The following is a 144,179-nucleotide window of genomic DNA, read 5'->3' on the forward strand; positions in this document are numbered from 1 at the left end:
CCGATTGTTGGTCACATTCAGAAGGTTATTTCTGATAATGGACCGCAATTCAGATCAGATATATGGACACATACTCTGCAAGCTAGGAAGATTTCACCTATATAAATACCCAATTACCATGTTTTATCGAACATATCTGGACGCTTTATGAAAGAAATTGGTAAGCTTGGTCGTCTACAGTGTCACAAGAAACCAATAGATTGGGCTAAATTCATCTACACGTTTCAAGAAATTATTAACTCCATTGGAAATGATTCTACATTTTTGTCACCGTACGTGGTGTTACAGAATGTTGAACCGCTGAACAAAATTAAGGAATTAGTAGCATTTCCTGCTTCACGCCGACTACGACACTATGAAATCGTCGACATTGCAATCAACTATATTAAGCATCAAGCTGAACGAATAAAGAAACAACAGAAACAGGTAAATCATCTCCGCAAATTTAAAATCGGCTGAAAAGTACTACTACATACCCATCATCTTTCCAACAAATCCAAAAATAAGTGCAACATGTTCAAGTTGCTGTGCAGTAGTTCATATAGAATTTGATATATTCCACATCCAGATATTGTTCATGGAGAAACTTTGCATATGCAAAAGTCATGAAGAAACCATGATATCAGAAATGTAAAACATTTTATCCAATGAAAACTTCTTTTTCCAGATTGAGACGATATTTGTTACTACAATGTCACAGTGTGACATAATAACTCCCTTTGCATTTTTCTCTAGTTTTAGCACTTTGTCTCCACTTGTACAATGTATTTGTTGTTTGTCTCGTAACTTAGCAGCATTTTATACACTACCATGTTTTACAGATAGCCATCTTTTATACATAGTCAAGATCTCATATGTTTAATGTATATTGTAATTATTATCTACCTATCATCCTCGTTCACTGTTTCAGAACAATTTGTTTCCATGTAAAGCAAAATAAAAAGACGTAAGAAGCAAACATATATACATTCTGAAGCATCGAGAATATGCAACACGTTAATGGAAAATGAATGAAACAAATACAGCATAGGTCATCCTTTGTCATATATCAACTAATTTTCTTCTCGCAGGTTTTACAGGAAATTACAAAGTATAAACTTATGGCTAAATTCTGTATACTGCAAACTCATTTATATGCTGTCACTAATCAATTCTTTTTCGGCATGCTACATGAGTACTATAGCAATATGAAGAATGACATGTACTAACAATTTTCTATGTATGCTAGTTATAAGTTTCAGTTTGATTATGGTTATATTTTCTGAAGTAAGAAACAATGATCCTCTACTATTGATAACGATTATATGCGAATGATAAGGTAAAGAAAGGTGATGACACACAGAGATAGCACTGTTATAATGAGAAATGTTTTATGGTAACTTGTGGTTAATGAAAACAGTAATGGATTAATGGAGGTAAAGATACACTTTTTTAACTATTGTAGAATTACATGACATTACTTCTTACACACATATATTACTCCTTGTATTACAAAGAAAAGATTTACTTTTGATTGGTAGTCATGCATGTTCCACTTGATACACACTGTATTTGTCGGAAGTAATGCCACTTTTGCATGATATGTGCAAAGACATTACTTTTGTTTGCGTTTATTAAGCCATTAACAATTCAAACATAATAATTTCCTCATGCTTTACAGGTACAACGAGCTTACCAGCACAGCCACTGTTATTTTATACATAACCACTACTGTACTGTGGACAGTCACTACCAGTAAATGTATTTATCACTTACTTACTACTGGAATTGCTAAACTGCGAGTCTAAAACATGCTCTATGTGCCATATTGTTAAAGAATGAACTATTAACACAATTTCTCACTTATTTATTGATGGTGCTGCTATACCTGCATGGGTTTAGGGTATTGTATTAATATCCACTACTGTTATAATTTATAATCTTAAAAGCATTTAATGCCTCTTTATGTCCCATTTTCTCTTTATACTATTCTCCTTCTCTTCATGGTCATGAAACATACAGTTGGTTACTTGTCTCCAATATAAACATATACAGGCATGCTGATGTTGACAACAAAATATGTTACAAATGCGAGAGCTGTAAAGACACCATTCATTGCGCTCATTACTGTACTAAGCAGCACTTAATATATAATTTATTGAGTTGTCATTGATACCACATCTACTGCTGCCACAAGTGAGTCTACTCGATGCTAAATATCATTACTCTGACATACCGAGTGCCACTTATTTTACTAAGGTTTGAAGTTCCTCTTTTAGTTCTTCTGTGTTTGCGATTTAAACATTGCGTTGTTTTGGTAATCAGCCTTGTGCAAACACAATTAGTTTATTTTTAAATTTACCCATACGTGTTTCGACGCCAGTGTGTCATTTTCTGTGGGTCTAATTTTTATTTCTGTAAAGTACAGTATCACATTTGTAACAATTTAACTGTAGCCCTAAGAAATACAATATTTGCAATATGCTTCGTTTGGTTTAGACACTCGCCTTAAAATTACATTGCTAACTGAATTCTATTATTATACATCGATTTTACTGCTGGTTTTCATCGTTTTTTGACAGCATGTCATCTGAAAACTAGCCACCAAGAAAATTATTGCGTATTTTTGGAGAGCTGTTTCGATGGTAGAGGCTATGTACGTTTCTGTACTTGCATTTTCCGTCGTAGTTCGTATACTTGGTTGGTGTCTTAATCAACTGATATTTAGTGCATTGTTTACACTCAGTGTTTCACACATTTCCGCTGACTACCTCACCTCACATGCACATACACAAAATATGTGGCGAAATGTGATCTGAGCAGACACTTCTGACAACTCACTCAGCGAGAGGTGTTATGTTATTGTTGTTGCTCATTTGTTCATGGTTGGTCTTGTGTTTGTTATGGCGCTGATTTTGAATGTTCGTATGAGAGAGAGGGAAGAAGGGAGAGTGGGTCCACGCTTGTCTGACTAATTTAGTTTAATAAAATGAAGCGTTTGTAGTACCACTTTATTGATCAGTGTAATTCTTAATACAAATGTTTTGTTGTAATCCTACAGCCTGGTAGGTAATTAACTTAGTCGCAGGAACATTGCAGGCAGACGTCAGACACTTCTAATCATCCTTGAAATTACGAAGAATTGTGAAGAATGAATAAGACACATTTAAAACCTGTAAGAAAATCAAGATGTGTAAGAAACAATACATTTTGTAATTTGAATTAATTATGAAATAGTTACTTATTATATTACATACCCAGAACTCAAACGTTACTGTGTTACGTATTGTTGAAGCTAAAAATTTAACAGCCACATCTTAATCAATCTCTAGACTATTAAATGTTACACCCAAAAGATTAACTAAACGTATATCTCTGGAAACAGCGATATAAATTCTTAACGTCAGAGCATACCTCGATAACTGTCACTTCGAGCTACAATTTTTGTTAACTGTTACCACGAATTTCTCTTAACCTATAATTATGAAATATTCATGCCTACCATATTTCGGCAAAACAGTAACCTAAACACATCTTAAAATATTAGTGACAGCCGAAAACGGTGTAACGCAGTTAGAACCATCATCATTTCGTATTGTGACGGTACCCGAAATCTACCAGGATATCAAACGCAGTTCGTCATCTCTGAGACATATAAATCACGGGACAAGGACTACTGAAACAACTCGCGAAACATTAACGGAGGTAACAGACTGGAGACTGTTTGAAGAACCCTTCCAGCAATTTCCTGACTTCATTTTGCTCAGATCTAAAATGAGGATGTCCGTTTGGAGATTTGGGCCTTCTCCACCTCAGTACCCATCTAGTAATTTTAAATCATTAGCATCTCAAACTATAGGAATTTTTAAACTTTTATACAGTTACAGAATGAGGACGAAGAATTTGTCTGTGCCTAATATAAAGTCACCAACAAAATTCTCTTAAGCTGGAAACCAGTTTTATATGTGCCTATTGTATAAAGTCAAATCTAATATCATCTGTACCTGAGAAATTTAACTTCGACTAAATAAGGCTAAATTAAAAGCCGTTAATGTGTAACATACAGCAGTTTTACATGCTTAGAAACTTTTCTCTTTCTGAAGCATGTAAATCAGTACTCATGTTCTCAATCACTTTTAATCCGTTACTGTATAGATGCAAATTCAGACACCACATACATAGATCTAACTTCGATTTTTGTCTGGGATAACTGATAACATTGTCCCAGAAGTAATTAGAATAGTCTTAGCCCTCTGGTTGTGACCAAGCATTTCTGTGGGTTTGCCTTTGTTGGCAGGCGACTACCAGATCTGGAAGTCACCTCCCAATATATTCCCAACAAGTCCCGATAGGGATTCCTCCTGTCCCTCTCCCAGCCTGCTGTGTCGTTTGGCTGGAAAGAAACGCTCCTTTTCAATGGACCAGACCTGGAACAACATGCTCTTCTCCTTGAAACAGAAAATAAAATAAAAAATAAAGCGCCATCTACCCTCTCTCGGTAAAAAGATTATATCGTACATCGACTGTCATCGACTCTACCTTGCGTACTCTTAAACAAATGCTTTCATCCGCCTCTCTAACAAGCTACCGGGCACTTTGAGAATAATTAATTGCTGTGTTGCTTTTAAGAGGACACTGAAACACTTCCTCCTCTCACCTTCATAACGGTTCCCCAAAAAGTAACGTACGTTGACAGTAATTCCTTTGGCAAACAGTAAAGCAAATATTTAAATCCTCTGTCATTAACGCTTCTTTCTTTTTCCATTTCTCAGTCACGCCTCTTTCTTTTCCCCTGTTTTCATTATATTCTGTCCCATCAAATACGTATTTATGTCTCTTTTCTATCTCAGCTCACAAATCGGCTTCTGCTGGCCCTCACAGTTTAAAAATAACTCCCTGTAAATTGTCTCTGCTCCTGCAGTCCGGCGTTTAGCCATATATGTAAACTGTAGTTAATATTTTTTTCTATTTTGCCATTGGAGTAATTGTATTTTCTGATGTATACTAGATGTAACTTGTGCCTATCACAATGATTAAAACGTAAAATATGTAAAATGCCTCGTTAGACGTAACAGATTTTCCCCTGTTAAATACATACATGAATAAAATATATGCATCTTCATTTTCGTCTTTGATAAATTACACTGGAATAAAGTTAAAAATCGATCCTGTCCTCCAGTTCTGATCAAGTCTTCCAGAAGTTTCCTCTGCGTTGTCGGAAAAATCCTGGAACCGGAAAACCGCTCGCAAATATTCCTCACTGCAATACTTTCTGTGCACTACGTCTGGTATTTGGCTGAAATTCCATGACTCCGCAATGAGTCATTATTCCCAGAGTACACGCTACACCCACATCTTCCATCTTAGTCTCTGACACCACAGTGGACCTAGGCCAGTTTCCCTTTATAAAAATGGTGGGAAATTCAAAAATTTATGGTGAATCTTTGTACAGTCCTATGGCGTCAGAATCCAAGAAGGCAAATCAAGATGGTGGACCTAGCATATTATCACACGTATAAAATCCATGATTTCACAAACCTAGATGACTGGCCTTAGTGCTGGCTGTATGGTTTTCAGATCTCCTTGTTTTCCCCAGCCCTATGGTGCCACAGTCCAAGATGCCAAGCCTCAGGTAAACTGGCTTGGTAGGGAACCCAAGATGACAGACATTAGTGCAGCCATTTGATGGTACAGGACAGTAGTGTCAAGTACAGAATTCTGTATTAAGTTTACAATGGTGGATCATTAAAGTATCCAGTTATTCTAAGTTCCAATCCACTTGTTTGCCCCATCCCAGGGACCAGTCCACTGATGCTGTTTAAAGAATTGTCACCATCACTTGAATAGAATAGGCAAGATAGTGTTTTTACTTAAAAGAATTCAGAGCAGAGCACACCGCCACCCCCACAACACACATGACAGACTGCATCTCACTTAGGCTGTGTCTGGTTGCAGAGCTAACAGATGCTACAAGATCCTTCATCCGTCAAAGGCGCTGAGCAGTCAATCGGTTAGGCTAAATGCCTCACCGTGCCTGGACAGTGACAGACATATCTGCACACTGACAGCTGACTGTGTGGCCACTTTTGCTACATACCCCCCACACAGCACTTCATCCGTGTCAAATCACAGTGATGATTGTCCGTTTCTGATGTATGTTGCCGACTGCTGCCTGGCACTGCCTGACATACACACCTGCACCATACTGACAGAGTGCATGCACATCAGAAACCAGAAGCATGTGTGAGCTACTAAGATTCCTGTTACCGTTCTGTCAAGATTTGCAGGGCATTTGTATCTTTCCATTTTAGGAGTGGACAAACATATCGTTTATTTACTTTTCCTGTTATTTATAGCACATTCCAACTAATAGAATCACTCTGTGATGCCATTCAATTTATATCTAATATAAGAATGCTAAAATATTTTAGACCCCACAGGCTGAAACCTCTGTGGATGTGTCTGATCCTGTTTCACATTCCATTGCTGACCTCTTGTTCCCGACTCTCACTATGGTCGCTGTTCACAACGCACCAACACGTTTTCCCCATTATTAACTCTCTGTGAATGTGATAGGAACTTAAGTGGGTTTTAGAATTCGTTCCGACTACAGCGTTTTCCCAGAGATTCACACAAAACCAACAAAGACAAGTCCATCACCACACTTTCAGACACTAGTGTACTTACAAAACCTACAGGTGTGGTAACAATAAGCACATACTAGTAAAATGAGCTATAAAGACTGGTGGTCAGTGTGGTGCATTCAGCAGTAACAGTTGTAATAGGTTCAAAGCAAGGATTGAAACAGTACATGCAATTAATAGCTGTAACATACTGAGCACACACATATTTTTAAGGAGTTACTCACTTTGCAAAACAAATATACTACAGTTATATACAGGGTGGTCCATTTACGGTGACTGGGCCAAATATATCACGAAATAAGCATCAAACGAAAAAACTACAAAGAATGAAACTAGTCCAGCTTGAAGGGGAAAACCAGATGGCGCTATGGTTGGTCCGCTAGATGGCGCTGCCATAGGTCAAACAGATATCAACTGCGTTTATTTTAAGTAGGAACCCCCATTTTTTATTACATGTTCGTGTAGTACGTAAAGAAATATAAATGTTTTAGTGGGACCACTCTTTTCGCTTTGTGATAGATGGCGCTGTAATAGTCACAAACGTGTAAGTACGTGGTATCACGTAACATTCCGCCAGTACGGACGGTATTTGCTTCGTGATAAATTACCCTTGTTAAAATGGACCGTTTACCAATTGCGGAAAAGGTCGATATCGTGTTGATGTATGGCTACTGTTATCAAAATGCACAACGGGCGTGTGCTATGTATGCTGCTCTGTATCCTGGACGATATTATCCAAGTGTCCGGACCGTCCGCCGGATAGTTACGTTATTTAAGGAAACAGGAAGCGTTCAGCCACATGTGAAACGTCAACCACGAACTGCAACAAATGATGATGCTCAAGTAGGTGTTTTAGCTGCTGTCAGGCTAATCTGCACATCAGTAGCAGACAAATTGCGCGAGAATCGGGAATCTCAAAAACGTCGGTGTTGAGAATGCTACATTAACATCGACTGCACCCGTACCATATTCCTTGCACCTGGAATTGCATGGCGATGACTCTGAACGTCGTGTACAGTTCTGCCACTGGGCAAAAGAGAAATTACGGGACGATGACTGATTTTCTGCACGTGTTCTATTTAGCGACGAAGCATCATTCACCAACAGCGGGACCGTAAACCGGCATAATATGCACTATTGGGCAACGGAAAATCCATGATGGCTGCGACAACTGGAACATCAGCGACCTTGGCGGCTTAATGTATGGTGCGGCATTATGGGAGGAAGGATAATAGGCCCCCATTTTATCGGTGCCAATTTCAATGGTGCAATGTATGCTGATTTCCTACGTAATGCTCTACCGATGTTACTACAAGATGTTTCACTGCATGACAGAATAGCGATGTACTTCGAACATGATGGATGTCCGGCACATAGCTCGCGTGCGGTTGCAGCGGTATTGAATAGCGTGTTTCAAGACATTTGGATTGGTCGTCGAAGCACCATACCATGGCCCGCACGTTCACCGGATCTGACGTCCCCGGATATCTTTCTGTGGGGAAAGTTGAAGGATATTTGCTATCGTGATCGACCGACAACGCCTAACAACATGCGTCAGCGCATTGTCAATGCATGTGTGAACATTACGGAAGGCGAGCTACTCGCTGTTGAGAGGAAAGTCGATACACGTATTGCCAAATGCAATGAGGTTAACGGACATCATTTTGAGCATTTATTGCATTAATGTGGTATTTACAGATAATCACGCTGTAACAGCATGCGTTCTCAGAAATGATAAGTTCACAAAGGTAAATGTATCACATTGGAACAACCGAAATAAAATATTCAAACGTACCTACGTTCTGTATTTTAATTTAAAAAACCTATCTGTTACCAACCGTTCGTATAAAATTGTGAGCCATATGTTTGTGACTTTTACAGTGCCATCTATCAAAAAGCGAAAAAAGTAGTCCAACTAAAACATTCATATTTCTTTACGAACTACACGAATATGTAATAAGAAATGGGAGTTCCTATTTAAAAAGAAACGCAGTTGATATCCACTTGACCTTTGGCAGCACCATCTAGTGGTCCAACCATCGCGCCATCTGGTTTCCCCCTTCAAGCTAGACAGGTTTCGTTCTTTGTAGTTTTCTCGTTTGTCGCTTATTTCGTGAGATATTTGTTCCAGTCACGATCAATGGACCACCCTGTATATTGGCAATATAGAACCATTTCAGTTAGTAATAAGTGATCGAAGAGTTAACATCTCGACTATGAAGCGCTCGCATCAGGACAGTCAACATGAGTTTGCATGCCTGTGTGTGTGTGTGTGTGTGTGTGTGTGTGTGTGTGTGTGAGAAAGAGAGAGAGAGAGAGAGAGTGCGTGTAGTGTGATCACGGGTCAACTCCTTTTTTTTTTTTTTTTTTAATATCCCGGTAACGTATTAGCGTGACTGCTGATGAAAATGCCAGAAACGAAACACATATCATTTTCTCTAAATTCTAGCCAAAGTAAACATGTTAGCGTTCAGATGGTGTCCGACCATTAATTCTAGCCAGATGAGATGTTTGAAAGCTCTTGATATTGTAGTGTGTTATTATCCTGTACACAGTCGTGCCAATTAAAGGATAACTCAATGGCTATTGTGGACTTCTTTGCTCAATATATTCAGACACCTACATTGTTTCTAGGTGGTCATGAGATCAATGCAGCTGAATTCCCATGAACAAACTGTTAAGTGAAATAGAAACAAGTCACATGCAGGAGAACACACTCACAGTACACACTCTATCAAAGATTGAGCGGGCAATTACATATATATATCGATATTATGAAAATCTAAGGAGCAATTTATTAGCACTGTGTCAAGAAACACCAAATCTCACTGAAAAAAACCTGTATTTCAAAGCATGTAAATACATGGCAGTTTGTAAGACCGTAGCAAAGAAAATGGTTAAAATGGCTCTGAGCACTATGAGACTTAACATCGGAGGTCATCAGTCCCCTAGACCTTAGAAATACTTAAACCTAATCAACCTAAGGACATCACACACATCCATGCCCGAGGCAGGATTCGAACCTGCGACCGTAGCGGTCTCGCGGTTCCAGACTGAAGCGCCTAGACCTTAGCACTCTAGATGTAGGAACAGATTAGCCGTCTTATTTGATTATGTGTATATACCTGATTATATGTAATAGTTTAAAGATATAAAAGAAGACATCTCTGTAACTCATTTGTATCTTTGTAAGACCTCTTTTATGAAGATGTAGTTATATAGTCCTGTGCATGAATGGATAGGCAAAAGATTCTCTTGACAAGGACTTTGTTCCAGCTGATAATCTAAGAATACTGTCGAAAAACAGAATAAGATGAATAGTTCAATACTGCCTGACAGTATGCAATCGATAATGATGTGTGTATTGAACTTTGGCAAGAGCAATGTCCGCATGCCCTTGGGAATGCATCCAGAGGGATTTCATTTCGAAAATTTATGTGAATTTTTAAAAAAAGAAACATTATTTCAACCCAAGTGCCAACTATTACGTGGGTTACTTTCAGCACTAACAGTATGACATTCAAGACTTTCACGAAAGGTGCGGACTCCAACCATCTGAAGGAGTGAAGCCAAATATTGGGTGTATATGTGATTACAATGCAGCTGAGAAGCATGATTAACTACTGCAACAAATACTGCATTGGTTGGCAGGGAGGGGGGGGGGAGGCAACGTCTTTTATCAGAGTCAATCATACTCTACGATTGCAGGAACAATGCAACTCTTACTGTCGCTTTCAGACAAGATGGAGACGGGTTGTGAGTTGTGCTTTGCTAACTTAGTCGCTAGAGCATTTCACCACGAAAGACAAAGGTCTCGAGTTCGAGACTCGGTCCGGCAAACAGTTTTAATCTTCCAGGAAGTTTCATATCAGCGCACACTTGACTGCAGAGCGAAAGAAAAAAATTTCATTCTGGGAACATCACTCACCCCCTCCCCCTTCCCACTGCGGCTTAGCCAATTCTTCGCAATATTATTTCTTCCGCAAACGCTATTCTTGCAAGTTTCGCAGGAGAGCTTCTGTGAAGTTCTTAAGATAGGCGACGAGGTACTGGCGGAAGTAAAGCTGCGAGCCATGTCTGGATAGCTCAGTCGGTAGAGCACTTGTCGGTGGAAGGCAAAGCTCCCGAATTCGAGTTTTGATTCGGTACACAGTGTTAACCTGCTAGGAAGTTTCAAGATGTTCCAAGGGTCTATTCTATAAACCACTTAGTCCTAGACAGCCAGTTTTCAAATGTTCTTTTATTGTTTCTTGAAGTACTTCCTCCATTTGTGCGCATTAAATTTTCACATATACCAAATATCGCTTCTTGGGCAATGACGCATGGCATCGGTACTCCCTTTCTTCGTATGGGGAGATCCTCCAATATTTTTTAATTCTTACTACTGAGATTTTCATGCAAAATTGACTGCATAAAAATAGACGAGTCACTATAATTACCGTATGCTCCAACATATATGTAAGTGAACTTATAATCCGCCGCGCATAAAGCAAGTAAAACGACAAAAAACTAATTTATCATTACATTAAACGACGTTTGTTACGAGAAGAAAGGCATAACGTACTCCACATCCATTTCGCTCAGATGCTGCGTCACGACTCATCGTAGGCTGGCAGATTAAAATGGCTGCTTAACACTGCGACTGTCTAGTGCATTATAGCCAAAACTGCTGACGCCGCCCGCCGGTAAGTATTTTTATGTTTCATTTCTTTCAATGTAAATCAAGGAAAGCTGTGCTTAACTTGAAGGATGGTTTCAGCACTCAGAGCTTTACTAGGCATCGTGATGCGCCCTTGACTTCCTCTCGCCTCTCAACGGAAACAGCCAGTTGGAGGGTGGTCTACATTTCAACACACACTCCGAAATGCGGTACAACTTGGTTTGGCATTATTGTCATAGCTATAGGTGAAAGAAGGTATAAGAACCGAGAAAATCGTAGGACCAATCGGACAGGTAACCATAAACCTAAGTTTTGTAGTCTGGAACTTAAGCCAATGAGCTGCAAAGACACATTTCTCGACAAAGCATTAACAACTTATTTATAAATTAGAAACTGCACTGATGATGATGATGATGATGACATTTTGTTTGTGGGGCGCTCAACTGCGCGTTTATCTGGGCCCGTACAATTCCCCAACCGTTGATCAGTCCAGTCTCGCCACTTTCAAGAATGATGATGAAATGATGAGGACAACAGAAACACCCAATCATCTCGAGGTGGGTGAAAATCCCTGACCCCGCCGGAAAGAAACTGCACTGAGCCCAGGGAACAATTACCATATCTGTACAAGAAGTAGACAAAGAAAATAGGTAGCACTATATGCTATTTGTTACTTAATTTACAGATAATTTATTGGCGAATAAACTTGTTTAAATGATTTGCTCACTTTAATAGTTATTCAGATAAAAACATATTTGAATAATGCCCATCTGTTATCACCTACATCTGACATTTGAGTTCTCTTTCTGCTCATACCATCAAATGTAACGAGTCCTACTAGATCACTTGCTCGGTGTACTCACGAAAGCCTATGGTGAGGCTGGACTGAAGTTTTCTAGTTAACTATAAACGAAATTGACAATTACAGTCTGTTCTCACTCAACGTACTTCTTTTTAATTTGTTCTTTATAAAATGTATCTAAACGTCAGTGCGATTTTAGCAGCTGACTGAAAGCAGGCATTAATGCATATACAGATCCACAACGGAAACAATGACATTCAATAACATTCAGTATTCAGTTATCACTTTAACTATCTTTATACTGTGGTAATACCTGGTCAATCACAGGTGTACAACACACCTTCTTCATAGAAAATATGAAAAATCGACAGCTAAAAAGAAATTCTAATTCTAAATACATCTGAATACATGCCAGGCCCTTTAGTGGCGCTACTTTGTGTCGAATCTGGATAAGCAGAGTCTATGTTTCCACCACCAGAAGACCACTCGGCTGTTGCCCTTCACTGTGTAAGTGAGCGCCGCGTGATACCGAGTCAGTAAAGTGGCACCCACATGCTTCGACGTGCGCGTGCGTAGTGAGTGAGGCAGACGAATGCTACTCACACGAGGAAATGGAAACGAGCCCATGGCACTGTTGGCCGGAAGGCCCCATCCGGGGAAGTTCGGCCACCAAGTCCAAGTCTTATTTCGGTTGACGCGACATTGGGTGACTTGCACGCCGATGATGACGATGAAATGATGATAAGGACATCGCAACCCCCAGTCCCCGACCGTAGAAAATCTCCAACCTGGCCGGCATTCGAACTCAGACCCGCTTGCATGGGAGTCGTCACGTTACCACCCAGCTAAGCAGCCGGACTCTCACACGCTGGGTTCGCCAAGAGGCTGCGGTGTTCTAATTGACTCTGCACAGCTTCGTCACAACGTAAGGGCACTACTGCGACCAGCAAGTAGACAAATGTATTTATAATTAAAATTTCTGTTTAGCCACCGACTTTACACGTTTTCTAAAGAGAAAGTGTCTGATCATAGTTGAACGAAAATTAAACTGATAATCGAATACTTAATTTATTGAAAGTCATGAAGAATATCTTATGAAATAATCCTTGCTTTTAGTCAGTTGCTAAAAATAACAGTTACATTCAGACACATTTTGAGCATAACAGATTAGAGATGACCTATGAAGGACTCGTTGTGGTTGACCATATAGATGGAAAGAGAAAGGAAGTGGAAGGTGCACCGCTCAGAGGTGACGGGTATAATACAAAAAAAATCTTTTGAATAAATTATGGGAGTGGAAGTGATCAATTTGTTACAAATATTTTCTATTAAAAACAGTCTAGATCACGATTTATTTATCAAGGTGACCGGTTTCCAACACTGCTGTGGTCATCTTCAGACCTACAAGTTGTATACTCAATGGTAATTCATCGTTTTATTGCTTTATAACTTTATGTATTTTCTTTAATGTGTGTAGCCGTCTAATTATAGCTTTGTATACAACTTGTAGGTCTGAAGACGACCCTAGCAGTATTCGAAACGGGCCACCTTGATAAATAAATCGTGATCAAGACTGTTTTTAATAATAAACAAAAAAATTCTATCTAGATAATTATTCGAATAAGTAGATAATTCACACAAATTTATTCGCCAATATATTATTTATAACTTAAGCAACAAATATCCGATATTGTAAGTAATCTAAGAGAGGTATTTCGCAGCCAGTTGTGAGCAATGTATCTCGAGGAGAAATTATGTTGCTGCATTCAGTGTTAATACACTTGTCGAGGCAGGCAGACCTTGTTTGTATCCTGAAACAAAATTCGCCATGACATTCGACAGCTTGTAGTTTGTAGTCATCTATTTCTGGTATCTGATTTTGTAAAACACAGGATGATTTTACTACGGCAATTGCGAATATCTTCTCGAACATCCATGGGGCGATGAAAAGTACTCCATTTATTTCCGTGCGGTCTAAGACGGTGCAGTCACGGACTGTGTGGCTGGTCCCGGAGGAGGTTCCAGTCCTCCCTCGGGCATGGGTGTCTGTGTGTGTTTGTCCTTAGGATAATTTAGGTTAAGTAGTGTGTAAGCTTAGAGACTGATGACCTTAGCAGTTAGGTCCCATAAGATTTCACACACATTTGAACATTTTTGAACCATTTATTTGCCAAAGAGCTGAACGTGCATTCTGTAAACCACCTAGTCCGACACAGTAGGTAGTAAAATATTCTTTCGTTGTTTTCTAAATTCCTTCTTCCATAATGACGCATTAAATTTTTAGATGCACCAAATGTCTCGTCTCTGACAATATCGTGCAGCGTCTGTACGCCATTGTTTGATTTGGGGATTTTCTCTAATATTTGGAAATGACTATTAAATGAGTTTTCAAGCAAAATTATTGCCGGAAAACAGACGAGTCACATATTTTCCGTATCCACCATAATCTGTTGTATGTAAGTGAACTTGGAATCTGCATTATAGTAGCGTGACCCTGAATAATGTGGCTGTGCGTTTGTTATGACAATGTAGGCATAACATATTCCACGTCCATCTCGCTCGGGTGATAAGTAATGGCTGGTTGTCAGTTGGCTGCTCAACATTGCGGCTGCGGCAGCTGGGCTGCCCAGTGCATTACAGCCCAAAACTGCTAAGGCCGTCCGCTTATTAGGTATTCTTATGTTTCGTTTGTTGTGTTGTAAATCAAGCAAAACCGTGCTCAATTCGAAGTTTGGTCTCAGCATTGCAGTCCTTCACTACGCGAATTGGCGTGCCCTTGATTTCCTCCAAGATCTGAACAGACAAAAAAATGTTCAAATGTGTGTGAAGTCTTATGGGACTCAACTGCTAAGGTAATCAGTCCCTAAGCTTACACACTACTTAACCTAAATTATCCTAAGGACAAACACACACACACACATCCGAGGGAGGACTCGAACCTCCGCTCTGAACAGACATCTGAACGCCATATATGCCATATGTGCCTTGCTTTCAGTTTCCCCGAAGGTGGTTTTGACATGCCTATATACTTAGCCAGTCCTTCCGACAGTTGTTTCTTTTCCCATTTCTTCACAGTTTCTCACCTAGGCATTGTGTCTTAGCTTCCGTACACTTCCTATTTATTTTATTCGTAAGTCACATGAATTTCGGTATTCCTGAATTTCCGTGAACATTTTTGTACTTCCGTCTTTCATCAATTAACTGAACTATTTCCTCTATTACCCGTGGTTTCTTTGCAGTTACCATCTTTCTACCCATGTTTTTCATTCCAGCTTATCTTATTGTCCTTTTTAGAGATGTCCATTCCTCTTCAACAGTACTGCCCACTAACCTATTCCTTATTGCTGTATCTATAGCCTTAGCGAACTGTACTCGTATCACGTCATTCCTTACTACTTGTGTATCCCACTTCTCTGAATATTGATTATTCCTGAATAATCTCTTTTAATCTTCAGCCTACTCTGCAGCACTACTATATTGCAATCTGACTCTACAGGGTGGTCAGAAAATGAGTGAAATGCTTGTAGAGATGTTGCAGGGCAGGTTGTACTGAGATATAAAAGTTAAGAAAGAAATTCCATACGTTGCTCCGTTTCCGAATTATTTAGCATAGAACGTAGCCAATCGGGGCGTCGCGCGTTCGTATTCAAGCGACCTGCCAGGGGCAGTGTTGCCCAACGAGTGCTGTCTCTCGTTACCTGAAACTTGAATTTACGCGCGCGACGATCTGATTGACTAACTTCATTGCCAAATAACTCGGAAACGACGCAACGTATCGAATTTCTTTCTTAACATTTATGTCTCAGTACAAAATGGCTCTGAGAACTATGGGACTTAACATCTATGGTCATCAGTCCCCTAGAACTTAGAACTACTTAAACCTAACTAACGTAAGGACATCACACAACACCCAGTCATCACGAGGCAGAGAAATGTCTCAGTACAACCTGCCCTGTAACATCCCTACAAGCATTTCACACATTTTCTGACCACCCTGTATATCTGCTCCTGGCAACACGTTACAGTCCAGATTGATGCTCTTGATTACGGCAGGGCAGTTTCTCAGTTTAGGAGAGTCGAATGACTACAAGCATCCCAGAAAACGAAATTTAAGCCACACCAACATTTTTGAACTATGCCTTACCTACAAACACAATCATATCGGCACCAGGCATCTAGTGATTTGCCTCATATTACGATTAGACCAGATCGTGTTATCAGCAAGACAGTACTGTCATCAGATGCTACGGCTAGGAAGGAAGGTAAACAGATGTTAAAAGAAAAGACATGGTGAAATGGATCTACAGTCTGGACTTCGTTATACACAACAAGACACGTAGGTTTCAGAATAAATTTCAGTTCACTAATGACTAGTACTTTTCTTCACTGTGCGAATTATTATAATAACGATACACCTACCTTTATTCCAATAATTGTCAGAGAATATTGCATTTTTCTGTCTAAAGTGGTGATAAGCAAGAGCATATTATCTCTACCCACTATAGGTTAAAGGGAAACAGTTAACTAGTTTTATTGGTTTCAGTGAAATTAGTTATTTCATCTTTAGTTAAGTGTACAAAACAGACATCTACTGTAAGGGTAAATAAATCCATATCCACATAGTCTGAACGAAGCTTACATGAAACAACTGAAAATACACTGATAACCTATCAACAATCGCTATTTGGTACTGTGCGCGTTTATTTTGGACGAGATTCATTTAGCAGTTTACACACAAGTCACTCTTAATCCTGGCAGCACTATGGATGCAAGAGGTATCGTGGTTTAGAGATAGCCAGATTGAACCGATAACTTGTAGCAGTATTCTGAGGTTGCAGCAAGCGATGAGTATTCAGCTGGCAGCTGGAATCCACATATACTTTAAGATCATGCAGAGGTGTGTCCATTTGCGTAGCATTTGGCGTTCCAATATGCCTTGGAAAGCGATATGAGTTTATTGTTGCTTTCTATCTCATCAGGAAAAGTCATGAACGGTATCCATTTCTCGGTTAGTAATCCGTAAATTGAAATGACTCACAGTTTCCGTCATGTTTCAGATTTAGTTTCGAAAATTTTTAATCAATTTTTTTTTCTGTGATGTCCAATGGTTTGAGAATTAGTTTGATGTATACTTGTATTTGTCCATATCGAATGTCCTCAAGTGTATATAGTTCTTTATAAACATTGTATTGTAACTTTCATACATTTGAAATTCAGAAATTTATTACCTTGCACCTCTTCAATTGTTCTCGATTTCTCTCATGTGTCTCTAATCTCTGTACCTGAATACTTACGAATTTCACTTGTCTTGCAGTTAATGTACGAATGTAGGATCGTGAGTGCACAGCACTTGCAATTACCTTCTGTAAGAACAGCATTTTCAGCATGGCCAAAATGTCATTTAAACCAATGAAGATCAACATATTCTATTGAAAAAGTATTGTGTGATGATTGGGCAATCAGTTTTCTAAATTAAATTTTGCTCTATGGGTTCCGAGCAACCCCCTCCCCCCCCCCCCCCCTATTTTGTAGCGTTTTGCGAAAGTTTGGCTCTCTCCGCAATTTCATAGTGGTCGTCAGATTGTGTTACTAATGTTTCATGCTCATTTTTTGGAGTATATTTCAGGGCATAAAACTGGTTCATAATCGTACGAACACACAGATTCTGGTTCAATAGGAGTGGCTTTCCACTGTATACTAGAAATTTTTAATCGTTGACTTAATGTTTTCAACTTTCATGTTTCTCTACAAAATGAACAAACAACGAAATGCATTAGAAGTAGGACGTAGATCAGACCGTTTGAAGCCATACTCTCAACTCACATGTGCGTCTGGAAGACGAAACTTTGAGCTAAATGTATTTGGGATTAGAAGGCGTAGTTGTTATCATTCAACTCTGATCTAGTCACTAAGAAATTTTATTCCAAAAAATATGCATAATTAGTTATTGATGAACTGGTTTCCGAGGAGTCATAACAGAGGCAAGACAAGGTGGAGAAGAATCACGACTAAAACTGTCTAATCGTATCCCAGCAGCACAGGAGATTAACAGCTGTGATAACAGTGGAGGGTGGACGTAAGTAGCATTAACGTCATAAAATCGTTCTGCTTTTCAATTATCGGAACGTTTCTCACTTATAGTACCACAGTTAACACATGTACCAACGATTGTAAAGTATAATGATTGCGCCTGAAGAAATCCTCACCGACACCAATGACTCCCTGGAGAGAGAGAAGAAGCCACCAGCAGTTACACGTAGTGGCTGCTGGGCTCTGTGCATTAGAATCAGCAGGGACCGTTTGGTGGACGTGGGGCATTCCTCCAGTGACGGCACTGCGTCGTATGCCGAGAGCGCCACTTTTTCACTCTAGAAGAAAGAACAGACATTACCAATAAATCAACCGATAACATCGACTTCTCAATACCATACGTTTATTGTCCAGTAATAATTGTTACACCACTTTACTGATGCAATCAAAGAACGGTTTCTAGATTAAAAGACAGGAAAAACTGTAGCTAAATGGTGAAGAGCTTCTGTAACGCAAGTTTAATGTTAACGTTTACAGATAGGTAAACAATGGGAAATCAATAGTCATTCGGCGATCTATTTGACTTTTAATCTTCGGGTTGTCTAGATGCCAGTGGCAAATGCATGACATTACACATAATATCACGTGCCACATCCCCTGACACATCCGTATGTCACATCTCCACGGAGTTTCAGTGGTGGGAAATTCAAGGAGCTAATCACAGTCCAGGATTTTACCACTCATTAAAATGAAACGGACATCACCATCCCAGTATTTTACCAGCTACTTAACAGCTAATCACAATGTAGCCCCAGAGCACCCATCCTGGCCATATAGAAAAATATCTTAAAAATATGAATTTGGTGCCGTGTTCAAAATATATCTGATTACATATCAAAATGTGTAAGGATACTAACATCAAACTTACTCGTACATAAGGTTACCTGACTTGAATAGTAAGTCGCAATTGTTAGTCAGCATAGTTCGATTAATGTACCATACTTTGTGCAAGATGCAATGAAAAAGTAAATATTTGCAGGTCTAAGCTGACCGTATTATTTACCGAAATACACTTTACATTACAGCATCTACAGGTTTCAGGCTGAGCAGGACTTGAGGACGTGCATCGTTCGATCTTTGTATCACACTCAGAGTAAGACACAGTTTAACATGTCCATATTAAAATATACGTATCCGTCAAACCGATGCCTACAACCAGTATTTGGACTCTCAAGTTACCCACTGTCGTTAACAAGTTAAATATGTTTTATAACTGTACAAAACAAATGAAGCCAGCAATGCAGTTGTGTTTGATATTTTATTTGAGGAGTAAATGAGGCTGTGCACAAATCTGTACCCGACCAAACAGAAATACATGCTAGAAAAAATGTTATGCTAAGCAGGCAAACAGTGGTAGCTGAAACCAATAGGGAGTATCTATTACGGATAAATAAGCCTCAGCTACTGGAACAGCGCAAGCAATGTGCACCTACACTTGACACCTCCAACAAGACTGTGAACGCTCAAATTACTTACAAGATGGCTAATCTCATGTATAAATAGTCCTATAATGAGGTAGGACACATGTGTCCTGCTGAAGTAACTCGCTAAACAAAGTAGTAACATGCTAAGCAAGACGTTTCACGTTAGGCCTAAATGAGACTTTACCCAAAAATGAACCTGACCAAGCGTCAGTTTAGGGAGAAGAAGATAACAGCACACACAAAGTTTATGTAAAGATTCGCAATGCTGTTTTCACGTTTAAAGTGTCCATCGAAGTACATGAAAATGTGTAACTTACAGTACTTCCATTCCCAAAAGGGAATGAAAAAATTCGTCAATAAAACACACACACACACACACACACACACACCGTATTTGCTGAGCATGTACTGAGTGAGGGTCACAACTACCAGCCAGTGTCCCATGTACTTCACTTAGCAAACAAAGGCCATAAACTGAACCTGCTCGAAGCCCTGGAAATTAACAAACATCTTGCTCACAGTCCAGATCTCATCCTAAATGACCAGACACAGCTCAACACTTCCCCTCTCCTAAACTTCATTTAATCATCTTTGTTGTTCATTACTTCCCACACTCTCTCTTCCTACATATTCCCATTCTCCTGTATTCACTAAATTGTTTTGTTTTGTTGAAGTTGTTTTCGTATTCCACTTAGACTGTAGTTTCAATAGTTAAGGCTTTCTTTTACCTGGTACTTGTATTACTGTATTTTATGTTGTTTCAGTGGTATAATTGGCGGTGGGAATCGCCCGCTGTAGTTGGTAGTTTAACAGGACACCTTGGCGGCAGCCAGTTTGAATTGTAATAGATAGTGCGGTCGATGTGTTTGTCAGTAGACTCTAATTGCCGGCAGGAGTGGCCGAGCGGTTCTAGGCGCTACAGTCTGGAACCTCGCTACCGCTATGGTCACAGGTTCGAATCCTGCCTCTGGCATGGATGTGTGTGATGTCCGTAGGTTAGTTAGGTTTAACTAGTTCTAAGTTATAGGGGACTGATGACCAAAGTAGTTAAGTCCCATAGAGCTCAGAACCATTTAGTAGACTCCAATTCTTTGCCGAGTTTAAGTTGAATATTTTATTAATTGTTCCTGGCGACGCCGAGGCGCCCGTCTTTCTTTCTTCGCCATTCCTTTCAGCTTTCCCTCGGGCTCTATCTGATGTGCAATTACTTCTCACTGAAATTTTGTAATACCTGGAAGATGCATTTCATTGTACTAGGTTTTCAATATCTTATTCAGAAAGAGAAACTTTGAGTTGTTTCTGCTGTTATATCTTAAAAGGTGTCCTGTTTCTGTGGGGGTTTTTCTTAGAAAACCATGTATTGTTTGTATGGTACTTAAGATTTATGTAAAGAGGGTTTGAAAATGATTTGTTTGGGGTGAGCTTTGACACCCGTAGACATTTTGTCTGTTTAGTTATGTTTCAAATTCTAGGGCAATTTAGTATATTATTCTGGGGTAACAGTAGTTTGCTGTTGTCACGAAATTGTTGAATAAAATCTGTTGGAAAATACAAGCCACAGTTTGTGTTTCATTGGTAATTATTACCTTGTTATTATTGAGTTGAAGTATCCTTGAGCATATGTGCCACGTCTCACTTTGTGTAAATGACACTATACATTTTCGTGTTTGTACGCGAGTTACATTATATAAACATGGTCAAAGACTATGACAGATGAAGCTTTGTGATATCTTCTAAGTATAACCTTTGCACCAAAGTGGAATTTTTTTACCAGAATCCAAACAGGTTGCTTTTTGTAATATGCATCTGTAATTACAGATTTCTCATAATGAATGAACATTCGATTATTCATAAAAAATAAAATTATTTATTACAATAAATAACATATCAGCTACAAAACATATGTGGCGCCACCATTATAATGCAACTGTTCTGTGATATTAAAACAAGTAGACATGGCTTATATAACAGAGATACGTAAATATTACAGGTTAAGCTACACTTTTTGATGAACATAGTTCGATCTCTGTAAGTTGAATTAAAGAAATTAACTTTTCTGTATTATTTACTCAAATTCAGAAACATTTTATCTAACATTGCAAAACACACATGTGAATTACTGCTAATCTAACTTAGAGCGTAATGTCCACTAATTGATTAGAACTGTTTGATCTTTGTACCAAAGTATACAATGTTAAACCCAAGCCCAAATTCTCTTTGTTGTTTGACACAAACTCGAATTAGTTTGGCTTAAGCCAACATCAATGTTAGCGAAACCTTACAGCGACACTTTTGCTAAGGCATGGACATGAAGCTGCAGTACTGAATGTTTTTGATATTCTCCCGATAATGTTAACCTGTGCCATCACCCAGTGGAGACCACATGACGCTTTGATCGGACAGCATAATGAACAGTAATGCTACATATTCCTATAGGTAATAAACAGAGTTGCTACGCTTCCAACTATTTTTCAAAGTCACACTAACATTGTAGCAGTTCCTTGGTAGGATATTTACTTTATCTTGCGGGAAAAAAGTCAACTTCCACTAGGACAAACTGGAGACCACATGACGTTTAACCCTTTATACATGACCATATTATAGGAAAATCGCAATATATTGCCTGTGTTACACCAAAACTGCAAAAAGTTGCTTTATACATAACTATGTTACAGGGAAACTGTAGCAAATTTCCCTCAGTTCCAGAAAAATCGTAACAAATATACATCGTCATGTTAAAGGAAAATTGTACAAATTCCACTATGCATTGGCATGGTTGCAGAGGACATAGTTCCATACACTACATCTACATCTACATTCATACTCCGCAAGCCACCCAACGGTGTGTGACGGACGGCACTTTACGTGCAACTGTAATTATATCCCTTTCCTGTTCCAGTCGCGTATGGTTCACGGGAAGAACGACTGCCGGAAAGCCTCCGTGCGCTCTCGAATCTCTCTAATTTTACATTCGTGATCTCCTCGGGAGGTATAAGTAGGGGGAAGCAATATGTTCGATACCTCATACAGAAACGCACCCTCTCGAATCCTGGACAGCAAGCTACACCGCGATGCAGAGCGCCTCTCTTGCAGAGTCTGCCACTTGAGTTTGCTAAACATCTGCGTAACGCATCACGCTTACCAAATAACCCTGTGAAGAAACGCGCCGCTCATCTTTGGATCCTCTCTATCTCCTCTGTCAACCCGACCTGGTACGGATCCCACACTGATGAGCAATACTCAAGTATAGGTCGAATGAGTGTTTTGTAGGCCTCCTCCTTTGTTGATGGACTACATTTTCTAAGGACTGTCCCAATAAATCTCAACCTGGCACCCGCCTTACCAACAATTAATTCTATATTATCATTCCACTTCAAATCGTTCCGTACGCATACTCCCAGATATTTTACAGAAGTAACTGCTACCAGTGTTTGTTCCGCTATCATATAATTATACAATAAAGGATCCTTCTTTCTATGAATTCGCAATGCATTACATTTTTCTATGTTAAGGGTCAGTTGCCACTCCCTGCACCAAATGCCTATCCGCTGCAGATCGTCCTGCATTTCACAGCAATTTTCTAATGCTGCAACCTCTCTGTATACTACAGCATCATCCGCGAAAAGCTGCATGGAACTTCCGACACTATCTACTAGGTCGTTTATATATATTGTGAAAATCAATTGTCCCATAACACTCCCCTGTGGCACGCCAGAGGTTACTTTAACGTCTGTAGACGTCTCTCCATTGAGAACAACATGCTGTATTCTGTTTGCTAAAAACTCTTCAATACAGCCACACAGCTGGACTGATATTTCGTAGGCTCCTGCTTTGTTTGACAGGCGACAGAGCGGAACTGTATCGAACGCCTTCCGGAAGTAAAGGAAAATGACATGTACCTGGGAGCCTGTATGTAATAAAATGGCTCTGAGCACTATGGGACTCAACATCTTAGGTCATAAGTCCCCTAGAACTTAGAACTACTTAAACCTAACTAACCTAAGGACATCACCCACACCCATGCCCGAGGCAGGATTCGAACCGGCGACCGTAGCAGTCCCGCGGTTCCGGACTGCAGCGCCAGAACCGCTAGACCACCGCGGCCGGCCTGTATGTAATACTTTCTGGGTCTCATGAACAAATAAAGCGAGTTGGGTCTCACAAGATCGCTGTTTCCGGAATCCATGTTGATTCTGGGTTTCCAGAAATGACATGATACACTAGCAAAAAACGTGTTCTAAAATTCTACAACAGATCGATGTCAGAGACATAGGCCTATAGTTTTGCGCATGTGCCAGACGAAACTTCTTGGAAACTGGAACTACCTGTGCTCTTTTCCAATCATTTGGAACCTTCCGTTCCTCTAGAGGCTTGCGGTACATGGCTGTTAGAAGGGGGGCAGGTTCTTTCGCGTATGTGTAGAATCGAATTGGTATCCCGTCAGGTCCAGTGGACATTCCTCTGTTGAGTGATTTCAGTTATTTTTCTATTCCTTGGACACTTACTTCGATTTCAGCCATTTTTTCGTTCGTGCGAGGATTTAGAGAAGGTACTGCAGTGCGGTCTTCCTCTGTGAAACAGCTTTGGAAAAAGGTGTTTAGTATTTCAGCTTTACGCGTATCATCCTCTGTTTCAATGCGATTATCATCCCACAGAGTCTGGATATGCTGTTTCGATCAACTTACTGATTTAACGTAAGACCAGAACTTCCTAGGATTTTCTGTCAAGTCGGTACATATAATTTTACTTTCGAATTCACTGAACGCTTCACGCATATCCCTCCTTACGCTAACTTTGACATCGCTTAGCTTCTGTTTGTCTGAGAGGTTTTGGCTGCGTTTAAATTTGCAGTGAAGGTCTCTTTGCTTTCCTAGTAGTTTCCTAACTTTGTTTTTGAACCACGGTGGGTTTTTCCCGTCCCTCACAGTTTTACTTAGCACGTAACTGTCTAAAGTGCATTTTACGATTGTCTTAAACTTTTTTCATGCACACTCAACATTTTCAGTGTCGGAACAGAAATTTTCGTCTTGGTCTGTTAGGTAGTCTGAAATCTGCCTCCTATTACTCTTGCTAAACAGATAAACCTTCCTCCCTTTTTTTATATTCCTATTTACTTCCATATTCAGGGTTGCTGCATCGGCCTTATGATCACTGATTCCCTGTTCTGCGCTTACAGAGTCGAAACGTTCGGGTCTGTTTGTTATCAGTAGGTCCAAGATATTATCTCCACGAGTCGGTTCTGTGTTTAATTGCTAGAGGTAATTTTCAGATATTACTATCAGTATAATGTCACTCGATGCTCTGTCCCTACCCCCCGTCCTAAACATCTGAGTGTCCCAGTCTATATGTGATAAATTGAAATCTCCACCTAAGACTATAACATGCTGAGGAAATTTATGTGAAACGTATTCCAGCTTTTCTCTTAGTTTTTCTGCCACTAATGCTGCTGAGTCGGGAGGTCGGTAAAAGGAGCCAATTATTAACCTAGCTCGGTTGCGAAGTATAACCTCCATCCATATTAATTCACAGGAAGTATCCACTTCTATTTCACTACAGGATAAACTACTGCTAACAGCGACAAACACGCTACCACCGGTTGCATGCAGTCTATCCTTCCTAAACAATGTCTGTACCTTTGTAAAAATTTCGGCAGAATTTATCTCTGGCTTCAGCCAGATTTCCGTACCTATAACGATTTCATCTTCGGTGCTTTCTATCAGCGCTTGAAGTTCCGGTACTTTACCAATGCAGCTTCGACAGTTTAGAATTACAATACCGATTGCTGCTTGGTCCGCGCATGTCCTGACTTTGCCCCGCACACTTTGAGGCTGTTGCCCTTTCTGTATTTGCCCGAGGCCATCTAACCTAAGAAACCGCCCAGTCCACGCCACACAACCCCTGCTACCCGTAGACGCCTGATGCGTGTAGTGGACACCTGACCTATCCAGCGGAAGCCGAAACCCCACCACCCTATGGCGCAAGTCGAGGAATCTGCAGCCCACATGGTCGCAGAACCGTCTCTGATTCAGACACTCCACACGGCTCTGTACCAAAGGTCTGCAGTCAGTCCTGTCGACGATGCTACAGATGGTGAGCTCTGCTTTCATCCCGCTAGCGAGACTGGCAGTCTTCACCAAATGAGATAGCCGCCGGAAGCCAGAGATGATTTCCTCCGATCCGTAGCGACACACATCATTGGTGCCAACATGAGCGACCATCTGAAGATGGGTGCACCCTGTACCCTTCATGGCATCCGGAAGGACGCTTTTCACATCTGGAATGACTCCCCCCGGTATGCACACGGAGTGCACATTGTTTTTTTTCCCCTCCCTTGCAGCTCTATCCCTACGGGGCCCCATTACGCACCTGACGTTGGAGCTCCCAACTACCAGTAAGCCCACCCTCTGCGACCGCCTGTATCCTGCAGACTGAGGGGCAACCTCTGGAACAGGACAAGCAGCCATGTCTGCCTGAAGATCAGTATCAGCCGGAGACAGAGCCTGAAACCAGTTCGTCAAACAAACTGGAGAGGCTTTCCGTTGAGCCCTCCGGAATGCCTTTCGCCCCCTACCACACCTCTATACGACCTCCCACTCTACCACGGGTGAGAGGTCAACATCAATGTGGGCAGTATCCCACGCAGCCACAGTCGTAGTCCGATCGGGGGATGCGTGTGACGAGCTGGCCGTCGCCCAACAAACACCCAGCCGGACACCCACAGTGATGCCCATTGGCAACAGCGTCAAGCTGCGTGACCGAAGCCAACACAGCCTGAAGCTGGGAGCGAAGGAATGCCAACTCAGCCCCCATCCTAACACAGCAGTCGCAATCCCTATCCATGCAAAATAATGTTATGCAAAGAACGTCTGCACTAATCTACAGAGAGCACAAAAAATTCGACACAAAATTTAAATGGTTATTAAAATACAAGACTGCCTAGTAAATGCAGTAATGCTGCTACTTGTGCACTGCTGACACACTGCTCGGAGGCAGAAGGCTAACTATGCTGTCAGTAGCATACAAATTCTATTTGAAAGAAATAAAGAAATGACAGAAGACTACGTGACTTTACACGTCACAGATATTAAAATGCAAATCTGCCCCTGCTAATTACGAAACTACACAATGATTTGTCGGCTTTAAGTAAACAAGTGCGCTAAGAACACTCAAAAAAATATTCAACTTGACTACAACACTTATATGAACGCTAAATAAGCCACTTGTTGCTACTTGCGTACTGCTGACACACTGCTCGGCGGCAGAAGGCTAACTGTACTCTCAGTAACGTACAAATACTTAAAGTATTTAGTACACCTGGTTTATCATTCCAATAGGGAGGCTAGATGTGAATTAAAAATGCAAGAATTGTGAATTTTTTTTATGTATAGATATACTTCAAGAAAAGAGGAATATTATTTACTTTTTAGAGTTCTTAGCTCAGTCTGCATGTTTTTAAATCAATCTCCTAGAAGTAGCTTTAGTATCTCCTAATTTTCATAATATTCTTTGTATGGTCCTGATGTTCCTCGTTTGTATTTTATCAGTAACAGTGGATCTTTACAGAGTCATTATCTCTGGAATTCTCTTTGTAACTTTTCTGTGTGACTGCAACAATTCTATCGACTTCTGAATAGGTTTTCTGTTCGTGAATGGAGTATCCAGCTTTAGCCCTGCAGTTACATTGTTGACACATTGTGTTAGTTGCCTTCTACTCATAGAGAAAACGTTCTTTCGACGCTCCAAGATCCATACAACTACAAAAGCTTTACACCCATTATCCAGTATATAGGAAGCCCCCACCTGCCATAGAACTGAACTTCTACCAGAAATGTTATACTTCAAAAATGTGATTTCCTTAAATCGCTTCAGGCAAATGCCGGGATGGTTCCTTTGAAAGGGCACGGCCGATTTCCTTCCCCATCCTTCCCTCTCCCGAGCTTGCGCTCCGTCTCTAATGACCTCGTTGTCGACGGGACGTTAAGCACAAATCTCCTCCTCCTCCTCCTTCAAAAGTGGTTCTGAGAACTTAATACAGTTTACGAGCAGTTAATTTGAGCATCCCATTTTTTGCAGCTTCCAAAGAATGAAGCATTTGATTTTCTCCTTACTAGAGAATCTTCTGTTCCTAGTCTTTCGCCATGTAAAGTTAAAAGTTGCTGCAACAAAATAACATTATAAGCAGGCAAAGCTGTAATAGATGTGAGTTCCCAACGATTACCTTTCCAACGCCAGAAGCTGACAAGGGATAGGAGGGATACCGTTCAGCTACCGCATCTGAAAACTATTGTAACACAGGAAGCTGACAGAATGTGCAGTCGGTGTCAGCTACAGGATCTTAAAACTCTGCTGTAACGTTAGCTTATGACGCGGATGGTCAAACAGAACACAATATCATGTCAGTCGTGAGCACTCCAACCTTACCGGTCACGGCGTCATTAGAAACACAGAAGTCTGTGTTGTATTAATGGCAGCTTTGTACTGTAGAAGCGATACAACGTTGCATCAGGAAGGTAACGATTACGTTTACGTGAACGATATACATCAGGATTAATCGTAAGTAATGTATGCCAAATAGCGATAAACATTTTCGTACTGCACAGTGGACTATGGAAAGTACATACCAACGTTAGAAGGTTTCTATCATGTTACATTCGCGTAGGGATCGATGCAGAAATGACAGTGTGCCTCGGTATGTCCCCTAACCTCTGGTTTCGTATTCTCACACAGAATACCATAGGAATAGCAGAATGTTTACTCAGTGAGCATTGAACACATGTTCTCTAAATTTACAATGCTTTCCCGACAGCAGTGTCGCCTTTCATTTTCCAGAGATTCAATTTTAAAGAGCTTATACTTTTTTAGTACTTTCTAATGACCACTGACGATCTGTGAATTCGTCCAACAGCTTTTTCCGTTAATAATTGATAAGCGTTCCAAATGTTGGAGCAGTAGATTAGAATTGCTCGAGCTAGGTTCTTGTGTGCTGTTTGCCCTACAGCTGGGTTGCTCTTTCGCTAAATTCTTCCCAAAAATCACTTCACTGCTTCTTACGATTTCATATCTCTTCATAGCATTACTCGTACGCCTTATACTTACTTTACACACACCAAAATTTTATCATTCGTCTTGTAATTTCTGAACCATTTTTATGCTATCGGCGTTATCTTGCAACTATCTATTATTTTAAGCCGCCTGTACCTCAGGAAACCAGTTGGAAGTGCTGTACAAACAACCTGCAGTTCCTTGTGACGATCGACCGATTACAATGGCCAAGCAAGCAGTCATTATATCTGGGAGACTCAGCGAACATTGTAATATTGATGCACAGGTGGGGTATTCTATTAGTTTTGTTTACTACGTTCCCTCATCAGACGCGAGGGGCTCAGGGAGTAATCGCTCTGTCGGCATCTCGTTACTGGTTTAAAGCACCATCGTCCAAACACAGTTGCATTCTCCCATTTCCATATATGATACTTAAATTCAAGAGAAGCAACCTGTACTTTTGACTCCCATTTGACTCTTGCTACTAGCCTTATTATTTTCCATTTGAAATGTCAGTAAGTTAGACGTTGATTTTCACTTGGTGTATATTAGAATCTGTCAGAGGAAGAGCAGTTGGGTTTCAGGTAAGGTAAAGGCACTAGAGAGGCAATGCTGACGCTGTACTTGATAACAACATATACAAATTTCGTTCCACAGACTGATGATAGATATTCTAAGTCCTCAGAGAAGTAACTATGCGCTGCAGGGAAATACACAATACGAACTCGAAAGAAGGAATAGTGAGAACGGGAAACGAAGAGGTAGGTGTTCACATTAATTACAGCTTAAAGCAGAGGTTCGGTCATTTTTTCCCTTAATGTTCGAGCTTAATTTTGTGAAACGATGAACAGTAATATCGGAAATAGGCTTTAACTTCAGAGAGAAATTCGTAGAAGACATTACTATCATCTTTGAAAGTGAGGAACATTTACAGGACCTCTTGAAGGGGATATACACTATTGTGAGCAGGGAATATGAATTGAGAGCAAACCAAAGACAAATGCAATTATTGATGACCAGCAGAAATGGGACTGGAGACAAAGCTGACATCAAATTTAGGGGACCACACAGTCAACAAAGACAATGTGCTACTTCGAAACAAAATGAAGGATAACTGAAAAATGTAGTACGACATAAGAAACAGACTAGCACATGATAACATAGCATTCCTGCTAAAAGAAACACATCAGTGTGAAAGATGGACCTCAGTTTTCAGAAAGAAATTTCGGAGAAAGTACACCTGGAGCAGAGCATTGAACGGATGTCGACTGATACCATAAGAACTAACGGAGAGGAAAACAAAGTGTGGAAAACACTGAAAAATATAAGGTAAATGGTGATAGAACATGTGCCGTGACATCTGGGGAAATCTCCCACGATAGAGGGAGCCCTAGAAGGTAGAACTTGTAGAAAAAGACAGCGTTTGGAATGAATTCAGCAAGTAATGGAATAGGTTGAGTGTGAGTGATTTTCTGGCAAGAAGGCGTCAGCTTGGGACACGGATTAGTCGCTTGCTGCTTCTAACAAGAGGGAAGATGCAAGGAACATGCAAACGGCCACATGCGGTTTAGCACTGCGTGCCCGCATAATCCCATACCAACAGGATTTTCTGACCACAACAGACCGACTGACTTCACACAGTTGTGTCTCCTACTTTCAGATTGTACCTGCTGACATGGCGCGACACGCCATAGCCGTAGATTGGCCGAGCTGATGATTCCAGACCACAATCAATAATTTAGTACTTCCCATGCAGCTGAGATAAATATCGAAAACGATCAACAATAATGAACTTAGAAAATGACTTTTTCTTTTTAATAACATGAATATTTATATATGTGTTTGAAGAGAGAGAGAGAGAGAGAGAGAGAGAGATTGATTTTTGATTGAGATTTTCACTTTAAGTCGTAACTGGTATCTGAATTTTGGTTGATGCCTCCTTCAATGATCAGCTAGCTTCTGCACCAGTTGGTGACGTATTACAATTTGGAGGAAGTTATTGTTCTTTAATGTTTAAAATACGACTCTGCTAGTTACTTGGCCGTATTGCGGATAGTTTTGAGCCCAAGTTTTCGTAGCTTTTCATACCTAAGGGACCACTGTTGTAAGTAAGTAAGATCAAACAGCAATCTGCTTTTCGTGAGAAAAGGAGATTGCCTAACACACAAACTTCCTTCAGACTACACGTCCAGCTACATCAAAATTGGTCAGTGGAGTTCAGCACCATACTATTGTACAAGAACATAATCCAATTACAGTAATTAAGAAATCATGAGAGATTTTTACTTACTGAATGAAAACTATAGAGAATGCATTTCTTTTCCTGTATTTTAATGAACTTTGTACACTCACAATTCTGTCGATTGATAGACGGCTACAACAATGAAATTTACCTCCTTTTCCTAAAACAAGATTTTTCTATTCTTCGCTTCCAGAAAATTTGTATACATAAATGTTTGACAACTCTTACACATACTTTACTCGATTTTATCACTAAAATATCAATCTACATTAAATGTAACAATATGTTCTGTGCGACGGCCTATCAACACGTCCTCTTTCCACAAGATACAGATTAACAGTCCTCTTTTTTTTAATAAATCAATTGTCTTTTTTTTTTTTAGTGTCCATACTCAAAGATTCTCTAATACTGTCGTTGCGGGGATTGCGGGCTGAAGCGTTTCATGCTGTCCAGCTGCGCTTCACTTCACTTCAAGTACTTTTTGAATCACATTTACATTTACAGTATTTACATACATTTCTGAGCTTCTCAGAATAAAATGAGACACAAATTAGTTTAGAAAAAGCAGTAAGGCACACATAACATTACAAGCTCTCCACTAATCGATGCAAAAATACGCGATTCAAAAGATGGGGCAGAATTGAAGGGTGTACTGAGAAAGGAAGCTATTTCGCTTTGAGAAAAAAAGGATATAGATTGGTTTATGTAAACCATTGTATTAAGATATTACTTGTTCAATAAAGAGGTAACTACTTCTTAATTTACTGTTGTGTAAATTATCCAAAAGGAAATATTTTAATTCAAATAGCACTGGTAGTGACCCTGTATGCGGTAATTCTTATGACAGTTAAAAAATGCACACATATCAGAGAGTTTTGTCCTGATTGAAATACTGTTGTTCGAGTGTATATAATGCCATCAGGTTACATGTCAACTGAAACCACTGCATGTCTCTTCTGGGGTACCTTCACTGTGAAATGTTTTTATGGATTTCAGTTTCCGGTAAACAACACGGAAAAATGGAGAAATATATGGCTGTAGTGTTCTGAGATCTTTCAACTTCAGGGCAGATATAAAACTTCTGTGTGGACAGAGTAGTGGTATTCCCTGAAGTTTTGGAGCGAATACCTGGCATTTTCTGAAAGAGTTCCATTCTGTGCCACTCTTCCAAGTGGGAATAGACATGTTGAAAGAAGATTATGTTTTTTTGCTTCTCAAATTTCACAGCACTTGTTTTCTTAATATGAAAGCCAATACATTTAATGCAACAGCATTCTACTATTTCACTGTTTAGCTGTTGAAAATCCCTGAAATATTCTGTTGTCACTGGAATGACCTCAAACGGATTTTTTACTTTGGCATTTTTTACAAGATCATACCACTTGTCAATGTGCAAATAAGATTTGCTTTTCGCATTTTCTTTTCCATTGTGCCAAAGTCTCGGTCACCGGGTAAGTAGGTACGTCCAGCAAGAAGGAAATGATATTGGATATCATGGAGTCAGTTGACAACAATACAATAAACATTGTAGTGTATTTCCTTTGTCCAGTGCAAGAGTCCCAGAAAGAAAAAACTTTCTTTTACAATACACATTCGATGTATTGCCCAGTATTGTCGCAATTCGTGATGCAATATCTGACGAATCTTCTGAGGCAATATCTTCTGGCTACATACACATAAAATATGAACTAGAGTTGCATGTGCGGAAGCCAAGATTGTATGCCCACAACAGCGTTAGGTAGAACAATGTCTCTGTTTGAATTTTAGGCCACGGAAGTGCTTGTTGTAAATCATAGGTGTTTACAAAGTACTCATGGTCATTACTGGAGCATTCTCTCAATAGATCATATGCTTTATCAACTCAATATCTGAAGCCTCTCATTCAAAGGAATATCGTCGTTTGGAGAGGCACTGCACTAATTACTCATGTGGGAACTTGAAGCTTAGATTAAAATCTGAGTTGAAAATTTTAGAATACACTTCTTATTTTATAGGTAAAACTCCTGTTACCTGACATTCTTTCTTACAGAGCCGGTGTATTTCAGACATCTATTTCACAGTTATAACGCACACCTTATGTGCACTGTCTCTCCGCGAAATGGCTTCTGTGGTTCCAAGATTTTGTCATATGCCTCCAGTAGTATCCAACGAGCCTTTACTAATTTTGTTCTTAACATTGCTGTTTTACTTGTCTATCTATTATGTTGAATTCCAAGATGTCACGTTTTAAGTTCATCAGTATTTTCATCACCAGCTACATTATCGCTGATATGAAACAGTTTCCTGTCACCTCTAGCTGTTGACACTCTTTTAGGTGACATTGTAAAAACGTCGCGAAATATTTTTAAACATACGTTATACTTTGCTCCCGTCGCCAATGTTACATGATAAGGAAATCAGTACTTTCATCTGCTCACTCCTACATTCTTTATGCTCAATAAGACAATTGAGATATGTACCTGAATATTGTGGACCTAAAGTGTGTAAAACTCACAAAATAGTGAGGTTTTAGAAATTTCATATAACACTGAATAGCTGTATCACCTAAGGTTAGATCAGTCTAATATTTTTTTGCAGTCATATCCAGGTCCTTGCTTTGCTGCTACATACTGGTTTTGTCATTGCACGTATTCATCTTCACTGTTTCTTTTCCTCCTTCCGCATGTTCTCTTCCAATTGTGTAGTTATGCCTGAATTTCTTATCCCCAGTTTCAGCATTCTCAAATACACGTGATCCATGTTTCTATCGCCATTTTAAAACTGGGCCACCAGTAGGCCAACGACTTATATGCGAAGAGTGACATAACATGTCTATTACAATGTAGGGACCAAGTGCAAGTTATGTCTAATACTTGTAAGTAAAGAGGGATATAACAGAAATAATTACATTCTGGAAGACTATGTTATTCACTTATAACTGATAAACCAGTCTTTAACAGTTCTACGTTCGTGCATCTGCAACTCACTTAACAAGCAACAGTAAGTGTCATACCACCTTCTTTCACACAAAACGATCATAAAGGCGCATACAGGAACTTAGAACAACTACTGTAGAAAGAGCTGGAGCAGTGCCGTGTGGTTCTAGTCTACAGGATAGACAAAAATTGGCAAATAATACTGAGAACGCACGAAATTCAGTTTTCTTTCCCTTAAGCATAACTCCCTCTCTAACTAGATTCCTCTTCAAGAGGCACATTCATGGATGAAGTGGATGGAGAGAGGAAGAGGAGGAAGATGTGGGAACGAAGAGGCAGCTTGGCGTGATGTGTGCTATATACGAGTGGAGTGTGTACATGGGCAAAGCTGTGGGGAAAAGTATGTTTTTGTATTAAACTGGCATACTCAGCAATGCTTCACAACTGTTAAATATGTATGCGAATTGGATGTATGTCCTAATCTGTCTCCCCCTCACTCTGTCCACACCTTCATCCTCACTGTCTTTATCTGTCTCCTGCTGCTCTCCCCTTTCACTGCCCTTCGCCTTCTCCCAGTCTGTCATTCACCTCCTGCCCCCATTCTCCATCAATTTCCTTATCCCCTCTCTATGTTCATTTCCTCTCTCCTCTCAGTCCATCTCCTCTTTTCTCGGGCTCTGTCTCTTGGTTAATGGTGTTCGAAATGAAACTTCGATTGGGAATTGACGGCTCTTAAGATGAATGGGTAAACCGTTTGGGATGATCGGCGTATGGAGCAAGAAATATACCCCTCCAAGAACTGTCAGGAAAGTAGGTTCAGTGACTGAATTTTGCATGGTTTTAATCTTAAAATGGATAGGGCTGCATAGTTACAGACAATTCAGTCTCCAGAGTAGCATTCTAATCATAAGCCAATAAGCTATAAATGCAACTTCCATGTTCTGTGCTAAAACGAACATCAAGGAATAAAAGAAGCATACAGAATAATGTGTATACAAATTATATTCAAAGAGAAAGATTATACACAGGGGAAACAATCCATCCAACGTTTTAATTCCCCTGATTTCGTAGTTCAAACTGATTCTGTGAAAGGAAAGTAGACCATAGATTTTTACAGCATGGTTCTTGTCCTCACAGTCAATTTTAACAGAAAACGATACAATGTCGTTCAAAAAATGTACAGCCTATGTGAGTATTTGGCAATGGCAAGGAACGCGTTTCTGAAGAAGAGAAATTTGTTAGCATCGAGTATAGATTTTAATGTCAGGAAGTCGTTTTTGAAAGTATTTGTATGGAGTGTAGCCATGTATGGAAGTGAAACATGGACGATAAATAGTTTGGACAAGAAGAGAATTGAAGCTTTCGAAATGTGGTGCTACAGAAGAATGCTGAAGATTAGATGGGTAGATGACATAACTAATGCGGAGGTATTGAATAGAATTGGGGAGAAGAGGAGTTTGTGGCACAACTTGACAAGAAGAAGGCATCGGTTGGTAAGACAAGTTCTGAGGCATCAAGGGATCACAAATTCAGCGTTGGAGGGCAGCGTGGAGGGTAAAAATCGTAGAGGGAGACCAAGAGATGAATACACTAAGCAGATTCTGAAGGATGTAGGTTGCAGTAAGTACTGGGAGATGAAGAAAAATGGTTCAAATGGCTCTGAGCACTATGGGACTTAACATCTATGGTCATCAGTCCCCTAGAACTTAGAACTAGTTAAACCTAACTAACCTAAGGACATCACACAACACCCAGCCATCACGAGGCAGAGAAAATCCCTGACCCCGCAGGGAATCGAACCCGGGAACCCGGGCGTGGGAAGCGAGAACGCTACCACACGACCACGAGATGCGGGCAAAAGGGAGATGAAGAAGCTTGCACAGGATAGAGTAGCATGGAGAGCTGCATCAAACCAGTCTCAGGACTGAAGACCAGAACAACAACAACAACATGTCAGTCTTAATGTTTATTAGGGTATTGTGTAAAAATTTGAAGTAATTTTTCGATATTTTTGCTAACAACATTTGCCTATTGTACTTTTAATATATTTTTATATTGTACGTATTTAAGGAATGTATAGTCTACGTCCATCCATATTTATTAGAATATCGTGTGAAAATTTCAAGATTTTAGCTAACGAGGTTTGCTCTTTACATATTGCAAAGGTATTTACATACAAAAAGTATTTAAAAATATGTAACCTATATCGATCCAAACATTTAAAAGTGTATCATGTATCGTTTAAAATACAGTTGGGAACCGGCTCCAGCCTGCGATTGGTTTCAGTGTGGCACACGGAACAATTTCGTGGGAGAGAGAGCGAAGCACTCACACTGTATTCCACCAGGGTCCCATTTTCGGATATTTCTGCCAACGCTCGCCTTGCCTCGCATTCGCGGCTTATGACGCAGAAGAAGTGAAAGGTCGCAAGCTGCCTTGCTTGCCTCATTCCATTTATATGCTAAATTCATCTGCCCTTGTCACGACTGGTGATAGGCAGGACACTTTAGTCCCATCACGCTAAAAGCCTCCCCTCGTTACTTAATGCCGGGGAATGTATTTCACAAAACTAAAGTGGCTGACGGTGGAGGCTTGTAGTTCTGTTCTAACAATGCATGAGAGCCACGCAGTTAGCGCAGATCTCTGAAATCGACAGAGGAGGCCAAACGGCATGCAGAGGTTTTATTCCAGCTTACGGGTGTCAAAGGGCCATCTGAGAGGATTCACCGAACCCCCATGTCAATCAATCCAAGACAGGGCTCGTGGTATTCAGCACGATACGGCTGTTAGGAAGGTTTAGGGTGGTAGTCTCAAGTCTAGGAATTTCTGGTCCTCGCGGAGTTTCCGTCACTTTAGTTAGGATTCTAGAAATTCAGAAATGTATAAATAACGCTCTGATTCGCCCATCGCCTACTGACGTCAGACCGGAATTTCTGGAGAAAACTGGCGAGGAAGTTTACCCGTGCCTGGAGACATTCTGGGGTGAGAATTTATTAAACGTGTGAGTTTTCACGCTGTTGGCGGAAAACAGTAACATTTGTCCTGTTTCATGGTTGTGGCCAGAATGGCGAAAACAGCAATGTCGGGAACAGGGAAAGCTAAGAGGGACAGTGTTGGTTTCATTTATTATTCGGTCAACCACTGGAGTAACAAAATCATTTGGTTGACTTCATTTGTATTCTTACTTCATACCTTCATCGCAATCACTTTTACCAACAGTCATCTCACTGAGCCTTTCGCTTTCTCATTGCTTTTAGTTTAATAAAATGTGAATTAAATTTTAATTGGGTTTAATTTGAAGTAACTTGTAGTTACTTTGAATTAATTATTTGTTATTTCTTTTATTATTCGGTGGCTAAGTAAAAACAGTCATTCAGTAGGATTTCTTAGGAATTCCCCATCTTAGGATTCCATGTTAGGGTCATTTTTTTATAGCGGTTTCGTTGGAGAATTAAAATTTTACATCGGGTCTTAAGGTGTGTGTGACTGAATCTGGGCGGTTCCATCTTTCGGGTACGATTTCACATGCACACAACGCTGGGTTTTTGCAAAGTGGAAGTTCTGCTTACTACCCAAATGTGCTCCTATGCATGCGGATTATCAAAAAAAAATTTCTAAAAAATGTTTAAAAAATGGTTGCGTATAGTTTTTGTGGACATTAAAGAAGTAAATTCAAACAAACGAATGACCTGCTTGCCGCCAAAAATCGCTTAATTGTTAGTCGGCTACGATTACCTGCCTCATCGCCGTATTAGTTTTTCTGTCCTTTCTCGTATTAACATTACGAATAAGCCTTGTCGACTGCGGACCTATTAGAACACAGCTACTGTTGAAATTGAAGGTAATTTAATGAATTAGCTGAAACAATTTGCTTTTATGGGCGTCTCTTTCTCGATGATGACATTTAAAGATGCCTGACATTCAGTCTTCACATTTTTATATTTATTTACGTGTCCTGAACAGTTTTTCTCGACTAACGGCGTTGAAGAATTATCTAAGATAGCTATTGTAAAACGTCTAAGTAAAAAAATAATATCGCCAGGCGTAAATGAATGTAAACATCTGAAGACGCTATGAACGTAAAATATATCTTTGTGCGCGTGATCGGTACTGGTTCATGTTGTGTACGTAGATACGTAAAACGTGCAAGAGGGAAAACATTATGTGCTTATGAGTGTTGATGGCAGCAGACCGTATTATTCGTTTCGGACCTCTTGATAATGTCAATCACATCGCGATTACGGGCAGTATGGGGTTCACGCCTGAGCCTCAGGACGTGCGCTATCCTCGCATGTTGGGTGTTGCTATCAAAATGTCTTACTTAAGCTCACGGGCCGCCTTGTCACGTGTCGTGACAGCAGCGCATTAAGTCCTTGACATTAATGTTTACGGGATAATGTACCGAAGCGTATGGCACCTCTTACCCGATATGCCACGTCATCAAATTGCACAACAAAAACATATTTTCGGGAGTACATTCATTTTATGTTCATACCGTCTTCCTATGTTTACATTCATATATACGTCACTTCCTGTACACTGCAAAATATGCCCACACTGGCTTACATCTACACTAGTTTAGAAATACAAGACTAGTATTCGAGAAGTTCTGGTCCAATTTATTTAAAATTTTCACACGATACACTAATACACGTGTGAGTGAACACATGTTCCACATTTTCTAATATATATGTTATATAAATATATACGTTATATAAATGTAATATATATATCTTACATATGGAGAAAAAAATCTTCAGCAAGTATCCCAGAAGGCTCTTAACACAATTTTTTTACGATACTGTAGTATATATACAGGGTGTCCCAGCTATCTTGTCCACACAAAATATGTCTGGAACAATAACAGCTATTGGAAAACGACTTTCACCGTTATCAATGTAGGGCTGGGGCCCATGAATGTACATATTTGGAAACATTCTAAAACGAAAGCATATGTGTTTTTTAACACAAACTTATGTTTTTTTAAATGGACCTCCTATATTTTTTCTTCAGCAATCCATAGCGAGACAAAGCACATACGCAATGGCGTTGATTGCATCGCAATATTCCCATTACATCCCGAGATATTGAGACGCGAAATTGACGCTTGAAACACCCGACATGCGTTGCTAGCGCACGTCCTGAGGCTCAGGCGTGAACCCCATGCTGCCCGTAATCGTGATGTGATTGACATGCGTAATCACACGTCCATACTTATCAAGAGGTCCGAAACGAATAATGCGGTCTGCTGCCATCCTGCATTAACGTCGTACATTCTAGCAGGTATTAATCCCATAGGCCAGGGGTGATGCGGTTCTGTAACATATCTGTGTACCGCAACGTTAGTCACAAAGTTAACTTCGCTTGTCGTTAATCCGTTACTAAAAAGGTAATGCCGTTCAACGTTAAAACTTTACTTTACTGTAGATGTAGCGCAAATGACAGTTAATCATTCACGCGTAATAGTAAAATTCATGTTGATGGTTTTAGTGAAACGAGCAAGAGGACTAAAAGTTTTAGCGTTGTTTAGGTAAAAGTGTTTTGATTTGGGAAGTTCAGGTAGGACATAGAAAATAAATGTAAACATGTTTAACCAATTAGTTTTATTATCACATAATTATCAATGTTACGTTTATCTAATGCGTTAAATGACAAATTGTCGCAAACAAATGTTTCTTAACATCACTGGGTAAAATGGCCCTTTGTAGAAACTTCCACTGTGATACCAGCTCTACATACTAAACATAGCGTTCACATCTCATACTCAAAGTGATGCCCATTGGCTTGCATACATAGGGTCACTCTGCGGATGAAGGATGCCCTACTTCGTGCTACTGTTTCCTCTTTGATGGCTGTACAAGCGTCAATAATGCTTTGCTTCATGTCCTCTGGTGTTGTTGGTTCATGTTGGTAAACAGCATCCTTCACTGCTCCCCAAAGAAAATAATCCAGTGGTGTATGGTCAGGAGATCGGGCAGGCCACCTAACTGGGCCACCTCGTCCAATCCATCTAATCTACCAGGTAACTTACGGTTCAGAAGTCGTCGTGCTCGTAAGGCGTTATGTGCAGGGCATCCGTCATGCTGATACCACATGACCATTCTACGGTTCAGAGGTACGGTGTCCAAGAGAACAGGAAGATTGTGTCGTATAAATCTGGAGTATTGTCTGCCATTTTGGATGCCATTTATAAAGAAAGGTCCGATAATGGTATCTCCAATAATCCCACACCAAACATTAACTTTCCACGGACGTTGATGCTCTACCTGACGGAGCCATTTTGGATTGTCTGCGGACCAATAATGCATATTCCTCATATAGACAATTCCTTTGTTGGAGAATGATGCCTCGTCGGTAAAGAGTACATCTCCAAAAAAATTTGGATTACTCAGAAGTTTTTGCTGAGCCCACCGACAAAATGTTACCCTATTGCGGAAGTCATTTCCATGAAGATCCTGGTGTAAATGAACATGGTAAGGATGAAATTTATGACGTCTAAGAATACGCTGTGCATTTGATTTCGACACACCAACTTCACGTTCAATTTGACGTGTGCTGATTTGACGATTCACAGCTATGGTAGCGAGCACAGCAACTTCAGCACGTGTTCTAGGACGATGTCGAGGTCATGGATTTAAGCTTCCCGTTTCACGTAGACGAGATGTGAGACTACCAAACATCCGGCGCGAAGGCGATGGCTAGTCAGGGAATCGTCTTCAGTACAGTCGTTCTGCCTGAACAGCATTTCGTCCACCTACAACAGGGTACAGTACAGGTATGTAGAGTAGGGTAGAAAACAGACATATTAACTTAATAATCTTAATGTTCGCTAACAGTAGCCTACTATCACCAAACAAGCAATCTCATAACGTATTTCCCGTCAACGTACATTCTCTATAGATCAGCAGCATTTGTACCATATCTTCATGTGTGTACATTATACTGTACAGTATAAGTTCCACAAAACAACGTTTATTCACAATGTGTACTACCTCCGTGCCGTCACTAGATTACTCTGATGCACGACTACACTGGCAAGCGGTGTACTGCACGCCAAAGCAACAACAAATGGGATGCTCGGAGGGTGGTGGAGTACAGGAGTTTGCATGGGTCGCAAATCATAAACAAGGCGAAGTGGTAACTGTGGCAGTAGTGGGAACTACGTTGGACACTTGACTAGGTAGAGCCAGGCCCTGCGCGACAGGCACAGTGGGTCATATACCGCATTAGATAAACCTTATATTGGGTGTGCAGGATAAATGAAACAACCTGACAGGTGTACACCGATCGGTACTGGTTCATGTTGTGTACGTAGATACGTAAAACGTGCAAGAGGGAAAACATTATGTGCTTATGAGTGTTGATGGCAGCAGACCGTATTATTCGTTTCGGACCTCTTGATAAGTATGGAGGTGTGATTATACATGTCAATCACATCGCGATTACGGGCAGCATGGGGTTCACGCCTGAGCCTCAGGACGTGCGCTATCCTCGCATGTTGGGTGTTGCAAGCGTCAACTTCGCGTCTCAATATCTCGGGATGTAATGGGAATATTGCGATGCAATCAACGCCATTGTGTATGTGCTTTGTCATGCTATGGATTGCTGAAGAAAAAATATAGGTGGCCCATTTAAAACAAAATAAGTTTGTGTTAAAAGACACATATGCTTTCGTTTTAGAATGTTTCCAAATATGTACATTCATGGGCCCCAGCCCTACATTGATTACGGTGAAAGTCGTTTTCCAATAGCTGTTATTGTTCCAGAGATATTTTGTGTGGACAAGACAGCTGGGACACCCTATATATATATATATATATATATATATATATATATATATATATATATATATAATGTGTTGGCAGAAGAGCCAACACCGTGTTGCTAGAGGAGGCCAAAATGCACGCGTTTAAGCTCACGCAGGCTGGCGTGAGGTCTGGAACAGTTAAAGGAGTTATAGAAGCCAAAAATAGTACATAGCTTCTGGAATACCTAACTTTAATCCATAATTGGAGAACATCGCTCTTGATGATACATAATTACAATCTCAATATAAACTGGTAATGGCGCCTTGCTAGGTCGTAGCAAATGACGTAGCAGAAGGCTATGCTAACTATCGTCTCGGCAAATGAGAGCGTATTTGTCATTGATCCATCTCTGGCAAAGTCTGCTGTACAACTGGGGCGAGTGCTAGGAAGTCTCTTTAGACCTGCCGTGTGGTGGCGCTCGGTTTGCAATCACTGACAGTGGCGACACGCGGGTCCGACGTATACTGATGGACCACGGCCGATTTAAAGGCTACCACCTAGCAAGTGTGGTGTCTGGCGGTGACACCACAATATATATATGTCTGTGTGTGTGTGTGTGTGTGTGTGTGTGTGTGTGTGTGTGTGAGTGCAATATACATATATTAAAAGTAAGTCACCACCTATAAAATTTGATTAAATCGGTCGAAAACTTTCAAGATTTTGGCTTACAGCGGTTCCACCTCATATATTATAAACACACACACACATATATATATATATATATATATATATATATATGAACATTTAGTAGAATATTGTGTAAGATTTTGAAGTAAATCGGCAAGAAATTTAATAGATATTTTGTAACAATTCTAAACAACATTTTGTCTTTTCTTAGTAATATAGGTATGTTACATACATTAATATAAACATGTATCCTATCTTCATCCAGATACCTATTACAGCAATAATAAAAAATGTGAACTACTTTGGACCAGCACTTTTTGCTGTTTTTGCTTACAAAGATTCTCCTTTATGTGATAAGTATACGAAAAATGATATAGCCTATGCAGATCCAAATGTTCAGTACAGTATCGTCTGAAAATTGTGTTAACAAGTTTCTGAGATTCTTGCTGAACACCTTTTCTCCATTATATATGATATATACAAGTATACTAAAAATTTGGAGACTATATTCATTCACACATGTAATAAGAGTATCGTGTGAAAATTTGAAATAAATCGGACCAGAACTTTTCGATTACTACGTCTTGTCTTTATAAAGTAGTGTAGATGTGAGCCAGTGTGGGCATATTTTGCAGTGTAGAAAGTGACATGCGGAAAAAAACGACAACCTTTTCAAAAAAGCCAACAGTGCAGCTAAAAACAGCATATACGGTAATTTCCTGAAACATTTGAAGCAGCTGAATACGGATATAACTTCTGTGCCTTCTCTGTATTTAGTCACAAGGTGTGAAACAACACTATCGGCCTTATCTTCCGACTGAGACAGTCAAATATTGGGGAAAAATCTGCTATAACTTATTTCATGTTTTCGGACTGTAATTAAGTTCCTTACTGTTACATGCTCTTTGGAATACAGCTATTTATTGACACCGTTACATATTTGGTAGGTAGTAACTTCTATATAATACTGAATCTCTGTGATGAAATCTCTTATTTACTCTCCCATAATCGGCAGGCTAATAGTAGTCAACAAAGAAAGATCTGAGTACAAATGCTATTCATAATGCTATTCATAATGAAACAACATGTTTATATTACATTACAGCGAAAGACATCATGTTTCATTAAACTTCATATGCAGTATTTTTTACACGAAACTAACCTAGAGGGTGAGACATGCTCAGTAAAAATAAATCTCTGTCACTTTCCTTTACAGCTGCCTTTACCTATTTTATTTCGAATTCTCCTGAAGCTTTCTGCCTTTCAGTCTGTCTTCTCTTAGAGCAGGAGATATATCCCTCCATCAGAATTCATCCTGTTCCTCTTACGTAAACTTGTGTTGCAAGGATCACACTTTCGTTATCTGCACCGCAACTTTGTGCTTATCTGAAACATTTGAAGCAGCTGAATACGGATATAACTTCTGTGCCTTCTCTGTATTTAGTCACAAGGTGTGAAACAATACTATCGGCCTTTTCTTCCGACTGAGGCAGTCAAATATCGCGGAAAAATCTGCTATAACTTATTTCATCTTGTAGCTCACTAAATGAGCTTAATTTAGTATTGCCAAAGGCAAAGAAGTGGAAACTATTGAGAGATGAAAGTAGTAAGCAGAAAATCAACTAATTTGCTTATTGACTTTTGTGTTGAACTGTGTCCAATAGAGATGGCCAGTCTGCTTCTCAGTTGATTCAAAGAGCCAGATCCTCCTGAGGAGTGGGTGATTCGGAAAAAAAGTGGTTGATCATCTGATTTCAAAATGCGTCTCTGGTAGCTGTAGTGAGCGGAACGAAAATTCTGTGGTAGGCTACCACAACGGCGACCCACGCCACATCCTCAAGAAAACGTTTCTCAACCTACAAAAAATGTGTTATAGACAATGTGCATGTGAGCATTTGCATACCTTATTCGTGTGTGAAGCTTTTCTCATCCAAGAAAACAACACAGAAAATAGAGAATGCTCCCTTTTTCTATTTTCTGGGTGTGAGACCCTACACGTTCAGCCATTCCAATAGTTGTGACAATTGTAACAGTATGAAAGTAAGCAGAACACTGAGTCCACGTGTGGGAAGAAAAGTCTCTGACCCAGCCAAGAATAGAACCTCGGTCCCTTCACTTAGAAATTCACTGCACTGACCATGTAGCTACTGAGGCTAACAAAACTCGGTTCTTTAGAACATCACGTTAACGTAGAAAGCACTTCCTGCGTCATGTTTCTCCTCGTGATTTGTAAAGAAAACCTCACATTTCAGAAGCTCAATAAACGTTTACAAACTTTTGAGTCAGTTGGTATTTCTTATCCTTTTACTCAGCATCTCACTTGGAATGTGTTGTTAGCAAACCATATAAGCTGCGATCTTCAGCCACCGTGTGGTGGGAGCATATCGCAAAGTGATCCAGGCATCAGTCTACTCCCAATAGTTCGGTCCTCCGAGTACTCTCACCAATCGATGGCAAGACGCCGCACTGGCTCGCTGTTCCTCACCAATCTCATTGACCGGATCACAATGTAGCTCGTGGCTCACTTCTCCCCACCACTCTCATGGATCGGACTGCAAGGCATCACGCTGCTCCCCACCATTCTCACAGTTGTGATCGCAGAGAGCAGATCACATGGCGACGTGAGGGTCGCTTTGTTCTCTGCTCTCTTGGCACAGTGACAGCTTGCAACTCGCTTTCCTGACTGAGCATCTCTCCATCAGAGTTCAGATTAAAAAAAAAAAAAAAAATGTGATGTGTAACACATAATTATTTTAACGTAGTCAGTAGTCAATGAGCGCAGTTTGTCTCAGGGCAATGGTCACTGATCAGGGATGTGACAGGAACAATCATTTGAAGCAAAAAACTAAATATGGACATATGTCCTGTTCCAAATTGTTTCTGAGATGGAACACATTTACAGTTACTTTTTTAAGTTTTTCTTGAATAACTCAAAATCCGCGGTCCCCAGCGAAACCGTGCTGCCATACAAACTTAAACTACATTAAATTTCCCATTAAAAGGTCCTATTTATTTCTTCTCTAGGACTTATGGTTTGCGTTAAGAGAACGACGGAATAACAGAAATCTTACGCGACACGCATGCGCTGAGATGTAGGTAGGTTGTGTAAGGCAGTTTGAGGTAGGTGCCCGACTTGATAGACAACGTGTCCTGTATGAAATTATGCGACTCGACTTCATCTGCGCTATTGTGGTGTGTTATAAACAGTGTCAATGTACTGAATACAAATAAAAATGTACCTGGCTGAAACTGATGATTTTCCTCAATCTTCCCATCTATCTTCTGCTCACTTGGTAATAATTATAATCAAGAATTAATCTAACTACTCTTCTTAGCAATCGGAGTTCTAGGGCTTGCATTCTGATGGGAACGAGTGTTTCTGCTGTGTTGTCCAGGCAAGAGCTTCAAGGTTTAGGGAGCAGCAATTATTGTGAAAAGAATGGATCAACAATAAGCTTGATCTTTTGGAGTGCTTGGTCGTCCTGTATAGTAAAAGGTGATCTGAACGACTTCCGATGGCTTTGTAATCACAAGAAATAATTTTTGGCGGGTACCATCATTTAACTCCTTGAAATATTGACTAAGTCACCGTTTTATTTACCGTTCAGTTACCGTTAAAGTACTGGTCTAGTTCCTTCATTGGGACAAAGGGATCAGCTAAAGCTTCTACTTTGCCTATACTTCTATGGATCACATAAGGTTTCCCATAGAGCATATGGTCTTTGTGCTTTTGATTAATATACTGGCATGCCTTAGTTATCGTTTCTCTCCGATTTATTGACTCTGTTTGCTTTCTGCTTGCAATTAATTTTATTTTCAATTATAGGAGGTCGTACGTAGGTGCTATGTGCAGTGTCTCCGAGATTCATGAACTCTTCCGTTTACCTAGGTGCAGGTTTTCCCTTCAGGTTTCCGGTCTTTCGTGGAGTATATTTATTGTGTAATCGATTTAGTTTGGTAGTATATACATGGAATTTGATTACCAAGTCCCGAAATCGAATGGAAATTGTCTCCCAAATTATCTCTTCCGCCTCTACTGCAAGTTCATTTACACTGATATACTTAAGGTCTTGGTACGTTGTCAGTTGAGGTTTATTCCTTGGATATTTTAGAGATAAAGTTATAAATATAATGTTGTGAGCTGATTCCTGGTACGAATTTCTTTGCTTGTGGATTTCGTGGCAAATATATGTGTGAGGGTGTGAGTACAGGCTGCATTGTGGGTATTTGCAAGCTGAAGCACTGTTCATTTGAAGAACAAGTTACACACTTGAATTTCAAAGTGGAACAGAATATTTTTATACTACTAGCATTGTTTGCATGCTCCTAAGTCGAATTGGGTTCTGAAAGGGCACTTGTGAAACAGGCTATACAGCCTACTGTCGGACGTCAGTAGAGGATGGAGGACAATTTTTTAAGGGATTTTATATTTACAAACATATATTCGACTTGTTTTTCTTCATTAACACTGGATGTAAGTAACACTATAGGTAGTAAGTCAAAGCGTTCGCATGTCGCTACTGCACCTTCTCACCTGCTACTTCTTTGGTATCTTAGGACAATTGAGTCTAAGTTTACAGAACTGGAGAGCATGCTTGGCTTGGGCCATTTCTCCACGTTCGCTAGAAGAAAGACATGGATGTCGATACTCTGAAATATATGGCAGAGTTCGTCGAAATGAGTTGAAAGTGATGGCCAACTGTGTTCCACAGAAACAATACAGACACACTGGTAGAACAAGGGGCTGCATGAGTTGACAAGTTCGTAGCACCTAAATCACACGCCTTAGAGTTCATTTGCAATAGTTTTTTACAGTATTTATTCGCACTGTTATCCTGCTATCTCTTGTTCACACGCAATGTAGTCCAAATTTGTTACCATGTTATTTAAAATTTTTATATCTTTCAGCAGTGAAATCTTCGCATATTGTCAGTTAGCGCGTTCCTTAGACACAACGACTGTTTCAGACTTTCTTGTAAATGATACAACTCCATGACTGTGAGTCTAGGTTTCACAGATCACAACGTCCTACATTCTACTCTATAACTTATGATAACAGACTGTGCTTCATGTACGAGGGTTGGAACTTTAATCGTGGCAAATATTTATTTACAGCTGGTACAAAATAGATAAGTGTTTCAAAATTTTACCGACGTTGAAAGTAGTCGCCAGCATTGTGTATAACCCGTCCCCACCGACGTGGAAGACGTAGGATACTCTTAGCAGTGCCAGTTGTGAAGATAGTTCGAGTGGCGCGGTCTATTGCCCGACGAATTTATAACAGTTGTGAAGCGAATGCGGTGAAGTGTTTCCTTGAGTTTAGAAATTGAGTTGAACTTACGAGAGCAGTGCAGTAGGTGGTATAGCACTTAGCAGCCCCATCAGTCAAACAAATCAGTAACAGCATGCAGTGTACGTGCTTGAGCATTGTCCTGCAAAGCGATGGTCAAGTCCTGCAGAAAGTGACATCACTTCTGTCTCTATGGTGTTCATTTCTGGAACACAACCTACGACCTACGACTCGATGTTTAAACTGAAGGAAACACATCACGGCATTCACTTCAGAACTGCTACAAACTCGTCGGGCAATAGACCGCGGCCGGCCGCTGTGACCGAGCGGTTCTAGTCGCTTCAGTCTGGAACCGCGCTGCTGCTACGGTCTCAGGTTCGAATTATGCCTCGGGCATGGATGTATGTGATGTCCTTACTATAGTCAGGTTTAAGTAGTTCTAAGTCTAGGGGACTGATGACCTCAGATATTAAGTCCCATAGTGCTTAGAGCTATTTGAACCAATAGACCGCGCCGCTCGAACTGTCAACACAACTGGCACTGCTAAGAGTGTCCTACGGCATCCGCATCTCGAGCAACGGGTTATACACAATGCTAATGACTACTTTGAAGGTCAGCAAAACTTTGAAACCCGTATCTATTTTGTACCAGCTGTCAATAAATAGTTGCCACTATTTAAGTTTCAACCCTTGTTTACTTATTGTCACTTTCAGCTTTTACAATTTAAAATGTCTATGTTAATAGTAAATATTTTAATTTCTCCAGCGTATTTTTCTGTGCTGCTCGACAATAAGTCAACCACATTGCCTTCGACTGCAAGAATTACGAGCGATGTACGGTACGGTTTTACCAAAACGGAATTAAAACGAAATTGCCGCTAATGTCGGCAGATAATTCGAGACATCATTTCTCGTGACCGTTCCTCACTGACGTCAGCTTAAACCACGGGTGAAGGTATGCTATCAAAAGTCAGATTGAGTCCCACGTCGTATCCAGCCATCAGTATCGTCAGGTTCTGGATCAAGTCCTGATGTATCTCGCGTTGTGATGCCCTTGGCCCCAACTACTTTCCATTTACAACAATCAATAAGTAAGTGTTTTAATGTTTAGACCCGCTCATCTTATATAAATGTATGCTATTTGATGTACAGCCTTTCATAATGATTTACCATCCTTTGTTTATAGTTCAAGACACACACACACACATATATATAGTTTGTATCATGAGTTATTCGATGAGAATGAAAATGATTTGGCCACCGCAAAGGTAATCCGCCTTACGCCTGATGCGTGGACGTGTGTAAATAACATTAGTTTTTATACTCTCACTTGACATTTCATAGATGAGAAGAGTGAATTAAAGTCATACCTTTTACAGTGTTCACAATTAGAAGACAGACACACTGCAGAAAACATCTCAACCAGGTGAAAGTCTGTTATTGTCAAATACAATTGCAGTTTTAAAATCACTTTCATAATAAAAGACAATGCGTCAAATATGGATTTAACTGCCATGCTTCTCAAACTTCCACGTATCCCATGTTTCGCATAGTCTTTAAATCTGACTGTGGAACACGAAATTCAGAAGTCCATACAAAAAACCGTTGACGAGTCAAAAGTGTTTTTCAAGGAGAGCCCTTGGCTTTAAACAAACTTGCTGAAATCTAAGAAAATCAAAAGAGAAATGCCCTCTGAAATTGGAAAAAGATGTTCCTACTAAATGGAACTCTACTAACGAAATGTTGCAAAGAGTTACTTTAGATAGAGATACCAGCTTAGTTAAACTGTTTTAGGGTTCTTGGGTCCTAGTACTTTACTTCCGAATCTCTACAGGGTAGAGCAATAGAATTACGGAAGAAGAACTGTCTGCATAAGTCTACAAATTTTCTCCTCTTTGTTTCCATTTGACTCAACAGAAGGCTTTTGAAACGAGTGAAGGAATTTTAAACCAGTTTCCAGAGAGCGACTGTGCCGGAGGCAGATGCTGTTTGATATGTGATGCTTTACTCGTAAAGCTTAGAGACGATGCCGGAAGAAGGTTCTTGTGGACATATGGTGCTTTTAAACATACAGAGAATGATGTATCATGCTGTGATCGCATTTTACGGTCCAGTGTCTGCTTAGCGTTACTCATCTTTTAGGTGGCACAGTTAACAGTGACTCAAGCACCAAAAAAAGGCCAGTTGAAACATTTCTATCAGGCTACAATGAAAAGGAAAAGTAAAACATAATACTAAACAGAAGGAATTCTCGCAACATTAATCCATTTATTTTTTATCATTTATCAAAACTGGTACATACCTCCGAAATAAGGTCGTCCCCGAACCAGCAGTACATAAACAGCACTGAGAATACTAGCATCAGGTAGCTACCAGCCTTACCAACTTCTTGCACACCCTTAGCCCTCTGAAAATAAAGTAAATTCGTTATTAATTCCTCCATTCCCTTCATCAACAACAAAACATGCAAATCACTACATTTTACATCCCCCAATGCTCGTCTCCCGAGTACGTAATCAACAACAATGTAAAATGTAAATGTCCTAACATGATACTAAAAAGATACCTAAATATCGATGCTTTTTATTCCTATAATGATGCAGATGATCAGTAAATGCTCAAATGAGTTGTTATATGTTAAAAATTATTTACTCATTCAATAGTGGAGTAGTAATTTAAAGCACCATGAATAACAGAGAACAATGAATATACATGTTGCGGAGCTATGCTTCTGACCACTCTTTCACCTTAACTTTGTTGTGTTATCTGAAAATGTAAAGATGTGGAATTTAACATATATCACACTAAATTAGAAGGAAAGTCTGCAGTGTCTGTCGTAATGGATATAGAGGAAATGGAAGACAGTCTGAGAGAAAACGACATGCCTTTACTGAAAAGTATTTGAAATACTGCTGTGATTCATGCCTGACAGAGGTCACAGATTTTACGATAAATACATACACTTAATACAGGATTAGCTTTGGGAGAAACGTTTGTATCTCGAAGCACGTGCTCCTTTAAAACAGAATTGTTTAATGTATGAATAAATATGAATATAGAAGAAATTTTCAAACCGTAGACCACCACCTCTCACGCTGTCATTCAGACACATTTCATTTACAGATACTCACATAAGATGAAGCGAACAAGCTGCTACGTAGAAAAGTGAAATGCGAGCGCAATGGTTTTTAACTAAGTGTACAGCTGTAAACAGTAAAGCTGTTTGTCATAAGTTCAGTTTTCCGAATTGTCCCGGGCAATAAGAGCGGAAGGAATGTCTCATACGCTGTTAAAAATGTATAACTTGTTTTGCTAGAAATGTCATAAACTGACATTGCCTAATAATAACTACATTTTAAGGTTGCAAATGTTGGAATGTTGGGACATATGGCCGTAGATTCTGCATAGTGCATCGGAAAGAAGCCGTAGTTCACGCATGGTTCATCAGAACACAGCACTTGTCAGTATCATGCATGCGTATCCCCACCGCTTCAAGGCCGGCCGAAGTGGCCGTGCGGTTAAAGGCGCTGCAGTCTGGAACCGCAAGACCACTACGGTCGCAGGTTCGAATCCTGCCTCGGGCATGGATGTTTGTGATGTCCTTAGGTTAGTTAGGTTTAACTAGTTCTAGGAGACTAATGACCTCAGCAGTTGAGTCCCATAGTGCTCAGAGCCATTTGAACCATTTTGAACCACCGCTTCAACCCAGTAAAATGGTGAACAAAGACCGCTTGACGCTAGACCAGAAAGTGAAGACTGTGCTGCTTTACGTGGAACCGAAGAGTGCGGCAGAGACTCAGCGATATTTTGGTGTTCATTTTTGTACGACATGGTCCCGCTGCATACACACATTTTATCGACTAACCATAAAATATGAAGATAACAGCAATATTTTAGAGCAAAAGCGGCCTCTTTCCAACACGCCCCGCTCTCCAGAGGATAGCGATGCTATGAGAGTGGCATTGACACAAAGTCCCACGACATCCATGAGGGGGGCTTCATCCGAAATGCATCTCACGTCGTTCTCTTAAGACAAAACTTCATACTGACAAGGGGAAGGCCTCAGACACGGCCAACCGATTCGGCTCAGATTTGGCAGGTCGCTTGTGTACAACCTAAAATGAAGGAATCTAAGATATTTTCGGTCAACACCCCCGCGTTTTTGAGAAAATCACCCCTAAATGTTATGACGAGCAACCGACTCAAAAATGGCGGGAACGATAGATAATTGTAAATAGAGCATGTTTGATCATCAGGTATGGGGTCCGAAAACGCATACTTTTCCAGAAATCGATGTAAGAAACCTTTACAACAGCCACTTCTGTACCCACAGTGTAAACACATTTTCGCAGGCAGCACAGATAGCGCAACGGTCAAGGTAACTGGCTGGGGATCGGAGAAACCTACCCGATGTTTTTCTTTTCGTTTGTATTTTTCCACATCTCAATTGATAGGGATAGGAGGGTTAATGAGGTACGTAAATCAATAAGGAATGATAATAATAAGGTAGGCAAATAAATTTCTCAAACCCCTGGGATAGTAAACAACTAAAATGATACTCTAGGTCACTTTAGAATGACTCTTCCAGTCAACGTTAAGTGTCCTCACTTTTCTTCGAACAACTAGATGGGTGGTACTTGACATATAAACATTCGAAACAAATACACTCACGGTACCAAGAACATCTAATGAATGCAGTCTTTCGACAGCTACACTGTTTCTTCCGAAGAGTCGGCGGAAAACAAACTTGGGTTACATTTAAAAAATTGTCTTTTTCGGGAATTAATTTTGATGCGTACCACGCATACGATATCGTTGCATGAAAAATCGGTGCTGGAAGTTGGTTATGAATTATGCTGTGAATAGTTATTGCATCCGTGAGGTTGTGCAATTCCCGCTGGGTTTTCAGAAGCACACTGCAATTCTGAAGCCTGGAAATAAAATTTTTAACCTGGCGATAGAAATAAACATCACACGGTTGTGCAGATTGGCGGTATTACTTTTACTGTGCACGTCGGCTGACCCTCGCCATCTATAAACATTGTGTCATATATTGTAGTATTAATTTGTCCACTCCAGGAATCCAATATTAGACAAAACTTGGTATCAGAAACGTATGGTTTTAAAACATTCTCAAGAAATGTTCTGTAAATCGCATTCGTCAGTTTCCCGGATATGGAGCAGGTAATGTAAACATTTTTCAACGAGTCGGTTAAACGATTGACCTCCTCTATAACCCGAGAACCAAATGTGACATTCGTCCTTGTAAACAGAGGAAAACCTTAGGCAACACTTTTCCAGAGGCTGTGGTGGCATATTGCGCCGTGTACGAATTTGTTACTTTGTTTGTACTACCAACTGCGACAAGGGTAACTTTTTCTCCCTTATGCGATAACGTGCGTCGAATGTTCACGCGATTCTCGCATCCTCTTTGATCGGTGTTGATCGCATAATCACGATTAAAATCGGTCATAAGTGACACCGTTTGCGTGCTGAAAAGAGCCGCCACTTTCTGTATATCTACTATATTTTGTACCTCCTTATGAGAGACGTATTTAGCGACGTGCCGTTGACGAATTTTATACTCCGATTTGAAATTTCTTGCCCAAGATAATGATGCAGCAAACGTAAAATCCTTGTTGGCCGTATATTGAAGCGCGGCACCTGCAGCCCACTCCTGAAGTATTCTCGTTGTTAAATTCTCGTTACGACAACGAGATTCGGCAAATCTGTCGTATGTCCACTTATGTATCGCCTGGTATTCGTCGTATCTTGTCCCTCCTTTAACGATATCACTTTCCCACAATTTCAAGTCCTTCTTCCTTTTCAGGGATGTTGTTGCTCCATTGTTTTGCAATGTTTGTAACTTCCAGTTTGGATGATTCCTGGCTAGCGCTACCGCCTTTACTTTTACTTCAAGGGGTGTAGCGCCGTAGTTCAATCGTTTAGTAACCGGTTCGTAATACTCATCGGGAACAGATGAAGCACATATTCCCAGTGACGTGGAGATTTCCAAAATGTTATGACCATTTTGCAATTCACTAGTTGGGTTATCTTCCACTGAATCACCTTCTGCTTCGTCTTCATGGTATAGTACTTCAGTATCAACAAAAGTCATTTCGTTCGTCAAATCCAATAATCGCTCGACGATAGACGCTCCTATCAATCTGGAACGCCGAGAAACAGAACTGCGTGCTTGCGGTAGTGCATTGATAATCCATCTGTCTTGCAAGACTTCTACAAACCAAAACACAGCGTCGGTAACTTCCCGCTTACCATCGCCTGTGACAGGCTCCCGACTACATATTACAGCGCTAGTCGAAGGGTGTACATTCTCCATTTTGATATTATGCACCTGAAAGATATGACACAACAAACAATAACTAGTTACTACGGCATAAACAAACGAGCTAATTACTACAAACTGCATACAGTACTAGTCATATGTTACTTACGGAAGAACACTGTATTCATTCACAAAACGTATTTCATTCGGCGCATTAACGATAGAAAAATCACTACATGTATCCACGAGGTTAGCGGCAGCCTAATGACGGAAAACAACTCTTTCCGATTGACTTCTATGAGGCTCGTGCCTGGACACCTTCACTCTTCCATATTCACAACTATGATATGACGAAGAGGCAACCGGGACAACATAACTCTCCCCGCGCGCATTCCGTCCCGTGCCTCGTTGTAAACAAGCGTCGCGAGGTTGGCTATCTGTGATCCCTCGTGAGGAATTCGCAGCACTGTTACTCGGAGTTGTTTTCATGTGACAAGGCTTAAAAGTTTAATACTTTACTAACACACGGCGTTTGGGAAATTAGTTTACCTACGTTATTATTATCATCATGCCTTATTGATTAACTTACCTTATTAACCCTCCTCTCCCTATCAATTGAGATATGGAAAAATACAAACGAAAAGAAAAACACCCGGTAGATTTCTTCGAGATACGAACCCAGGTTCTCCGATTCCCAGCCATTTTTTTAAATCTCATTCGCTTTTGTTCGTCGCAACTGCTCGGGGCGGACGTCGTAAGACACCCTTTTAAGTTCATTGTTGATCGATGAACTCAGTTCTTTTATTACAGAGGGCAGCTACCCCTCTGACCGAACACGCTGAGCCACCGTGCCGGCTATCCGTTGCGCTATCGCCGCTGGTGGCGAAAAGCGTTTAGCATGGAGGTACAGAAGCGGCAGTTGTAAAAGTTTCTTTCCTCGATTTCTGGAAAAGTTTGCTTTTGCGGACCCCATACCTTGTGATGAAAAATGCTCTATTTTCAACTAGACATCGATCCCTCCAATTTTAAGTCGATTGCTCGTCATAACCTTTAGGGGTGATGGTCTCAAAATTGCGGTGGGTGTTGACCCAAATTATCTTAGATTCCTTCGTTTTAGGTTGTACAAAAGCGACCTGCAAAATTTGAGCCGAATCGGTTGGCCGTGTCTGAGGCCTTCCCCTTGTGAGTGAAAATATTTCCAGAAAAAATTATAATATTGCACAAACTGATGGAAAATGACAGGGCACTGCGCTAACATTTTGCGACTTCAGCAGCTCTAGTAAATGGTGATATCATGTTTCAAAACAACTGATAATTCTCTGATAACGTGATAACGGCAACAACAGAAGACACAATGGCAAATTTAAGGCAGTTAAAGCTCCTGATGTACACGGGGTAAAAAATTTATAGTGAGTGTATAGAGTGCCATTTCCAGCCATGGAAGCATCTGACAAAGCTCTTTCAATGGCCCAGTTCAGAGTATGCGCTACATCGACATGTTGCATGACGATAACTTCCGCAACGTTAAGCAACAACGATATCTATGCGACATGGACCTCGCCCTCGTATAACTAACGTTATTCTAAATTTCCTGCAGGAACATTCTGGCCCCGTGTGATAACCGTCGATATCCAGAACGTTTTCAAGGCGTTCAATGTGGCCGTTATTCAGCCCGGATATTAATATCTGTGATTATTTCCTGTAGGGTCTTCCAAGGAGGCGGCTACCGCAACAATCCACGTGATCTAACGCTACTGCGCGTGGCTATCACAACAGTTCTCCACGGAATCACGCATGACTTGTTTTGGGGAGTGGTCGGAAACATCACAATGCAACAAGTAGGACATAGCTAACATGTATTGAACCCTCGCTGAGTTCCACGAGCTGATGATTCGTGTAAACAAGAGAACCATTGATATGTTTTGTTTATTAAAAGTTATGTAAACAATTCTAAAAGCATGATACTTTCCGTGCCATCCTGAATATCAACTCACTTTGTAAATTTCCTGGAAAACTGAGGTGTAATCTCTGAAAAATATGTATGCTCATACATAATTCTAAACAACTTGTGAATGTTACCACATTTGGATGGTAAATACGACGTAAGGTGGCCACGCACTACACATCGATCCAGATAAAAATATTTGTAAAGAGGAAACACGAAGACCCCCAGGTGACGCCTTGCTCACATTCATGTAATTTTATTCTATAGGCAAACTCTCATTTTCCATAAAATCCAACAATTGCTATATTATGTGCATTTTATTCACATGCACATTCCACCTCGAAACTCCTTCCTGGAAAAGCTAATACAGCAGATACGTAGCTGCTTCCATAATTCCGTCGTCTGCAACCTCGATACTTCATCATATGTCTTGTCATCATAGCAATTGCGCAATTTTGTTCCGTTAAGCAATAAAAATCAAGTGAAATGTTGTCCAAGCTGTGGGTTGCAGACGATGTCTGCATGCTAAAGTACCAAATCTGGCAAAAATCGTATGAGAATTTGGTACAGTGAAGTCGTAGTAGCGTATAAACTCTCAACATCTGACGCAAATATATCCGCAGTCATCCCCGTGGCATCCTAACAAGATATTCTGTTTCTGCGGCCACACTTGAATAATAAAATAAGGAGAATATTAAAGAAGATCTGTTCTCGATTGTGAAGACCCACACGGTTCCCTTGACGACGAGGTCAGTGGACAAAACAGATCGGTTCGAAGGTTTACCGAGAAATGTATGGCCATGACCCTAGTAGATGGTATATTATATCCACCGAACTATAGATACACAATTTACCTTTGCGGCCTGGAACAGCTGCAAGCAGAAGGATGTCCCAAGGGAGAGGCTTTGTCCCAGTAACATCCGGCCCAAGCACTGCTCTAGTAGCGCAACATTCCTGCCAACATGCCAAAAACAACGATTAGCTTTCGAGTATGCTCTTACTAGTGAAGAGTATACAATACATAATGAAGCTGTTTAATCAACTACGACGAAACACACATTCTGGAAAATATATATTACGTGTATTCAAAGAACGATGCCCATATCAAGAGATTACGACGAAAGGGCGCCGAAAATGAGTAAATTATTCAGCAGCCTTGGGAATACAGACGACTGTCTTCGTCTCATATCTCCGCTTACATGGAGACGATGAAACGCACGGGCGTGGCTGAGAACATCAGGCCGATGAGAGGTCTAATATTCAAAAATCAATGTCTGTTCAAGATATCTTGTCCAAGGCTGTAGCGTTTGTTAAAACGTGTAAACATTATTACTTGCAAAGGAATGTCATCTGCAGCGACAGGTTACTAGTCAACCGCAAGTACCTGAAATTAGGATGGGAGACGAATAGTTAGGCGATCGGCCTAATCTGGCATGAGATTATACTTCACGAATTACATGAAATAAGTGTGTTTGTCTGTGTGATTTCGTATATATGTGTGTGTGTGTGTTTGTGTCTGCGTGAATGTGTGTGTGTGTGTGTGTGTGTGTGTGTGTGTGTGTGTGTGTGTGTGTGTGTGTGTGATGGAGCAGAAATGCATTTATTGATTTCCAGGGAACATAGATGGGGATTCCCGTGTTGTATTTCAATCCGAGTAGAATCGGAACAACTAGGATCAGATTCCGTGAACAGGTGTTAGTTAACTAATTGGTTATTTGCGTATTACATGCGATCTCTAGTTTCGATGCGGGACAAATCAGTTTACTTACATTAGTTTCTTTTTTAATGAAATTAAAGCTTTTTTTTCATGTTCTGATTCATTCTTCTCTTCATGTCAGTTCCCCCTCCGTCTATCGTTCGCTGTCACATATACAGGTCCATTTTAGCGTTAAAAATTCAGATGTTGTTGTGTGCAGTGGAATGGATTGTCAAGGAGATAAAACTTTGGTTAGTATTTGAAGTTAACTTCGTCGTCTGTTAGACATTTCACATCGCTGAGTTAGTGGTCAAAGTTACTCGGGATTTATTATATCATGCCTTTCTATACGGGGTGAGTCACGTCAGACGTAACACCCCCTTAATTCCGGGGGCGATTGCACGTGTCGGCATGCGGTTTTCAGCGAATCATAGCGGACTATGGGGCACATACGTTGGTACATGCACAATAATCACAACGTTTATATTGACGGAGATAATGAGACAAGTACATTGGACGCTGTACTTTTTTAACCATCATTCGAACGCTCTGAAAAATCGCATATAGTGATGTAACGCATCTTGCTATTGTGATTCAAACTTTGCTTAAATGAGGGCGGATGAGGATGTACCTACGTCGCGTCGGCCGTGCATGCTGCGTAGAGCACGGCAACTCGGCCTGCGGGTCGCGCGAGGCGTGTTTACGGCCTGCAGCCGCTTCCGACCGACTCGACCTTCAATCGTACAATATTTCCCAGCGCCTTTTAAGCGAAGTTTGAATAACAATACCAACATGCCCTTACATCACTATACGCGTTTTTTCCAGAGCGCTCGAATGATGGTAAGAAAAGTATAGCGTCCCATTTAAAAACATGTACTTGCCTTATTATCTCGGTCAATATAAACGTTGTGATTATTGTGCATGGGCGGCCAGGGTGGCCCAGCGGTTCTAGGTGCTACAGTCTGGAAGCGCGTGGCCGCTACGGTCACAGGTTCGAATCCTGCCTTGGACGTGGATGTGTGTCATGTCCTTAGGTTAGTTAGGTTTAAGTAGACCTAAGTTCTAGGGGACCGATGACCTCAGAAGTCCCATAGTGCTCAGGGCCTTTTGAGCCATTTTATTGTGGATGTACCAAAGTATGTGCCCCATAGTCGGCTATGATTCGCCGAACACCGCTTGTGCAATCGCTAACGGAATAATGGGGGTGTTACGTCTTACGCGACTCATCTTGTATAATAGTAATGTCGAATGATGGGTTCCGTACGTGTAGTTTCTTGATATTTTAGTCCTGAAATTCGGATACTATCAGTAATGCAGAATTTGCAGAGCATAGACTTTTAGCAAGATCTGTCACAATTGAGTTTCAGTTGTTCGTTTATTCTTTTCTGTGCAGCACTGTATGCAACGATGAGGTCGGGCCATGTGAAGTTCGATCACACATGCACTGTGTAAGTTGTCATAGTTCGTTTGCAAAGAACCGATGTATGTTATTGAAGGAGATTTTATTTACACACAAAACTTCTGAAGATGCATTGAGATTGAATTTAATACCGGCATGTATAGGAAAGTGAACCGTTTTATGTTCATCGTTATGCGATGGTTGAAGCTATATATAAATGGACAAAAGCAGAGTTGTATACTTCTGGAGATTATTTGCCATTCACGAAGAAGCTGTCTACACTCAATGGATTACTGAAAATGATGCTGTATTCTATGAGTTGAAACAGCGGAAAACAAGTAACCAACAAGACATCTGAGATAATAACATTTGAATTCGTCTAGAAGAATACTATGATTCCCCAACAAATGCTTGTGACAAACCACAGAAAATAGTTACTGGCTATGTTTAGTACTGTATATTTTGTGTAATGCGATTCTTGAACTGAATAAACCGCATATTCTGTGGAGATAACCTGCTGAAGACTGACTAAGAATGTTACTTTACGATATCTGACTTTATGTTCCTGTGTAGAACAGCAGGAAAGGCAGTTCGTCGATGCAAGAACTTCTTTATTATAGCTTGTTTACAGGCATTGAAATTTGAAGTTGCTACCATCGACGACTAGCAAGGCGGATAAATGATGACAGCATCTGCTGGTGTGTTGACCTTCCAGCTCTGCAGGTAGTGCTAGCGAGAGATTCCTGTGCGTGCCGACGAGTGTCACGGGAAGCCTCGGGTTATCAGCTGTAGCGTGGACAGCACGCTGTAACTGCTTCACTGTACATATAGCTGAACTCCGCCCTCAGTGGTAAAGGGCGAATAAGTCCTCTGTTGATACCTTGGAAGAGGCAAGGATGGCGCTACTGAAGCATCGTACTCCGCTGAAGATCGTGAGATGCGGTGTTGCTCTGGTGGTCAGGTGATCAGACGGAGGACAGACGTTTTCCGTCCAATAGTGATAGTGACGCCAGCTTCATTTACCATGTCCATTATCAACGCATCCTGGACGTCGCTTTGCTACCCAGCTGACTGACCCTGTACTTTGGTCTTGTAGGGGTTTAAATGCAGCTGCTCAGAGCTGACTTTGCTGAAAGGACTGTGTCGCTGTGTCACTATAGAAGTATCTGAAGAGCATTCAGTGGCCACAGTCAATCTGTGGTCTAGCATCATTTCTTGAAACTGCAGAAGTCTCCATAAGGCAGATTAATGTCTCTGGTCACTGGTATGCAGAAGTGGTTGTATGAAACTGGAAGCTCTTGCTGAAATGCTGCATCGTAAGGTTCGATGACCAATGGTAGCCATTACTTGTTCCTGAAGTACCGTTCTTGGCGGCAAATTATGCTGCGGGCTATCTTTCTACAACACAACTTCACTGTGGTCAGCAAGTCAGTAAAAATGGATAGCTACGAATTACAGTTAGGTAGACTTCTCATGTGTGGACAAATATTTACTTATTTACATCATTTATTAAGTGCTTTGTCTGTTACTTTTCTGTTTTCCTACATAATTCCGACTGGAAAACCATTGAGGAACTCTAGTTATAAGTAACATTTCGAGATAGCTTGTTTTCTCATGATTTTGTAGACTATTTATATTAACACCTGCTGCATTCTACCATTTCCTATCTCTTGTCTGTGCGCCGGCCGGAGTGGCCGAGCGGTTCTAGGCGCTTTAGTCTGGAACTGCGCGACCGCTACGGTCGCAGGTTCGAATCCTGCCTCGGGCATGGATGTGTGTGGTGTCCTTAGGTTAGTTAGGTTTAAGTAGTTCTAGGGGACTGATGACCTCAGCTGTTAAGTCCCATAGTGCTCAGAGCCCCATCTTGTGTGTGAGGTGAACAACCGCTGATTGAAATTTTTTTATTCACTTCAATAACTAGTTTCGATTTGGATCATTATCAGCTTCATCTGAAAAATACAGTATGTTCATATATTTCTCACATAATTCTGATAAGGACTATCAATGTCAGTTATTGTACAGTATGAACAAATTTTCAATTAATGACGATTTTGGTTTCCGCGTATGGTCAATCAATGGATTGAAGTTTATCATCTTATCGCTTACCAACTCAGTTATTTGTAGGAATAATTGACAACTTCTCAGTTGTGCCTATAGACAGTAAGGTAGGAGAAAAACACCGTAATATGCTTCCAGTGATTGATCTTTGCAAAATCATCCGGTTTCAGTGGATTTGGACTCGTAATTTTTGTGTATAATACAACTCCTTCTTCATGTATATTTGATTTACAAAAAGAGTCTGCCGATTTATTATTAATATGCATTGTAAATGAATCCCTCTATATATATATGTGGTACTCGGATACAAGTTCCGAAATGATGTATACAAATTAGAAGTAAATTAATTTTTTCTTTCAATCGTCTAACAGTTTGTTGAATCATAGTGATATACTTCAGTGCCAGCAACAAACGTGATCACTAGAAAAGTAACATTAGAAATTAACTTTTGTCATTGATGACAGGTAATGCTTGAAATGGAACTACGAGGGTCACTCCAAAAGAAATGCACACTATTTTTTTTTACTCCTTCTTTTATTCTACATGTTTGAAGGTTTTACAGTGTGTAGATACATCCTTTAGGAACAATATTTTCAGTTTTCCACATAATTTCCATTCCTCTCAACTGCCTTACGCCATCTTGGAACCAGCGCCTGTACACCCGGACGGTAAAATTCTGGGCCAACCGGTCGCAGCCACTGTTTGGCAGCGTGCACAAGGGAGTAATCATCTTGAAACCTTGTTCCACGAAGAGAGTCTTTCAGTTTCCCAAAGAGTTGATAGTCACATGGAGCCAGGTCAGGACTGTAAGGCGGGTATTTCAGTGTTGTATATCCGAGTTTTGTGATCGCTTCCATCGTTTTTTGACTGACATGTGGCCGTGCATTGTCGTGCAACAGCAAAACATCCTGCTTTTGCCGATGTGGTCGAACACGACTCAGTCGAGTTTGAAGTTTCTTCAGTGTCGTCACATATGCACCAGAATTTCTGGTGGTTCCACTTGGCACTATGTATACAAGCAAAAGTCCTTCGGAATCGAGAAACACCGTAGCCAGAACTTTTCCAGCAGAAGGTGTGGTTTTGAATTTTTTTTCTTTTGTGAATTTGCATGATGCCACTGCATTGATTGCCTCTTCGTCTCTGGTGAAAAATGATGGAGCCATGTTTCATCAGCTGTTACAATTCATCCAAGAAATTCATCTCCATCATTCTCGTACTGTTCCGAAAGTTTGCTACATATCGTTTTTCTTGTTTCTTTGTGAGCCACTGTCAACATCCTGGGGAACCCACCTGGCACAAACCTTTTTTAACGCCAACACTTTCAGTGTTCTGCAAACACTTCGTTCCCCTATCCCAATGTATCGTGACAATTCGTTCATTGTGATGCATCTGTCAGCTGTCACCAATTCGTTAACTCTCTACACATTTTCTGGAGTGTGTGCAATACGAGGCCTGCCGCTGCTAGGACAGTCCTCAATATTGCCGTGCCCGCTTCCATCACGTAACCTGCTTGCCCAGCGACTAACTGTACTGCGGTCGACAGCAGCATCTCCATACGCTGCAGTCATGGACTGTGTAGGTGGTCCCGGCGGATGTTCGAGCCCTGACTCGGGCATGGGTGGGTGTGTTTGTCCTTGGGATAATTTAGGTTAAGTAGTGTGTAAGCTTAGGGACTGATGACCTTCGCAGTTAGGTCCCATAAGATGTCACACACATTTGAATATTTTTTTAATCTCCATACGCCTTTTTCTACCTCTTGTTGATGTTTCCCACTGTCTCGTTTTCACGGCTCAGGAATTCTAGGACAGCACGTTTCTTCTGACGAACGTCAAGTGTAGCAGCCATCTTGAAGACATGCAGTGAAGGCGCCACTCACGGCAGCAGGTTGAACTAAGTTCGAAAACAAGTGGGAAGGATGCATCTACACACTGCAAAACTTTCACACATGCAGAGGAGTGACCCTCGCAACAGACCCTTGCAACAGAACCGGACAATGATATAGTTAAATCTTAACTTATATGTATACCATGCCGTGGCTTCGAATATTTATACTTGAGAGCGGCGTAACCCTGAAATTGCAGTAGAGAATACAAAATTCTAGAGCAGTGGAATACGTGGAAGTACCGTTTAAGAATAATCTATGCTGCAACCTGCATGAATTCCTGAAATTTTTCTTTACTGGGTTTCTAATTGTCTTAGATACATATTTATTCATACCTTATGATTGCTTGATGATGAATGATGCTCTTTCGGAGCCGATAGTGAACGTCGTGGATTTGGTCTTCTGTGTGCTCTACATCTGTCGTAGAGAGAGGCTGGAGCGAAGAAGATTTCATGCGAGAGGTTCTGTCGTTTAGGCAGCGAAGATTTCTGTTGAGCAAATCGAGTTGGTCCCGCAGCTGAACCATTAAGCTGATGTTGAAGGAGTCAGCAGCCATGGTCACTATGACTATACAGAATACGATGTAGGCAGAGTAGAGCCACGTGGCCGCGAAGGCGAGAGGGCGCGAAGAGTCGTATGGCAGTGCCAGGCGCAACGGCAGTCCGTCAGCATTGATAGGTGTGGCGACGTACACGATGGAGGAGATCACGCCCGACAACAGGTAGGTGAACACGACTCGCCGCATGGATCGGCTCCTGACGCGAAGTAGCTGTATGTCGTCTGTGCTCAGAAACTCGCCAAAGTCGCGTCGCTCCTGCAAATAATAATGTACCGTCTGCATACGTAAACGGTACTGGAGGGAATGCTGCAGAAATGTGTCAGATAACCAATTGAATATCAGTTGAACTACAAGTAACTTAAAAAAAAATTACAATGTATTTAATTTCCACTATGCATTCCAGAGGTTTAAACCTCTACAATCAGGCAATCAGGTGAACTTATGTCAGTTAATGTGGATGTATGTGTTGTATGTATGACTATTGGGTAACCTGTAGCGCTCTGCGGTAGCGGAAGAGGAACAAAAAAGGCTGTATCACTCCAAAGTTCAAAGTTATGTGGTGGCTTTTGATCACACAGCTTTTGATCACATTATGATAAATATATATATTTTTCATTAATATATGGTCCTTTTTTGTCGTTTTCAGAACAAACGCTACGTCACTTATACCTTGTGTACACTAAATCAAGAAAAGGTAGCGTATTAGGAGCTAACACAAGCAGCTAACATGAAAAAAAAATTCTGTTAGTAACAGTGGAATATTTATATAACATTTATGTTATTATTGTTGATCTAAGACACAATAGCTGAAACTTGATCTAAAATAGTGTGTTCCCACCCTAACTGATTTTTCCGTGGCTTCTGGTAGAATAACTTTATAATTATAAATGAAAACCAGAGAATTGTGGTTTTCAGTAATATTACTTTATTTCTTTAAGTTGTTCTTGGTTTACATTAGAATTCAACCGACTATCACCGTGGAAGAAAATACAATAGAGGTGAACCACATGAAAAAACTTTTTCGTACAGACAGTAAGGTTTGTAGTATATCTGTTTTTTTCTCCCAGCAACGTAGCAACATGTCATATTGACACATGAACATTAAATAGATTTTACTAACTGTGCCCAAAAAGGCAAAAATTTGCATTAATCTCAGCGAATTGTTTTGTCTCCCTCGATTATAAGATGGACGCAATGGCAGGGAAGTTAGCTAGAGTTTATCACTGAGAGCAGGAAGCCACCTTTTTGAATCTTCTCCACCGTTAACTGACTTCCACTATTACACACAGCGTAACGTGCATGAATATAATTTAGTTTATGTTTTATCATTATATCCAAGGAAATGTAGTGCACATTATTATCAGTCCACACTGTAAAAGCTAGAATGGTATTAAAATGAGGCAGCCATTGCATTGTATCTGTCAACATGCAACTGAGTTGCGTAAAAATGATGTCATATTCAGAGATATTTGCCATTACTGTAATACATTCCATGTCGAAAAATACGCAACATCCAGTTGAATTAGCTCCATGTTCACGACATTCGTCAATTCTATTCTTTTTAAATACAAATTAAGTAACATTCCTCACCTGAACTGCCTACACACTCATTCACATACCTCTGTATTTCATGCGTAAAATTCGATACTACTTTGCACACGTTATCTCTCCGGCACAGTAAAACACTGATGTGCACAAAGCTTTATTTTCCTTTCCTTCGTACGCACACAGAAACACACATATACATACACCTACGCACACACACACACACACAGACAAACACACACACTCACACTCACACACACACACACATAACACCAACATAGCATCACAAATAACTGTTTTCACATTTTCGTTACTTATCAAAGCACATAAGCACGTAAAATTGTCCATCAATAAAATTCTCTACGTTAACTGCTTTATACTCCTCTAAAATGCATAGCGAAATACTTTCATCTCGCTTTATGATACTTTACTGGGAATGGTTACGTCAAGTGTCATTAATCTCTCTCCTTCTCCTCTCTTTCTCTCTCTCTCTCTCTCTCTCTCTCTCTCTCTCTCTCTCTCTCTCCACCTGTGTGTATGTGTGTGTGTGTGTGTGTGTGGGTGTTTGTGTGTGTGTGTGTGTCGATGCTTGAATGAGGTATTCACATCATATTAAAGAGATGTATGGGAGGGAAAAATACCTGAACACAAATGTTCAAGGTATAAATTTTATTTATAGTCCGACACAGGTTCACAAATCCACCCAAATCATGGATAACTTGTCACACATTTTTAGTTAGAGCTTATATATATTTTATCACTAAGAAACATCACATTTTTGTACAAAAACAAGTTTCATTCCGCTGATTGACATCATCTTGAAACTCTCGTTACTGACTATCATGTCACCACTGTTCCAACAACTACACATTGAACTGAGTCGTCTCTCGTTCATGTTTGTCAACAGACAATTCCGCTTGGTGCACAGTAAGTGAGGAGCATCCCTTGTCCTCAATATCAAGCGCGTCGCATACTAGCAAGAGGACGTTAATCCACTTCCCTTTCTCGAAACCCGTCACGTGACTCAAGCGGGTTAAGTAAATGTATACCATCAAACGCAGTCTCCAGCGACAAACTTGATGAGCGCATACTATGATGGAGTGAATTTCTATTAAGAATTTTCCGAAGTTATGTCCAACGACCATGTTCAATCCAAAATGAAGCCAGAAGGAGTAATGCTAACTAGAGCACCACTCAACAGCCGAAATCTTAGTTCCTTTAGAACAAATCGGCTGTCTGTACCAGGCAATCATGTATATAGAACTTGCTGGCAATCATGCTTCTGGAAAAACATAATAATGAACGGAATGTCACGCTACAGAAAACGACTTTCTTGATTTATGAGAAGTAATTGGTAGGCTAATTATATTTTTTTTAATAATCATATTGTATATTACACTTATATGCACAGAAAACAGCAGCGTCACCAGAGCCTTGCATTATACTAGTAGTAGTATGATACTTATAATCATGCTCTCCCTGACGGAAAATACGGACAAGCACATGTTTTTAGTCAGCGAGTCAATACTTTCGCAGCATCCAAGCTTATATCATATATCGCTGACTGAACTACATTAGAGCTTTTCTCAGGCGAGCCGAGTGTTTCAAAACACGTAGTCCTTGTTCAGCCTAACAGAAGCCTAATTGGTATGTGTTTATCGTATTATGCCTAGCTAAAAGTCAAATGCATTGGAGAAAAGAGCGTGGCCCCCTAAATTCCTTCTAAAATAGTATACAGTGACATCAAGCATGATTTCCTTATGCATCAATTGTCACATTAATGTGGCCGCCTGTCAGAAGCCTGAATGACCACCTTCTGCAGCGTGGTCCGCTGCGGGGCACTCCAGTGCCGTGGCCAGCTGCGCCAGGTTTCTCAGTTGAGGATCTGTGGCCAGAAAAGTCTGTCGTGGTAGTTCCACAGATTATCAACTGGGTTTCAATAAGAGAGTTTGGTGGCCGGGAGAGTAGGTTAAACTCATCCTGTTGCCCCGTCGTGCCGGTGGATGCCACTGGGTAGAGAAAAAGCAATCTGGTGTACAAGGTCCCCAATGATAGATGTGTACCTGTGTCGTTTTATTGTGCCCTGGAGAATTAGATCTGCTAGGCAGTGTAACCAAAATGTTTTATCAGGCTATGAAGCACCTTTCACTAGGGTGTATCCTTCAGAAGATTGTCTCAGGGTGTTTGCTTTTAGACGTTTCACGCTGTAAATGTCAATGGCCAACTGTCCAATGGAGCTTAAAAAGTGGTTCTTCTGGAAAGGCCACTTGTAGTGACTCAGTGGACGTCCAGCTGCTCTATTGGCCCGCTAAGGTTCCAGCCTTCGTTTCCGATGAACAGCAGTGGTCATGGGTGCGTGAACAGGGCGCCGGCGGCGGAGGCCGATACGGAGCCACTTTCGCTGAATGGTCTTTCAGGAGCCGCTGTTGGTAGCCCCTAGGATGATCTGAGCGATCAGTTGTTCAACAGTGGCACGCCTATTCACCCCTACACATCTCCGCAGCCGTCGTTCATCCCTGTCACCTACTGCTCGCAGTGCACCACAGCTACCTCGGCGCTGATTTTGGGTTGCCCCATTTTCCCATTTACGGTATACATTAACCACGGCGGCAAGTGAACAGTTTACAAACTTGGCCGTTTCGTAAATACGAGGGTATTTCGTAAAGTAAAGATACACTGTACACCAGAGGAACAGAAGAGTTTTGGCGAGCAAGTTGGCAACACTTGTGTTAACCTTGAACCGTTAGGTTTCTCCTCGCAGTCGTTCGGCAGTTGAACGTTGCTTCTGGTTGGAGTAGGTCGTGTTTAAAATGGCTGCGCCGATTCAGAATCCCGCCAAATGCGAAGTGCGCTCTGTCATACGTTTTTGTCATGCAAAAGGTCAGCGACCAGCGGATATTCACAAAGAAATTGTTTCTGTTTATGGGAACATTATGAATCGACAAAATGTAACGAAATGGTTTCGTCATTTTTCTGAAGGTAGGACCGATGTTCATGACGAACAAAGAACACGTAAGCCATCTGTGACCTCTGATGGCCTTCTTCGGAGAATGGAGAAAGCAATTCGTGTGAATAGACGTCCCACATTGAAAGAATGGCTTCAGATCATACCGGACGTGTCAATGACAACTCTTTATGATGTTTGACTGTCAAGTTAGGGTACAGGAAATTGTGTGAGCGCTGGGTTCCAAAACTGTAAACGGAAGAACACAAAAAGAAAAGGGTGGGCTTTGCACTCGACTTCCTCACACGCTATGCTGAAGCAGGTCATGAGTTCCTTGATCACATTGCAAAAGGTGATGAGACGTAGGTTTATCACCATACACCTGAATCCAAGCAACAATCAATGAAATGGCGCCATTCGAATTCACCAAAAGCCAAGCAATGCAAAGCGTCGATTTCAGCGAAGAAAATCATGGATTCTGTTTTTTGGGACAGACAAGGCATTCTTCTGTTGGAATATATGCCTCCTCGAACGACAATTAATGCTGCTGTATATTGTCAGACTTTGAACCGTCTTCGAAGGGCAATTCAAAACAAACGTAGGGGAATGCTGACAAGTGGAGTCCGCTTGCTTCATGACAATGCTCGGCCTCACACAGTTCTCGTAACCAAAGCACTACTCAAACAATTCAGAAGGGACGTATTGAACCATCCGCCATACAGCCCGGACCTTGCGCCCACCGACTTCCATGTCTTCCGTTACCTGAAGTCACATCTTGGTGGAAAATCATTCCAAGACGATGAAGAGAAGTTGAAATGTGGTTCCGACAACAGGCGGCAACTTTCTATGGCTGTGGGAAACAAAAACTTGTGCTTCGACTTAACAAATGTTTGGATAACGGGATTGATTATGTCGAATATTAACAAATAATCCAATTAATAAAATGTAACTAACGTTTTCTAAATAAATGTTCTACTTAAGGACTGCGAGCCATTGTATCTTTACTTTTGGAAATTCCCTCATACTTCCGTCATTCCCCTATAGCCAATGAACATGCTTTTTTGTGCAGCAGATAAATCGCTTCGTTTCCGCTCTACGACAGCGACTGCACTGTTTTCCGCGTTCCCCCAACACATTTAATGTACTGTCTACTGCTAGTGCTGCCATCTGTCGTCTGTGAATTGGTATTGCACGTTGACGTTAAATATAGGCAGTGGTCGCGCTAGTGTGAGCAGACCGTATCTAATTAACTTGTATCCACAGTATGATTGTTGGCTTCGACAAATAATGGAGGGCTGTGAAAACATCCAACAAATCATTAGGGAAACTTCCGAATGTAGAGCTTTTTTTATTTTTATTTGGTCATCAGTCTACTGACTGGTTTGATGCGGCCCGCCACGAATTCCTTTCCTGTGCTAACCTCTTCATCTCAGAGTAGCACTTGCAACCTACGACTCAATTATTTGCTTGACGTATTCCAATCTCTGTCTTCCTCTACTGTTTTTGCCCATACAGCTCCCTCTAGTACCATGGAAGTCATTCCCTCATGTCTTAGCAGATATCCTATCATCGTGTCCCTTCTCCTTATCAGTGTTTCCCACATATCCCTTTCCTCTCCGATTCTGCGTAGAACCTCCTCATTCCTTACCTTATCAGTCCACCTAATTTTCAACATTCGTCTATAGCACCACATCTCAAATGCTTCGATTCTCTTCTGTTCCGGTTTTCCCACAGTCCTTGTTTCACTACCATACAATGCTGTACTCCAGACGTACATCCTCAGAAATTTCTTCCTCAAATTAAGGCCGGTATTTGATATTAGTAGACTTCTCTTGGCTAGAAATGCCTTTTTTGCCATAGCGAGTCTGCTTTTGATGGCCTCCTTGCTCCGTCCGTCATTGGTTATTTTACTGCCTAGGTAGCAGAATTCCTTAACTTCATTGACTTCGTGACCATCAATCCTGATGTTAAATTTCTCGCTGTTCTCATTTCTACTACCTCTCATTACCTTCGTCTTTCTTCGATTTACTCTCAAACCATACTGTGTACTCATTAGACTGTTCTTTTCGTTCAGCAGATCATATAATTCTTCTTCACTTTCACTCAAGATAGCAATGTCATCAGCGAATCGTATCATTGATATCCTTTCACCTTGTATTTTAATTCCACTGCTAAACCCTTCTTTTATTTCGATCATTGCTTCCTCGATGTACAGATTGAAGAGTAGGGGCGAAATGCTACAGCCTTGGCTTACACCCTTCTTAATACGAGCACTTCGTTCTTGATCGTCCACTCTTATTATTCCCTCTTGGTCGTTGTACATATTGTATATGACCCGTCTCTCCCTGTAGCTTACCCCTACTTTTTTCAGAATCTCGAACAGCTTGCACCATTTTATATTGTCGAACGCTTTTTCCAGGTCGACAAATCCTATGAAAGTGTCTTGATTTTTCTTTAGCCTTGCTTCCATTATTAGCCGTAACGTCAGAATTGCTCTCTCGTCCCTTTATTTGTCCTAAAGCCAAACTGATCGTCACCTAGCGCATTCTCAATTTTCTTTTCCATTCTTCTGTATATTATTCTTGTAAGCAGCTTCGATGCATGAGCTGTTAAGCTGATTGTGCGATAATTCTCGCACTTGTCAGCTCTTGCCGTCTTCGGAATTGTGTGGGTGATGCTTTTCCGAAAGTCAGATGGTATGTCGCCAGACTCATGTATTCTACACACCAACGTGAATAGTCGTCTTGTTGCCACTTCCCCCAATGATTTTAGAAATTCTGATGGAATGTTATCTATCCCTTCTGCCTTAGTTGACCGTAAGTCCTCCAAAGTCCTTTTAAATTCAGATTCTAATACTGGATCCCCTATCTCTTCTAAATCGACTCCTGTTTCTGCTTCTATCACATCAGACAAATCTTCACCCTCATAGAGGCTTTCAATGTATTTCCACCTATTTGCTCTCTCCTCTGCGTTTAACAGTGGAATTCCCGTTGTACTCTTAATGTTACCACCGTTGCTTTTTCCAATGTCACCAAAGGTTGTTTTGACTTTCCTGTGTGCTGAGTCTCTCCTTCCGACAATCATATCTTTTTCGATGTCTTCACATTTTTCCTGCAGCCATTTCGTCTTAGCTTCCCTGCACTTCCTATTTATTTCATTCCTCAGCGACTTGTATTTCTGTATTCCTGATTTTCCCGGAACATGTTTGTACTTCCTCCTTTCATCAATCAACTCTAGTATTTCTTCTGTTACCCATGGTTTCTTCGCAGCTACCTTCTTTGTACCTATGTTTTCCTTCCCAACTTCTGTGATGGCCCTTTTTAGAGATGTCCATTCCTCCAACTGTACTGCCTACTGCGTTATTCCTTATTGCTGTATCTATAGCGTTAGAGAACTTCAAACGTATCTCGTCATTCCTTAGTACTTCCGTACCCAACTTCTTTGCGTATTGATTCTTCCTGACTAATGTCTTGAACTTCAGCCTACTCTTCATCACTACTATATTGTGATCTGAGTCTATATCTGCCCCTGGGTACGCCTTACAGTCCAGTATCTGATTTTGGAATCTCTGTCTGCCCATGATGTAATCTAATGGAAATCTTCCCGTATCTCCCGGCCTTTTCCAAGTATACCTCTTCCTCTTGTGATTCTTGAACAGCGAATTCGCCATTACTAGCTGAAACTTGTTACAGAACTCAATTAGTCTTTCTCCTCTTTCATTCCTTGCCCCAAGCCCATATTCTCCTGTAATCTTTTCTTCAACTCCTTTCCCTTCAACTGCATTCCAGTCGCCCATGACTATTAGATTTTCGTCTCCCTTTACATACTGCATTACCCTTTCTATATCCTCATACACTTTCTCTATCTGTTCATCTTCAGCTTGCGACGTCGGCATGTATACCTGAACTATCGTTGTCTGTGTTGGTCTGCTGTCGATCCTGATTAGAACAACCCGGTCACTGAACTGTTCACAGTAACACAGACTCTGCCCTACCTTCCTATTCGTAACGAATCCTACACCTGTTATACCATTTTCTGCAGCTGTTGATATTACCCGATACTCATCTGACCATAAATCCTTGTCTTCCTTCCACTTCACTTAACTGACCCCTACTATATCTAGATTGAGCCTTTGCATTTCCCTTTTCAGATTTTCTAGTTTCCCTACCACGTTCAAGCTTCTGACATTCCACGCCCCGACTCGTAGAACGTTTTCCTTTCGTTGATTATTCAATCTTTTTCTCGTGGTAACCTCCCCCTTGGCAGTCCCCTCCCGGAGATCCGAATGGGGGACTATTCCGGAATCTTTTGCCAGTGGAGAGTTCATCATGATACTTCTTCAATTACAGGCCACATGTCCTGTGGATACACGTTACGTGTCTTTAATGCAGTGGTTTCCATTGCCTTCTGCATCCTCATGTCGTTGATCATTGCTGATTCTTCCGCCTTTAGGGGCAATTTCCCACCCCTAGGACAAAAGAGTGCCCTGAACCTTTATTCGCTCCTCCACCCTCTTTGACATGGCCGTTGGCAGAATAAGCCTGACTTCTTATGCCGGAAGTCTTCGGCCACCAATGCTGATCATTTATCAAAATTTAGGCAGTGGCGGGGATCGAACCCGGGACCAGTGACGTTTTGATTATGAATCAAAGACGCTACCCATAGACCACGGGGACACGTCTTACTGTAATGCTTACTGACGCCAAATTTAGATCATTTGAATGCTTTTGAACATGACGCAAAATTCAGACACTTCTGAACGGGACAACCAGCTACGTGGCGGTAGGCGACGTGTGTGTCTGGCGTGATCGTAGCTGCACCTTCCTCCACAGCTTGCTCGTTTCAAAGCTGCTGACGAGTACGCTCGGTTTTAATAAAGTGGAGACTCCTAACGAAGTCGTCTTTCAAATTACCTGCTTACAGATGTATGTTCATTGGAATCATTTTTCGCAGTTAATTATAGTGATCCCTTTGTATACGTAATATAACATAAATATATACAAAAGTCTTTACGCGCTGCACTCCGATGAGAGCTACGCAAGAGACGGCAGTTTGGAGCCTCCATCACTACCCATCGCTTGATGTTCTCCGTCTGGTGGCACCCAGCACAAACGCCACCACAGACTGCGGAATTAATATGACCTCACTGCTCGAAACTCTGACTGGCAGGCGCATCCCGATAACCGGCGCATCCCGATAATCCGCCGGAGTTAAGGGCTCGGCCCTCCAGATCAAGTGCATATACAGACCAATGAACATTAGTGTGGAACACTGCGGTGAGGAACATTACATCAAAGTAGCACGACGTTACTAAACGTCGCTTTGTGTCATTGTCATACATATGAGTATGAACGTTTAAGACTTTGTTCCTATCAGGAACAGCATTTGTATATAACTCAGCACTACAGAAAATTTATACCATATGAAGTTATGTATAGCTCAATTTCTGAGCCGGCCGTGGTGGCCGAGCGGTTCTCGGCGCTTCAGTCTGGAATCGCGCGACTGCTACGGTCGCAGGTTCGAATCCTGCCTCGGACATGGATGTGTGTGATGTCCTTAGGTTAGTTAGGTTTAAGTAGTTCTACGTTCTAGGGGACTGATGACCTCAGCTGTTAAGTCCCATAGTGCCCAGAGCCATTTGAACCCTCAATTTCTGAGTGTACATCTCATTGATCTGGTCTTCATTTCGAAGACAGGTTTCCATGGTACTCTATCCTGTGCAAGACCCTTCAACTCCGAGTAACTAGGGCAACTTACATTCTTTTGAATCTGCTCAGTGTTTCCATCTCTTGGTCTCCCTCTACGATATTTAACCACTCTTCCCCATCACTTGCCTCCAATACTAAATTAATGATCCCGACTCACGATGTGTCCTACCAACAGATCCCATCTTTTACTCAAGTTGTGACTCAAATTTCTTTTCTCCTCATTTCTGTACATTGCGACTCCCTTAGTTACAGTTACCCATCTCTTCTTCAGCATTCTTGTATAGCACCACATTTCATGGCCGGCCGAAGTGGCCGTGCGGTTAAAGGCGCTGCAGTCTGGAACCGCAAGACCGCTACGGTCGCAGGTTCGAATCCTGCCTCGGGCATGGATGTTTGTGATGTCCTTAGGTTAGTTAGGTTTAACTAGTTCTAAGTTCTAGGGGACTAATGACCTCAGCAGTTGAGTCCCATAGTGCTCAGAGCCATTTGAACCATTTGAACCACATTTCAAAAAGGCTGTTTTTCATTTGCATTTCTCTTCCATACATTGCTATACTCCAGGCAAATGCTTTTACAAAACGACTTCCTGTTATTTAAATCTATATTCGATGTTTACAATTTTCTCTTCTTCAGAAACTCTTTTCTTGTCATAGCCAGTCTACATTTTATATTTTCTCTTCTTCGCACATCACCAGTAATTTTGCTGCCCAACTAGCAGAACTCAGCTACTACTTTCAGGTGCACACTCCCTAATCTAATTCCCTTAATATCATCTGATTTAACTGAACTACATTCCAATATATTTGTATTGCTTTTGTTGATGTTCATCTTAAATCCTCCTTTCAAGACACTGCCGATTCCGTTTATCTGCTCTTCCAAACCCTTTACTGTCTCTGACAGAATTACAGTGTCATCTGTTAGTATCTTCTCCTTGAACTTTAATTTCTACTCAAAGTTTTTCTTTGGTTTCCTTTACCGCTTGCTCAGTGCACAGGTTGAATAAGATGGGGATAGGCTACAACATTCACTGCCTTATCAACACTACTTCCCTTTCATGCCTCTCGAGTCTTATAACTGAAATCCGGTTTTTGTACTTGTTACAAATAGCCCTTCGCTCCCTGTATTTACCTCTGCTACATTCATAGTTTCAGAAAGAGTATTCAAGTTAACGTTATCAAAAACTCTAAGTCTACAAATGCTGTAAAAGTAGGTTTGCCTTTCCTTAACCTATCTGCCAACAGAAGTCTTATGGTCAAGAAAGCCTTGTGTGTTCCACTGTCTCTCCGGAATTCAAACTGATCCACCCCGAGGTCTGTTTCTATAAGATTTTTGGATTCATCTGTAAAGAATTCCTATCAGTGTTTTGTAACTGTGACATGAAACTGATAGTTTGGTATTCACACATGTTAGCAGCTGATTTCCTTGGAACTGAAATTATTACATTCTTCATGAAGGAAGTGTGCATACCACTTGAAACCACGTGAAGGTAGAGTGTGTTTGAAGAGGTGATTCAAGAGGCCTGCACTTCAATTTCTCATTAGATCTATATCCAAACACAGTGAGTCAATGTGTAAAAGAGCAATTTTTATATAGTTCTTACCATTATGTATACAGATATTCATTAGATATTGTGTCGTTTCCCATCTCAGATCCAGCTGTGCCTAAAGTTAGATACAGAAAAATCTCGCCTCATTTTGTGGAAATCTCGACGAAATGTCCGAAAGTTACTGGCGCTGTTACAAGAAAGGAAGGCTGAAGCCGAATCTATACTGGGACATTTATATAAACCCATTTCTTAAACGCTACGCAGATTGGGATTGCTGTTTCGAATGAAGACAGATAAACACGAAAATTATAAAGTGAAAGACTCAATTACAGAATGGTAAGTTGCGTATGCGATGTCCCATCATTTGAAAGACATCTAGAAATCGCGCATTTTGCCACGTATAAGGATTTGGAAGCATTTCACACTAGTTTTGCTTGGGATTTAAAGTATCGAACAGCACACATTAGATTATTGGAATTGATTACTGTGAAGAATTGAGCGTATAGTCGCAATTGTAGTGCCAGTATTACAACTTAGTCGTCACGGAAGGTGTGAACATACCAGTCGCACATGTGTTCATTAACAACGTACTGACTATAACAGCTGATATTCTAGACATTTTTGATGGTGAATAATAATGTGGCATCATAATCTACCAAGCAATGTGTTCTGATAGAGGAAGTTAGCTGCAACTACAGCGTACGTGTGAAAATGCAAAAGTTTAAAATGATTTATTGTGCACCACAGACAGGTGATGGACACAAATGCAATTGACTTTCAGATTACTGTAATATGACGCACAGGCCAATTACTCAGCTGCTAGCTGTAACCTGCGCACTATGCATTTAGCAACAGTCTTCTTCTCATTACATTTCAACTTAGTGAAATAAAAGATACTTGGTGATTCCAAACTCTACTGACCAAGTGACTAAGCACTTTGTTCCTTGTGGAAAAAAGGAGCTAACTCCTGGCGTAGTACAAAATTGTGTATAAATTTGAGACAATAGCTTGTGGGCATTAGGCATTAGCGACGTTGCTACTGGTGCTGTAGCTACTGGTGTTGTTGTTAACGCATTCCCTGTGTGTACATCATCGAATTACAAAAAAATGTGTAAAACTGCTGACATAAAATAATTGCAATTTTATTATCAATTACATGTTATAAATCAAGAGAGCAGGGATTCATCTACTTCCCTATTACAGAACATTGAGCACATGGGTGAGGAGAGAAGCACAATATACATCGAGAAACTTTCAGCATTCAAGAAGGGCAAACGGCAGCCAATCTTAAGAGAAAGTTGCGTCAACACCAAATTTTGAACAGCAATTCTGATTTATCTGAAGGAGGGCAAGATTTATTAGGCATCACACATTGGAATTATAAGTGATTTTAACGTCTGCTATCTGAAATAAGATTGTTCTGGAGCTGTGTGTGCGTTTAGTTCTCACACAATAGGCATTCCATTTGGTTCTAATCGAAATGCTTCATCAGAAGTGAACGTGGAAATAATGTAGTTGCTCAAACAGGAATACTATGTACCTTCATAAGACTTCATACATAGAATTGTGAGATAACTATAAATATGTTTATAATACTGAAGTGAGTCTGTTTCAGTATTACAAATTCATTGATTGTTTCACTAACGACATATTATTAATAGTGTAAAAATTGGCCCAGAAAATGCAATTCAGTGTCATTTAAATTTTGTTAAGGCATTTATAGCTGACAAGATTAGCTAGCGGATGTGTCTCAAATATTTACACACATTATAACAATCTAATGCTTGCAACAAATGATACTCTGTTGAAGATGAAGTAGCATATATACTAAATTCATGCGATTTTCACTATGTCTTATAGCATTAAATGTGTTTCTCCTTCAGTATAAATAACTGGTTGAGTGCTGCACCGAGGATATTAAAGTATTTTTACGGTTTCGAAAACTGTAAACATTATTACATGTGTGAAATAATGTAAGAAATCAGATGCAAAAATTAGCTGTAGATAAACATGCACAGTCAACCAAGTGACATCTAACGTTCCTCGGCACGTAACCTTTTCTTTAGAAAAATTTATATTTAGATTTTTTTAAATTTCACTGTTCCTATTGCCTCTGTATTACATATGCATAGGTTAAAGTTATTTATGATTAGGCAGTGCAATCGAAGATGGGATATCACAGTATTTTCACGTGAACATTACTGAAAAATGTAGACAGAGAGAGAGAGAGATGAAATTTTGATATGATGGAATCTTAACTGACTTAAACAGTAAGTATGGAAACGAGTATAGCATAAAAGCAATGTATTTTACTGATGAAGCTACATTACTTTTTTGGAAATACTTTATTTTATTTTGAACACTATGCCAATATCTATTAAAAAGCTTACAAAACTTTTTTTTATGTGGAAATACTGTAGTGTAATGGAATCTTAGGCAAAACACTGTGCTACCATAAATTGATTGAAAAATAGGTGGAGAAGCTTACATGATTTTAAGCACAGCGCAAGAAATAAAGAACAGCAAATAATTGTGTGCATGGTCAAGGTGGCTACATTGTAATAGCTTTTTCCTTTTAATAGCGCTAGAATACTAAGCTGTGATGGACTGTCTCAATTCTGTAGTCCACTGTGATTCGCCAGGGGGAGATGGGGCAGGCTGATGACAAGCTGACATAACTAGTAAGGATAAGTATGTCACTGATAAGATTGCCACTGTATGTAGGCAACTCACAGTACCACTTGCAATTTTCATGGTCCAGTGTTTGCCATCTTGGATTGTAATGGCAGCGATACGACATTTTTCAGTACCACTTGGCAGCTGTTAATCATACTGATTAAGTCTTGTATTAGTAATGAAAAAAGTATTTTATGTTCCCAGGACGCTTTCCACAGAAGACTGTTTAACTAATACTATAATTATAGTATTTCTCTTCTCAAGTAGAAGGCTGCGCGTTATGTGACCATTGAATTTAGTATGGGACAAATGAAGCAAAGGAAGAGATAGAAAGGCATCTCAGAAAAATAATAAAAATCATTAAAGCAGTGCTATATCTTCAAACAAAAAAGAAATGTCATCTTTGACAGTATAACTAAAATGTGATTGAAAATGCAAATAAATATAAGGTGATCAAACCAAGAAAATCTTAAGGTTGAACACCAAAAGACACGCACACACACACACACACACACACAGACACAAAAATATTGTTTTGTGTTTCAATGTTATTCATCTGTAGTTTATACCTTTTGATGAAGGTAGTTGGTAGAAGTCTGCTGATAGCCTTTTAAGCCATAAACTTGCTAACGAAATAATACTACTGTTATGCATCCACAGCTGGGCTCTTTTCGTGTGTGGGTATTGTTTCTTGTATTTTATTTTGTGCTACCAGACACTACCATAGCTTATCGACAAGTTGTACTTCCAATACGTACATACCTTACTAACTGACACAAATCCACATGACAAGGGAAGGTTAACTCTGCACAAATGGATGGCTTACAGTAATTTCTAATTCCATTCAACATTCATAACTCACAGTAAGGCAAAGCTTCATATATTTGTATTAAAAGGTAACAAAACAGTATGTAATGGGCCACAAGCTTTTAGGTGCAGGCAGTGATCACAGTTTTACTGTAACAAGAGCAATCTCTTAAATTTCTACTGTGACACGGAGTGAAGTGTGTGATTGTTTATATGTAACATGAGACAGTATATGACATGGAGGAAAAGTAGTTACATGTTTGGTGTAATATGTATAATTTGTTAAATTTTTCCTGTAACAGGGAGGTCAATTCTATCAGGTTTTTCTTCATATTTTTTACAATTTAGCTGTGACATGGAGAGCAGTTCCTTAGAGCTTAGCTGTAGCATGAGACAGCTTATTATAATTTTGAGGTAATTAGTTGCAGTTACCCAGTATGGTGGCGATGTGTGGAGGCATGAAGTGTTATGTTGTCTCCACTGTGCTGTATCAGAGGATGACAAAGGTTTTGTACTGAAAGATGAAATTAATACCCTAGCAGAGAATAACTACATTTTTTTGATTAAGTTTGTATCAGGTATACATGAATAAGATTGTTTAATTAGCTCACTCCAATCAACAAGTCACTTTAGTCTATAAATTAGGTTCGCAGTAATTCTCGTGTGTGTTTAGCAATAAGTCTTTATGTATACTGAGGAATATAGTTCAAAATACATACATTAAACAACACATATCTACTAACCTATATTTCATTTCACTAGTTTAAATAAGTAAACTGCCTGTACTTCAGCAAATAATACATTTATAGGTTATTTTGGTACTGCAAGAGAACGTTGAATGTTAATAAGTATTGCTTAACCTGTAAGTTTCGATCATAGTGTCAACGAGTGAACTACATGAATTTTAATAAGCTACACAGACAAGTTGTATGTTGAAATATTTAATTTGAATGTCCATTGTGCTTAGAAAATATGTTTTGCATTTGTAATCTGACAGTTAATACACCCTTAATTTTCTAAAATTTTCGAGAGCTGTAGTTATGCTTGCATCGACGTGCATGTTTTTAGATAAATAACGTTATATTTGAGATATCGACTACGTCCTGTTGCAAACATCGTTGCTGGTAGTGTTTCATTTTTGTCTCTGTTTTTGATCGTGTTATCTCTAAACAAATTATATATTCTCGTTTTGTATCATAGTTTCAATTGTAAACTATAAGAAAGACACCTTCTGCCTTCCTTCCTAAGATTGTGTATTGTTATGTGTGTTGTTTCTATATGACATATTTTTATTAGGTATTGGTGTTTTTTAGTAGCCGATTATAGGAAGTACAGTTCAAAGAGTCTTGGCCCTGTACTTGTGATTTTTAAATGTTTTTGCTTTCACTGAAAGTTATTTCTTTGCTGTTAATGATGTCGATTATGTTTTTTAGTAAAACATTATCTTTGCCCCTCACAAACTGATATCGAAGCATTCTGGAATGAACTATAAGAATGTTAGGTGATGACAATATATTCTATACCACAAAATTAGAATGGAACTTCACTTCCCTCAACATATTTAGATACCACAACACCACCTACAGTGCATTTGAGACAAATTGAATGTGGATATGTTGGTGTAGGCTTTGTGTAAGGAACAATGTTGAAATTTTTAGATGGGGCATGACAGCTTATTTCTCTGTTGCCGTTGAGCATCAACCTCTCGTTTCCATGTACCACAGTAGAATATCTATAGGAGTTTGTGGCAGAGTTCAAGATTTCACCTCCTGTCATGTGGTGCTATTTGCTGGTGATTGAAGAAAATTCAAAATTGCGAGATACCAGAAAATGTTTTATTTTAAAATTCATGATTTTGGATTACAGGAAATTTGAAAGTGCTTTGTGCCTTAAACCACAAGTAGATATTTGTAGTTACATTCTTCCAGTAATTCGGAATGTCTATTTATCTGTGTGTTTGCCTGATTAGTGTAATATTTAGGTAACATGTATTTTTCCTGGTCATGTTGACATCGATCTTTTATGCTACATTTGTCTGTTTAGCATTTTTTTGTGAGCTATGTTGATGTGGGTACAGCGTTTATGTCCTTACCCTAGAGTTCACAGTCATGGTTTACACACCAGTTTGTTGGTTACATGTGCGCGTGTGAAAAATAACATTGTGAGCATGAAGCAGGAGTGGATTTTACCTCACCTTTTTAAGTTTTAGGTATAGTACTCAAAACAAAATTTGTCTTCCACAACTACATATTTTTAATACGATAATTATATTGCATATGCGAATGTAGGCTTGTAACTTATTATGGAGAGTATAATTTATATGTGTTGTCACGTTCCATATGAAATGCTCTATAGCTTGTGACGAATTTTACTGCTGTTTCTGAAGACACAGTACATTAACAATTTATTGGGGTGCAGAATAAAAAAGTAATTGGTAATATGTTATTGAACTCGCCAATTTTATGCAATTCTGGTACAGATTATGAAGTTTGAATATTTAAGTGTGTTGCAAGACTCTGTAAGTGTGTGTGTGTGTGTGTGTGTGTGTGTGTGTGTGTGTGTGTGTGTGTGTGTGTATGTCTGTCTGTATTCTGATGTCACATTTTACTTGTGGAAATAATGCAAATGGAGGTTTTTTAAAAATTATTCGGATATTGACTGTAATGTCATTTTAGTGCGTTTAAGTACTTCTAAGCACAGCCGAAATGCGTGGTATAGAGCAACATTGTGATTGCCTGTTTAATGTCAATGGCCACTAAAATACAACCCTTACATTTTTCGACATTTGTGTGGCTAAAATACTATGTTCTGATTGGAGAAGAGGGAAGAGGAGGGATGGTTTAAGACATGCGTTACAAACCATGACTGGGCTAGTTCTACCAACTTCGATATCTTAATTTTTTATATTTTTTCCTGATTTCCTGCCATAATGCGTACATTAATTTCCTATTAGCACTATTCTGTATTCTTAAATATTCCTTCATAAGCATTTTTAAATACACTATCTTGAAAAGTCTTGAAATTTTGAATTCCCAAGCAACAGCAGGAAATCAGCAGCACAACTATCTCTCCGACATTGCGGAAAAAAGTAACTACTAAATACTGCTGAGGTGTATGAAAACAGGAGCTTAATGCTGAAAAGCAGCAGAGAAATAAGTTGTCATCCATCATCTAAAGATATCATTATCACCAACAAAGTTCCTCCACTACAGACACTAACATAATCACTGATAGTATATGGGAGTTTCAGGACTTCATGAAGTCTCCATGACACACAACAGCAAAGTACATAAAATACCACACGGTCTGTAAGCTGCTCGTCACGATCGTGATGGAGGAAGTTGTTGACAAGTTCACACTGCATGAAACTCGGACATGCAAGGAATGTGAGAAGCATTCATTCAAGAATATCGCTACCAAAAACTACTTACGAATACTATACAGCGCATTTATCAGTGTACCGAAAATATTTAAGTGAGCGACAAATCAATGCAAATCCCAAAATTGCTAACCTGTGGAGCAAGCCTTTGGAACTCAGACTCCCACGCTGCTATGTGCCTCAGCCGGAAGATGAAGGTGATTGTCGTGTTGAGGACACACAGCGTAAGAGTGAGCTCATCGAGGTCTGTCGCCCCATCGCGCCAAAGCAGGACACCCTCGGAGCAGATGAATAGCAGCATGGCTACAATGGTGAAGACGTGGACCAGGCAGTGCACGCGACTGGACCAGGGACCAGCACTGGGGTGGCGCAGCGTGCCAGACCAGTGGAGAAAGGTCTGCAGGTAGCCCAGTTCGCTGACCTCTTCTACAGCTCCAGCTGCTGGTTGCCCCGTCGGAGCCAACAGCATCTCCATGTCACTGTTTCCGCTCTCTGCAAAAGATGTGGTCTTTTAGACGTTTAAAGGTACTATAAGGTTTTCCATGATCCCAGCTAACTGAGTTCTTTGGAATGGAGCAATGATTTGACGAACTCATCTAGCTGGAAACTGTTGAACCGAAATTCGTTCGACTATCTGGGAAGAAAAATGAGATCCGTGCCTAATGTTAGAAGTTTTCATTTGTTCCGTGTCCTCCACTGTGAATCAGTGACGTCGTTTATAACAATGTCTTTCCGGTAAGAGGAATTGTTTCTTTAGAAATTTTTCTAGGTTTGCAGACTAGTATATTCTGAAACACGTAATTTTCGCAAGATGTCTTTCACTACCAAATGTGAGCCTAATTTACATCTATACTAACGTTGCCATGTGCATTCCCCATACGAAGTTAAGGTGTCGTTCTCATGTCTAGTGCCCTGTCTATGTAGTGCAGCAACTCGCAGAGGTTCAGTATACGCTGTAATTATCGTTTGGCAATTTATGCTGGAAGAAATTAGTTCCAGTATCGGCCACTACATGCAAATCCAGCGCCGTGAATGCAAGAAAGGCCAGTAGAAATGTTTACATGTATATTGGCTAAGGAACGGGACATAGGCACAATATGTCAAACAAGTGAGATGTGAATAATATTGATTTAATTATCAACTAGCGCTTACACAATGCCTTCAGTAGAGGCATCGGGGACCTTGACGAGATGCTGCATCCTTAAAGGAAAGAGGGCAACAGTTGCTTTCAGCAGTTCCGGTGGAATCCGAAGAAAGTGTTACAGACGGAACGTTCAGATTAGTTATATGAATATATGAAGATGGTACCCGTTCTTTCAGACATGTCATTTCCATATACACAAGTCTTACCGACCAATGATCTTCTTCAGTGTGGATGCACAAACATTGCCCGAACTCTTACGGGAATCGGTAGATATATTGCCGCGAGTAATGAGTATGGTGGGCAGGGGCACTAAAATTGTAATGTATTAAAATGGTATCTGTTCTTTCGGAAATGTCCGAAAGAACAGATATCATATTCATATAGTTGAGACTAACCGGCCATTAACCTTCTTCTTCTCCGCTGGATGCACACGCATTGCCTGAACTCTTACGGGACTCTTGCAAGATTGTCCGCAACGAGTAATGAGTGTAATGGGCAGGAGCACTACGAATGTTGGGTGTGGACATTAAGTTGGAAATGTGGGTCTCACGGGGAGCGTACAAGGGTATATCCATGAAGTCCCACTATGTGCCCTCGGTGGCTCAGATGGATAGAGAGTCTGCCATGTAAGCGGAACATCCCCGGTTCGAGTCCCAGTCGGGGCACACATTTTCAACTGTATTCGTTGATATGTATCAACGCCTGTAAGCAGCTATAGGTCTGGATTTCATCGCAATTTCATTCAGATTAGTTGGTCTTGTATGCAACGCATCTGTAAAACCGCCGGAGAAAACACGTTCGTGGAAGGATGCTCTTCCTGCACAATAGGCATTTTAACAGTACATCAAATTCGGCAGTTCTTTGTTTTTCCTGCACCCTGCAGTGTAGTATGTGCCTCGTCACTCCATAGAACATTGCCGTGTCACATATCATCTTTGGTCCGTGCCAGAAACTGAAGAGCAAATTCATAACGTTTCTGTGGATCACGAAGTTTCAGTTGCTGCAACCTCAAAAGTATCCGTACTATTGACCACAGGGTGGAAAATTCTCGTGCCATCGCGTGTGCACTAGTACTACCCGGGGAATATGCTGCGTGATCAGCTACAGCTAGCGGCAACCTGTCAGTAAGTTACAACGTGATACGACGCCTTTCTCTTCCGGTTCCACACCTAGTTCACCCGTATATTCGAATTTCTTTATCATTTTTTAACTATTTAATGACATTGAATCTTTCCTCAGGCTGTTCACTTGACGATACTCTTTCAGTGCAGCACTGTAATTGCGGTTGTTGACATAAAACAGTCTCGTTAAGAGCGCACGGTCTCTCCTTTCGATAGCCTTTAACGACGTTATGGCTTGCCAAAGGTGTAAGTGCATGACTTACCGTCATTCAGACAGTGTACGGCGAAACATTTGCACCTGGTGGCCACTATTGGAAGTTATTTCCAAAGTAAATCGGTACCGCTTTAACGTGTTACTTTACATCAACCGAGCTTCGCTGCCATACAATAATTACAGTCCACACTGAAGTCCGTGAGTAGTTCACTTCAGTTATAACCATACGGTATATTGGCGAGGGGGAAGTATATTGGTTGACTCCTCTAGCAGCTTGAGCAATTGGAATTTTAAACAGTAAACCACATATTAACGCACAACGCCTGCAACATCAGTTAGCTGAGCATTTCCGGGACGCCTCCGCAAGCTTACTGAACGAACCTGTGACGAAACGGGCTGATCTTCTTTGGATCTTCGTCATTTTATTTGTCGATTATGTTTATTATGTGCCCCATACTCACTAGCAATTCCCAAGTACCAGTCGAAGGACGTTTCTGTACGCCACCTGCTTCGTGGCTGTTCTAATCGTCTGCTGACTGCTTCCCAGTTCAGCGAAAGAGTAATCATACAAAAAACGGTCCTTCTGCTTATTCATGCACAATACGTTTCACTCGTTTACGTCTAGGGTCAACAGCAAAACTCTGTACCGCCGTCAATTCGGGACGTGTCTTCATGCAGTCAGTAATTTACATTGAGACCCAACTAATTACCTTGATAGTGGCTATTTCATAGCCAATCTCGTGTTTTAAAAATAATTTATTTAATGTCCTCTCACTATAAAATATTTTTTCCTCTCACAAATGCACGTAAATATCAAAACAAGGGCCTGTATCTACATAACCCACTCACCTCCATTTTCAAGGAAGTTAATGTATCACCCTTTAACCGTCCATGTAATGTAGACAATGTGCACTGACTACTATATCTTGAAAAGGAGCGATGGGTACACCTTTGACATTTTAACATTGTGAGCATATTTTAGATTTTACTTAATTGTAATAGTGCTCAGTGATGGGACATTATAAAATACTTTCACTTTGTAGGTTGCTCCTGATGATGCGACTGTATGCTTCGAAACCGGTTGTGCTTCAACAAAACAAAAACTTTACCCGTTGTCAGTGGAATTCTTCTTATCATCGTGTCTTGGATAGCTGTGCATGGACAAAATATAAAACGCTTTGTGACAAAATGCCACGGCAGAAGGATGGCATATTATACATTTCTAAATTTAAGCAAGGAAATAGTGATTACAAATGCTAATATAAACTTCTACAAGGAATATATTAAATGGCGTTACGTACTAAGATGTGATAAACATATGCCAATTAGTAAATATAGAATCACAGATAGTAGCTGTAAGGGTATTATGTGTACATTAAGAAATGTTTGATTAATAGGAAACTATAATTGACACAACTGGTTTTCGGCAAGCAGGTTGATGGTAATCAATTTTACGTAGCTTATAATCACGTGGGTTTTCATACATTTCACGTGAGGTTGGAATTATCTTTTACACATAAAAGGAAATTTGAAGGGCTCTGCAGAAAATACAGGCTAGTAAGGACGCTGGAATCCACAAAATGTCATTTACAGTGGCTCCAAGATCATGTACCCTAACGAACATTACATTCGACGATAAAGAGATTTTTACAATGAAGGTTCATTCTACGATTCACAAAAAAAACGTGCATAGGGGTAAACGAGCAGCATAGTAGGCATACGGTGGACACTGTAGATGGTGCCCGACCGTCTACTGCAGAATGACTAGAAGTCGCTATGAAATTTAATTAGCTTATATCTATACAGGAAATGACGAGACAAACGAAAGCAGAAAATGAAAACTTGAACATTTATTTATTTATTTATGCATTTATTTTACCTGGTAAGATTAGAGCCTTCAGGCCCTCTCTTACACCTAACCAGGCATACTTAGATTGAACGAATTTCAGTTTCTACATTAAGGACATATAACGTGTTATACAGTATTAATGTTAAAGAAAAAAGTAGAGATTATAACAGTAGTAAAATGATAATTATAACAATCAAAAAATAATTATAACAATCAATAATAATAATAATGACTATTTTTCTTTTATGAATGTCAATCCTATTGCAAGTTGGGAATTTTCTCGTTATGTTCTTGCAGCTTGTGAGTTATTCTCATCGAGCAGAAAGAGAAGACGATAAAATGGGGTGAAAGAGATATAGAAGAGGTAGAAAGGTTTGAGGAAGAGAAATAGAATGGTAAACTCCGAAGCTATGATGGAGAGGAGAAAGAAAGAGATTAGAGGGGCACAACAGTGGTGGCTATACCGGCCCTAATATGTAATTTTTGAGTTCCCTCTTGAACATTGTTATTTTGAGATCAATTAATAGTAAGTTAGCCTAACATCACTTCTCATAGTACAGCCTGACAAAAGGGAGTCAGCTATAGCAATTTATGAGTTACACTACATAAGCAAATTTGAAACTTTTTTGGGCACAATACTACAACGAAAATTAGATATGATTTAACTGCAAAATACATAGCGAAGCTAACAAAGTTTTTCAGCAGAATGGAAAAGTTTCCCGATACAATTAAAGAGGAGCGACTTTTACCAGTGTACCAACTACACCAAAACTATGTGGTACTGTAAAGCGCCACAAAGTAGTCATACCGTTACACTCGACTGTGAATGCTAGAGGGAGCGCAAGTTATGAGGCAGAAAGGCTGCTGTCTGAATATTTAAATAAATATTTCCGGCATCCCACTAACGTCACTACAAAGAAATAGGGAACAACATACAACTAACTTGCATGAGATATACAACATACAACTAACTTGCATGAGATATCCGTAACATCAACCACATGTATGATGACATATGATGTCAAAAACATATACTTAAATATGCATTATGTTTAAGTAGAATTTATTATCCCAGAGGAATTCTATGTCGTTTCGAAAAGACATCTGTTGAGGTGAAATAAATGTCGTCCTTATTAAAATCGTTTTATCTTTTAATTATTGTAAATTCTGGGATGATTTTTTTTCACAAGACGAAGGTTTAGTTATGAGTTCGCCACTTTCCTATTGCTTAGCAAAATCTTATGGGACTTAACTGCTAAAGTCATCAGTCCCTAAGCTTACACACTACTTAGCCTAAATTATCCTAAGGACAAACACACACACCCATGCCCGAGGGAGGATTCGAACCTCCGCCGGGACCGAAGATTCATTTTATGGAATGGATACGTCCATGGTGTTTTCAGTTAATATGATAGTAATAATGTTGAAAGTGATCAGTTTCTCCAGGATATAAATAATTTAAAAAAAGGGTGCTGTTTACTGTATAGTGCACACAGAACGACGTTTTATCTTTTTTGGACATCCAGATTACCGTAAAAATGGAAAACTGGAATCGATATTTGCCGAAAGCCAGCCACGACAGATATTGTTACAGATAGCCAGTTACGTCACCCAATGAAATATAAGTTTTTGTGCGTCCATCCTTTTGGAAGGACGACCGTTTACTGTTGTGACAAAATACAACACCTACAGCTTGTCCTTGTGATTTTATTTGATTTTTTTGCAACCAGCTTCAACGCTTCAATGCCATCTTCAGGCTGTTGTTGACAAGGTACGGCTTGATATGATCCCTATAGATTTTGAGTTTACAATTGCTGATTGGAGTACTGACACATTATGTGCATATCCAGTTATGCTGGCAACCGATGTGATGTAGATAGGGATCATATCAACCCGTACCGCAAGATGGCGCATGCAAGCGTTGAAACTGGTTGCAACGAAATAAAACGAAATCATAAGGACGGATGTAGGTGTTTTATTTCGTCACAATGAAATATAAATCCGCAGCATTTCCAGCTACGTTAAACTCCATGTATGAAGTACGCCTTACTGGCGAAGCACAGATGGCAGAACATGAAATTATACAGCATATACCGTGTGAAAACAGATATGATTGTGAATTAGTGAAGCCAGTTAACAGAAGTATATTCAAAAAGAAAAAATTAACCTTTGCACAGCGGGTCGGACACAAACCTTATAACGCTTAGACCAGCCTATGAAACAAAGGAGCGTTTAATTATTACTAGAATACCATATTTGGAAAATCAGGCGGATGTCTGAGATGTAAAAACATCGTTCCAGCGAACTTTGTTTCCTCGGAGCCCAGTAGTAAACTGAGGCGCAAGGAAAAAGCTGTGCATAATAAATACAATGAAGTAGGTGTAAGCTGTGTTACACGCAGTGTTTGCCCTAAGAAACATAGAGGGCAAACTGGTAGGTCATTTCACCAAAGATTAAAGTAACAACTTAACTTAACCCCATGCAGTGTTAACAATGCATTTACGCGACTTAGGGCACAGCCTCACAATCCCTTGAGATAAGTTAATAATACACAAATCAACAAAAAGTTTTGCATCACTCCGCTTTCCAGAACTCCTGAATATAGACGTTGACCTTGGATATTTTATCAAAGACACAGTCCCTTTGACTGTTCAAAGATGTTACTGAACCCGCCCAAAGACGTAACCAACCATGCATGAGCAGCGCATAATAGAAGGATGGGGTCCGACAGCCGATCAGTTTGAGACATTCCACCAGGAAGGATGTACACAGATCACGTTGTCTATAGTTCAACCATTCCTAGACCGTCAATACCGCGGTTCGATCGCATCTGCATTGTTACTTTGTACCAGGAAGGGCTCTCAACAAGCAAAGTGTCCAGGCGTCTAGGAGTGAACAAAAGCGATGTTGTTCGGACATGGAAGAGATACAGAGAGACAGGAATTGTCGATGACGTGCCTCGCTTAGGCCGCCCAAGGGCTACTACTGCAGTGGATGACCGCTACCTACGGATTATGGCTCGGCGGAACCCTGACAGCAACGCCACATTGTTGAATAATACTTTTCATGCAGCCACAGGACGTCTTGTTACGACTCAAACTGTGTGACTCAAATTGTGTGAAATAAACTGCATGATGCGCAACTTCACTCCCGACGTCCATGGTGGGGTCCATCTTTGCAACCACGACACCATGCACTTCGTTACAGATTAGACCAACAAGATGCGGAATGGACCGATCAGGAGTGGCATCTCGTTCTCCTCATCGATGACTGTCGTATATCCCTTCAACCAGACAGTCGTCACAGACTTGCTTCGAGGCACCCGCTCAGGTCGAACGCCTTAGACACACCGTCTAGCGAGTGCAGCAAGGTAGAGGATTCCTGTGGTTTTGGGGTGGCATAATGTTGGGGCGACCTACGCCGCTGTTGGTCATTAAAGGTGTCGTAATGGCTGTACGATACGTGAAAGACATAGACCGATAGTGCAACCACATCGGGAGCATATTGGCGAGACATTCGTGTTCATGGATGACAATTTGCGCTCCCATCGTGCACATCTTCTGAATGACCTTCTTCAGAATAACGGCATTGCTCGACTAGAGTGGCCAGCATGTTCTACAGATGTGGTATCGATAGCTACGATGCCACAAGGTAGGTGCGCTCTGCTAGGTTTGCACTACCACACCGACACCGACGACAGCGCCCTCTAGCCGGCGCTGTTCAGCTCTACGAGCGTTGCTCCAGATTCAGCCCATTTGATTCTGAGTAGACGACCTAGCAACATCGTTTCTATATCACAGTGGGCAAGCCACTACAGATTTTGCCTTTGTAACTTGATGTACAGCATCGGACCTACGTGCTCATCTCAGCCAAAGTTACCTAAGCGTAATGTAATGCTAATTCTTCCTATAGTAAAGATGATTTTAATTTAAATACAGTATCGAAGCATTTCACCTTTTCCTGCTCCTACTCACTTCCTACTTTCGTCCTATCCTTAAGTTTACAGGAGCAGACATGAAACCTAACGAACATGCCCAGGAGTCATAGAAAAAGGCTCTTTATGGACGACGTGACCCACCAACCACTCTGAGGGATATTCGCCGAATCGACGTTGAGGATTAGGACAATCTGGACTCTTGCAAACATCGGTATGCCCTGCAGTCACAGCAGTAAGAACTGTAGTTACACCTTATACCACTGGACACAATAATTGTCTTGTGCGCCTATTAATCGCAATAGCAATGACTTTTTTATAGCCAATCCGGTTTTTTTACATATTTTCCTTAGCTTCCTCTCACTATGAAATATCTTTTTCTCTTTTATACGTAGGAAAATCTCAAAATAACCTGTGAATTCATGATCCGCCCAATACTAATTTTAAGAAATTTATTGGATCTTTTTTTAACACCCTTCGTTCGCCTATGAATTGTTGACAATATTCATTCAATAATATAACTTGACTAGAATTGATGGATACATTCATTAACTTTTAATATTGTGAGTATGGTTTCGATACGACCATCATTAATTTTAGTAATCCAATAAGTTATGTCACTGTACAATAACCTTTGCCATGTAGGTTGAACCTGATGATGTGGCTTTAGGCGGCGAACCCGGTTGTGTATCAATAAAACAACAATTTTACCAGCTGTAGCGGAATTCTTTTTACCTTCATGCCCTTCAACAGCTGTCGATGCCCAGAATATAAAATACTTCCGTCTACTCTGCTATGGGCTGGCGCTGGTACACTGGATGATGTGACGTCGAGTGCAGAGAGTCCCGACTCGTCAAAGAATTTTCTGAATTCTTCACAGTCGGCAAGAAATTCTGCTCTTTCGATTTTGCCTGCTTTGTATAGAGCGATTTCGCACATCCACCGTCACTTGCTGCAGTGGTCTGAAGTGCATCGCTGGTGGTGGAACCATCACTTGGTTTGCGTTTGTTCATCACAAGAGTCGCATAGTCCGTAGCTCCATCATCGGAATGCATGCTGTATCGCTCCCCGTATGTCTTCTTTATGCATTGGGTCGTCATATTCGATGCACCTTCTGTTGTAACCATTGTCTACGTCAATGGTGTGGGCGATGAGCCCACATGTGAGGCTATCCCAGCCGCACTGCGATCTGCCGGTTCCGAGCGGTAGGAGCAGTTGCTTCGGCAGTGCACTCATGAACAAAAATGGTTCAAATGGCTATGAGCACTATGGGACTTAATTTTTGACGTCATGAGTCCCCTAGAACTTAGAACTACTTAAACCTAACTAACCTAAGGATATCACACACGTCCATGTTTGAGGCAGGATTCCAACCTGCGACCGTAGCAGTCACGCGGTTCCAGACTGTAGCGCCTAGAACCGCTCGGCCACCCCGGCCGGCGCACTCACGATCAACATGCACTCAAGCCTTGACATCGCGCACTCTAATAACTAACCAGCTATTAGTAGGCACATTGAATATTCCAAAACGATGCTATTGATACACACATTGAAAACGTAAGATATTCCTGTAACTTTCCAGGAACGGTAAATATTAAACAAAAAATATTAGTTTGAGCTGATGACGGGCAGTGTGCTATCCTGCGTCCCTATTCACAATGCCATCAGCATGCAGTACAGATTGAGGCATTGCTTCCCTTCTTGAACGAACAGCGACCTGCTCCCCCGTCTTTGACCTATATCTCTTCAAAAAAGCCGTGTATAGCGACGCTTACATCCTCCTCAGTAAGCTGAACGTTGAAAGTAGCCTCGCTCGGCGATACTTCGCAACTGTTTTCTTATGTGACGTCCAAGCAACAGAGCATACGATACGGCCAAAAGCTGCCCCTTATTAAGTTTCCCGATATTTCTACCTTCCGCACAGGCGTAAAATTCATGCCAAGTCTCCCAGGCTGTACCTCACTGACTGGTGCTTGCTTTTCTCCCGGGTGTCCAGGGTCCGTATGCGATCCAGTGGCCTTCCTTCTTTGGTCGTGGTGATGGGATTTCACACAGTCAGTGTAAGTATCATCTGGCTGAAATGGGATGTATCCGTTATCGTTCTGACTGCCAGCCTGAGGCTGAAGGAATGGTGTGAAGCCGGTTCTGGCTTGCCTGCTGTCTTGTATGTGAATGACATCAGAGGCAATCTCTCTGTACTGTATCAAAGTAGATCAAAAGCATACCTGCCAACTTTTTTTATTAAGGTATCAGAGATCAGCACGCAGATGCTTCATTCAAGATGTGTTCAATAAGGAACTCTACAATACCCAGAGGTTCAGCAGTAGGCGCATGTTTGGTGACAGCATATTGGCTGAGATATATTGACTGAGATATATTATATATTATATATTACTCCCTTCCCGTTTGTCGACTTTGGGAGTCTCCCAAGGAGGTCAATTGGAGATCGATGGAATGGTGTCCCGGCAGTATTGGTACCAGAAGCGTTGGAAGTACTTTGGCATATGATTGGTTTTTTCTACAGTGGCATACACAGTGTCCAACGGATCGAGGTAGATGTGGCTCTTGATACCTGAGCCTTATGCTGCTCAGAATCTTCATTAACCCAAGGTGACCACACGTAAAATGTTCGTGGATATACTTCTGAATTGCTGTCCTTAGATGTGTTGGGATAAGGACCAACCACTGTCCACTCCATCGCATCGTAGTTCCTCTTACACAATACTGCACTAATTCAGATGTTTCTTTTATCGATTCCTTCTTCTACAAGACTTACATAGTTTTAACCAGTGCTTGATCTTCTCTCCGATCACCAGTAACCTCACTTAATGCAAAGATGACTAACATTTCATCCTCACTCCTATGTTTTGCCTAAGGATTCCTTGAAAAGCAGTGGAATCCTTGTGTTTTCTTCCACTTCTATACACCAATTTGACATCCTACTCATGAACTCTCAGTGACAATCTGGCCAGTCGAACCGACAGATCTTTCAGGCTTTCGGACACAGTCAACTTTTTGCCAAATAAATATGCCTGGAATGTCAGTGGATTACGCATTACAAACATCTCTGCTATAATGAAACCTATGAGTCAGACGAAGGCCCACCTGAAATGGATAAACCATATGATGTCGATGTTATAACGATCAAAGAAATAACAAAAAAAAACACCAGACTACGTAAATGCAGAGCCTTTTAAATAGGAGGAACTATTTTTAAGACTTACACTACTTCATGTATACAACATTTGTTTGCAAAGACGTCAAATCTCAAAATCACGCAAATGTCATATCAGTCTTTACTAGGGATAAACGAAATGAATGCAATAATTATCGTGGTATAACAGCAGTGGACACAATATATAAGATCAATGTGAGGATAATAAATTACGTCTTGCCAAAAATTGTAGTTGTAAAAAGGACAAAATGGTTTCAGAAAAGTAAGATTCTCTTCTGAAAATGTTTTCGCACCTAAATTATAGACAAACAAAAAGAGTTCGGTAAAGAAGCAAACATCAAATGTATAGTCTTACAGAAAGTCTTCGACCAAGATGCTAGGAAAGTCTTATGGGACATAGTACACAATGATGGTTGCCCTTAACAAGTAATAATGGTTATAGAAAGCTTATAGAATGAATGATACATGAATAAGAATAAAGAGTAACTATCCTGAATAAAAAGTGGCAATGAGATCGATAAGGGATAGCTTATCATCCATAATGTTTAATATAGACATTGACTGAAACGTGAAATCAATAAATAGATCTGTGCTTGAGCATACCGTAACACATTTTAGCACGATTTTTACTCCAGACGACCTTGATGCTATACTGAATAGCGAGACTTCGCTACAAAGATCCATAGATAGACTCAAAACAAATTCTAAAGAATGTAATATGAAAATATCCATTCCATAAACGAAATTGATGGCTTCCAAAGGGACAAAATAATTGAGGACTAAGATCATAATAGGAAACTAAACTGGTGAAGAAGTTAGTCATTTGAGTTACCTGGGGTATATTATAAGTTACCAAATTGAACTTGACATTGACAACAAACGGCAGAAATAACAAATGATACGCGATACAATTAGTGGAGCATTGAGAAATAAAGTGAGAGAAGAGACAAAACTCAAGTATTATAAGGTGATGGCTATCTCCACATTTCCATTTGAAATTGAAACTTGGACAATTACTTACAAGCAAGAAAGTAGTATCCGAGTGGCAGGAATGATATCTCTAGCAGTAGTTGAGGGCCCTTCAAGATTAGATCGACTAAGAGACGAAGATACAAGAGCAGAGCTATGGGCTTATGCTGTAAATGAGAAGATCAATTGTTAAAATTCATCGTGAACCTTCAGTTGTCTCTTATTTTGCTCAATTCGATTCGCTACGAATTTCAGCCTATTGACCGTCATCGAGCATAAGCTGCCATGAACGACTGGAAAGTGATACCATAATAAGAATAGCTTGCTCTTTTGAGTCCATCATAGTAGAAAACAACTTTTTACAGTAATAACTTCGTATAATAGTTTTCGTAAGGAAGCAGCGTTTACCACCCAAGTTTATTCTATGAAGCTGTCTAGAAAATCTACAAAGAATGCCAGATTCAAGACTTTCCAAACAAGCCTTAAATTTTAAACGTTTCAGTACAAGGTCCATAGAAACACCAAACAATATATGGTTGGATGCTTGGAAAAGAGAAGAGGTCTATGGTTTAGACCAAAATGAGAAAAGAAGAAGAAGAAGAGAATTTGTCGATGATCAACCAACTGCGAGACGTTCCTTTTCAGATGTAGAGTAGTTCATCTTCGACTTACAGAGTACCCTAGAAGTATTAGCATTCACCCTTACAGCACTCCTGAATTTGCACTAGAACTGCTCCTCTCCCAGAACCACTAGTGTCATTGTGATGTTTCATCAATGTTATTGTCATAAAATTCTAGGAGTGCGGAAGAAGTCTCCTTAAGGACAAGGAATGGTCTTTCTTGCCCCTTATTCTTTAAAAATATGACGTATCCCTGCAGTAGTTTATGAAACGGACGTTACTTGGTGCTGAAGTCGTTTAACAATGCCCCAGTAGTACGGGAACAGTCCGAGAGAATTTCGTACGTCACGAATGTGCCATGGAGTCGGAAAACGTTCGACTGATCTTGCTCTTTTTCTGGATCAGGACGGACTACGTCATCATTTCTAAGTGCCCGAAGATTTTTATTTCCTGGGTGGCGAAGAGTCAGTCTTTGGGCTCAGGTGGAGGCCTGCAGTCTGAACATGTTTTAAAACTGTTGTGAGATGACTTAGATATTCTTCATAATTCCTCGAAAAAATGACAATGTCATTACGGTAGGAAAAAGCCAAGTCGTTCATTTAGGGTGTCGAAGCATGTTGTCCATCATATGTTCGAAGCTGAATGGAATATTCCACTCAAACTCATAGAGTTAGTCTTGTCCCAGTGAGGCTAGTAAACTTCTATTTGCCAGTAGCCTGACTGTATATTCACAGTTGAAGTGTACTGCGCTCTTTTCAGGCAGACTAGGCTGTTAGCAATGAGTGGTAATAGGCATCGTTCTTTGTGACTTTGTTCAGTCGGTGGTAGCAGGAAAGCCATGTGCCATCCGTTTTCTTAACAAGGAACACAGGAAAGAGCCAATACTTCTCCTAAGGTTCAATGATATCCTCCAACATCCTCTCCATAACCTCCCGGATTATTTGTTGTTCTCCTGACGGCACCCTATATGAGCGCTGGCTAACTGGTGGCTAATCACCAATGTTACCACGTTGTCTAACTGTACGCCAGTTGGTATGTCTTTTCTCTTTACCAAATTTGAAAGCGTCCGAGAATTGACTCAAAAGTGTTAACACTCACCGACTATGTTCCTCGGCCAGGCCTGATCCCACTGGCACTTGGACAGTAGCTTCCTCCCCTGCATTGCCTTTATCGTTGGCAGAGCACAATTCTTCGTCGATAGCACAAACCTGCCTCCCCAGACTAGCTCGGTTGGTTCTACACACAAACGTTGAGTAATGAGTGGTGGCTGCTGATGACAATTAGTGAGCCAAGGCTTGACCACCTTCAATGCTCCCGATCGTACGTGGCATGTGGATTTCGTTTACATGCCTCAGTATCTTTTGCAGTCGACAAAAGCTACACAGTACGAATAAACCTCTCTATTGGCGACCAGACATCGGCTCATTGGGGACGGCAATACCACAGCGTCTCAAACGCAAACAATCGCCCAGAGCTGTCTTTCTTACGCGTGCTTGTTACAATCGCTTCGTCAATTTGACGCTCTTATCCTCCACAGTCTGTGACTGCTGGTGATTCCTGTAAGAAGTCACAGCCGAGATTTCGAAAGGCTGCATTCTGTCGTTGACACCTATCCTTGCAGTACACATTCCTGTATGGTGGACCTATTTACTATTTGCGACCTACAACACACTCACTTTCATGCCACGGACATAATTTACTTTAGCTGGTGACGATAAGCATCCTACGTTAGAGAAAAGGAATTGACTAGCATCCGGGCCGGTTGGCTGGCGTTGACGCCGTCGACGAGATTTCCTCACCACTAGGTGACTGTTGTCCCTGGAGGATTTTCATCGGCCCCGTTCTAACCTGTACAGCGACGGGGAGTAGTTACGGCGTTTTGGGGAGCGACGTCGTCCAGGGTACAGAGATGAGCTCCATCCCACAGGTCGAGTATAATCGTCTGACGTGAACAGGAATGATGTCATAGTTGTTCTCATGTTGCGTAACATTCGTCCAACTCTTGTCATCTCGCTCTTATGTAGCGTACAATGAGTCCAGAGCACTCACAGCGTACCAGCATACCAGCGTACGGTTCTGTGTCCTCTAATGTCTCCTGTCCTTGTGGGGCTTTGTACTTGGCGGAGTAGCTTGTTGTACCTTCATTGGTCTGGTACTGGGTTAATGTCTGGCGTTTACAGGGAAATCTCGAGTTTGCCAAAGCCATTGTTCTTGGCGTTTCTGACTAGTGGGGGATATTGGTGCCAACGACCGATACACCACTCCTTCGAAATTTTTTGATGCCTCTTGACATAGATGTTCGAGATCCTTATCTCTTGCACGCTCAGTCCGACAATTCTGGATATCATTCACTGCTGTATCTCTTACTTTACTAAACAGGGTATGAGAGAGGCACGCTCAAGTTCTCCCAAAACAGCCATTTTGTTGTGTGCCATCAGTCATCTGATTGGTTTGTCCGCGGCTCGTGGTCTTATGGTAGCGTTCTCGCTTCCCGCGCACGGGGTTCGATTCCCGACGTGGTCAGGGATTTTCTCTGCCTCTAGATGACTGGGGGTTGTGTGTCTTTCATCATCATTTCATCCTCATTCACTCGCAAGTCGCCGTAGTGGCGTTAAAGAACTTGTGGAGCGACGGCCGAACCGCCCCGCGAGTTGTCTCCCGGCCACCAATGCCATATGCTCATTATTATTATTATCTGATTGGTTTGATGCAGACCGCAATTAACTTCTCCTCTGTACCAACCTATACATCTCAGAATAGCCACTGCAAAGTAACTCCACAATTATTTGCTGGATGTATTCCAGTCTCTGTCTTCCTCTATAGTTTTTACCCCTGTAGTACCTTGAAGTTATTCCCTTATAGAAATACGTCACCCTATCTCTTTTTTCTGTCAATGTTTCCTATATATTCCTACCCTCGCCGATTATGCGTCGGACCTCCTCATTCCTTACTTTATCGTCCATCTGATTACCAACACTTGTCTGTAGCAACAGACCTCAAAATCTTCGATACTCTTCTTTTCTGGGTTCCCCACAATCAAGCTCCACTGTCGTACAAAGCTATGTTCCAAATGTATATTCTTACAAATATCTTCGTAAAATTAAGGCGTGGGTTTGACGATAGCAGGCTTATACTGGCAAGGAATCTTCTCTTATTAGGTTCTCCTTTCTCTGTCCATCATGGGTTACTTTTGCTGCCTAGATAGCGGAATACCATTATCTATTTCGTGACCACCAGTTCTGACGTTTTCTCGCTGTTTTCATTTCGGTTATTACTCACTACATTCGTCTTTCTTCGGTTAACTTTCAATCCATACTTTGTACTCAGTAGACTATTCATTCCGTTCAACACATTGTGTAGAAATTCTTCACTGTAACTAACGGTAGGAAAGTCGTCAGCTAATCTTATCATTGATATTCTTTTACCTTCAATTTTAAAACGGTTTCGAAAGTTTCTTTCATTTTCGCCACGGCCTCTTGGGTGCATAGATTGAACAGTGGTGACGAAAGTCTACATCGCTGTATTACACCCTTTTTAAACCGAGCGCTTCGTTCGCGATCTTTCAGTTGTATAGTTCCCTTTTGGTTCTTGCACACGCTGCACATTAACCATCTTTCCCTACAGCATATCCACATTTCTCTCGCACTTCGATCCTCTTGCACCGTTTTACATAGACAAACACATTTTCCAAGGCGAAAAACCCTGTAAAAATTTCGTAATTTTTCTTCAGCCTGGCTTCCATTACCAACCATAACATTAGAAATACCTCTCTAGTACCTTTAGGTTTCCTAAACCCAAACTGATGTCGTCTAACAGATCCTCAATTTTCTTTTCCATTCTGCGGAATATTATTCTTGTCAGTGACTTGGATGCATGTGCTGTTAAAGTTGGTTGTGCTCGCACTTGTCAGCCTTTGCTATCTTCTAAATTTGTGAATGATGTTTTTTCCTAAAGTCTGATGGTCTATCGCCAGTCTTACGGATTCTGCATGCCATCGTAAAAACTCATTTTGTAAACATTTCAAAAAAATGGTTCAAATTGCTCTGAGCACTATGGGACTTAACTTCTATGGTCATCAGTCCCCTACAACTTAGAACTACTTAAACCTAACTAACCTAAGGACATCACACACATCCATGCCCGAGGCAGGATTCGAACCTGCGATCGTAGCGGTCGCCCGGTTCCTGACTGTAGCGCCCAGAACCGCTCGGCTGGCCAGCTGTAACCATTTCAGCGAGTGGTTTTAGAAATTACGATAGCATATTATCAAGCTGTTCTAAATTCTAAAACTAATACTGACTGCCCTATCTTTTCCTCGTAGACTGCTGTTTCTTCTTCTATAACGTAATCGGACAAGCGGAATTCCCAACGCACTCCTAATGTTGGCCGTCATTGCTTTTAATTTTACCAAATATTATTTTGAGTTTTCTGTATGCCGAGACTGTCCTTTTAACAATCACTTCTTTTTCGTTATCTTCACATTTTTCATGCAGCCATATCGCATTAACTTCAATGTAGTTCCTGTTTATTTCATTCTTAAGTCCATTCTTAAGTTCATTCTTAAGTTCATTCTCAAGTACATCCTTAGTACCTGCATGTCTCACTTCTTTGCGCTCTGACTAGTCTTTTAAATATCAGCTTACTCTTCACCATTACTAAATTGTGATGTATCTACATCTGCTGATGAGTACGCCTCGCAATCAGTTGCCTTATTTCTGAATCTCTACCAGACTGTAATGTAATCTAACTTTAATCTTACCGTATCCCGGGGCTTTTTGAAAATATATCTCCTATTTCTATGATTGTTGTACAGAATGTTCGCTATTACCAGCCGAAATTTGTTGTAGAACTCAATTAGTCATTCCCCTCCCTGATCCCTACCACGAATCATATGTTCTACCATTTTCACCTACAGTCACATTCAAAACCTCAGACTGTTAGATTTAAATCTCGCTTTATGTGTTGAGTTACCCGTGTAATATCCCCATATAGCGTCTATATATCTTCGTATTCTGCTTGCGACGTTTGCATGTAAACCTGAATTATTATTGTCTGCGTTAGTTTTCTGTCGATTCTGATGAGTACAAACTATCGGTGAGCTGCTGACAATATCTTATTCTCTGTCCTATCTTCCCATGCATAACAAACCCTTCTCCAGTTATACCATTTTCTGCTGGTGTTGATATTACCCTACAGTCATCAGACCAGAAATCCTGGTCTTCTCTTAAATTCTCTTTACCGACAACCCACCCTATAGTATTTCCCCTTTGCGATTTGTTAGTATCCCTACCATGTTCAACCTTCTGATATTTCGGGCCCGTATTTGTAGAAAACTACCTTTTGTTGATTATTCCTTCTTTTTGTCATGGTCATCTCCATATTGGCAGTTTCTCCCGGAGATTTGAATAGGAAACTAGTAAGGAATCTTCTTCCAGTGGAGAGTTCATCATGAAACTTTATCAATTACAGGCCACTTGTTCTGTTATGTGTCTTTAATGCAGTGGTTTGAATTGCCCTCTGCGCCCTCATGCTGTTGATTATTGATGATTCCTTCGCCTCTTAATGGCAGTTTCACATCCCAAGGGCGACTGCGTTGAACCTCTGTCCGCTTCTCCACCCTTTTTGAGAAGGCTGCTGGCAGAATGAGGATGACATCTTATGCTGGAAACCTTAGACCAACACTGCTGATGACTTTCATTCAGAAGTTAGGCCACGGTGTTTCCAACCTGGAACGCTTTGGTTACTAGGCGAAGACGCTACCTCTAGCCAAATGATGATCTCTTACTACCACTGCAACCGCATTCGTCAGTCGATTATACCTCTATCGTCAGAATCTTCTCCTGATATTCATTTCATGAATTCTTCTGCCGTGTTTTCGTTCCTGTCTACAAGAGCTTTGTAAAAGTCTTCTGCGTCTCCTTTCATCATGTGTGAGATTTTTTCGGCTTCTGTCATATTCGGATTCGCCGCATTACATACGGCGGAAACTTCCTATATTTACGTCTAGGTCGCTTCCCTATGACGTTAGGTCCTTTTCTTCAATAGTTCAATTCTAAGGAGATATGCTGCAGACTGTTGCTTCAGTTCGGCCTGGAGTTTGTTCCAGCTATTGAGCTTCTCTTCATTATTCTCGAACCAAAGCAAAGCTGTGCCGTCCAAGTAAATGTACACGTTTGGCAAACACATCATTCCATTCCACCTGATATATTGGGTACCTCAGTTCAATACTTTGAGGCATTTCGTCGGGTCCTGACAACATATCTGGAATTCACTAACGGAGGCCTAATGTACAGCTGACATACTGATGTTTTGGAATCCATCAGTTTCCTGAATCCACGTATCTTAGGAACGATGTACTGCTTGTATTCCAACGCCTATCCGTGTAGTCGACGGCTTACGTTGCCTAAGCTGAGTCACAATGATTAGATGCTTTGAAGTATCCGGCATCGCTATAAAACAATGTCATGTCGAAACCAGTATCAAGTACGAGTACGTATCCGAAGGCAGCGTCCTCATTGAAGTACGACAGTTACAGAACTGAAAGGACGGTTCTTATTGACACCAACGTACGGCCTGAACGGAAGAGGTAAAACTTTCTCTCAATATGTCTAGGTGATAAAGTCCTGTGGCTTTTCTGAAATAAGTAACACGTTTCGAATATATTTCTGTTGCACCCGCTGCCTTGTTACAGGGCCAAGTGAAATCGCATAAGAAATAGCGATGGGACAGTGTGCGAAGGAAATAAAGGAGATCAAAGAACACCCGTTAATAAAGAGGACAAGCAAAGCGGGAACCCCACATACGGCAACGACTGCAACGATGCGACGTGAGCGTCTTGCGAGGGGCGCGAGAGGATGACGACGATAATCAGACAGAATCCATAGCTGTGGCAACGAGACAACGAAGGTGACAAAAGAACGTACAAAACAGTGGCAAATAAATTTTTTTAATTAAAAGCCACGTACTTAATTTTGGGAAGCCAGTGTCTTTTCTTTCTGTTTGCGAGTGAAATAATCAATATTTGTCGCTTAAAATATGTCGCCTCTCTCTCAATAACTGAAGTGTAGGTTTTGTAAAGAGGGATTTATTTTATTGTTATAAGGGGATTTTATGCGCCTGTGAAAGTAGATGTGTAGTGTCATGCACTTGCTAAGATAAGAATGTGCATGTATTTTGTGTATTTTTGGCGGGGATTTAGAAAAGGCATAGACAAGTAATGAGTGCAGATAATCAGGAAATAAACTGTTACTTCGAGTTAGCCAAGTTGAGTTAAAAACATGGACAATAAACGGACAGTCAGGTTTAAAGAGGTCACTGAGAAATGGGAATCTACAGCGATGGACTCGGGGCTGTAAGTCAATATGATGATGATGAGGTCCCATACTCCGAGGAGCGTAGGGAACGAACCGTAAGACCCACACCGCTGAGTAGGCAACGTCCTAGCGGAGGTGGTTTGCCATTGCCTTCTTCCGACCGTAACGGGGATGAATGATGATGATTAGGATGATGATTCCCCGACGGGAATCGAACCAGGGACCCGGCTCGCGGGAAGCGAGAAAGCTACCGCAAGACCACGAGCTGCAGACTAAGTCAATACATGACTGCAAATAAGGGGACGATTAAAAATAGTTTCGAAGTTCTCACTGAAGCCACTGCCGAAATTCCGGTACTTGCAGTGAAATTAAATACTGTGGAATGGGTGCTTAAACAGTCTCTGCAAGGCTCTAATAAGACTCTTGATGAGATGAACGACCAGAAACAATACATCAACAGGGTTGCGGAAAACGCGGCAGGCGATGTTTTCCGAGTAGTCTTGGCACTGCGACGGGAACTGTTCTTCATCAAGGGGGGAAATATTCGTAAAATGGCCAAAGTACGTGAACGACTAGATGAAATATCACAGCAACTAGATATCGTGACGGACCAGAGTGGTGTGTACCGTCACTGAAGTGACTGATAAACTCGTAATTATTGGCTGAACAGGGCCCTACGACACCTCACAGCTGCAACAGCAGGTGACCGATGCGATGAAGCACTTGAAAAAACTTGCATCCATGGTTAGCTCTGTTCTGATACACCTCACGAAAAAACTCTGTTAATACCGTAGGACAGCGAAGCTGGGTTGAGGTAAGAGGATGATGACAGGAGAAGCGACCGATTTTTACATATATGAAGCTGGTATCTGTACAGATTTCATTGGTGATCTTGCAGATCTCGAAGAATGAAGTTATAATGAAATATAGACCTTTCGCTGCTTACAGGCGTTGATAAATATCAACGGGGACAGTTGAAAAATGTGTACCCCCACTGTAACTCGAACCCGGGACTGCTTACAGGCGTTGATAAATATCAACGGGGACAGTTGAAAAATGTGTACGCCCACCGGGACTCAAACCCGGGACTGTTGATATTTATCGACGCCTGTAAGCAGCGAAAGGTCCAGATTTCATTATAACTTCATCGATTTTTAGATAGACCTATCTTCCCACCTCATCCCTTTCGCCCAACTGGTGACGTACATCGTGCTGCATTCATCAAGCTAATCGCATAGATACTGCTGTAAAATGAAGCGAGCTACGTCAGGTTGGCTAGACTGTTAGTCGTTTGCAGGTCCGAGCCTTAGCGCGGGGCCTAAGAACAATGGAGTTTAGTCAGACTAACGCAGAATCCTAATACGCGTTCCTGCAATATTCTGGCGAAATGGTACGCAAAACGGCGTAAGAAACTGCACATACCAAGGCAGACGATTCCAACGAGGTAATAAAGTGAATCATCGTATCTTTTCAATAAATACAGCGAGTAAAATTCATATTTATCTGAGCTATTTCGACCAGGCCAGCCGGGGTAGCCGAGCAATTCCAGGCGCTACAGTCTGGAACCGCGCGACCGCTACGGCCGCAGGTTCGAATCCTGCCTCGCGCATGGATGTGTGTCATGTCCTTAGGTTAGTTGGGTTTAATTAGTTCTAAGTTCTTGGGGACTGATGACCTCAGAAGTTAAGTCCCATAGTGCTCTGAGCCATTTGAACCATATTTCGACCACACGAAGTGGCTACGTGAAACAAAATTCAGTTGTCTGAAGACGTGCAGGAGCGGTTTGTAGCTATGCCAAAGGGAGACAAAAAATGACTGCAGAGTCCTCTAGACCACTGAGACCCTCTGTGTGTAGAAAACAAAGCACCCCAGGCAAGTGGTAAGGCAGGGAGCTCACCGACCGGTCGACGGCGTAGGCGGAGCCGAGAAGGACGGTGGCAGAAACGCAGAAAATACATGAATACGTCAAAATAACCAGGTGTGAGCGAAAGGCCGAAATGAACCGGATTAACGAGCGTCTGCGCTTCATCGAATTAAATGAAACAGCCGGGCAGAGAGAGCAAAAAGAGGGGTTACGAGTAGTGCAAAAGCCAGTACCACAGTTTAGCGAAAACGGGAATTAGTTTCTGAAAAGGTCCGTTCATGAACAAAAGGGCTCTACCGGATTCAAATGTAGTCTTATCATTGCGAGGCGGGCGAAGCACTATGGTCGGAAAACAATTCTTGACTTGTTGACGTTGTTACCATGTTACGAAACTGTATGCAGCGGTTAGCAGATGTTAGCAGTATTTTTTAGCTTTACGCACTGAAAAGAATGTCCAGTTTTCAAGTGAATAATACAGATGCATGCGTACACGCAGATGAAGTGTATCAATGATGTCTATAAGAATATGGCAGAGTCCTTTGCTCTAATTTTATTATGATAGGCCCTCGTGAAGTTTTGTTTTAAATACCTGTGGCAGTTCTAGCTGTTAGAGAAAAAGTAAATAGGCAAATTTAGTAACCAATGTAATTATCAACGTCAATGGTAAATCTTTCCGAAGGTCACTGAAACCTATCCTCAAACGTGACGAGGAGGTTCGTTTCAAACTTGAATTTCTAAATTTGCAACCTTGGGGATAGAAGAACGAGGCAGATGTTGGGAACTTGCGATTGCACACAAGACAGAGAAATTCAAGGACAACGCCATCTTCGGGTTTGGTATATCCATTTCAGCAGCAAAAGGAAAATCACAGTGAGTTGGAAAGCAAACGCTTCGTAACACCTCGACAAATCGTCAAGATACGCATTGCATAGAAGTTAGGGAATTGCAGACAGTGACGCATTGTAGTGATTATTGAGACATTTAATTGTCCAAGGGCACAGCCCAGTCTATAAAAATGTCTAGCATAGCGAACAGTGTCATCAAATTACCATCTGTTGAATGTTTACATCTGAACGTTTCAGTAGGACGGAATCTCCTAAAAGCTGTAAATGCTCAATTTGGTGGAGGTGCAGATTTAAATTCAAATGTGCGAACTTCAGCTATGTACACAACAAATGTTCTAGAGTCGAAGATAGATTACCTACATCATAACATAATCTTACAGGGAATGCAGGATATGAATTATATTATCCAAAGTACGCTTGTTAGGATCAGCAAAGAATAGCAGTTTATGATAGCCGAAATGACGGACATGGGACGCGACTTAACTTGGTTGTTGGTATTCAGATGTGATATACTGAAACCTGAGTTAGATTTGTAACACAAAAATGATGAAACTGGAAACCTATCAGTAAAAACGGATTTATCTCAGCACAAACAACACTGATAGCAATCAGCTAACCAAACAGCTGATTACGTTTTCATGAGAATATTGTTATGAACGCTTCCAGCAGCAAATTAGAATTGAGTTAATGTCGCTCACGATATGCAATCGGAATAAAGGTATAGTCAGAAATAATTTTCAATGTCAACGCCTTATGCACGTCAATGCTTTAAAGTAACTACTGCTGTAACGGAGCACGTACGTAGACATAAAACTCGCATCACTACTTATACTATCCGGGTCGATTCGACATTGTCCGATTTACAGCAAGCAGCTTTTCACAGATGTAGCGACAAACAGTCACCACGGCCCGGGTGACAGCAACTTAACAGCAATTACTCTATGAACGGATAACGGATGGCTTGATGGTGACGACCAAATACAAGTAATAAGTAAATGCTGCATCAGATACACTATGTGATCTAAAGTATCCGGACACCTGGCTGAAAATGACTTTCAAGTTCGTGGAGCCCTCCATCGGTTATGCTGCAATTCAGTATGGTGCTGGCCCATTCTTAGCCTTGATGACAGCTTCTACGCTCGCAGTATTACGTTCAATTAGGTGCTGGAAGGTTTCTTGGGGAATGGAATCCCATTCTTCACGGAGTGCTGGACTGAAGAGAGATATCGGTGAGGGTTGGTGAGGCCGGGCACGAACTTAACGTTACAAAACATCCCAAAGGTTTTTTATAGGATTCAGGTCAGGACTCTGAGCAGGTCAGTACATTCCAGGGATGTTATTGCCGTCCAACCACTCCGTCACAGGCCGTGCATTATGAAAAGGTGCTCAATCGTGTTGCAAGATGCAATCGCCATCCCCAAATTGCTCTTCGACAGTGGGAAGCAAGAAAGTGCGTAAAATATCAATGTAGACCGGTGATTTGATAGTCCAACGCAAAACAACAAGGGGTGAAAGCCCCCTCCATGAAAAACACGACCACACCGTAACTCCACCGCCTCCGAATTTTACTGTTGGCATTACACATGCTGGCAGATGGCGTTCACCGGGCATTCGCGATACCCAAACTCTGCCATCGGATCGCCACATTGTGTACCGTGATTCGTCATTCCACACGTTTTTCCACTGGTCAGTCCTCCAATGGTTACGCTCGTTTCACCAAGCGGGGCGTCGTTTGGCATTTACCGGCGTGATGTGTCGCTTCTCAGCAGCCGGTCGACCATGAAATCCAGGTTTTTTCACCTCCTGCCTTACTGTCACAGTACTTGCAGTGGATCCTGATGCAGTTTGGAATTCCTGTGTGATAGTCTGGATAGACGTCTTACGACGCTCTTCAGCTGTCGGCAGTCTCTGTCAGTCAACAGACGAGGTCCACTTTATTATCAGATCGGAAACAGTGGACTTAGGCATGTTTAGGGGTGCGGAAATCTCGCGTACAGACGGATGACACAATTGACACCCAAACACCAGACCACGTTCCAGGTCCGTGAGTTCCGCGGAGCGTCCCATTCTGCTCTCTCACGATGTCTAATGACTACTGAGGCCGCTGATGTGGAGTATCTGGCAGTAGGTGAAAGCACAATGCATCTAATACGAAAAACGTACGTTTTTGTGGGTGTCCGGACACTTGTGATCGCATAGTGTATGTTACAATCAGTAGAGACACAATAGATATCGTATTTTTCTGTCATTCGACTTTGCTAAAGCGGTTGATCGAAACAGTGCATGCTCATTGTCATTATAGAATGATAACAACGCAAATCGTGGAATGGTGTTTTTGGAGGCTACGCGTGACGTGACGAGCGATGTAGACGGAGTGTGTGGACCCGACTGACAAAAAATGGTTCAAATGGCTCTGAGCACTATGGGACTCAACAGCTGTGGTCATAAGTCCCCTAGAACTTAGAACTACTTAAACCTAACTAACCTAAGGACATCACACACATCCATGCCCGAGGCAGGATTCGAACCTGCGACCGTAGCAGTCGCGCGGTTCCTGACTGAGCGCCTAGAACCGCTAGACCACCGCGGCCGGCCCAGACTGACACCTGGGAAATGTGTTAATGAGTGTATGTCGAGACAGACAAGTTTGGTGGAGGTGGTGCATTGTTCTCTTGCTGTTTGTTTGAATTCGCTTAAATCATTACTTTTTTAATCCTGATTTTACCGAATAAAACTGCAGCATTGTGTTTCTGGATTGTCTTCAATATCATTGTCTGTGATTATTAACGTAGAAACAGATCACAGTTCCGTGAGTAAACAACACTCATCGCCAATCTAAGGGCGTCCATTCTACTTGATTTCTTACCCATTCAGTGAAAAATACCCCTTCTCAGCGAACTAAGATTTTGCAACGGCCATTTTTAATAGCTTGTAAGTCCATAAAAAGACATTTGCTATCGTCTTATCTCTTTTAATTATTTTCCCATACATTTTCCGGCAGAGCATATTGGAAATTTTTCTTTTTGAAGAAAAAGAGAAAAATGTCTTTTTGTTTATAAGTTACTTCATTACCATAAACAGACAGAATAGAAACATTACCATACGATGATGCATACATGTAGTGAAAACTCAGATAACACGTGCAGGGTGCTGGATAAAGTTACCTCAGCACCGTTGCTGTAGCCGCCACTACACAGACTCAGGACCAGTTCCTTGAGGAGACGGGCGTTGCTCGGCACCCCACGCTGTGACGTCGATCTCTGCAAGACATCCAGCGGCAGATGGCTCTTTCATTCTTAATCGCAAATTATATTTTAATCCGCTGATCATCTACTGGAGCGTTATTGACATTTATAGGGGGCACTTTTCTGACAGTGTCTGAAAAATTGAGAACTGCTCCTCTGATTCTAATAAATATTGACTCACTTCGTAAGTGTATGGCTTGCAATTAGCCTCCGTAATAATTTCAGAATCTTCATTTATTTTCTTCTAAGCATGAATGAGGGAAGGTATTGTTCGTGAATTTTTCATTCGATGTCTCCGGCAGCGGACAACCAAGTTCTTTCCTCGAAAATTTTATCCTAACTGCCGATTACTGCTGCCTGACCTTTTCTTCTTTTCACTCGTCTTCGGAAAAGGAATGTCCTATTGACGCACACTTTTGCGTGTTAGGCGAAAAGTTCTGTCACCTATCTCCAGATCGTTCGGGAATAAATACGACTTTCATTGAAGAGAAGCATCTCCTCCCTATTTGCGACTCACACATATAGCCGCGCGAGTGAACACGCAGCTTTCGGGATGCGGGGTGACTTGCCGGCCCCGGATCGAATACGTTCGGTGGATTAACGACGATAGCCAGTGCACAGGCCAGCAACGATGTGCTTTAAGGCAGTTTCCCACATCTCACTTGGTGAATACCGTGTTGGTACCCAGGCTCCTCCTCACTAAACGCATACGCAAATATTTACATAACTTACGTACACTTTCACTTGGGATAACACTAGGCCTAAACAGTTGATGAAAATTAATATTGTGACCCTGTGAACATACGGGATAGGGCCCTGCTTGCAGCAATTTCCTTTCTCCTTAAGTGAAAATAAGTCTGCTGTGTAGCGACTTTGATGTCCAACCGCTTTTGCGCAGTTTACCAGTATTACCAATATGAGTTATCTTCAGCGCAGGAGGGCAAAAGGAATTCGTCCACAGCAGGAAAAAACAGGTAGAAACGTGACAAAGTGAAAAATCTAAATATATATATTTTTTAAAATGTTAGTTTGCTTGTAATTTTTGCAGTTTATCGCGAAACAAAGAAATTTATACCATGCTAAAATGCTTGTGGACGGGCACAATACATTTAAATTGACAATTACGAATATGTTGTCTACGGCGCTGTACAATATTTACTTACTGTAGCATTAAATGTCTTTCATAATAGAAAAAAGTCGGGTGAGTGCACTTTCTTTTAATATGATATTATAATAAAGAATTTTGTTTACTTTTTCTAAGTATCTTATGGACCAGATGAACTTTCTTCTATCGAGAACTACAGGTGGTAGTAAAAACCAAACATAAGTGCTTACTTTTTTTAATTCATAGAGACATTTACGACCTTTGAAACGAATTTGTTTTCTTCTCCTCCTTGTCCTTTTAGAGTTGCGGCTAAATACTATTTGTATATGCAAGTACGTTTAATGGATTTACTTTGGAAATTTACAAAAAATACTAAATAGCTGCTTTAAGCATTACCTGAATAACATAAAAATCCTTGTGGATGGTCTTCACGTCGTAATTAGTTTTAACGTTTTTCTTAAGTCGCCCGACTGGTCTGATGCGCCCCTCCACTAATTCCTGTCCCGTCTCAATCTCTCCATCGCGGGGTGACACTGGGACCCATCGTCCTCAATTATTAGCTAGCATTATTAAAATCTATGTCTCCCTCTACGATTTTCACCCTCTAATATTCCCGCTGTTACGGTAGAAGTTAAGTCTTGATCTCTTGACACATAGCCTATTATTCAGTCTGCCCATTCTTCTCATCAATATTTTCTACATGCTTCTTTCGTCGTCTATTTTGTAGAGAATTTCCTTGCTTATTACCACATCACTGCATCAGGTTTTCAACATCTGTCTGTAGCACCACATTAGAAACGCTTGTATCCCTTCTTTCCAGGCTTTTGCCAGTCCACGATTCACTTCCGTGCAAAGCTCCAGTAGCGTGTCATTTACTTCAAATGGTTCAAATGGCTCTGAGCACTATGGGACTTAACATCTATGGTCATCTGTCCCCTATAACTTAGAACTACCTAAACCTAACTAACGTAAGGACATCACACACATCCATGCCCCAGGCAGGATTCAAACCTGCGACCGTAGCAGTCGCGCGGCTCCGGAATGAGCGCCTAGAACCGCTAGACCACCGCGGCCGTCGTGTCATTTAGTAATTGCCATAGCGATGAAAGATCCTTCCCCGACTCATGACTGCTTCAAAGAAGGTAACACCATAAGTTTTCCATACGTGACATTATTTTGTTTGGGGGGAGAGGGGAGGTTTAATTGGAACAGTGAATCCTAAGAGGTTTGAAGCTTCCTGGCAGATTAAAACGGTGTGCCCGACCGAGACTCGAACTCGGGACCTTTGCCTTTCGCGGGCAAGTGCTCTACCATCTGAGCTACCGAAGCACGACTCACGCTCGGTACTCACAGCTTTACTTCTGCCAGTATCTCGTCTCCTACCTTCCAAACTTTACAGAAGCTCTCCTGCGAACCTTGCAGAACTAGCACTCCTGAAAGAAAGGATACTGCGGAGACATTGCTTAGCCACAGCCTAGGGGATGTTTCCAGAATGAGATTTTCACTCTGCAGCGGAGTGTGCGCTGATATGAAACTTACTGGCAGATTAAAACTGTGTGCCCGACCGAGACTCGAACTCGGGATCTTTGCCTTTCGCGGGCAAGTGCTCGAGGTTTGTTTTCTCGCTTCTTTTACAGATGTGCTGACGTCAGACTGGTTATCAACTGTATTTCATTCAGATGCTTAGCTAACAGATATCTACATCTACACGAGTACACCCCCAAATCACAATTAAGTGTCTGGCAGAGGATGTCGAGTAAAATCTATGATGCTAATGAAGATCATTATTTTTAACTTGAACTATGAACTTTTTCGATTTAACATAAGGGGCTGCCACATCATGTTTACTGATGCAATGTGAAAACACATGCCGGACACCAGCGTATTTCGGGTCGAGAGCCCGTATGGAAAGCGACTACTGTTCGTAGCTCTCGGGACGGCATCATATGAAATAGTGACTACAGTCCTTTCTTCTTTTAAAGCTTTCGTTGTCACATGTCTCATGCCATATGAGCAACTTTTTGGTACTAAACTGCTCTTGATAAGATGCGAACCTCCTCGTAAGAATGGCCAAGCGCATATTCTCATCTTTTTGGGCAGATATTCACTTTTTCTGGTGTGGGTGGCTGGAGTTATCCCAGACCAATACTGATCATGTAGTTCGACGCCCAGTGTTGACGAAAACGTCGGTTTCTTTTCCGTTTCGAACAAGATGATCTTTAAAGCATAATTGTACCTGCCCATTCGATAGATCGGCTCCAAATTAGTCTAGTGCAATGTTTGCCTTATCTAAATGTAATAACAGCAACATAGAACACGAAGAATAGCCAAAACTCCAGCGCAGACAGTAACACTCTGGACGGCACTACTGCTACGGCCACGCAGCAGCTCACCGCTCAGGCGCTACTGGAGTACTAGGCTTTTCTTCATGTTTTACTCTACCTGTTAATTCATATTCATATTCTTCCAGACTCAGACTGCCTATACCAGGCTCCTTTGCCCGAACATAGTTTCAGCTTTTGGCTATACAGTTGATATTCATCCAGTATTCTTTCTCATAATCGTTTTTAACGTAATTTTTGGTTTCATAGCAACGTACCTGTCTCCTGTGCCTGACCATATGTTGAGAACGGCACCTACACTACTGGCCATTAAAATTGCTACACCACGAAGATGACGTGCTTCAAGCGCGAAATTTAACCGACAGGAAGAAGACGCTGTGATATGCAAATGATTAGCTTTTCAGAGCATTCACACAAGGTTGGCGCCGGTGGCGACACCTACAACGTGCTGACATGAGGAAAGTTTCCAACCGATTTCTCATACACAAACAGCAGTTGACCGGCGTTGCCTGGTGAAACGTTGTTGTGATGCCTCGTGTAAGGAGGAGAAATGCGTACCATCACGTTTCCGACTTTGATAAAGGTCGGATTGTAGCTTATCGCTATTGCGGTTAATCGTGTTGCGACATTGCTGCTCGCGTTGGTCGAGATCCAATGACTGTTAGCAGAATATGGAATCGGTGGGCTTAGGAGGGGGACTGCTGCCCTGGCCAGCACATTCTCCAGATCTCTCACTAATTGAAAACGTCTGCTCAATGGTGGCCGAGTAACTGGCTCGTCACAATACGCCAGCCGCTACTCTTGATGAATTGTGGTATCGTGTTGAAGCTGCATGGCCAGCTGTACCTGTACACTCCATCCAAGCTCAGTTTGACTCAATGCCCAGGCGTATCGAATCCGTTATTACGTCCAGAGTTGGTTGTCCTGAGTACTGATTTCTCAGGATCTATGCACCCAAATTGCGTGAAAATGGAATCACATCTCAGTTCTAGTATAATACATTTGTCCAATGAATACCCATTTATCATCTGAATTTCTTCTTGGTGTAGCAGTTTTAATGGCCAGTAGTGTATATTAATCGACGTCAGGCAGCATTGAAATTAAATCGTGGAAGTAAAGGAACAGAAACGCCACACTGTGGTTCAAATGTACGTTCTAAGAATTTTCTGTATCTAACTGAATACGATGATTGTTACTAGTACACTTGCTTTCCCTAGGAATGCCATTCTTTCCTGGGCATCGTTTCCTTATGGTCCCTATTTTTGATGTTAAGTTTATCGTGGTTTTCCCCATTTATGCTACTCCTCATGACTGTCGTCTTCCTTTCGTTCACTGTCGCTGCCTTAGACTGTTAGTTCCATTCAACAGGCTCTACAGGTATATCTCTCTTTCGCTGAAGACTGCAAAGTTATCGGCTCATCTTACCAATAGTATGCTTTCACAATGAATTTTAATAACCTCCTGAACATTTCTTTTAATGCTGTCATTGTCTCTTAGATATATAGACTTAACAGTAGGAGTGAAAGAATGCATCCCTGTCTTACACCAATATTTAATCCGGATATTTAGTTCTCCAGAAACGGAACTCTCCCCTCCACTTACCGACGACGGGCATGCGGAAATCTCATGCACTCTTAATGTTGACGTCTTCGCTATTAACTTGCACATATGTTGGTTTGACTTCTCTGTATGCCGATTAATCCTTACAACGATCATTAACTTTTAGTTTATCCTCGAATCCTCACATTTGCACCAGGCATTTCGCCTTGGAGTCCCTGAACTTCTTCGTTATTTCATTCTCAAGTGATTTTTCATTATGTATTCCTTAGTTTTTCTTACTAACATACGTGTTCTTCTTTCTTTAGCCGATGAGCGGAAGAAGTAGCCAAGTCACATGAAGTATCTTCATATATCTATGCACCCAACTTCTTCGAATACCCTTATTACAAGCACCCATTAATCTTCAACTGAACTATTATTGTGGTATGTAGTACAACAGTATCTACAGCCTTAGAGAACTTTAAATGTAACTCGTCATTCACAGTACTGAGTATCACACTTCTTTCCTTATGGACTCTTCTGCACGATTCTCTTCAACGTCAGTTTGCTATTTGTCAATACTAAATTGTGACATGAACGTACACTGATCAGCCAAAAGATTATGACCAACTGCTTAACAGATTGTTTGTCCGTCTGTGGATGAAAATACATAAATGATTCTGCATATCAGGGATCCGATATTTGTTCGTAGGTTTGTGGAGGTATGGTGCTTTTGATGTCTACGCACAGATTGTAACGTCTCCTGGCAAAACACATGTTATATATGGTAAAAAAAGAAAAAAATAATTGAACTGGATGATTATAATTTTATTTCTGCATGGCCAGTGATTGTGTGAACTTTATATAATAAAGAGACACCATTATGTATCATGTTTTATACTTCCATAGAATTAGGTGTCGATTTTTTAAAGATAATATCTGTGTCAGCGAGTACTGGAACTGCCACAGACAATACTTAATATCAAACAAAGATGTAAACGTATTAAGCCGAGTATAAACAGTAGTGACCGAACGTTAATTTTTCTGTCGTCCTTTTTGAGTTACGTGAGTAGGAAGAGCCTGTGACCCTATATTGTATGCTTGTGTAGCATTCATTTGTCAAGATTGAGAGAAGGACGCCATTAGGCATTGATTTGTAAAAGTGTGTAAGAATTTAATCTGTCTAAATATTTTGAATAGAGTTATTTAGTGAAAACTTGCATTATGGTTTGTAATAAACTTGCCTGGTATTTTATTTCATCTTTTTAAGACATTTTCAGCTATTTAAATGTTATTCGTTGTGCAGAGCTACGCTACGAACGAACGAGCCGCTGCCGCGGTGCATTCGAACTGCATTAAATGAAATCAATCATACAGCAAAGAAGCGGACAGGTAATAGTGAAATAAAATTATTTCTTTCAGTTTTAAGGATAGCAGGGCAGAGCAAGAGATATTATGATGTGTTTTATAGATGGACGCGGGCTGCGGATAATGTTATATTATTAACAGTCCAAAAAGATAATTTACCTTTATGACATAAAAGAAATTTTGCTGTGCGTAGTTCGGGTCTGGCAAACATTATAGTAAAAACATTTTTTCTCTGATAATAGGCTCATGTTCTCATGTTAGTCGTGGTACTTATTGGTGTTTTAATGCTAACAACAATACACTGCAAAATTTTGATGTTGAGCAAACATTGCTTACCGTAACATCAGTATTGATAGAGAAATAATTTTCAGTAACCTTTCCAATAACTGTAAAGGAAGAAAGTATTGTTGAACTTTATAGCGAGTTGCAGTGACGAAACAAAGTTCCTTTTATAGAAAGCCATATCCAGAATAATAAGAACGTAATATATTTTGTTTTGTTGAAAATTAATGATCCAAAGAAAGTCTCAGCACAGCATCCCTAAAAAGTATTTCAGGGCTCTTTTCGTAGCAACATATTTTATCTCATCCACTTATTAATATATTAGTTGTTACGCGAGCAATAACAAAGAGAGTGAAAATATCATGTAATCCGCCTGACAACGACCTGTAGAGATTCCAAATGATTTACACTAGGCAAATTTGGTCGTGAGTGCCCTATCATCGTCCTTAAAGAATTGTAGCATGGTTTTGGCTCCGAGGCGCGGACAGTTAACCTGGCGAGAGATGACATCGCCGGGGGAGGGGGGGGGGGGGGGGGAAGACATCAAGTAAGTAGTGATGCAAGTGTTTCGCAGCCGACACTTTTCCATTTATCAACGGTTATATCGCGATGATCCCGTGCCCACTGCAGTCGTAACTGACGATGTCTCTGGGTCAACATGTGAACACTTAGGGGTGGTCTGCTACAGAGCACCATGTTCAACAACGATGAACGGTGTGCTCTGAAACACTTATGTGTGCACCAGCATTGTGCTATTTCAGCAGAGATGCCACAGATCACCAACTATCCTACATTACAGAGCTGACAAGCCTCCGTACCCCAAGTCCTGTGAAGACTCGTGAACGTCCAATCATTTGGCACCTATGGCACTTTCGCTGCCCCTCTACCTCCTCCCGTAGATGACCACGATAGTAGCAAGTGAACATTCAACCAGTTTCGCCATTTTCGAGGTACTCGTTCACAAGCTCTTCGTAATAATAATCTGACATTTCTCAAAATCGCTTATCTCCGTGGATTTCTGCATTTGCAGCCCATATCTTCCCTAGGGTGATGCTCCGTCCATGTCTGCTTCTCTTACACACTTTTCTTACCGCGTCATGTGCCTCCAAGGTGGCATCCAACAACCTGGTGGGGAGAGGTCATAATGTTTTGGCTTATCGAGTATCTTTGATCCAGTGTACTCCTTGGAATCCAACATCCTATTTCAGTATGTCTGTACGACATTGATGTAATCCAGATGGTGCCCTCACGTGTCTCCTGGTCTTTTACAGTACACATCCCCCTTCGAACAGTGTGTTTGCTATTACTAGCTGAAGAATGCACCGCAGCTCGTGGTCGTCTTCATTATCATCATTTATACCCCTCTGTCAAGAAGCATGGGATTTCATTTCCATTCCAGCTGAAACATTTTTCCTAACTCAAATAGTATTTCTCCTCTCTCGTTCCTACTGCCTAGACTGTATTCTCCCGAAACTCCGTGTTCCGTTCCTTTCCCAACTACCAAATTCCAATCACCCATCATTCTTAGATTTTAATCATTCGTTATGTAATGAATTATCTATTCAGTATCCTCATATGTTTTGTATTCTTCCGCATTCACGCCTTAACTGTTGTGGTCAGCTGTGCACTGCTGGCGATCATGATGACAATAACACTGCCATTGAGCATGTACAGTAAGTAACTCTCTACCATATGTTCCTGTTTATGAGGAATCGAAGACCATTCCCTGCTGCTGTTGATATGATGGCACGTGGTCTGACCAGAAACTCTTATGTTCTTTTCATTTTTCATCATTAACACCCACTTAACGTTGACTGAGCATTAGCACGTCTTATTTCTGGTTTTCTAGCTTCCCTGTCACAATCAGACTTCGCACACTGCATGCTCCCTATAGTCAAACATTACACTTTCGTTCGTTATTAAATCTGTTTCTTTTGGTCACTTACTTCTTGCCGGAGATCTGACAGGGTGACTAACCTGCAGTACATTGCCAGTGGGGAGGTCATCACGATTTTCTTTTCAGTTATAGGTCACATGTCTTATGGATACGCTGGAATCTGGTTTCGCAGGATACAGCAGATCAGGTTATGGTTGTGGAGGGGGGCCGTAATCAGTTACTGTCAGTTGCACAAAACACACAAACTTTTATTTTCCTAAGAACCACTTAATTACACATTGCCTTAAAAGGATCAAACTGAAACAATATGGCTGAAGCTCTAGTTAAGAAAACTTGAGATAGCTCCTTTGCTGAAGTCCCAAAACGACACCCAAAACAAGAACGGCTGAAGGCCTGAACACAAGCTATAAAAATTAGCTGTAAAGAATACACACGGCTGAAGGTCTTCCTTTAAAAAATATTTCGCGCAAATACTTGGCTGAAGGCTACACACAAGACATCGAATAACTCAGGGCTTAGGGCCGGGATAACAAGAATTTCAGATAGAGCAAATTTTTAAAAAATGTGTTTCAAGCAAATGAATCTTCAAATTTTAATTTAAGACAGCTGAAGGCCTTCTTTTAAAATTAAAATATACTAAATTAATAGACAGCTGAAGGCCTCATCCAGTACTTCATACTAAAACGAAAATCACAATCTAAAACCAACAGCATAGACGTACTGAGAACTGTTCCAAGGGTCGGCCTGACGAGGCAGCTCTAACTAAGGTGAGGTGAGACAGATAGCCAAAAGTAAGGTTAAATAATTGGATGGCATCCCGATCCAGGGACAGATGAAGGACCAACCAACAACCTAATCAGCTCCCTTCCTCCTGAGCAACGGCACGACAACACAAAGCATCAGCCAAGGAGAAAGATATCAGCAGCACAACGTCTTCAAAATTGGCATCTAAAAACAGCCAAGGCACAATAACCAACCTAAGAAAAAACTATGAACAAACAACGAAAAGGCAGTCAAACTACATGCCGTGCCGGACAGCATCAACATGGCGGGGAAAAGCACACTGCCTGATAACTACACTAACGACCAGGGCAGGTAACGGCCACAATGCAGAAAATACTGCTGGTGCACTTCCCTGATAAGTAACACCCAAACTAATAGTTAAAGACCATACAGGAAGATGGCTGCAAAATTTCGCTGATTCCAACACACCATACATTGCTGCCAGCCGGAACGGCCCAGGAAGCTACAAAAATGGCTCTGAGCACTATGGGACTTAACATCTGTGGTCATCAGTCCCCTTGAACTTACAACTACTTAAACCTAACTAACCTAAAGACATCACACACATCCATTCCCGAAGTAGGATTCGAATCTGCGACCATAGCGGTCACGCGGTTCCAGACTGAAGCACCTAGAACTGCACGGCCACACCGGCCGGCAGGAAGCAACAACCGGGAATGAATGAAGAGCTGTCACAGCAGTTGAGGTTTCATAACAGGTTAACCGATCACTCAACTTCTGTGTCCAGGTTCGGCGGACAACGGACTTTGTAGCTCTCACAGTTAGCCCCTCACAATCCGACCGCATGTGTGTGCCTCCAGCTGTCCTGGCTTGACCTCGCGCCATGGAGACTTTTTCACTGCTCTGTCACAACCGACTGACTGCCACACACACCACCACAGGGCAATGTATACCAAAGATGGTACAGCAGTACTAGTATCGATAAGCGCTGCTGCTGCCACTGACGGAGGCAAGCCAGCAACTCGTTATGGTACTAACTCAGGGAGAAATAAGACGCTACTCAATTATTACAAAATACCAAAGAACAAACGGCATCAACGCGAGCCAGCCATGGTTTATACATTTCGTCTTTAATGCAGTGGTTTTTATTCCAGTCTTCTACCTAATGCTGCTGTTCACTTCATTTTCGGGGCGTGTTTCCACACTAAACAAAGGGAGCCCCCAGACCTAGAAGGAGAGTGTCTGTTTATACCGAAAGCCATCAGACACCACTGCTGCTTTCTGTAATTCAAAATTCAAGCAGTGGGTGACACATTTCGGTTACCGGTCAAAGATGCAACCCACAGACCTTGGCTATCCTGACACGTCACATTTAACATATTTAGAATACTAGAAATCGGTAATTGATTTCTTTTCGACTTTGTTGTAACGGCTTTCCTCAGGGTGTAGCCTGGTTTAGTTGCAGGGTTGAACATTATGAGTCTCTACCTGTGTTATAAGAATTCTGACATTTGTTTTCTAAGATTTTATTTGCAATAAAGTGTGTATCAGACAGGCAGTTCGAAGATTACATGGCTTGTTGATTATGCCAATGGGGACGCCAACGAGCTTTAGGATGACGTGTTTTCCTGATGTTACACGAGAAAAAACAACACCATATCAGTTTGCGCAGATTGACAGCCGGTCGTCGCAGCATCGGGTGATTCGTTGTGGCTGCTGACAAACCATTATACTCATCCCGTCCCAAAGGAATTGCTGAAAAACAGGACGTCGGGATGTATGAATTTCAAGATGAAGGTGATGCGTAAGTTATTTAGGCAACGCTACAGTGGCCTATGGTCAGGTTAGTAAGTAGTGCCGATGTGGATGAAGAGGCGTCAGGTATGGAAGGCACATTGCAGTGGCGGTCACATACAATAGAGTGTCTTAGTGACTGTTTTCTACCAACAGACAACGTCGAACTTACATCTCATTCGGTAAAAACGGAACCCTTATAATATCACTTTGTTGCCCATCTGACTGTCAGTATATTCGACTGTTAAAGGCCATTTTCCCCTGAATGAGTAGACGTATCAAGTTGCAATTCATGTCGTGTGCTAAGGTCTACGGTCTCTTGTAGGCGTCAGAAATTCTTCAAAGTCAATGCAACGAAAATATGTTGCCATTTATGTCACAAATTTTGATACTCGCAAGCTCACTCATCAAATCCTGTAGGGTAATTCCAGTTGGCCTAGAATCATGACAGTTGGCAGGAAGCAAGGTTTCACAGCATAAGTAAAGGAGAAATCTGAACATTGTTAATAGGCAAGTATTCACAAAGACAACTAAAGCATTCTCGAAAGTCTTGGAATTCCTGGGACCCATTTTTTCCAGTATTAGTGTCTATGACGGGTGAGAAACTTTGAGATTCTCCATTCCCGGGATAGATGAACTGTTTATATACATAATTAGGTCCATACGAAACCCTCAGGGTGCGAGTCCTACGTGCACTTGGCAAATTTTAGAAGAAAGTCAGTTAACTTGCTTTTTGCCGGACTTCACTTCCCATAGACTCCGCTTTTCCAGACGCAAAAGGATTTCTTAGGAGCGAAACACACACTGCCGTTCTGTCGAAACCATACGGAAACAACTCTGGTAACGCTTATACCTTCCCAGATGACAGAATGAGGTTGAAATTTCCACCTGCCTATAACGATGATTACCATCTTCCTCTTCACGATCAGGAATAGCTATTCCCTGCTCATGTAACCAAGATCGCTTGGCCTAGTCCATCTGAGTAGAGAAAGCAAAGGGCTGGATCCGTTTCATTCATCATGGAATGTTACATCATGTTTGCCATATCTGTATGATCGCTTCGAATTCGCGGGAGATACTATACCAACCAACTGTTACTCACCTCATTTCTCAAATGAAGTAGTGGGGAAGGATAAAATAGATCAGTCTTTTATAACAAAAAGTAGTTAATTTCATTTACATACTTGTTGAAAGCTCGATGACCAAGAGTAGAGTCAGTCAGGATGATTTCAGTGACTAGGAAAGAAGCAGATTTTCAATCCAATATTGCACTTAATGTATTTCAATGGAATATGAGGATGGAAATATCAGACAGGGACATCCTGGAAAAGACATAAATAACCACAATACTGCCATAGTTGCCCTGAATGAAACTTAGTTAAAGGAAGAAACAGCAACCCGTTTCAAAGGATACTACTTAGTTAGATCAGACAAACTATACGGTAAGGATGGAGCGCCACTATTAAGAAGGGGCGACACTATTAACAAAGAGCACAATCAGTTACAAAGACGTAAAACTTAACTTCAGGGATGATCTGCTGCCAATTGCAACTGTAGAACTAGAAAACCTGAAGGGCATTTTCAATACAATTTCCATAAACAAATCCCATAAAATAATGACTTCTTCTTGTAGCTCCATACTTCAAAATGAAGTTCATAAATAAAATATCACTCTTATTCTACTTACTTAACTTTCATCATTTTATAATTTCCACTGTACCATTTGTGTAGGAATTCACCGACAATTCTCCATGAAAAATTGAGCTTCATCAGGAAGGCCAAGCATGACGTCGTCAGTGACATGAAACTTATGACGTTATCACTCTTATCAGTGACGCAAGCATCGATATTAGTGGAAATCCACACACTCTTTCCGCCTTCTCTTCCATATTCTCCATGTCTCTAGCTAATATCACTGCACTATTAAAAATGAAGCAAAAAAATTAGAAATCCAAAATGACGGAAATAGCCCAGTTGCATTAATGGTAAGTTGTAAACCTCAACTCCATCTTCTTCCCCACTTTGTGTCCAGCCATTTAAAATGAGAGATGTGGGACAAATAAAATTTGTTTTCTACCTCCTCCTCCTTCTCATTCCAACTAATCAGAGGGCATTATTAGAAAACAACAGAACTGTGCTAGTGTAAGCCTGCTGTAATTTTTGGGTCAGTATGATTCACAAAAGAATTTGTTTTCCATAATTTTTATTGGTTAAAAGGTATTGCTTCAGACTTGATGGCATTGTTTTTCTAAGCACTCTAAATATCTTAAAACGCAAATTAAAAAAATTATGTTCCTGCCCCTTGCTATAATTCGTTACACTCGCATTCCATGGGTCAGTATGACCCGGGGGCTTGAAAATTCACAGAATGTACAAATATCATAGCGAAATTTTGTTTCTACATACCTGAGGTATATGCATGACGGTTTTTATGACAATATGTCAGTCCTCATTTTTAAAGTGTGTGAGGGTTACACAGAAATACAAGTCGTGGACTGCGTTCATATTATTATAGCACGTCATTGCTGAGAGCTATGTTTTATCAACAGTTGTGTGCAGTCGCAGTGCTTGTATATGTCAAGGTAATTTCTTCTGTGGCTGTCATGACAAAACGAGATGTTCAACTGGAAGCATTAGCAATTGCAATTGACAGCAAAGAGAATATTCTTGAAGAAGGAAATGACACCAGTGATGACAAAATACGTCCTTTATCTGATTCAGAATAGATTTCAGACATTCATACCTCAAATGACAATGTGCAGTTCTTGTCTGTTGGGTGTGATAGCTATACTTGCATCTTCGTGAATTTAGAATGGCAAGTCATTAATATATATTAAATACAGCAGAGGACCCAAGACCGAACCTTGTGGCACCCCATTCTTAATTGTTCCCCAGTTTCAGAAATAACCAGTATTTTGCATGTTATCTGAACTGCTTATTTCAACTTTCTGCACTCTTCCAGTTAGGTATGATTTAAACCATTGGAGCACTGTCCCATTCATACCACAGTACTTGAGCTTATCTAGAAGTATTCTATGATTTACACAATCAAAAGCCTTTGATAGATCATAAAAAATCCCAACAGGTGAATTCTGGTTACTCACAGCATTTAATATTTCATTAGTGAAAGTATATATACCTTTTTTCGTTGAAAACCCCTTTTGGAAACTAAACTGACAGTTTGTCAAAACTTTATTTATACAAAGGTGTGAAACTACTCTACAATACATAACTTTTTCAAAAACTTTGTATAAGGCAGTCAGAAGAGAGATTGGTTGGTAGTTGTTGACATCAAACGTATCCCCTTTTCTATGCAGCGGTTTAACAATGGCATACTTCAGTCTATCTGGGAACATATCCTGCTTCAGGGAGCTATTACACATGTGGCTAAGAATCCCACTTATTTATTGGGAACAAGCTTTTATTATACTGCTGGAAATGCCATCAATTCGATGTGAGCTTTCATTCTTGAGAGAGTTTATTATCTTCATAATTTCAGCAGGAGAGGTGGGTGGAATTTCAATTGTATCAAATGGTGTGGGTAAGGCCTCTTCCGTTAGCTGCCTCGATTCTTCTAATGAACATTTAGATCCTATTTTCTCTACAACATTTAAAAAATGATTATTCAAAATGTTTTCGACTTCCAGCTTGTTGTTTATCAAGTTTCCATTCGCTTCTTCAGTATTATTGATACCAATGCCTTCAGTGCTTTTGTGCTGCGGACAGTAATAAATCCAGGGTTGAAAAAATCGTTCTTTACAAAAGAAGAACATTTATCGGTTGGTTGGTTTATTCTTGGGAGGGAACCAAACAGTGTGGTCATTGGTCCCATCTCATTACGGAAGTATGGGAAAGGAGCTCGGCGGTGTCCTCTCAAAGGAACCATTCTGGCATTGGCCTTAAGCAAGTTAGGGAAATCAAGGAAAACCCAAATAAGAATGGCCAGATGCGAGTTTGAACTGTTGTTCTCCCGAATGAGAGTCCAGTGTGCTAACCACTGCGCCACCTCTCTCCGTAAACATTTCTCAATAAACTGGGAAGACTTCCTGTGATTCCTTACACTGAAGACAGAAGAATTTTGCAACTAAATCAACAGTCTGCAGCCATTGTTTATAAACAGGAACTACATCAACACGAGGCTAAAGCGATGTCAATCAAAACTGCGAAGGTGCAAGATGGAAATTCTGTCCATCAGGTTGTGACAAAATGACACCACTGGAGTGACCAAATTGTAACAAATATGTTTTTAAAGATAGTGTTATACATTACTGTCCAAACTGTGTAATTTTAAGCAAAACTGTAATTCTCCCCGTGATTAACAGTTTTTTCTCTAGATAAAACTCTGTTCGCTATAGCTCAAATGAGGGCCAGAGCTTATGTCATGGTTGAGATTGTAACATTTGTTTATAATGTTTATATTGTAAGAAATAAACCTATATTTAAGATTATAACAGTTATTGACAATTTATAATCATCACGCCCTTGAAATACGATACTTGGTAATTATGACCCAAAAGAGCACATCAGTAAAGCTCCCTTAAGGAAAGTATCAGGGTTAAAAGCTCTGTCAACCCCCTTCTATCTCCAACCAACTATAGGGCAGTATAAAATGAAACCTGTAATGAAAAAGTTCGAGATAATGCAAACTGACAAAGTGTGCTTGATTCCTCATGCCTCCTCCTCATAACAGTAAAGGCGTGGCAAAAAATTACATAACCTCGGCTTGAAATTCCCATATATGCATTATTTTCTGTAAAGATATTCATTATTCCCGAAGAATGTTGACATACTTCTGTATTTAATTAGCGTATAATAATAATTATTGTTATTCGTGAAAACGAAGAGTTTCAGTATTTTCCGTGGAAAGCAAAGATTAATATCCACATAAATACATCTCTGGCTTCATATTACAATATTCCTAGGCAAAACATACCTTTATTTACGTAAAATGATTTCTCTCTTCTCTTCCCTCCAGTCAGGATCTAACATTAGAAAGTAAGAAAAAATAAATTACAACTTATCTCCACCCAGGCTGTCGTCAGAAATACGCAAACGACTTGTGAGCCATGTTAGCTATTATCGGTGTTGTGCATGGTTACTCTCTTTGACTGCTCCTCAGTTTCCCACATGGCACCCGTGAGAGCGTGCGCGACCACTTTCAAATCTTCTACAAGTGTACCGGTACCGGGGTCATGTTGTGAAGACTGTATCTCAGGGTCAAGAAGCTAGGTTCCAGCTGGAAAGAATATCGCCGACCCTCGTATGAGTGGCCAAGCTGGCAGTGCGCCCCCTCAGCACCACTTGGCCGAGTGCCCGACGTCGACATTGGGGCCTCTCGAAGCGTGCGGCCATGAGGTGAACTGGGCAGCTGCATACCCGGCGAAGGAATTGCTGGGTCGAGTGGTGTGGGAAGAAAAAGACTGGTGTAGCAGTTGCCACTTGGGCAGCTTCTGTTCAACCAGAATGATCTATACTTGATTGTCAGGTATCAGATCATTGCCGGCAGTTGTGCCCTTGTGTTACGGCGCTGACTTTGACATACAGCGGAATCTATTCAGTGCTAATTGCCACACTCCACTCCCCACTCAGTAGGAGTCGTTCTTTTTTTAACTTCGTATCTGTTGTTGGTTCTAACAGACCTGAAATGGTTGACTTTTTATATATGTGGCGTCTGTTCCTTTGGACATATCCGAAAAGACAGACGCCATATATACAATTATGGCGAGGTTGGTCACTAATCCCATCAGTACAGATGCACACCACTCCCGAACCCTTACGGGAATCAGCGAAACCCGCAGATAATGATAATAATGGTAAAGGACACTACACCAGTAGTGCAGGTATAAGTTGAGAATTTGGGTAAGATTGGATGTGTGCTAGAGTAGTCAGTGTAGTTGCGATGAGCACTGTGTCTGGATGGCTTGGTGGTCAGACCATCTCCTTAGTTAGTAGGAGACTTGGGCCCGAATCCCGGTCCAACTAAATTTTCTACTTTCCCTAACAGTATAACTCAATGCCCACTAGCAGGTAAATGTAATTAATTCCTTTGTCAGTGGACTATTTATTGTTCAGTATCAAATTACTTCTGCCTTTTTATTTGTTCTTGTTATTGTGGGCAAGTAAGATAATTCATGGTTGAGGGACTAAGTACACAACCCTGGTCTGTGATTTCATTCAAGGTGCTGGGTTGGTTTCAGATTATACTATAGTCAAAAGCAAAATAACGATGGCAATAAGGGCATTCCATGCCAAGAGAAGTCTACTAGTATCACACATAGGCCTCAGTCTGAAGAAGAAATTTCTGAGAATGCGCGTCTGAGGTACAGCATTGTCGGGTAGTGAAACATGGACAGTGGGAAAACCGGAGCAGAAGAGAACTGAAGCATTTGACTTTTGGTGTTACAGACGGACTTTGAGAATCTGGTGGACTGTTAAGGTAAGTAAAGACGGGGTTCTGTACAGAATGGGACAGTGAAGGAATATATGGAAAACACTGACAAGAATAGGCAAGTAGAATCATTTCAAGTCCTTGGATTGTTCTTCTACATATTCTTTCAAAACTTCTAGGCTAATTCATGGGGATACAGTTACCTGGCGTTTGGTTTCTAACAGATTCTTTTTTTTTCCTTTGTGATGTAAGAGAAACTGTTACTGGAGGTTTCTTAGAAGATTGATCTATGAATGCAAATTTGGCGGAATACAGTTCTCAGCCTGCTGTCGTTTTAAGTTCTTGCAGTATGTGTTCTCTGTTGGATTTGAGTGCTCAACCAATGCAACTTTGTAATCTTCGTACAGAATGTCCACCAATTCCCTAGAAGTGTAGAAACAGTCAGTTGTGATATCGTAGCCAGCATTCCTTATTGGCTCCACCAATCATTTTACAATCTCAAGAAGATCTCTTTCACAGTCTTATACAGCATACACTTCCGTTTTTACTATGTATCGTTCAGTTGCACTACTAAAAATTCTAACAAGTACACCATATTTTCCTGGTTTGTCTCTGAGGAAAACTTTAAAAGAACAACGACCTCTGAAAAGACATTGCATTTCATCAGTTGTACTGTGAGGTTCACTTCTGAAGTATCCGAAAATATTCCATTCAGTTCTTCAAATACTTCATGCTGCGACTTATATTTGTCAGTTACACATATTTCTACCCTGGTGATTTTATCATCAAAGCGATGAATTTTCAGTAGCTAATATGCTCTTGCCTCGCTCATGTTTCCTCTATATAACGCTCTTCCCAATAAACCTGACCATAAACCAGACGACGAAATATTAGTGTCCTGGTGAATTCCCATTACAATTAAATTTCCCATCAAATGATATATTATTTCGACAACGCTAGCAGGAGATACGTTTTCTATTTCAGCTTCTTCATTTGTACAGTCCACAGTTTTCTATTTCAGGAGAAAATTTTTTTGTATGATTCACATATAATTGTTACTTTCCCAGCAGTCGTTATTCTCTTTTGTCCATGGTCTATGTTTGCAAAATCCCCTTTACAATGCGTTGAGATTCTGCAAGTCACACTGTACCATAACTTATACCATATTTGTTTGGAGCTTATCTGCATAATTTGTTTTATCATTAACCCCACTTCTTTACTTTAATTCTACTTCTGTGTGGTCCAACTAAAAATCACAGAAACATGATAATTCGTCGTCTACTAAAATGTCACGAAGAATTTTTGCATCTTACAAGCCTCTATATCACATTTTAGAGAATCTACTTTACAAGAAAAGATTTTGCTCTACTCCAACAAGCTGCTAATATTAATGATTACTAATCAACAATGAAAAGGAAATTTAACAATTTGAATGACTCTCAATAAGGCAATTAAAACACATATTCGCGGTTGTGAAATGAAATTTATTAAAATGAAAATGTACTGGCAATTTTTATCCATGCTTGGTGGTTGTTGGGAAGACTGTAAAACTATGGTTGCATGTAGTAACAACACAGGGGCAAAATGTTCCCATGGGCATACAATGGATATTTTTATTTGTAATTTTTAAAATTTTTATCATAGAAATGTATAGTATAGCACTTCATAAGTTGGCCCATAATCATGGAAGGACATTTGTTATGATTTATGGGCAATTTTTGCCCATGCTTAGTGGTTGTAGCGTTAATACTAAAAATGGCTCACTTTTCATTATACGTATTATAATTGTATATACATCAGCACAAGGAAATTTTTAACTGTTTGTGAGAAATTTCGATTCTTTACTACGCTATCTATGAGAGAGCAGCAACCAGGTATTAGTCTGTGGTGATTACTGTGAACCTTTCTAAAGGATTATTATAGCGAAAAGATCTCTATAACCTATTTAGATACGACATTTTAATCTCAGTAACCAACTTTCAAACACAGTTGGATGAAGACATTGGACCCTAATTGACAACGTTTTCTTTGACATAGCTCAAAGCAAAAAAAGAGTGATTGCCCAGTAACAAATGCTATCTCTCCTCATGATGCACAGCTAATTGGGTTAAACGAGATAATGCCTTACAACATAGATGTTTCTTAGTGTAAATCTTTTAGAAGTATTAATTATTCCAGGACTCACCATGTTTTAATATTTGTAAGAGATGACCAAGAGTGAAATTCATGAACCAAATTATGAATAACATTTTATCTCTTACATGATAAATTCTTATCATTGTTTGGAAATAGCTTCCTTCAGAAGTTAATCAGAAGAGATTAAATAGCCTGCTAAAACACCATGCATCACTAGGCGGTTTAAAGTAACTTGTTGAAGGAAAAACTAATTGTATCTGTTGGCAAGAACAAATAATGATCCTGCAGTCGTTGCAGACTTCAAGAATTATTCAAAATTACTAAGAAGGGTTATTAAGAATCAAGAACGATGCACATTATCTTCGTTAGGTATCTACAGATCAAGCACTTCGTAAGCTGTTCTGGTCATTTAAATGCTGCATATTTTAATCGTCATTACTATATCAAATTCAGACCATATTCAATTTGCCAACAATGAAATATCTATTGGTGTATGAAGAAGGGTGTAAAGAGGAGAAGTCATTGTTATTTTGAACAACTGAATGCCTATTTCTTTCGTAAGAAGAGAAGGGAGAGTGAGTGTTATTGTTTATCCTTTAACCAAATCAGCTTTTAAAGTGATTCAGTTTTATTTGGGTCACTAGGTTTCTGCCTTTACATTTTATATATTTTTTAATTTTTCTATTATCAAAATAATGGCCTCTTTTCAAGATTATGAAAAAGTACATATGCTGAAGAACATATCTGACAGTGATTAAGTGGTTTTGGGGAATGAAGGTCATGTTTTGGAATGTAGCTCTTCATCTTCACCAGAGGCACGTATAGTACACCTGAACAGCAAATGGTGACAATGACAGGATAAATCAACTGATTGGAACACAGAGCCTCTTCTGGAACTGGACAGCAGGCAGCACGTAATATAGTTCACCTGACTCCTGGAATAACAAGGTAGGCCACTTCACAGGTAACGTTTGAATACTCATCTTTCAAATTGTTCATTCCTTCACCAACTGAAAACATTAAACTTACGCATTCTAATGCTGGAGGAATGGATCTATATGGAAATAAATGACATAGATGCCTGCATATCTCTGTTGTTATTAGCAGGAGTTTATAAGTCACTTAACACGCCTGCTGAAAATTTGTGGGATGAGTACAAAAGTCGCAAAGTTTTAAGAGCTACAATGTCACTAAATAAACTAAAAAAGATATCAAGGGTTATTTGATTTGATTGCCGAGAGACAAGCCTACAAAGGCATGATGAAAATAAGTGTGTACCTATAAGGTAATTGTCAGAGAAACAAATAGAGATATTATGTACATTATACAATTCTAATATATTTGTTATAGCAATGAACAACTTGTTCTGTTCAGTGGAAAGAACCCTTTCTGTCAACATATGCCTAATGAAATGGCAAAGTATGGCATCAGGTTTTGCTTCCTTTGTGACAGTGAAATAAATTGTGTGTGAAATATTCAGCCATATCTTGGGAAACGACCAGGTACTGACCCTGAAAAGAACCAAGAACTGAGGGTTGTTATTGACTTATATTTTGTCTTGAAAGGGTGTAAGATTACCTCCAACAACATTTCCTCTTCTGGTAATCTAGGACAAATGCTGATGAAGAGAAATATCACAGATGGACCATATCCACTACCTAAATTTGTTTGATTGTCTATTTTTATTGTTAATGTTTCAGTATGACTTGCTGATGATTGGTGGAGGTGCATTGAATGGCAGATAGTTTTTCACTTCCCACTAACGTAGATGGGTTAGTTGTAGCAGTTTGAATAGTTATTCTATGTTATGATTGACTGGTGATAGGGGAGGGGGAAGGTGAGGGTAAGGAGCAATGGGGTAGGGGCTGTGCAAGGGGGTGGGCAAGGGAGATGCAGAAACCTTGCTGTGTTGGTTGGATTTTTTCCCATCAACTTCAATATCTGGCCAAAGCCATTTTCGACTGTTATTTTAGTTTATTGTAACTCTTTAACTTTTACAGTCCACCAACACGAATTTCTTATGGTCTCTTAGTAATTTTTTAATTTCCCATCTTTTATCACATTGGACACTTGTTTATTTTTAATCTATATGAAGTTAATTTCCTGCCATCTGCTATCTTTGGTTTTGGAATTTTCTGGCAAAGATGCCTGCATTACCGTGACTGTGGCGTCATCCAGTGGCAGAAACTGGAACTGCGGCTCAGTTTTGCATAGCGTTACTATTTCTTACTAGTGACTTTTTGTATTTACTCTTTCTAAACGATAATTATTACATTATGCCTTTATTTTTGTGAAATGGATTATGTAATGCTATTTTTAACTATTCACATTCAGAATTCAGTATCATTTTGATTTCATTTTTATTTATTTTTATTTTTTCATATGTTATGGATCCTTATTAGATGGTAAAAAGCTGTTGGATGTCGTGACTGAATGGTAGGAAACTTCATCTGATATTTAAAGATAATTACTAAATATTATTTGTTAAGGCTGCTGAGAGAAGAAACTTATGAGACCTACTCATCTCTGTCAATGTCTACAAAAGTACTGAACAACCTTCAAGACAAATAACATGAATCACTCTATGTACTGGCTATAATATTCTGATACATATGTCTGAACTGCAATAACATATCGCATTAACTGAATGCAATATGTCGGTCTAAGGAACTGTTCCTCTTACAAATATGTTTCATTTGGGCATATAAAAGTTGTTTCACATTAGAAGGCATCTATTGAACCAGCTTGTACAAAGATCACCACTATGATTGTTACAAATGGGCCACCTACTTCAACAGCAAATGTTATGTACATGCACTACTGCATGTAACCATAAATGATTATATATATATATATATATATATATATATATATATATATATATATATATACACTCCTGGAAATGGAAAAAAGAACACATTGACACCGGTGTGTCAGACCCACCATACTTGCTCCGGACACTGCGAGAGGGCTGTACAAGCAATGATCACACACATGGCACAGCGGACACACCAGGAACCGCGGTGTTGGCCGTCGAATGGCGCTAGCTGCGCAGCATTTGTGCACCGCCGCCGTCAGTGTCAGCCAGTTTGCCGTGGCATACGGAGCTCCATCGCAGTCTTTAACACTGGTAGCATGCCGCGACAGCGTGGACGTGAACCGTATGTGCAGTTGACGGACTTTGAGCAAGGGCGTATAGTGGGCATGCGGGAGGCCGGGTGGACGTACCGCCGAATTGCTCAACACGTGGGGCGTCAGGTCTCCACAGTACATCGATGTTGTCGCCAGTGGTCGGCGGAAGGTGCACGTGCCCGTCGACCTGGGACCGGACCGCAGCGACGCACGGATGCACGCCAAGACCGTAGGATCCTACGCAGTGCCGTAGGGGACCGCACCGCCACTTCCCAGCAAATTAGGGACACTGTTGCTCCTGGGGTATCGGCGAGGACCATTCGCAACCGCCTCCATGAAGCTGGGCTACGGTCCCGCACACCGTTAGGCCGTCTTCCGCTCACGCCCCAACATCGTGCAGCCCGCCTCCAGTGGTGTCGCGACAGGCGTGAATGGAGGGACGAATGGAGACGTGTCGTCTTCAGCGATGAGAGTCGCTTCTGCCTTGGTGCCAATGATGGTCGTATGCGTGTTTGGCGCCGTGCAGGTGAGCGCCACAATCAGGACTGCATACGACCGAGGCACACAGGGCCAACACCCGGCATCATGGTGTGGGGAGCGATCTCCTACACTGGCCGTACACCACTGGTGATCGTCGAGGGGACACTGAATAGTGCATGGTACATCCAAACCGTCATCGAACCCATCGTTCTACCATTCCTAGACCGGCAAGGGAACTTGCTGTTCCAACAGGACAATGCACGTCCGCATGTATCCTGTGCCACCCAACGTGCTCTAGAAGGTGTAAATCAACTACCCTGGCGAGCAAGATCTCCGGATCTGTCCCCCATTGAGCATGTTTGGGACTGGATGAAGCGTCGTCTCACGCGGTCTACACGTCCAGCACGAACGCTGGTCCTACTGAGGCGCCAGGTGGAAATGGCATGGCAAGCCGTTCCACAGGACTACATCCAGCATCTCTACGATCGTCTCCATGGGAGAATAGCAGCCTGCATTGCTGCGAAAGGTGGATATACACTGTACTAGTGCCGACATTGTGCATGCTCTGTTGCCTGTGTCTATGTGCCTGTGGTTCTGTCAGTGTGATCATGTGATGTATCTGACCCCAGGAATGTGTCAATAAAGTTTCGCCTTCCTGGGACAATGAATTTACGGTGTTCTTATTTCAATTTCCAGGAGTGTATATATATATATATATATATATATTGCTTTTGAAATATATATAAATTATTCAATTCTTCGTCTTTGCAATTGGAAAGATTTCAGTTTTAGCAATCTAGAAGCAATAATCGTGCTACCAATATAAAGCTCCTAATTTGTGTTATAGAAAATCATAATCAAAATTTATTTGTACTATTTGTGTACCTTTTCACATTTGTGGATATTATTTTCCTTTTAAATTTGTATTTTTAATACATCTCTCATCACATTTTCAGTGTTGAAGCTATACCTCCTTTTCCTTATATTCTTCCAACCATAGCTGTGAATAGGTATTTTAAATGAGGAATTTCTGGCTGCCAATCTAGTTAACATTGTACCATATTTATAATGCCTGCAAACACTCAACAAATAGTCTTTGCTCTTTGGGTGATTAATATGGAACTCTCATAATTATTTATGAAAGGTTTTTTGTATTTGTTGTTTCAGAACGATAATTATTGTACTATGCCATTATTCATCCAAGTTAATTGTGTAATGTCTTTTTTAACAAACCGGTTTCAGTTATATGTGTGATTTTCATTACATTGATCTTCATTCAAATTTTTTGACGTCAGTAATTTTTACTATAATTTTCATGGGGACATATACTGCAGCATTTGAATATAGTTCTAAATTTTAGTTAATACTTTTGTTGTGCACTATGAAGTTATCAAATGTTTTTGAGTATATCAGCGTCTTAATGAATCTCTTACAAATATAATACTGCATCCTAGGTGTATGACGCTATGGTGAGTGCTACGCTGAGGTTAGGCTGAAGTTGGAATGTTCATTGATTACCACATCTAATATACGCATTAGCTAATTCAGAGGGTAAATGACTGTCTGATGCATACATTTATCGTAGGGAAAGTGCAGCATTCTATGTATTGTTTTCAAGGCACACAACACTTAATGGATAGTCAGTGGTGTATTGCCTCAACAGCCATGACCTGATGAGATCAGTTATCCAGCCTGTGTTACCACATAGCAGTGAACACACTGAATGCAACTGCACAAATCTTCTAAGAGACTATGGCCTTGGTGTCCATGATCCTGTCATTGACTACACACATGCAAAGCATGTGCCAGCTCTCCTCAAAGTACGTGATGTCTTACAGAGAAGTGCTGTGGCTTCCAGTGTCAAGAGTAACATAAACAGTATCAGCGTCTGGCACAGGAACAGAGGAGAGCAGCAGTAGTGACCGGGCCATGTGATGATCAATGACCATCTGCAACCAGGCCCTGCTGGTTAGGGCCCAGAACATGTGTCAGATATTGATGGTCACAGAACCCCATCTGTCTTCATCTGTAAGTTAGTGCTGCAGTTCACAGTAACTACCTCTAGGCAGGACTGGCTCCAACACAGAAGACTGAAGGTGGCTAGGCGAATAGAGGCCAACCAAAATAGGAATGCCATGTTGCAAGGATTGCTGCAACTCAACAGAACTTCTCCAGAACAGGGATAGCGTTTATACAAGATGAGCTCTAGTGGTCTGCATCTGTGAGGTACTAATGACATCATTCGTTCTGGTTCTCCTATCAGTTCAGTTCTCATGTTGACTTTCGGATGTCACAGATTCACCTTTCAGGGGCTCTTTTCTGCCATCTCAGTCACTGAATTATTACTCTTGCATTTGATTTAAGCTTTGTAGTGACACATCATGCTATCATCAGTACAACAATATCAGTTGTACTGTGAGGTTCACTTCTGAAGTATCCGAAAATATTCCATGAAAATATTACATGATATCATTTTGCTATGTCGTTTATTTGAATGCTCAGTCTGTTCATGGTGTCTCAATAGGCTGTGTTTGCTGATATTCCACAACCACTACTCACTGGCTAACATTCTGCCTGCTTATTGATCCATTCACAGGAAACAACTTTGAAGTTATTGTGTCTGCTCCAAATATGCTATTCTGATGTGCTACAATATATATTTATTTCAGTTCTATTTTTCAACCAGGGGAATTTTAAAATTGTAAAAAGTCCTTTCTAAATCACTCTTATGGTTTTCACAGTTCATTTGAGTGAAAAACAGGTCGTGAAATATATGAGAGTAACAATATTTTCGACACACTTTAACAAATCATTAGCTAAAATGTAATTGTCAACAATGAAGTCTGTTTTGTGCACACCCATTTAAGCTAATAATAGCTGATCTGTCTGAGTCTTACAGCGACTGGACCTGTTGTTTTGAGTTAAGATTCTTGATTTATTTACTGAGGAATATTTAAAACATTTTATAAGAGAAAATTTAAAATAATAATTTTGGTTCAAGCCTACATTGTACTTCACACATATTCAATTACCATGAATAGTAATTAATTAAATTATAATTGGGTAAAAATACTGTAATTTTGACAATACCCACTAACATCACTGAAATAAACCATCCCTTCACTAATAATACTAGTTAATATAGGATACATTGTTGAGTGACTGTAGAAGGCTAGTGCTATGTACGTCTCCATGATTGTGTATCCCATGCAAGACTCTTCATCTCTTCAATCAATATCTTTCTGAACCTGCCTCTGTCGCTGTCTGTCAATTTTTTCCACCCACACTCCCTTCCACTACTCAAATGATGTATCCGTGAGTATTATAATGTGCCCTATCGTAAAATTTCCTCTTTTTGTCATGTTGTTTACCGAATTCTTTCCGAGTTCTATTTAGTAACACCTCATTAGTTATTTTATCAATCCAACTAATGTTCCACATTCTTCTGAAGCACCACATTTTAAAAGATCTATGCGCTTCCTGCAGAACTGCATATTATTCGTCTTCTACATCCGCTACATCCCATAAAACAACTTATAGGAAAGACTTCGAAACATCTAAACTTGTATTCGACTGTACCTAATTTCTGTTAATCTTAAACTATTTTCTTAAAATTTTCAGTCCGTATATTATATCCTCTCTACTCTAGGTACTGTCAGTTCTTTACCTTCCAAATTGCAAAACTTATCACCTACGGTACTTTCAGTGGTTTTCTTAATCGAATTCCATTATCATAACCTTTTTTTCTCCAGCTATGTTTCGTTACCCTACTTCTATATTTGCTGAAGTGACGTAACCGTCTCACATCGCTACTAGATGTTGGTACATTTACTCCCACTGTTTTATGGCTATTTTACTGAGTACCCTAGACATGCGTGCCTAGGAGGAAATGTTTGCATTTTTTTTTCGTTTTTTGCCGTAGGAAGGTGCGCTGCCAGGGTGGTGTCGGTTCCATTCTACAAGCAGGAGGCGTTAGGAGCCGTGAGTTACAGATCTTTTTTTTTTTGTCGTCAGTCTACTGACTGGTTTTATGCGGCCCGCCACTAATTCCTTTCCTGTGCTAACCTCTTCATCTCAGAGTAGCGTTCGAAACCTACGTCCTCAATTATTTGCTTGACGTATTCCAATCTCTGTCTTCCTCTACAGTTTTTGTCCTCTACAGCTCCCTCTAGTACCATGGAAGTCATTCCCTCATGTCTTAGCAGATGTCCTATCATCCTGTCCCTTCTCCTTATCAGTGTTTTACACATTTCCCTTTCTTCTCCGATTCTGCGTAAAACCTCCTCATTCCTTGCCTTATCAGTCCACCTAATTTTCAACATTCGTCTCTAGCACCACATCTCAAATGCTTCGATTCTCTTCTGTCCCGGTTTTCCCACAGTCCATGTTTCACTACCATATAATGCTGTACTCCAGACGTACATCCTCAGAAATTTCTTCCTCAAATTAAAGCCGGTATTTGATATTAGTAGACTTCTCTTGGCCAGAAATGCCTCTTTTGCCATAGCGAGTCTGCTTTTGATGTCCTCCTTGCTCTGTCCGTCATTGGTTATTTTACTGCCTAGGTAGCAGAATTCCTTAACTTCATTGACTTCGTGACCATCAATCCTGATGTTAAGTTTCTCGCTGTTCTCATTTCTACTACTTCTCATTACCTTCGTCTTTCTCCGATTTACTCTCAAACCATACTGTGTAGTCATTAGACTGTTCGTTCCGTTCAGCAGATAATTTAATTCTTCTTCACTTTCACTCAGGATAGCAATGTCATCAGCGAATCGTATAATTGATATCCTTTCACCTTGTATTTTCATTTCACTCCTGAACCTTTCTTTTATTTCCATCATTGCTTCCTCGATGTACAGATTGAAGAGTAGGGGCGAAAGGCTGCAGCCTTGTCTTACACCCTTCTTAATACGAGCACTTCGGTCTTGATGGCCCACTCTTATTATTCCCTCTTGGTTGTTGTACATATTGTATATGACCCGTCTCTCCCTATAGCTTACCCCTACTTTTTTCAGAATCTCGAACAGCTTGCACCATTTTATTTTGTCGAACGCTTTTTCCAGGTCGACAAATCCTATGAAAGTGTCTTGATTTTTCTTTAGCCTTGCTTCCATTATTAACCGTAACGTCAGAATTGCCTCTCTCGTCCCTTTACTTGTCCTAAAGACAAACTGATCGTCACCTAGCGCATTCTCAATTTTCTTTTCCATTCTTCTGTATATTATTCTTGTAAGCAGCTTCGATGCATGATCTGTTAAGCTGATTGTGCGATAATTCTCGCACTTGTCAGCTCTTGCCGCCTTCGGAATTGTGTGGATGATGCTTTTCCGAAAGTCACATGGCACGTCGCCAGACTCATATAATCTACACACCAACGTGAATAGTCGTTTTGTTGCCACTTCCCCCAATGATTTTAGAAATTCTGATGGAATGTTATCTATCCCTTCTGCCTTATTTGACCGTAAGTCCTCCAAAGCTCTTTTAAATTCCGATTCTAATACTGGATCCCCAATCTCTTCTAAATCGACTCCTGTTTCATCTTCTATCACATCAGACAAATCATCACCCTCATAGAGGCTTTCAGTGAATTCTTTCCACATATCTGCTCTCTCCTCTGCATTTAACAGTGGAATTCCCGTTGCACTCTTAATGTAACCACCGTTGCTTTTAATGTCACCAAAGGTTGTTTTGACTTTCCTGTATGCTGAGTCTGTCCTTCCGACAATCATATCTTTTTCGATGTCTTCACATTTTTCCTGCAGCCATTTCGTCTTAGCTTCCCTGCACTTCCTACTTATTTCATTCCCCAGCGACTTGTATTTCTGTATTCCTGATTTTCCCGGAACATGTTTGTACTTCCTCCTTTCATCAATCAACTGATTTCTTCTGTTACCCATGGTTTCTTCGCAGCTACCTTCTTTGTACCTAAGTTTTCCTTCCCAAATTCTGTGATGGCCCTTTTTAGAGATGTCCATTCCTCTTCAACTACACTGCCTACTGCGCTATTCCTTATTGGTGTATCTATAGCGTTAGAGAACTTCAAACGTATCTCGTCATTCCTTAGTACTTCCGTATCCCACTTCTTTCCTTATTGATTCTTCCCGACTAATGTCTTGAACTTCAGGCTACTCTTCATCACTACTATATTGTGATCTGAGTCTATATCTGCTTCTGGGTACGCCTTACAATCCAGTATCTGATTTCGGAATTTTTGTCTGACCATGATGTAATCTTCCCGTATCTCCCGGCCTTTTCCAAGTATACCTCCTTCTCTAGTGATTCTTGAACAGGGTATTCGCTATTACTAGCTGAAACTTGTTACAGAACTCAATTAGTCTTTCTCCTCTTTCATTCCTCGTCCCAAGCCCATATTCTCCTGTAATCTTTTCTTCTACTCCTTCCCCTACAACTGCATTCCAGTCGCCCATGACTATTAGATGTTCGTCCCTCTTTACATACTGCATTACCCTTTCAATATCCCCATACACTTTCTCTATCTGTTCATCTTCAGCTTGCGACGTCGGCATGTATACCTGAACTATTGTTGTCGGTGTTGGTCTGCTATCGATTCTGATTAGAACAACCCGGTCACTGAACTGTTCACAGTAACACACCCTCTACCCTACCTTCCTATTCATAACGAATCCTACACCTGTTATACCATTTTCTGCTGCTGTTGATATTACCCGATACTCATCTGACCAGAAATCCTTGTCTTCCTTCCACTTCACTTCACTGACCCCTACTATATCTAGATTGTGCCTTTGCATTTCCCTTTTCAGATTTTCTAGTTTCCCTACCACTTTCAAGCTCCTGACATTCCACGCCCCGACTCGTAGAACGTTATCCTTTCGTTGATTATTCAATATTTTTCTCATGGTAACCTCCCCCTTGGCAGTCCCCTCTCGGAGATCCGAATGGGGGACTATTCCGGAATCTTTTGCCAATAGAGAGATCATCAGGACACTTCTTCAATTACATGCCACATGTCCTGTGGATACACGTTACGTGTCTTTAAAGTAGTGGTTTCCATTGCCTTCTGCATCCTCATGTCGTTGATCATTGCTGATTCTTCCGCCTTTGGGGCAATTTCCCAACCCTAGGACAAGAGAGTGCCCTGAACCTCTATCCGCTCCTCCGCCCTCTTTGACAAGGCCGTTGGCAGAATGAGGCTGACTTCTTATGCCGGAAGTCTTCGGCCGCCAATGCCGATTATTTTTCAAATGTTGGGCAGTGGCGGGGATCGAACCCGGGACCGAAGACGTTTTGATTATGAATCAAAGACGCTACCCCTAGACCACGGGTCTTGCCTACGAGTTACAGTAAGAGGCGCGAAAAACCACAAGGAGTTGGGCTCTTTTCGTGGAAGTTTGGCTGCACCCTCATCAATGCTTTTCATGGAAGAGACGCTGCCTGTTCTCTCAGCGGTGCACTACCTTCCCCAGAGAATTGCTGAGCCCATTTTGCCTTACCTATATGTGCACCAAAGAAAACTTGTCGCCATCCGACCAGCACGAAACGTCGGTTGCTTTTTCTGAAATATTTTGGTGTCTCGGGTCAACAGTACTTTGTCTGGGGGGTTTGAAGAATGAAAGTGACAATACTCCAGAGGATAACTAGGTTAGTGTTTCTTAATGTGTGTATTGTTCACCAAGAGTGCAGAGACTCCACTGTGTTTCCTCTTTTTTCCTGAAATAAGTGATATCTCTATTCGTTACATTGGCACCGCCATTGCGGTGTCCATTCCATGAAGAGTTTTTCTAATTTCAGTCAACAGTTGAGAGTCTCGAACTAATATTCTCGCTGATTGATCATCCGGCCTCCGTCTGGCGCTGATCAGCGCCTGGTAGCTGAATTTTGGTGAAACGTGTCGCCGTTGCAGTAGTCTCTTACATGTTCTGAGCCGCTCGCGCTACTTACTTTGTTACGTAACTTCTGCTGCTTAATTATTTAGACCTTGTTGTCCACATATGTCTCGTTAATTTTGAATTCACGTACTGCCAAGGTGAGAAGACCTTGTTGCGTTTTCTTCATTTTTCCGTGTTTAGATAACCCATAACAGAATAATTAATGTAACCCATTACATTTCTAAGCTGTTCATCTTGTTTCTGTACAGGACCAACATCAGCGCTCAGTTACCTAAAAAATTCAGAGAAAGAAACGAGCATTGCATTCGCTGGTCTTATATGATTACAGGTAAGTTTATTGTGCAGAGAGAGTGACTAGGACTCTCCTTCGTTCATAACTTGTTATGTGTCATTTCATGGTGCTACGGCTAAAGAACTTTAAGACAGAGATGTCATCTTTCAACGTTTATCATACAATCTCCATAGAAAACACTCTCCGTCCTACTACTGAACTGGTCTTCTAAGTACTTCGCGGTCCTAACAGAGTTACAGTATCATAAGCAAACCTTCAAGTTCATTTCCGTTTCTAAATATCCCTCTTGGTTTTCTTTACATTTTATTGAATTTACAGGGGAGAGGATATAATTATTTTTCACTTTCTTCTCAACTACTGCATCCGTTTCATGTCCTTCAACTCATATACATGCAGTCTAGTTTCTGTATAAGTTGTAATTAGCATTTCGCTCCCTGTATTTCGTCTCTACTAAATTCAAATATCAAAGAATATTGTTCACTCATTTACAGAATCTTTCCCCAGGTCTACAAAACCTACAAATGCAGGTTTGCCTTTCGTCAATCTTTCTTTCGAGACATGTCGTAGGATCAACATTTCCTAGTGTGTTCCTACATTTCTGCAGAGCAGAAACTAATATTCTCTCAGATCCGCTTTTACCAATTTTATCCATTCTTAAGTAAATAAATAATGTTACGGTTCAGTTCGCCTCTATCGACACCTGCCTTCTTCGGAATTAGATTTATTATATTCCTATTGAAGTCTGGGGGTATTTCACCTTTGTCACATACCGTACATATCAGACAAAGTAGTTTTGTGAGGGATGGCTCTTTCTAGGATCTCAACAATTCTTAGGGATTATTGTCAGCTTGTTTCGACTTTCATCTTTCAGAACTCTGTCAAAATCTTCTCCCAGTATTAACCTTCCATTTCATATTCTCTTACTTCCTCTTCTCTTTCTGTTATACGGTCTTCAAGAATATTCCCTTATCTTATTACGAATCAGCATTCTGGTCTTTACTTGTTTTTTTTTTTTAGTGATGGCTTGATATTTGAGCTCTTAATGTTCGTAAAGATGATTCCATTTTCCACAGACGTTTCTTAACATTTCCTGGACGCTACATTCATCATTTCCATAGTCATACATGCTTGCTTTTATAGCTTCGCATTTTTATCTCTACATACTTATTTTGGCAGCTTGCACTTTCTGTGAACGGCATCATTAAGTATACTGCATTCTATTTTAACTATTTCATTTCCTTAATTGTTACATTCACACATTCCTTGAATTAGTTTCCATATCTCATGCGCTATCGAGCGATTTCTACTGCCTATTGTCTTTTTGCCTGTTTGTTACACTGCTGCCTTCACTATTTGATCTCTCAAGAAAATCCATTCTTCTTCTAATGTGTTGTTACTCATGTCCCAGTCAATCGTAGCCTAATTTTCCCTTTTAAACTCAACAAACTCTGATTCTTCCAACTTATCAAGGTCGCATCTCCTTAACCACAGCAATATCAACGTGGGTGCTAATTTATTTACGATCACCTAAAAAATTAAAAAACCAGTAAGTTGTTGTTAACTTATATCATAAACATACTTTTTGAATGGGTGCTGATTTACGAGGGCTATCCACAAAGTACATTACGTTTTGGAATTAAAATAAATAAAGTATTGGAAATTTTTTTTATTATATACAGATGTAAGCCACACTTAAATACTACTTTTCTACATAGTTGCCATTTAAATTAAGGCACTTATCGTAGCGATGGACCAGCTTGGTAATTCCTTTTTCGTAAAATTCGGCCGACTGCGCCTTCAACCACGTGGCGACTTTCTTTTGGGACAGAAAAGTGTGATTTTTGTCGATTTCCTGGAAAGAGGCACTACAATAAACTCTCAAAGGTATTGCCAAACTCTGCACAACCTCAGAAGAGCAGTACAAAACAAGCGCAGGGGAAAGTTGGGCTCAAAGATCTTGCTGATTCACAACAACGCCCGGGTCCACACGGCAAATGCCACTCGTGAAGTTCTCGAATCTTTTAAGTGGGAGTTGTTTCCTCATCCGCCGTACAGTCCCGACCTGGCACGGAGCGACTTCCACTTACTCCCAGCAATGAAGAAGTGGTTGGCTATGCAGCGTTTTGAAGACGACTCACAGCTTCAAGAAGAGGTAACCACGTGGTTGAAGGCGCACGCGGCCGAATTTTACGACGAAGGAATTTCCAAGCTCGTCCATCGCTACGATAAGTGCCTCAAATTAAATGACAACTACGTAGAAAAGTAGTATTTAAGTGTGGCTTTCATATGTATATAATTAAAAAAAATTCCAATACTTTATTTATTTTTAATTCCAAAACATAATGTACTTTGTGGATAGCCTTCGTATAAGTGTGGTTCTAGACCTGTAAATATGTTTTAGCACACTATTGGCAGCACCAAAGCACTGAAAAATAAAGTGTACTACCACAACAAAAAATTTAAAAACATAAATTTTTTAAATTGTGGTTCACATTTACTCTCAGCATAGCCTTCAACGAGACATTGATATATAAGAAGTGTCCTGGGCGAAAAATTATGGAATATGATATTCATTTGGGAAAGCGACATCTACTACTAAGAATTAAGACATTTATAAAATCCAGTAGAAGATTTCATTAGGAACAATAAGTATTCCTTTGAAATTTTGAAATATAAAGGGACTAACCTGGTATTTTACACACGTTCTGCAGTATCTTCAGTTTTAATCTGTAGATCTGCTACAATTAATTACTGTTGGAGTATGTATCTCCTGCTGGAAAAGTTCGGCAGCTTCAAATCTGGTTTCAAAAACTCTATGAAATCTACTTAAACCGTTCTGTTGCCTCCAGATCTCTTCCAAGTATACAACCTTCCTTCTTGATTTTTAAACTAAAAAGGTGCTAGATGCGGAATTATACTGGGCGACACCCCGTTTCATTTCTCCATGTTCCCCGACTACATGTCTTTTCCATACTTTACCTACTATCCTATTCAGTCCCCATCAAAATGTAATTTTTGCCTACTTACACTATTGACATAATTTTTTTCACCACATCTTGTGTATCTGTGGCGGGCTTTGACTTCGCATCTGTTCTGGCTACTGTATTTCGTTTACAGTGCTGTGCATAGTAGCTTACCCGTTTTCTACTTTCTTCTTCATTATTAGATTTACTGCTGTGTTAGCCACATTTTATTTAGGCACATGATCAAAGGTTGTATTACTATTACTATCGCTCTTCAATAACTCACTAAATAAAACCTTGAATCAATACATTAAAATTTTCAAATTCACCTGCCTACACGATTAAGGGATATAACACTACGCGCTGCTTCCTGTAGAATGATAGATCGGTTTCCCCTGATGATACATCTTCCTGGATAGTTCCACCAAAAATCCGAATGCGGGTCTATTTTACCTTCGAATAGTTTACCCAGAAGTTTATTAAGCCGCACATTACAGCTGCAGTTTTCGAGAAGTGAAACAGCTGTTGTTGCCCTTCTTTCAGCCGTTCACAGTTGGCCCTTGCAGCTACTGAAAAGGATACATTCCCTCTTCAGTAACGACACAGATAACCCTGCAATGCCGTTCACATACGGCACAGATATCTATAACATAGATGCACACAAGCCATCCAACCTCTGCGAGATCCATTGTTCTTATGTTATGGATGGACCAGACAGACTGTATAAACAAATACAAGCTCTACTGATCGCTTCCTTTTGAAGCGTCTGTTAAACTGAAGAATCAACCAATATGGACCATAATACTCCATATATTATTTTCTCATGATGCAATTCATATTTGCTATAGGTATAACTGATGAAACTGACAGTTATTTGTATTTTAATTGGATGAGTTGTTTAAATAATATAATTCTTTAAATATGTATATGGAAATATTAACTATAAAATTAATTTCTTGCCACTGAAGGACAACACCGAATGTGATTATGATAAATTTAGTAACTATGTAAACCTCATCAGCAGTACTGCTGATAGACGGAAACATTCAGAAGTTAGTCTGTAATATAGGATCTCTGGTGCTATTCGGAAAGTTGTAATAATTTTCTAAGCAACTGGGAGTGAAACTACATAGTATTAGTAGGTAATTGGGTTGTACTTGTTCGTTAATGCATTTAACATCTTCATGTTTCATAAACTTGTTTAATCTTGTAGCATATACCATATAAATGATTATTGGTGACCGAGATACTGTAATAAGGTAACATTAGTAATTTTAAAAGCAGGCTGCTAAAAGTTGTTGTCAATTCGCTATTTGTGGAGGTTTTCAATAGGAGTACAGAAATAACGTATAAAGGCAATTTGAAAATTTGGTTTAGTTGCAGAAAAACTCCAAATTGTGTACTTAATAAATTTATTACTGTATGAATCAATCTACTTTCCAAAAAGAGGGGAAATAGTTGTTAAAAATAAGTTACTATGGGTTCCAGTTGTCACATATGGCACTAACTATACATTACAAGTGATTGAATTCAGAGGTACGAATCCTAAAATATCAAAGGAAAATTGTGGTGAATATCCCTTATTTCCTGTAAGATAAATG

The 144,179-nt window shown here is 40.6% G+C and overlaps 1 protein-coding gene across 1 annotated transcript; it reads right to left on the reverse strand.

Annotated features, from left to right (window-relative positions):
* Nucleotides 1-3,045: 3,045 nt before the first annotated feature.
* Nucleotides 3,046-82,427, reverse strand: LOC126195631 (odorant receptor Or2-like). The gene is made up of 6 exons (XM_049934256.1): nucleotides 82,086-82,427; nucleotides 63,124-63,602; nucleotides 56,608-56,707; nucleotides 49,825-49,929; nucleotides 18,292-18,453; nucleotides 3,046-3,152 (listed from the first exon to the last, which is right to left on the reverse strand). The coding sequence occupies exons 1-6, from the start codon at nucleotides 82,425-82,427 to the stop codon at nucleotides 3,096-3,098; spliced, it is 1,245 nt and encodes a 414-aa protein (XP_049790213.1). The 3' UTR covers nucleotides 3,046-3,095.
* Between the last annotated feature and the right edge of the window lie 61,752 nt (nucleotides 82,428-144,179).

Source organism: Schistocerca nitens, chromosome 7 (assembly GCF_023898315.1).
Source record: "Schistocerca nitens isolate TAMUIC-IGC-003100 chromosome 7, iqSchNite1.1, whole genome shotgun sequence".
NCBI lineage: Eukaryota > Metazoa > Arthropoda > Insecta > Orthoptera > Acrididae > Schistocerca > Schistocerca nitens.

What these genes read in the sequence shown, in the direction of transcription:
- LOC126195631 (XM_049934256.1), bottom strand. Translation starts at nt 82,427, where the DNA reads ATGGAGATGCTGTTGGCTCCGACGGGGCAACCAGCAGCTGGAGCTGTA. An exon ending in CATCATCAAGCAATCATAAG is followed by an intron (nt 56,708 to 63,123) that starts GTATGAATAAAT and finishes GCATGTTGGCAG; the next exon opens with GAATGTTGCGCTACTAGAGC. An exon ending in GGGACGACCTTATTTCGGAG is followed by an intron (nt 18,454 to 49,824) that starts GTATGTACCAGT and finishes TCTTTCTTCTAG; the next exon opens with AGTGAAAAAGTGGCGCTCTC.